The following is a 118,194-nucleotide window of genomic DNA, read 5'->3' on the forward strand; positions in this document are numbered from 1 at the left end:
AGAGTCTGCGTGTGGACTGTGGGAGAACAGGTGGACATAGTTTCTGTCAAACAGAGAGAGATTGATGGAGTGGGTTAGAGCGCTGGCCGGGGGTATTCTCTTACAGTAATTGCAGAGACAGAGACAGCTGGACTCTGTGGACATTGGACTCTGTGTGTGCATGTGTGCATATTTGTGCAGCACTGTGTACGCATTCGTCTATATCGAGATGCATTGTGCTCTTCTGGAAACATCCGAATATATGAGGCTGAAGAAAACTGTATCTCAGTTTAGGTTTTTTGCTGAAACATTTATTCTTGTGATTGTTCAGTGTTGTCACAGTCTGATATATTTTATTCTGACTGGTTCTAGAAAAAAACAAACATTAAATACACTAAAATATTTAAGTGTAAAATAAGCCAAACAACTGTTGCATTGTTAAACAGTTAATATGTCTGGCATTTTTCTTTCTGTTGTCTTAAAAGATTGTCTCTGGCGACCTCTTGAGTCCATTAGTGGTAATAATTTGTATCATCGTGACAACATGCTGCAGTGTCATGGATTATGAATCTGATTAATGTGTTAATAACTGCACAACAAAAGTCATCTCAAGGCACTTTACAGTGTTTGAGGTTTAAGATCTTACAATACACACTGCCCGTCCAAAAAGAAATCACACGCTTTAATATTTCGTTGGATCATCTTTAGCTTTGATGACAGCACACATTCGCCATGGCATTGTTTCAACAAGCTTCTGCAATGCAACATTTGCATTCATTTTTGTTTTAAGATCTTCTTTTGATGTCAGACCGCTGTGCAAAGTCTTCTCCAGCACATCTCAAAGAATCTCAAGGGGTTAAGGTCTTTCATGCTCCCTGAACCACTCTTTACAATTTGAACCTGATGAATTCTGGTATTGTCATCTTGGAATATGCCCGTAACCATCAGGGAAGAGAAAATCCACTGATGGAATAATCTGGTCATTCAGTATATTCAGGTAGTCAGCTGACCTCATTCTTTGGACACATAACGTTGCTGAATCTAGTCCTGACCAACTGCAGCAACCCCAGATCATAACACTACCCCCACAGGCTTGTACAGTAGACACTAGGCATGATGTGTGCATCACTTTACCCACCTCTCTTCTTACCCTGATGCTCCATCACTCTGGAACAGGGTAAATCTGGACTCATCAGACCACATGACCTCCTTCCACTGGACAGTTCTTAACCCAGTTTTAGTAGTTTCATCAATCTCCTTAGATGCTTGCTTTGCTGGATTGATGCCAATAATTTGACGCTTCTGAAACAGATTAGATTAGCACTTTTAGAACAAAGTGTTCTGCTGGGAAAGACAACTGGGACCAACACTACCAGCTGATTCTTACCACAAGAGGGTCCAATTTGCTGTATTCAGTGACTTGTATCCTTTAACAACAAGAAACTAAGGTTTCAGTTTTACACACGAACATGAAAACATGCAAATTCCCCAAATCACATATTTGTCCTGATCAAAAAAGAAAAAATTTGAGGTAGTTCGACAGCTGGTGGCGTTGGCTGACTCTTCGTGCAGTGTTTTTGACGTCCAGAGCTACTGCCTTTCAAAAATTCAAGCATTTCAAAGTGCAACCAACAGAATATGTTTCAGCAATTTTGCAGAGTGCATGCTGTTTGCTCTCTTTGCAGCAGTGTCTTAAATACATCTATAAAACAAAATATCTTGCTTCTGTGGCACAGTGGCCAAGGCCTTCAACCTCCAACTCAGACAAAGAGGTTTCTATAACAACCACTCACCCAAAAAGGAAATATTTTCACTTTCAGTCAAGAGGAGTGAGGGCTGCCTCTCTTATCTGATAATGACAAGGGTTGGACACAATGATGCAAACCTGTTTAGCATTTTTATCCATTCATTTTACTTTTTTATCCAGCAGACAAAAGAGTGGAGACATGAACCAGATGTGGGACGTGCGGGGTCGAAAGCACATTTTCACTCTATTTTTCACGTCCGTGTGCAAAGGGTTGTAAAACCCATGGGTACACAGAGCATAAAATACCTGTACTGTGTGTAGTTTTACAGCTGTGTGTAATCACACATGCTTCAAAAACACAGTGCTGTACAATGGTCCAGTCAAGGGCAAGTCACTTAAGCAATGCTTTAATCAAAGAAAAAATGCACTCAATTTAAGGAACAATGTTTAAAGAAAAAGTGTTGCACAGTTTACGATAGTCTGCTCTAATGCACCATCATTCTGTGTCCATCTGCCAGGACCTTCTGTCCAATGAGGCTGTAATTGAAAACACACAAAGGGATGACATTTTGAAGAAGCAATAAATGAGGTTTTTCTTGTCCATAATACAAAATGACCATGATACATTTCTGGCCATTATCGCGTTATATCAGGTTGTCGGCCTGAAGAAAACTCAAATTCAGTATGTGGCCAGGTGGTGAAACTTCTTGTTCCCACATCAGTGCATGATAAAGTGTTAATATAAGTATCAGCATTAGTATTTGGTATTTGTTTGATATTATGAGATGAAGCTTTACACATCACAACATAAGTAATAGGAACGGAAGAAGATCTTTAGCACATAAAAAGCCGTGCATATGTAAAACAAAGTTGTGGAACAAGAAATGTGCTTCAAATGTGGGAAAAGCAGACAAATAATCCTTGTGTTGGTTTCCTCGCAGCACTCATCAAGTTTCCAGCAGCTAAAGGTGTAATAAAACCTACTGTACACTCTACTCCTCTAGCAGAAATAGCAGACAGCTTTCATTGGATACTCAGAAATAAATTGATGATAGTGCTGGTGTGTAAAGAAGCAACTGTTTGCTTGTTACCAATTTGCTTTATTGCCCCCAAGTGGCCAAAGAATTAGTTAATGCAGGTTTAGTGGCAATGGCTTGAGCTCACTTGAGCCTTCGTATGATGTGAGTGTTAGTAGGTATGAGACGCAAAAGACAAAACAAGACTGTATAGTGGAAGCAGAGAATCACATTCACTTCACTAACCTCAGGTTTGTTTATTATGGGATTATTTCAGTTACAATTAAGACTAACAGAGACGGTGACCTTGATTTTTGACAATTTACTGTTTCAGTAGAATGCTGGGCTTTTTCTTTGTTTCTGCTTTCAACAGCTAATATTTACCTCATTTCCACAACATAAATTGATTTACATGGTGTTAAATAGTGTGTCTGTGTACAGAAATAGGCTGAAAAATAGGTTTAAATCATTTTTCAATTTTCTAATAAATAAAATTTTATAGGAAACAGTATTTCTGCGTGGTCACCAGTTAATCCCGTCCATCTGTAGTCTGTATAACTAATAATAAACTGAGTGAATGCTGAGTTTTTGTTTGACCTTTCTTTAAAAACGACATTGCAGAAAATTGAAATCGATTTTCAAGGAAATTCTGGACAAAACAGTTGAATAACAAAGCAAGACTGAGGCAACAAAAGATAACACAAAATAAAATTAAAAAACAACAAACAGTTTAACACATTAGAAACATACTGTAATACTGCATGTTGAAGAAAAGGAATACAAATTGTTCGTACTATATTTGAAGGGTGACGTGAAACCCTGAGTGATGCAGCCGCAGAAAGAAGCCATTCTTTCCTTTTTAAGGACAGAGGGACATTTCTAAATTGAAGTCTGACAGTGGGATATTGATTGAGCAGCGAACCTTGGACACCACAGAGCCCACACCTCTCGCTCGCCATCTCTGTGTGAAGTATTGTTATGGCTCCACTTTGTGAAGGAGACTGGCCTTCAGCTTGCAGGACTATAACACAAAACTAATACACTTGTCTCAATTGAAACAATAAAACACGTTATTATATCTGAAGCTTTTGTTTGGAAAAGGGAAAGAAAATCTATTAGAAAATGTTATTTAAGATGAAGAGTTTGTTTGAAGGATTTTATATCCAACAAATAGTGTCATCCAAGTTTAGAGAACCTTCTAAGCTGTAGGTTACAGTTCTGCAGATCTGTGCAAAGAGATATTTATGCATATAGAATATAAGAAGGTATTTATCACTGCAGACAACTGTGGAAAAAAAACATTCACGTATAAAAGTAGAATAACCCAGAGAAGAGTAATGCTTTCAAAATGTAACTGCAGTCAGGCAAATGGATCTTTTATGATGCTTTGAGCTAAATGCTAACATTAGCACAACAACATGAGTAATCTTTAAACGGTGTTCAACTTCCATGATTACAGGATGTCACAACAAATGACCACATTTTGATATTTTCTATGTTTTAATATGCAACACACACTAATGAAGTGCATCATCGCCGTTGCCTGAACTGAATCGATGAAAAGCTGATTTTGAAGTTTACAGTTCAAGTATCACTAAGTACCAGCTACTGCCTCCATAAACACAAGCTTTTGAGTTTTTCTGTTGTATCATTTCATTGCTCATCAAGGACTACTAATACTTATAAAAAATAAATAAACTAAGCCAATGCCAGGCTCTATAATAAAAATTGTTGCCTTTTTCTTTCTGTGTTTTTTTTTTTTTTTAACCAAAGTCATGTCACGATTCTCAGTTTAAATAGAGTAATTATCAGTATCTGACCTTTTGATGAAGGCACAACAAGCCTAAGTATCAAACATGCTTTGCACAGTATTATAACAGTGAAAACTATACAGTAGATATACTTCTCAGTCCCTTGAACCCCCTGCCCCAGCAGAATCACTCAAATCATATCATGCTGTGTGTGTATGTGTATGTGTGTGTGTGTCATTCATTACTGTGGACTGCTGAACATGAATCATCCAACAGCACTGAACTCATAGCATCATCATCAATAGCTGTATTATACCTCCAATCCTTGACACTAGCTTATTGACTTCATGCAGTATTCTCACTTTCCTTTCACATGCAGCGACAATGAAGAGTCTATTGTCAGCGTTATTCACCTATGCATTGTTAATGCAGGTGAAGCTGGGGAAGTGATGGAGGATGTTTTGAAGGGTGCAGCTCCTTGATGCTGGTGACCAACAGTACCATCTACAGGTCGTGTCAAAGCAGTACACGTGTTCTCAGGAACAGTTCAGGGAAATCAACAGGAGTGTGGTTAATGTAAGAGACTGTTAAACAAACAGACAGATCTTACAGTCAGAGGCAGTGTTGGAAGAAGTGCAGATAGTAGTTTTAAAATACTCTATTGTGTCCTGAGTTTGAAATATGAAGTAAAACTACAAAATCACAGTACTCATCATGCAGAAAAGCTACTCCACAGAGCAATACTATTATATAACATACAGTAATATTCAGTTCTATCAATCATAAATACACTTTTAATCATTTTAATGTTGGAGTTTGGCAACATGATAATTTATACACTACTGGCTGTAATAGATTTACTGTAAGTGTTAAATAAATGTAGTTGAAGAAAGAAAACTGAAAATACTCAAGTGAAGTATGTCCGAACTGTAGTCTAGTAAAACTAACTAGGACAGTAACTACTATTTTCAGTACTGATTACTTTTTTGATTTTACTTCCAGACCAACTGATAACTTTTTGTTCTAAAATATATGAAAGTCATGTAAAATGCAATTATAATTGTGCTTATTTACTGTGCAGTGCTTGAGTAAATGTACTTACTGTAGTATCTTACAACCTCAGCATGTAATCTACTACAAATCGGAGATAAATGTTGTAAAAATATTATTTAGTTTTTACTGAACTACATTAATTTAGCAGCTTCAGCTTCTACCTGACTTTGCAGATGCTGATTCTTCATGCAGTATATATACGGTATACGGTAGTTCCCCTCAAGGGAAGTACTTGCACTTTTACTTGAGTACTGGATTGATGTTTTTCTACCAATTCTATTGCAATTTTATTTAACAAAAGGAACTGAATACTTCCTATATTTTAAAAGAGACAGTGGGGAAGTTTGGCAGATGTGAGCAGTAGTTTCTTAATCCTATCACTGACTAACAGTCTAAAGTAGGTTGTTTTGTAATCATATGTTTGCAGTTGAGGGCACTGGTCGCTTTTAGCTGAAGATTAACTCTATATATTGATCCCATTTGATTGAGATCACATAATATCTCACTAGGGAGTACAAATTCGGTCTGTAATACCTCATGCTGTTACTACACACAGATATGCATTACCTGAAGTTTCTCCTCCCTGTGCAGGTTTCTAAATCTTATACAATGAAATGTTTACCACCACACAGGACATACACAAAGACTAAAGATGAATATACAAAACACTGCATGTTGACAAGATAAAAAAGGTCACATGATGTGAAAAAGAGGTAAAAGATCAGGGGCAGTCTCCTAAATCTACTGTTTCTGCAGAAAAACACCAGAATACCAACAGAAGACGTCAGTTAGTCCACCTCAGTACAGACAAAAAGCCTCCACCTTCTCCTCCTGCTCTCCTTAAAGGTGTTTCACATCTGAGGAAGGTAAGAAAATAAATAGTACACGATCCAAACGCAAATGTTTATTAATATTGAACACATAACGGAAACCACACACAGATGTAATATTGCAGTGCAACAACAACAGTTGACCTGCTGCCCTTTTGCTATCCTTGTCGAGCTAATGATTGACTAATGATTGAGGCGTCCTATTTGTCTCCCCGATGTGCTAAAAGGAGCCCAATAATATACCAGGAGGTACCTCTGTGAGTAAGTCAACTATGAGGTCGGACCTGTACAAAGCAGCTTTCCTCCTGGGAGCCCTGGTCTGCACAGGTAAGACACAATATCATCTTAATCTTCTGAAAATATGAAAACAAAGACAGACATTAGTTTCACTGTGTTCACCAAATCTTTTATGTTATTTGTAATACAAAATCACATCAGGAGATGTTCAGAGACAGGTCTGCATGCAACATAAAGGAGAGTTTATAAGAAAACAAATTAAAAATAACCAGTTGATTTAAATCTTGTGTCGCTCAAATCTTAACTAAAATAAGGTTTGGTTATCATGGGAAGTAATGTATCTGTTTGCAGATAAATATCATTTATTTTAAATGGTACAGTAAGTGTTGTACTGTGACATATCGACAGGAAAAAGGATTGATATCACTCACGTCTGCATCTGCTGTTGGGTTTAATTAGCTTATCATGAAGCAGGGAGAAGCAGCTACTCTGCTGCACTTTGGATTTTATATTGATCAAACAAATATAATTTAATGGATATCATAAAAGGAGCAGTCGTACTGACTAGATTTGTTCTTAAATGATGACAAAGTGATTGAAGTGCCTTTTACAAAGAGATATTTTAGTATTTTCTTTTCAAAGTCTACATTTCACTAAGTTGAGTTGAGCAGTTCTTTTTAGTGGCCTACAAATATTTACCTCCACCATTTGGTAAATATTGCTTTAGATGTTTTTCAGCAGCTAACTTCGTGCATCTGGAAACATGAAGTATTAATACTTTCTAAGTGTTCTCTGATTCACTGGCAGATTTCCAGATGTGCAGTTTGTTGTCTGCTGTGTGAAAAGTGTTTGTTTCTATGAATGAACACGAACGAAGCAGCGCACGTTACCTTATTTGGTCATTTTAGGGGCGTGGGTTATGCTAATGAGTCAGTCTACGTCACGAACGCGCACCTTGACTTGCACAGGTGACGTTCATCGACCTAAAACAAACTATTTCGTGACTTTGAAGACTTGGAACCAGCCACACGGAGTAAAGTAAGAAAACCTTGGACTAGGTGAACTTTTATAAAGCTGATAGACATCATTACTTTCGAACAGCAGCTAGCTAGCTGCTTCCACCTGCGGCTAGTTACCTGCTGAGCTGGCTTTAGCTTCATAATTAGCATTAGAAGAGTGATATTAATCTACTGAACGTGTATTTCCTCGTTTCTTTAAGCATTTGCATGAATTCCTGATGTTTCTATCAGCTTCCAATTTACTTTGCTCCATCAACTTTCCCCTAGTTCTGTGCTGGTGCTTCAACACCCACTCAGCCCCATGACACAATTCAAAGTCCACCACCCTCAGGCTGATCCTAAGAGTGCAGACACACATAATAATAAAGAAAAACGTTTATCATAGTAACTTGAAAATCCAGTGTTGTTAGAGAGTAAAGTTGCAGTGTGAGAACGGGTCAAAAAGTAGAATTTGGTTTCTTTTCTTTTCACATTGCATGTTTGCTGTCTGTGACCCACATGTGGGTGGATGGCTAAGGGTCAGTTCAGGGAAATTAGTCAACACAGGGTTACATAACTGTTAGAAACTTGATGACCCAGTTTTTCTACCCAGAATTTAAATTTCTGCTGGATAATTTCTATAATGCCCATAAGTTTAGCAAAACATCTGTTTTGCATCAGTTTATGATTAAAAGTCCAACTATAAACCTGTAAACGTAAAGTCGAGGTAAAGTAAAATCAGTACACTCATTAGACATGTTAGAAATTATTGCGTAACTCCAATATGTAGCTAGTGAATTGTGCAATTAGACTTTTGTTTTGTCTTCAGAATTTTCTTAGGCGAGGCTGGAAGAAAGCTCAATGACTCAGTGGAGCCACACTTCCCCTGACAATGATGTAAAACTAGAACTTCTGACCCCATTCAAAACCCCAATGATGTTTCTAACCTTTATGACTAAAGCTCCAGCTTTGAAACGCAACAATTTTTAGCACTATGTTGTGAAAAATAGTTGGTGTACAACAAGTATGGAAGGTTTTTGAAAAACAAAATGGTCGCCACTATTTCGTTTTGTAGGACACCACTTGCCATGAGCCCCAGGTGTTTGCAGGTGTTAAAATAACAACTTTAGAGAGGAGCGTTGTTCAGTTTTATAAATGTGGAGGAAACTACATCACTGTGATGGTTTTTACTCAGTGGGAGTTGACATCGAGTTGCTGATGCACTGATTAACGTGTGCATTTCAGAGCAGTGGCTCCGGCCCAATTTTACTAAACCTACTATTAAACTTACTATAATCACTTTCATTAGTGTTAATTATAGTAATTTTACGTAAATACATAAAGTGCTAATTTAGAAGGGACCATTGTCTCAGACTGCCCATGGATAAGAGCCTGTGCGATTTAAAATAGCTCTAATTCACTCTTTATTTTAATCTTATGTTCAAGCCAAAAGTCGCACATTTGTTTTTTTGTTGTTTTTTAATTTCACTATATTATTCACCAATTTGTAGAAACATAAAGTATGGATTTGGTTATTTGTCTTCTCCAGTTACTAGTTCTGATGTGGACAGCTATGTCAAAACTGAAGGGGCATGGATCCTGTCACTGCAAAAACGACAGTATTCAGTGAACACAGTGGCTGAATGTTCCAACAAATGTAATATGGAAACATCCTTCACATGCAGGTAGGTTTGCACTGTCACAGTTTAATTTTTGATTGTGAAGTTCAGAATCCCAGTCTGACTGTGGTTGTATTTTTGCAGGTCTTTCATGTATGTTGAAAAGGACCAAGAGTGTTGGACAGCAGGCGCAAACACTAAATCAGACACTACCGTGCGCAGAAGCAGCACAGTCTTATATGAAAAAAAAGGTTAGTCTCTTTCTAGCAAACGTCCTCATGTTTTTTTTGTTTGTTTTTTTGGTGTTGTTTTTACCATATTCCAGTTGATGTTTAACTCATATTGAATGTTCACTGACTGTAGGTGATGTTTGGACTGGTCTGTTGTTGGTTTTGTCTTGTCTAGCTTACCTCCTGGAGTGTGTGAATGGAATAGGAACAGACTACAGAGGAACAAAGAGCAAAACAAAAACAGGAAAAACCTGTCAGGGATGGGAAACATTATTCCCACACAGGCCTAAGTATGTATTCACATATTTTATCTTATTTTACATTGCATTACATGTTTTCATATATTTTTTTTTCTGAATAATATATGATATATTTTCTGAATGTCTCTGGCTGCAGCATCACACCACGGACCCACCCGTTAGCAGACCTAGAGTCTAACTTTTGCAGAAACCCTGATGGAGACAGTGGGGGACCTTGGTGTTACACCACTGATTCCAACACCCGCTGGGAGCACTGTAATGTATCCAGCTGCACTGGTAAATTTGATGATTTTCCTTTATTTTCTTTCTTTATGTCTGTAATATCAGTGATGCAGAGGCAAATATACAAATCATCCATCCTGATTGCCAACTATTTCCAACTTCATCGTCTCATTTGAGTGTTTGAATTAGTCAGAGTGTGGCTAACCTTGCTGCCTCGCTTGTTTTCAAGCCAGTTCAGTCAGTCTGAAGCTGAGAGATACTAATTCTTCATTATCTTCACCCACTTCACCTTCAGGGTTTCTGACTCCTGCACTATAAAATGTCCCCAAAAGTTTCTGCAAAGGATCAGAAAATATGTGCAGTGTTTTCCTAAAGCAGGATCTCTTTGAATGTAGTTATGTACTTTTAAATCTTTGGGTGACTGCCATGGAAGTTTGACTGAAGAGTCTCCCTGACGTTTCATCTTTTGATGTTAATGTACGATTGATTGCCACAAAATTTATAATACACGTCCATGCCCTTGATTCTGGTTTTAGCATGTTGCTGCAAACAAATGATGCTATATAATTGCAGCAGATAATAGTTGTCTGTGCTTGTTCCTTGTCAGAGGAGTGTATACACTGCAGTGGTGAGAACTACAGAGGAAAAGTTTCCACTACTCAAAGCGGCTTCACCTGCCAACGCTGGGACTCCCAGAAACCTCACAACCATGGCTACAACCCAAGCGCGTGAGAGCCCATAAGAAACACTTGAAATTATAAAACAACAGAAGGGTTTCATAAGATTTCTTAATTAAACCAATCTATCAGAGGCTAAACCAGAATTGTTTTTGCGTTTTTCTAGTCTTCCAGAGAAGTATCTTGAAGAGAACTACTGCAGGAACCCTGATGGAGACCCCAAACCTTGGTGCTTCACCACCAGCCCATCCAAACGATGGGACTTCTGTTCCATTCCTCGCTGCAGTAAGTCACCATATTTCAATATGTCTCCTTTTACTTTTACTCTAATTAAGTTCTGTAAAGCTCTATTTCTATGTCAAAGCTCCCAAAACTGTGACTGTAAGGACTGGATTTTATTTAATGTAAACATGTTAGTTAGCTTGACTTAGTGTGTACATAAACAGAACAACATATTATCACCAAAGGTGTAAAAAGTGGACACAGAAAGGTGAAGGCTCAGTTTCTCTTTATAAAAATACAAACATACATAAACATACATGTCCTAAGTTGATGATAAAACAAAAGTGGATGTTCTTTTAGCTGACAACAGAGTGGATGAACTTTTTCATCTTTGGCACATACAACCCAACATCCATTCTTCCTGAAAACAAGCTGAAACATGAAAACGAACCACTGTCTTTCAGTCTAGAAAACCTTGCAGCATTTCTGCACAGGATTGATGTTTGCCTTCCTGTTTGCTTTATAGTTTGAGGTGTAATTCTGAATACATGTTCAGTGACAATTGTCTTTTTTTAGTATTCTGTGTCTTATGCAATTATTCATCCATATCCTTATCTGTCCTCAGCGTCCGAGCCTCCCACCATTGTCCCAGAGCTAACGTGTGCCACCGGTGAAGGTGGATCATACAGAGGCACGATTGCTGTGACGGAGTCTGGGAAAACATGCCAGAGCTGGTCAGCTCAGACACCACACAAACACAACCGTACCCCAGACAACTACCCCTGCAAGTAAGAGCTCCTGTATCTATTCACACTGTTAAAAACACAATAGCGTGGTCAAAATGTTAGTGACAGCTCACAATATAACATTGCACCATTGCACCAGCACCATTGATCTATTTATTTATTTGTCAGAGGCCTAGATAACAACTACTGCCGTAACCCCGATAATGAGAGGAAGCCCTGGTGTTACACCACGGATCCTGAAACTCGCTGGGAATACTGCAGCGTGCCGAGCTGTGGGAATGCACCCCGACCAGGTAAAACGGTGTTCAATGATGAGGATTTCCACTCTACTTCAGAAAAGCATTAATTAATGGAAGTACATTTACAGCACCAATTCCAATGTTGTTAACAACACTGGTAACCGAGGAACACCACCCAACGTTTGAGCTTCAAATAATGACTTAAAGAACTTTTAAATGTATTGAATCTCTAAGCTTCATGATGGGAATACAACAGAATATTAGCCTACAGTAAATTTTGTCTCTCATCACAGATGACCCAGTGATCCCACCAGAGTCAGAAGACTGTTATGAGGGAAACGGTTCGAGTTACCGTGGCATAACATCAGAGACCGTCAGCGGAAAGAAATGTCAGTGGTGGAACTCCATGTCTCCTCACAGCCATCAAAAAACTGAAGATAAATTCCCCAACGCGTGAGTATTAAATACATTTTAGATTTGAAAATGCAGATTTTAGTTCTAAGTTAAAGCATTTTTAATGCAAACAATGAAGTGGTGATTTCACAAGGTTGGTATAATCAAGAGTTCACATAGACCAAAACTAAAAGTATTCAAGCCAGTTAGGAAGGATTTATTTCTTTGCGCCATATCTACTGTTGTCTGAATAAGATAAATAAGCCAAAATGCAATTAGTGGTTTCTTTATTACATTTTTGAAAATGAAGAGAAAATAGTTTTTTAAATTTGACATTTTCTATTTTATTTTCCACAGGAGGTAAAATATGTACTCAGAAGCAACTCTTGTAGCCTGATCGTATTTTCATTGTTGTGTCTAACAGAAACATTTTATATTAAAAGTAATGCTCAAATCCAGTGGTGCTGTTCTGAGGTTCTACTTTTATTTTCTCTACAGGGACCTCAAGAGGAATCTGTGCAGGAACCCCGATGGAGACCGGGCTCCTTGGTGTTACACTACAGATCCCTCTGTGCGCTGGGAATACTGCAGCGTGAAGAAATGCTCTTCAGGAGCACCAACCACCCAAAGTTCTGTACCCCAGGACCCTTCCATAGTCGCCCAAAACCCTTTCATAGTCTCTCCGACCCCACAAGAGCCAGGTAAATCAACTTTTTCAGTGCATGATCTTCTCTTTGTTTTCTCCTTTATTCACCAAAATGTATCTCTGTTGCTGTGTTAGACTGTAAGATTGGAAAAGGAGAAACATACAGAGGTCCAACCTCCATCACTACATCAGGGGTGACCTGTCAGGAATGGAGTTCTCAGTCTCCTCACCAACACAACAGCTTCACACCACAAAGTCACCCTGACAAGGGCCTGGAAGGCAATGTAAGTGTCTGTTCCCCTGTGTGAATAATTTTGACTTGTAGACTTTTTTTGGGGTGAGGACAGATTTGATTTGTCGTTTTGTAGTTCATTCAGTTCCCCCCCCCACCCTTTGGTTTTCCCTGTCAGAGCTGCAGAAACCCAGACGGTGATGTCAATGGACCGTGGTGTTACACTACTGACAGGAACAAGAAATGGGAGCACTGTCAGATCCCTGACTGTGAAGAAAGTACGTGAGCTTTCTGTGAAAGTTTAGAATTAATTGCTGAAGTGAATTTTACTGTTTCTGTATGTCCATAGAAATGTTTGTATCAGTAGGAGTGAAATATAACCAGTAATGCCAGAAATATGGGACAAGATTCATGGTTACCAGGGGACAACTTTAGTGATTCATGACCTATCTGTTGTTGCCAACTGGTGAAAGTGTTTATTAACTTGAAAACAAATGGTTCTTTCAACTGGTTTGTAATTTAAGCGTGATAACATATCACCAACAGCTTAATATTAGAATTTATCCCATTTCATTGCATGTTATCATGCATGTTATCATAAAAAACTACATTTGCGATGAAATACTAGTGTGGCAGAGCAAGAAGAGAGGAAATATCTGATGTCCAAGAGATTTTATATCATTTTTAAACATTTTATCTTAGTATTTCCCAATTTAGTTTGATTTTTGTGTAAAGATTTGTGAACTTTCTTTATAGATAAATGTGGGATGCCAGTCACCCAACCAAAGCGTTGTTTTGGTCGTATTGTTGGAGGATGCGTCTCTAAGCCATACTCATGGCCCTGGCAAATCAGCCTCCGGACCGAGTGAGTGCAACAGTACAAGAAAATGATGTCAAGGGAAAAACTGTTTAATACACAGGGTGATAAATTAGCTAAGTAAAGCAAAATAACAACCCAATGGCTCATTTGATAGTCAAAACTCCTGGGGGGAGAACTAGAAACGTTTTTGAGGATTATTAAAATCCATCAGAAAAGGGTGTTTTTAACAACCTTATTAGTTTTCCCTATGTATCACTGATTGAATAATCATTTAGAGAAACCTGTCTAACAAATGTCTTAATAATTGTGTGGAATTCAGATATTGATAACTGAACATAACTGAATTGATCTATTTCACGAATGACCCTGTTGTATTGTGAATGCCAAACAAAGCTTTGAGATGCATATCTGACTCTAACAAGGACACATTTTTAATTTGCCCTCATTTCTTTTTACCAGTACTGGAATCCATTTCTGTGGAGGAACTCTGATCCATCCACAGTGGGTCCTCACTGCTGCACACTGCCTGGAGAGGTCAGAGTGACCATTAAAAACAGCTACAGACCAACACCTGTAATAACACAACCACTGGTAATGTGTGTGCGTTAACAAATGTTTATGTACTGTAGATCCAAGAGGCCTGCAGCCTACAAAGTTCTCCTGGGTATCAACACAGAGAGAGCCAATGAGCCATCGAAACAGGAGAAGAGACTGGAAAAACTGGTGCTGGGACCCAACGGAGCCGACATTGCTCTGCTTAAACTGGAAAGGTAAGTAGTGGACTGGTCATCCCACTACAGTGCTCAGTACAACTGTATCCTACCCCTGCACTACTAGTGTGCCATAAGTTGTGATTTGTTAGCTAGGTGACGGTGTAAGTAGGGTCAATAATACAATACTCCATACAATTATGGAAACTGTGTCATCATTAAGCAGTTAACAGAATAGGAAAATAAAAGTCTTATAAATGATGACATACATCTATTCCCCACTTTTTCAGCAACGCACTGATATGTGACAAAGTCCTACCAGCTTGTCTACCGGAGAAGGACTATATTGTTCCCAGCGGCACCGAGTGTTACGTGACTGGATGGGGTGAGACTCAAGGTACGTGTTTATTCTTTACTGCTATCTCTGTGTGTGTATAAATGTTAGGACAGTGAAGACATTTTAAGTGATCATCACTTCTTTTTCGGGGTCCAAAAAGCTTAAAGGTCATCACTTTGTGTTAAATGGAGGCGTCTATTTTAGTATAATGGTATGTTTTTGCTTTAAGGCCGAAAAAAACTTCAAAATCCAGTAAAAATATTTAAATCACTCCCAATTTATTTATAGGCACCTACAGTTTTATTAACTTGGAAGCAGCAAGTTGTAAAAAACAAAACACAAATATCGTTTCATTTCAGTTTATTTATTTAGCAACAATCATCAAGGCACTTTACTGATTCAGATAATTATGGCTCCATGTTTAAATCTACCACATTTTATCACATTGGTTGTTTTTTAAGTCACAGTAAAAGGTAAAGAACATCACATTATGGAAACATCCAAAGTACAAAAAGGTAGACGTAAATCAACAATAGATTTCATTTGACATGGCTAAAACTACTGCAGCACATAGTTTGAAACTTTCACCAGCATGTGTGCAAAGGAGTTACCTGTAGTTAGTCCTCATGTGCACCTTTCTGAACATCTTAACACACTGGATGTTTAGAGTAGGGTTAGTAAAAAAAAAACAAAAAAAACATCCAGTATCTTAAAACAGTCCAACTGCAAAGTTCCCTGATGTTTGTCAGACAACTGCGCCTTAAATTTCCAGTTGGAGGAAAATGCAGTAGTGATGATACTGTCCATTTCTAAATGATGAGGAAGATAAGTGCTTAAGTGGAAACGTGGTGTGTTACAGGTACAGGAGGCGAGGGCGTCCTGAAGGAAGCTGGGTTCCCTGTGATCGAGAACAAGATCTGTAATCGTCCATCCTACCTGAACGGCAGAGTCAAAGACCACGAGATGTGTGCAGGAAACATTGAGGGAGGAACAGACAGCTGCCAGGTATAAGAAACTCAAACTACTGATTCCAAAACTATAACTAGTGCTCATAATTAACTCCTACAGCAATGTGTTAATTTCAATTAATGTAATGCAAGTTTTGGTTATTTTATAGTACAGTTATTTTCATATTAATACGATTGACAAATATAGTTTGTAGATGTAAAAACAAATGGTGACATTTAAATCCTTGGCCATTTGGTGGAAACTAGACATTTCCAGCAGTCAGATCTTTTCAAATGAGCAGTAGAACATCAAGTCCAGTTGCCATTAAGAAGCTTTCGAATGCACCAAATGTGTAAAACAGTCCGAAAAGTCCGAACAGTTTTGCTACATGTATTTTTTTCCTCTCCCTGCAGGGCGACAGCGGCGGCCCTCTGGTGTGCTATGCCCAGAACAAATATGTCCTGCAGGGTGTCACGTCCTGGGGTTTGGGATGTGCTAATGCCATGAAACCCGGCGTCTATGCTCGAGTCTCCAAGTTCGTTGATTGGATCGACAGAACCATTAAAGCCAATTAGGAAAAAAGTCCACTTTCATGAGATAGCTTCAAATGTGGCTGCTCTTTGAAGATATTTTATGTACTGTTCTGCTCCAGCATGACTACGTACCACAGGTTTGTTGTCCAGGTATTATCTGATGTTAGTGTGTCAAAGTGTTTTCTTTCATGTGGCGGAAACAGAAGGCAGAGGGTAGGCCGGGTTTTAGGATGTAAAGGTGTGTTTTCTGTAAAACCTGAGAAGTAAAACACAAAGTTAGAATTATTTTAGAAAGTGTCATTTGCTCAGCTCATTGTATCAGTGAATAAAATAAAATCCATCTATGTACATACATGCAAAAAGGTCGGTCACAGTGCTGTTTCCTGGTTCTCGGCTCTGACTTTAAGCTTCTTGCTGTGCTTGTTCTCCTGATTCTCCTTTTTTCTAAGAAAGCAAAACAAATAGCATCTCTTTATTCAGGTAACGTTGAACACAGACATTCACATTTTAAATTACACTGCCAGTAAAAAAAAAAAAAGAAAACGGTCTAGTAATTGAGATCTCTCACCGATCAGGGAATTCAATATCATCGATGGTCTCAGGTAGAGGAATTCCTTTGGTCTCAGGCAGGAAAAAGACCAAACCTCCAGCGATGAAAGCTACAATACCTGTGACAAAATACAACATGACACTGGATGTAAGCTGCAACTCTGAGCTTCAGACTGGCTACAATACATCCTGTGGTTTAAACCCCTTGAAAGACAAACTGTATATCCCATGTGTTCATTTATATGAATTTCATTCGACAGTGCACCACCAGTGGTCAAACTGTTGATTTTACTCACCAAAGATGATGAGTGGCAGCTCGAGCCAGACGGCAGCCAGTCTGTAGAGCAGGAAGGGAGCTATCATCCCACCAACGTCGCACAGAGTGGAACAAACGGAAACTCCCAGGTTCCTATATGGAGTGGAAAAATTGTCGAGTTTAGTCTTAACTGTACCAAGTAACGTCTCGCATAATGACGTGGCTTTCGCATTAGATAATGTGTCGTCTTGATAGCTGACGTAGATCTAATGACAAAAACTCATTTATCACATTTATCAACTGTAAAATAGATCTAGATCTATAATAGATCTTCCACTAAATGAAGCCTCCCCACCCGAGTACACAAGTGCCCATGCCTCATCAAGTTATAAGCATTATTAACTTGCCCCCCCCCACAGTAATAGTGCAACTGTCTTTACTTCCTGACCCAATTGACCCAACAAACCATCAGTTCTGGCTCAGTTGAATTAATCTAGACACAGTTGAAACTTATACTAGTGATTTGAACACAGCCTTATTTGATCTTCTAGATTCAGTGGCTGTTTTTACCACCAAAACAGAAGGTTAACGTGACCTAAACACTGGTTTACTGCAGAAACCCGGGCTCTTAAACAGACCTGCGGGCAACTGGAACGTAAGTGGTGAACTTTAAAGTCTGAATCTCTTTATCTTCAGTTGCACAAGTCTGTACTAAAGTCTGCAAAAACGTCTTATTCTAATTTACTCAGTGAAAACAAACATAATCCAAACTTGAATTATATATAGAGATAGTTAAGTGGTTAGTGCCACTGACTTTGGTATGGTAGGGAGTAGGTTCGATTCCTGGTTAGCGGGGAGATATTACCAGAGATTTAGAGATTGGATTCAAGCCCCCAATAATAACAGGGCTTAATTCTTGGTTACCAAGAATAAGTGAAGTAAGTAAAGTCTGCTGCTGATCACCATCAACTGATGAGGAAATTGATGTAGTTCTGAGAACAGGCTGGAAGTCCTAAAGACAGAAGGGAGGAGCGGATAGCTCCAGCAGATCCCAGGAACAACACCTCACATCTCTGTCCAGAAGAGTGCTGTTCTAGTAACAGCTAAGATATTGCACAGGACCCTCAAGCTCAAGTGGGTAGAGGACTGAAATCTGAAACTTGTTCACGTCCAGACCTCACCTTACATATGTTGGGTAGATCTCAGTGTTAACAAACAAGACCATCTCAAAAGCTATGGTGATGCCGAGTCGACCGATACAGGCCGCCACCATCTTCAACCACACCATTCCTGAGGTACAGAGACAGCAGACATCAGTCCTTCAGAACGTCTCGTCAAGTCTAAACGTCTACTACAACTCACCGTCAGCGATGAAGGCAGCTGCTAAGCAGGAGGCTCCAGCTATGATGTTGGAGAGGGCAAAGGGAAGACGTCGGCCAATGCGTTCAATGGTGAAGAGGATGAGTAAGGCAGCAGGAAACTCCACCAGGGCAGTGATGAGGAAGTCGATGTAGAGATTTCCTCCTGTTATTCCAACCCGCATGATGAGACCCTGATAAACCACAGCACTGGTGAACCTGCAGAGTAGAAACAATGATGTTGAATAATCACGTCCTTAATAAATACATCTGTGACGTTTATACACTCACCAGTTGAACGAGAGAATGAACGTGTGTTTCCTCATCTTCGGTGTTCTGATCAAGTCCAGCAAAGAGGCGGTGGGGGAGTCACCCTCGTCCTCGGCCACTTCCTGAAACCAGTAATGACGACAAGCTGTGATCCTAATACAAATTATTTAGGAGAAATGACACTAAATACAATAGAAACATGACTTTTTTAACATGTATGTCCTTTTTGATCTACCTCATATTGTTTGAGTGTCCTCTTGTTCTCCTTGGCCATAGCTGCAGTGATCTCCAGAGCTTTAGACGATTTGTTCTGGGAGATGAGCCACCGCGGAGACTCTGGAACAAACCTGTGACACAAAACCACCCGGACATTATCTTATCATTTTTATTAACCAACACTAGAATCTGAGAAAGTATGAACTAATGATGTCGTTTTGATTTCATGGACAGAATTTCAGGGCCGTAGGGGTTCTGGTTTGGGGACGACAGGATCTCATCCCTGCTTTTTGCAGAAGATCTTCAGCATGTACTGGGGCGGTTTTCAGCCATGTGTGAAGCGGCTGACATGAGAATCAGCACTTCCAAGTCCGAGGCCATGGTTCCCAAGTGGAAAAAGGTGGAGGAAAGATCCTGCCTCAAGTGAGGGAAGGATGGAGGGTCAACGTGGTCCATGTACAGGTCTGTCATGGTGACGACAAACCACTCAACCTTCCTACTAAGTGGCAAGAAAAAGTATGTGAACCTTTTTAATTTTTCAATTTTATGGTTTTCTACATGAATTTGCCTACTGCCTACCTGTAGACTGGTGAAGTCTTTGACATCACAACTATTCTTGATCCTCTGAAAGCTTCTTTTGTGTTATTATTTTAGGCATATTGTATATGTAAATATATATATAATAATCTGAAGATCAGATCACATTTTATGACAAATTCATGCAGAAAACCATGAAACTCAAAAAGGTTCACATACTTTTTCTTGCCACTGTGTCTGGGAGCGCCCTTAGGGATAGGGTGAGGAGCTCAGAGTAGAGTTGCTGCTCCTCCACATCGAGAGGAGTCAGGTGAGATGGCTTCGGCCTCTGTTTCAGGCGATTTATCTGCAACTACAGCTGCTTATATCTGTATCAAACAGTCATAAAGTGCAAACACTGTGGTAACAGTGATGGTATGTCTTTGTAAAACTTGAAGGTTCAAGGAACTAAATAACCATAGTAACAGTCAGGAGAACACGATGTCATGTAAAATGCTTTAAAATCGGTCCTCAGTCTAGACGTCATAGTTAAAGTTTCCCACGTCTAAATGTGTTAAACTACATATAAAATAAGAACATTTTATGAGTCAGTGACTTTTCCTGCTCTGTGCTCTGCAGGATAGATTTTACACATCAGGTTCCTCTGACTCTGGACCTCTGGATCTGCACCTGGACAGTTAGAGAACTACTGCTACTCACCAGTAACAGGACAGGAACAGGATGTAGGGCGCAGAGAAGATGACCTGCAGCCAGCGCCAGTCAGTGATGTAGTAGGCGAGCAGAGGGAGGAGGATGACACCGAAACTGAACATGATCTGATACAAGATGCCAACTGTTCGTCTGTATTCAACTCCAACGATTTCTGCGACTGAGACGCCAGAAAACATTAAAACCGAACAAACACAGACTCAGTGTCACAGAGGTTTAAAATAAAGTGGAGACTGTTATTACTCAGCACGTAAGAGGCCATCCAGCATCCTTTGGCTCCAAAACCAAACGCGGTCCTCGCCACCAGGATGGAGATATAGTTCGGAACCACAGCCAGGATGAGGCCTGACATGGCGTTCACCATGATGGACACCAGCAAACAGAGCCTCCTCCCAAACCTGCAGACACAAGAAGAAAAAGCAGGTGAGAACTCGTTTTAGAGGAAGAGAAACATGAGTCGACGTGTTTTTAGAGAAAAATCTGAAATGACTACAGCACGTCAGAAATCACATTAACATACTGACTTTGACTTTAAAATCTAATGCACAACTCTGCACTTGTTTGATAAAAGTAAAATTAATTATCAAATGTGGCTCATCTTCACCACATTGTGTTGTATTAGTTCAAGAAGAAAATAGGACAAAAACTGCTGGAGCTTAAGGGAAACGTGGTCTCTACCTCCAAGTAAAACTTCTACCACGACAAGTGCAGCCTGAGTCTCTAACAGTGTGAATCTAAAGCTCATCACTGACTCTCAGTTACAGTTCAACTGCGACTGGTGAAGTGTGAGACTGTAAATAACGGAGGGTATCACCTGTCAGCGAAGTAACCAAAAGCAAAGCTGCCGATGAGGTTTCCAACGCTGAAGGTGGACTGGTACATGTCCACGAACCATCCATCGGAGCACACCAGGTCAAACTGAGACATGAAGGGAAACAAGAAATTGAAACTGAAGAGTCTGAAGAGTCTGAAGAGTCTGGATCGTTCCAGTTTAGCTTCTTAATTCCTCTTCTCACCTCTGTGACGAAGGACTTCCTGCCTTCATAGTCATACTCCCAGCCATCCTTAAAGACAAAAACACAGAGTCACACACATGGAAACATCTGTAACATCTGCTCATCAGAACAGGAGACTGAGGAAGTGACCAAGTGATGCCCTTGATTCCCTGACAACTCGTGAACAGCACATCGCAATGTCAACAAATCACTATAATTTACCACATAAGCACTGTTTTTTTTTTACATAGATTTTAAAGATACTTTCTATGTGGCAGCAAGTTTATATAACTTCAGGGCCACAGACAATTCTCTCACAAATAGTTGAGATAGAGTAGAGATTTTAAACCATGAATAAAATCCTAAAAGACACAAAGGAGCGTCCACATTCCCATGTACACAGCTTTCTAGGATTTCTACTGCAGAGACAGATGCTCCAACAGGCATCACTAAAATCCACCTCACAGATCTCACCTTGCACGCAGTGACCGGGACTCTGCTGAGGTTCAGGTCCCGGGTGTCACAGGTGAGTCCTGTGCTGTTCCAGTCCACCTGGTACTGCTCACAGCTGCTGTACTGCACAGATCCAGAGCTGTTGACTGAAGGCACCGTCAGCCTGCGACTGTCCGCCAGGCTCCAGCCACACGACTCCCTCTTCTCCACCACCGCGGAGTCCCGGCACCAGTGGTCCGGGGTGAACCCCTGGAAGACGATGCCAACGTACACACCTGCAAAAAGCACCGGCAGCAGAGAGAGCAGGGCGAAGACACGCCTCTGGCAGCGGCCGAAGGAGCCAGCCTCCTCCAGGAGGTCATCAAAGGTCGGCATCACTGCTCAGCCTGAACTTCTGTGTGTTCTTGGAAATTATTCAGAGAAAGAGCACAACAGAAATGTTGTTTCCACCGGGCCAGTTCCAGGGCTGATTCCGAGCTGTTGATTAATTTGGAACCAGGTCTGCGCGTTTCCACAACCAAAGAACCGACTCCCTGCCAAAACCTGGCTCCTCTCTGCCACCAACTCTTTAATGGGCTTGAACTACGGACCGAAAACACCCTGAACTGTCGAGACCAACGAGCTCCATCAAAGTTGTGTGAGAAGGATAAAAATACATCAGTGCATCATCCAGCGCGCTTCCAGGCACTCCAGTAACCAGGTCGAAGAGACAATCCAGGTCTCTCGGGCAGTCTGAACGAGTTCACATGCACTAAATCTGGAAACCTGGTTACTGGAAAACCCGCGTTTGCAGCTAAGAAAGCAGTGAGTTACTATTTGATAGAGTCCAGCAGAGACCACGGGAAGAATTGCGCAACCAGCAGCTCTGGTTAAAGAGTGCTGCTGGCTTATATAACAACGCATGAGCAAACACAGTGTTGTAGAACAAAGACGGTGTTGAATCCTGAAAAGTCATATGGTGTCCTGTGAACTTCACTGAGAACCAACCTCTGTTGGCTCCATCAATAAAACACACTGCGCGGAGCAGCAGCGCGCAATCACATGTGATGAATGAGAGAAGCACAAAGGGGCAGGGAGTGAATTTAAACTGGTGAATTTAAACTGGTGAATTTAAACTGGTGAATTCAAACTGGTGCACACGACACACAGAACATGACACAGGTCAGTGAACAGAGACCATGTTGCCCAAACATGTTGGCTTCTGATTCTCAGTGACGTTTTGTACGGACACCCTAAAGGGACATAAGCACAAAAAAAAAAGGTTCTGGATAGAACCAACTCTCACTGAAGAACCGGACTTAAAGCCAAAGGAAGTTTTATTATAGAGAGTAATAAACCTCTGTCTCAACCGCACCGCATGTTGATGTTTGGCCTAGAGGTAAAAATAAATACAAATAAATACAGATAAATGAGATGTTTCTGAATGTTTCTGGCCAATAAAACAGTTATTTTATTCATAACTTAATATTTAATAAGCTCATCACGCCGCCACCTGAACCTGCACTTGAACTTGGCGCTTTGGGCAGAACCGGCACAGTGTGGGTCGAAAGAGGTGCTGAGGATGGTTTGTTATACACCTGGGGACCTCACACCTGATCAGAGCTTTTAAAAAATAATTCAGTGTCTTTACAGATCCCTCTGATGAGCTCAGTGCGCCACAGACAGTGCGCCACGCGCTGCGCCGCGCTGCGCCTCGGGACCAGATCGGTGCGCCAGCGTGCGGGTTTTGAACAGATCCCAGATCCACTCTTTTTTAAACGAGAGTTCACAAAAGTGCTGCTGTAGTTTCACTCCAGTACCGCGCACAGCACCGGTGTGAAGCATGCCCGACCCCGACCCCCCCACTATGTATCCATGTTCGGTTCGGTGCTGTACAGTGAACAGCTTTGGCACAAGCTCACGTTGTGTTCACTGCTGCTGGTTTAAGAGTTCAGTGAACATTCAGTTCAAGTTCGTTTAATAACGAGAAGAGAAGATTTGTTCCTGATGCCTGGTACCAACAGTTACTGAGTTCTCATGAATCATGACTGAAGATAATCTGCAGCTAATCGAAATATTATCAGAGTATAAATCTATTTTAATGGAGGAGCTAAAACAGGAATTTATTAGTTATTAGTATTAATATAGTTAGTTTGACCTTCTTATTATGGTACATTGGAAATAGAGGAGCTCAGAAGTGTATATCCTGCTTAATATAATAAATCATAATCAGTACAATATCATATCATCTAAATGGCAGGAACATGCGGGACAGTTAGGACAGAGACATGAAGAGGCATCTGTTTCTTACATCAGAGCCCTGAGCAGAGGTCTGAAAACATGTAGGTCAGATGTCTCTGATTTATTCTACAGCCAGAAAAGTTGTGGCTCCGTTTGTATTTTTCCTGTTTTCTTCATAAACTGATCATGTTTAATTCATCATTGTTAAAACAATATTTCCAAGCTGATAAATCACAAACTGCCTGATGTTTACTGTCTTTATAAAACACACAAAGTGTAGTTGTAAAAGTAAGTGAAACAGTGTTTTACTCACTGGTTGAACCCCCTTTGGCAACAATAACATCCACAAGCTCGTCCTGTTGCTGTGGATTAGACCTGAACAACATCCAGGAGGAACTTTGGACTGTTCCTCCTCACAGAGCTGCTTCAGCTCAAACATATTCTGGGGACAGTTGGTATGAACGGCTCTCAATGACCTGGCGCAGACTTTTACTGTACGTTATAGAACACAAATACTCGATTTCGGTTTAAGTCAAGCTGTTTAAAATAATGGAGACCAAACTCAAGGTGTCTGTTCCTGAGAGAGCGGAAACATTTTACTGCACAAACTGTGTCTTATCACAGAAAACGTTAACATGTACAGTAAACACACAGAGGTTTGGTTTTCTGAAATGAGGGAGTCGATGGGCACAGGTTGAGTCCTGATGTTGTCATGTGCAGCATAAAATCACCTTTTCACTAAAGCAGTGTTGTTTCTTACAATATTTCAACACAAATGTGTTTTAAATGATCTGTTCTAGATCACTAAGGCGTCACTAAGAAACACTGCAGGAGGTTCACAGTTTAAATAAACACGTTGCTTACACAGGAAACAGTTCACCGTCATCCAAAAACGCAGCGTGGCATAAAATAAATCCACTTTCAGGCACCGAGGTGGACGGTTAATAACAAAACGTGTTTAATGAATAAAGGATAACACATTAAAAACAAAACACCAACACATATCAGCACATGTTCAGGCTCGAAGCAGTAAGTGGTGATTCCACACACCTGTGATGAGTGAACCCAGAGCACAGGTGAAGACCTGAGGAAGTGTTCAGGGCTTCACCCACTAGAGGCAGAGTGACACCTTAAATTTACACTGTAAAACAAGAAATGATCAAAGACAACACACTCTAACAAAATGAAAGGCACCTAAACACACCTACTGTGTCTGTTTAGTAAAGGGAAGAGGTGGAGTTCTTCGTAAAGGTCTGGTTAACTTGTGGATTCGCCCCCACCTCCGATGTGCAAACCTTTGGCCTCAAACAGAGTCAGTGTCACGCTGGGCCGTGAACGCCTCACACAGTGAGCACAACTCCCTAGTGTTGTGTTAAACGCCAATAAGAAGAGCTCCGGTTCTGTGTCACACGTTCGTCTCTGCAGACACGGCTGCTGGACATTTGTCGGTCGATGCATCGCTGTTGGGCAGCAGGTTGGTCAACTGCTGGTCCTTCTGTGCAACTTTCTCCTTCATCCTGAACACGAGAAACAGAAAAGTTAAGTAGAGAAAAACTGTGACAGCGTCTTCGCTGTATTTCAGAATGAAAAAACTTGATGCTAATGTTTTTCATTCAGTGGATGCTCACCTGTCGGGGAACTCGATGTCATCGATGGTGTCGGGCAGCGGCACGCCTCGAGTCTCAGGGAGCAGCAGCACCAAACCACCGGCCAGGAAGGCCAGAGACCCTGAATATATCATATCTTCATTAGCTTCATTACCTTCATTAGCTGTTATTGATGCTGATTTTACATCCAGTTGATTGAACTCCCAGTCTACTAATTAAGTACAGTACAGTTAAAGTTGAGTAGACACAGTGAGAAACACTTGTCTGGAGACAACACTGACATGTGATATATACTGATCAGCGTAAAAATAACCATCTGAAACCTGCATTTCAGACACTCAACAATCCAACTCACACAGTGGAAGATCTAATCTTAAAGAAGAGACTGAGGAGCCGCCAGAGGGGATGTTGATAGACAGTCTAAACATGTTTTTGTTGTGATCACGATCATATGATCATCGTACGGGTCGACCAGTTATCTCTAAACATGTATGAATTTGACTTTATAACCTCTATATAATCTGTTCACAGACACTGCTGGATCCAGAGGTTCTTTGCCTGCAGAGAACAGTTGAGCTGCTGCATCGACTTACAAATAACCTGAGTACTTCACAGTAGCACAGAATGAACACGTTCCTACAGTAACTGCAAAGTCCAAGTTGGGAGAACATTCGTAAAGACTCTAGCTGTAATGTACTGTACGTTTAAACCGACCCAACATACTTTAAAGACTCACTCGAGCAAAGAATAAATACTACAGTATGTTCCTGCTTAGGCTGAGCTGCTGTGCTGTGATTCAACAGTCTGTCCTATCCATGTTCATCTTGCTCTGTTGTTCCTACCAGCAGTTGTCACCACTTGCATCTGCTCATGTTAAGCTGCCCACTCATTTGTCCGACCATGTCACTGTGCCTTTCCACTAATGCCCACTACTTAAAGTCGTAGTAGTTCTCACGTTATCACACTATAAAACCCACCGAAGATGATGAGTGGCAGCTCGAGCCAGATGACCGCCAGTCTGTAGAGCAGGAAAGGAGCTACGATGCCGCCAACATCGCACAGAGTGGAACAAACGGACACTCCCAGGTTCCTACAGACAGACGCACGATTCATTTTAAAGTGACTGTGTGGAGTTACACATGATTCCAACGCTCTGCCTCCACTATTCATTCATCTGAACATTGCTTCTAACAGTGACTGATGATGTTAAACCATCAGATGCTACGTTCAGATTTTAGTTTACCTGACAAACGTTGGGTAGAGCTCAGTGTTTACAAAAATCACCATCTCAAAGGCCATGGTGATGCCCAGCCGACCAATACAGGCCACCACAGTCTTAAACCAGAACATACCTGCAGGTACAAACAGGATTTATTCAACTATTTAACATCCTAATTCGATGATATATTGTTTTGGTCATTTCTTTTTTTAATCTTAATGTGCTCACTGTCAGGAATGAAGGCAGTAATGAAGCAGGAGGCTCCAGCCACGAAGTTGGCGGAGGCGAAGGGAAGGCGCCGGCCGATGCGTTCGATGGTGAAGAGGATAAGGAACGCAGCGGGGAACTCCACCAGGCCAGAGATGAGGAAGTCAATGTAGACATTTCCCCCCAGAATCCCGAGCCTCATGATCAAACCCTGGTAGACAACAGCACTGGTGAACCTGCAGGAGGCAAAGAGAGAAATGTCAAAGGTGCCGGTGGTTTAATTTCCTTTGTGAAGAGTTCAGGCCGAACTGAAAACTCACCAGTTGTAGCTGAGGATGAAAGTGTGTTTTCTTATTTTCGGAGTTCTGATCAGGTCCATGAAGGAGGCGGTGTTGGAGTCAGCGTTATCATCTGTCAGAGACTACGAAGTCAAATGGAGGTGAGAATTAACTATTGACCATTAACTCAGACGTATTCATCCTGCTGCCTTTTAGATAAGCAGTCTTTAAATTTCACAGGGAACTGCTTCAACTTTCTAGTAAAAGTTGTAATAAATGGAAACACACAGTCATTGAACACACATCAGTAAAAAGGTGAATGAGTTCTGCGTCTTTGCTAAACCAGCAGCTACCTCGATGTTTTTGGACAGAGACATCTTGTTTTCTTTGGCCATGTCCTCCGTGATCTTCACAGCTTTGGATTTTTTGTTCTGAGACAGAAGCCATCTTGGAGACTCAGGGATGAACCTGCAGACACAAAACACCCATTAAGATTAGTCAGCACACTTTAAATATATTAAATCAAGAAGATTGAAAAACACAGAATCCAATTGGTTCTATTTAAGTTTAGGATCGGACACAGTATCAGCAGTGAGCCAGGTCATGACCTCTTTTGTGAATACAGCAGTTCATTGTCCAGAGAATGGGAGTCTCCTATTTACCACCCAAGGACCAACAACACATCTGACATAGAAAATGTCCTGTTGTGATGCACCTTTAGTAAACACAGCTCACCTTGTATCTGCTAATAACTATTAAATAATGGTTCAGACCATTTATTTAGCGTCTGTGTTGCTTTTTAACATGTGGATGGGATCTGAGAAGTTAAAAACACAGAGTGTGTCTCACCAGTAGTAGGACAACATGAGGATGTATGGGATGGTGATGACAGCCTGCAGCCAACGCCAGTCAGTGATGAAGTAAGCGAGTAGAGGGAGGAGAAGGATGCCGACGCTGAAGAACATCTGGTACAATACTCCGACTGTACGTCTGAACTCCACCCCTACGATCTCTGTTACTGAGAGAGGGAAAAAGTCAACATTAATCAAGAAGTGAAACGCTGGCGGAACAAAAGCTGTGAGGTTAAAAGTTGTTCTCACACAGCACATATCCAGCCACCCAGCCGCCTTTAACTCCAAACCCGTAGAGCGTTCTGAAAACCAGCAGAGACACATAGTTCGGAGCCACGGCCACCAGGATCCCTGCAATCCCGTTCAACACGTTGGAAATGAGGAAGGTCATTTTCCTGCCGAGCCTGGAGGCAGAGACACAAACGACTGAAGGAATTTAATACAATGAGTTAAGTTTTTACTGTCACACAAACCAAAACATCACTTACCTGTCTGCCAGGTAACCAATAGCAATGCTCCCAACCAGGAAGCCCACATTGAGAGTGGCCTGGTACATGTCCACCAACCACGCATTGGAACACACCAGGTCAAACTGGGAACACACACACACACACACGATGATAAGATCATCATCATCAAGACAGAAGGTCTTTATAGAGAAGTTGCAGTTCACCCACCGCCACATCTCGTCACTGACCTCTGTAACAAACGACCGTCTTCCCTCATAGTCGTACTCCCAGCCTCTTTTGCAGGCAGTTATGGGAGATTTGCTGAAGTCTAGTTCCTCAGTGTCACACGTGAAGGCTGTGCTGTTCCAGTCCACCTCATACTGCTCACAGCTGCTCGGCTGCAGCACGTCAGAGCTGTTGACTAAAGGCACCATCAGCCTGCGACTGTCTGCCAGGCTCCAGCCACATGTCTGCCTCCACTCCACCACCTCCGAGTCTCGACACCAGTGATCCGGGGTGAACCCCTGGAAGACGATGCCGACGTACACACCTGCAAAAGGCACCGACAGCACACAGAGCAAAGCAAAGATACGCTTCTGACAGCGGCCGAACTTCCCGGCTTCTTCCAAGATGTCATCAAAAGTGGTCATGGCTGGTGGAAAGTTACTTTCTTTTGGGTAAACAACTACAAGGGACACTTCAGTCTGCAGCCGGCACAGCGTGTGCTCAGTCCCCCTCTACAGAGAGTGGCCAATGAAATGCTTCAACTTTGGGTTTTTAACGGGGCAAGGAGGAGCAAAGGTTCAAGGAAAAACACGACTGCTCTGCAGGCAGTGCAGTGGAGCATTAAAACACATTTGCTATCACTTCTCCTGAAGTCTGTGTGTGTTTGAACCAAGCATGAAGCCTGCACAGCCTGCACAGGAGTATATTAACATAACTGGAGAAATGAGTCAGCTCGTGCAGCCTGTGTGTGTGTGTGTGTGTGTGTGTGTGTGTGTGTGTGTGTGTGTGTACAGTATCTCATGCATCAGTCAATGCCATCAATCAGTGAACAAGCTGATGTAGTTTCTGGGAATCTAGTAGACATGAAGATCTCATGGACACAGGTTTATAGAAAATGTATAGTACATAGGCTGTGGAAGGTAAGTCAGGAATAAAAAGCTGTTCCTGCTACTAATTTGTGATCAAAATGTCTTTTGCTGAAGTTTATTTTACAGGTCCTTAGAAAGACTCCATGTGGCTACGCTAAGCAGTTTTGGAAACTGTACAGAGGATGTTACTGGGCTCATGCTACACACTCTCATTGAGAATCCCTGCAGCAGTCGGGTCATAAGTTGCCAGCGTGAGTTAACCAGCTGATTGGACATCGACATGAAACAGAGACGTTACTGACAAAGAAATGGAAGAATTGTCAGGAGATTAATGAACCTACAAAAACAGAGAACGCCATTGAAACACTGGATTTTTTTTTCCAGGATAACATGAATGGTTTCATTTATTCTATTGAACAATAGCTGATCTTTAGGGGGTTAGGTATTTAGGGCAAGTCCAAGTATAGATTCAAGTTGTTTGAGACGAGGCAGTCATTCCAGAATCATGCATTAAACGCCCTATTTTCCCAGGACTTTCCCAGGAAGTCAAGTCCACAAACCTTCACTTCACATAGTCTCATGAAGATGAAGCAAAGGCTGCTGATGTATCAAAAGTGTGTCAGTCGGTGGCTTTATATGTGCACCGGAGGTTTTTAAAAGCCTTCCGAAAGGTACGAACCCTCGATCAGAGACATAAACCTCCACCTCGTCACTACGTTTAAACGCTGGTTCATTTGGTGGAAACACAGGTACAGGAACTAGTTTGTCAAAAGGTTCCTGTGGTGGAAACAGATGTTAGGACGTTTATAAAGTCTCTGACTTGAATAATAAATTGTGTCTTATATGGTTTTGTCAACAAAACAGTTTAATCACTTCTCACAAAACAATTTAGATCAAACTAAGTATCTCATATTTCTCTATGATGCCTGCTCTCACTTATTAGTTATTAGCTCCCACAAAGGAAGCTCAGAGGAACCTTTGTAGAATCAAACTCTGCACATTGGTCGTTCTTACCAAGACAACTGAGATCGACATAGTGAAGTCAAATATAAGAAAAACATGTTTTCCAGTGGAAGGAACTTCACCCTTCTATTGCGCGGCGTTACCCTCAGGCAAAAACGATCACATGCTGAAAAGAAAGAGGTTTCTGACTTGGGGGGTTTGCCCTTCCAGTAAGCAAAGCCGTATAGTAGTACATTAAAAACAACAACCATACATTTCTTTTTCGTTGGTTGCCTCTGAGCAATATCTTGCAGTAAACAACGTTTGGCAGTAACTGCTACAGGATGATGATGTGGAGTTATGATGTTAGTGAATGTTTAAGTTTTCTTTAAGAGACAGTTCCTGCTCACTAGAGATGAGTCCATGTAAAGTCTAGAATCTTCAAAGAGGGAAACAGGTTTTTCAGATTTCAAGTATTACAGCATCTTGTCTTTGCCATTAGTCAAAGCAGACGATTAAACAACAACAGAAATAAATAGCGGATCTCTTATTTATTCAAATAATGCAATATTTTTTACATCATCATCATACATTTTAAATAGGAAAACAGGCTGAGCTGAAAAACATCATCATATAACATAACTTACACCAACCAAAACAGAACAATAATCCTCCATCGTACCGAATCATCACGTTCTTGGGCTTTTTTTTTTTGTCACTGTGTTCTGCTTCTGAATTTTACTGTTGATCTCAATCTCAAACCAAGACCAACAGTAAAAAAAAAAAAAAGCACAAGATTGTCCATTAGCATCTTCATAGATAACAGACAGTTCAGTAGAGTACCATGCAGAAGAGCCACACAAACTTTGGTGCCAAATACAGCAGAAACCGACGTTATGCAATGATGGAAGAGGACTCACGTACTCAACGGCACCACCTGCTACCACGGCTGTTCAGATGTGCCACACATGTAGATGTTTTAATTAACCTTTAAGCACCCTGAGAACAGAGTCTTGTAGAGAACGTCACACATCGAATGAGTTTAAAATGTAAAAATAAAAGCGGTAAAACAATAAGCTCAAGTTTCATTTGACTTTACATTTAGCAGGACTTCACAATAACTTAACTGCTCTGTGGAAACCTGCTCTGTGCATGTACTGTACCATCTCCTCGGCCTTTACGTTCTCAAATATGGAATAAGTTTGGGTAAAACGCCTCTTATCGTACCTTTAGCTTAATGATGTGACTGTTCTGTGAAGTAATACAGAGAAAACTTTTATAATAAGTGAGATCTTAGTGCAAGATGTGAAAATGCTTCTGAACAGTTTCTATTTTAGTTTGTGAACACCTGCAGCAGGTGAAAAGGAAGATGATGAAGTTAAATGTCACTGTTACAGTATATTATGGCACAACCCAGACTCTCATATAAAACACTGATGTTTCCAATGCTGATGCCAGTTTAACATATTTTTCACCATTTGATTTGTGGCATCTTATTAAAACGTGTTTTTGTAAAACCTGTTTACAAAGCTTTAGAAAGACCCTGAATGGTGACTGAGGAGAGATCTTACCAACAGTCATACACGTTATTAGTAACTTTAGTTTCTGTGACTTGAATACTAAGAAACATCAAAAGTGAATAAAAAGATATCTTAACGTCCACTTGTTGACTTTCAACTGCATCTCAGAGTCTTAATCAGCAGATACAGTAGTTTGCTCAGTAGTCATCATACAGAAGAGTCAGTAAGTGGACCTCAAGTTATTTTTTTTTAAATACTAAATCATTTATTAGTTCATTGAGAGTTTTTTTTGACAATTCTTTAAGTTTCTTCCTCTTCAGCTTCACAAATTATGTTATAATTTGCTGTTTCACTTATGTTTTAGATTGATGTTTGGACAAAAGACCTTTGAAAATGTCACTTTGGACTGTGGTTGGTTTTTAAAATCATACAAATTGATTCACAATGAAAATTATTGTTAGTCTCAGAGTCTTAGAAAACACTGCTTCTTATTATGGACACTGGAGAAGATAAAATACTGCAAAGAGCACAGACAACGCCACTGTGTTAAAGTTAGTAAGTAAACTTCAACCTCTAGAACTAGAGGATGAGAATTTACCAAAAGGTTCAACAGTTGATCTTTTTCACCGACGTCTTAAGAGTTCATCTGGTGGGAATATATGAACACAACCTGTAAGTGAGACAGAACCCGAATACTCTGTGTTTATACTGTGTAAGTGAATCACCCTTGTGCGAGAACACTGCTGTCAGTTTGATTTCACCTTAGAAATGAGTGAAACCACAGACTTCACCAAAACGCCTCTGTCCTGGCTGCTGCGTCACTAAAGTCAACCTTTGTGAAAACACTAGTTTGATTATTAAGCACAAACTAAGTAAAATGTAAGAGGGATGTCTGCATTCTTGTTTGGTTTATTCTTCTCTTCTTTCTTTAGTCTTATCATAATTTTAGCATTTGGCTAAAATGGGGCTGAAAACTTAAAATCTTAATTTTGACACAATAACAGACCTGAAAACTAGAACTGGGCCATTAATGTACGAGAGCGTGCAAAAAAAAAAAAAAAAACAACAACTAAACAACCAACCAACTTTCATACATTAGTGCCAGTGGTGGCTGAAGACATATGGCTTTGGACGGAGGGGGGACTTCCAAACCAACACAAACTAAACTAACATTTCAAGCTTCAGTTTCAGCTTCTGTCCTTGTTGATCATCCATTCATACGTAAGGCCATCTCTATTTTCTACATACGTACAGTCAGTCAGCTCAGACAACCAGATACCTTAAAAACAAACGTGTCAGCAATTCACCGGTGAAGACGACAACAAACCAAACGTCCATATTATAGAACATTAACATCTATTTACACTGTCTCTGACAAAAAAACAAAAATCAAAGTGTCGCCGAACACGATTCATTAATGAAAATGCAAAATAAATTCATAATCAAAAAGGCATCACGCTTTCTTTTCGAGGGGAAAGAAAGAGAAAAAATCTGCTATTATAGCAACTGTAAACAGCAAGAAGAGACAAACCAATGTCTTCATTCCCTTTTAGAAACAGCACGAGCAGGCACCTTTACGGCCTACTTATAAAGAACTGGTCCAGTTTCCTGTTTGTTTGTTTGATAGCAATAATTTTTCTTCCAAAATCTGCCGAATGATTTCACTATTGATCTACATAACTGTCCATTTCACCACAGTTGTCAAATACAGTCCAAATGAGCCAGTGGACATTAGAACAAAAGTATAAATCAACCTCAAAAGGTAGTTTTCTTTCTTCAGTCTGCAAAGAAACATTTAAAACATGCTAAAATAAAGTGCTAAAGTAATGGCACAGCTTAATTTCAAAAGACTAGAAGACTTCACATAATTTAATATTCATCTACATCTTTTCCCTCGACACACTGAGAAAGATGCAGCGCGTGCTTCTTTGGCTGATTCTCAACAGGCCTGTTCGGGCTTTATTAGATAAATGTGGCTAAAGTGAAGCGGCCGTAGTGAAGAAAAGTATATTTCAATTTAGAGGAAGTAAGTCATAAATCATTGGAAGAACACTTTAAATAATCAGTAAATAAATAAGAATGCTAACGTTGACAGTTTGTAGACAGTGACTGGATAGAGTGTCAGAGTAGGCCAAGTAAAGGTGCAGTCCAACAACAACAACAACAACAACAACAAAAAAAAAATCCCAGACAGAGAGGAAAGGTTTCTGCTTCAATATGCTGTTGGTGTTTCACTGTTGTTGCTATTTTGGAGACATTCACTGAGAAAGAAGAGTTCAGATTGGATGGTGGGTCGAGAACGAGGAAGTGACATCACACCCTGAGCAGGTCCTCGTCACTGTCATCCTCCTCCCCTTTCCTATTGGCTGCCATATTTTTACCGTGGTTAAGGCCTGAAGAGCGGGGTTTGCTGCTCTTCCTCTTCCTGTCGGCCTCATCCAGGAGGCCGACCAAGTCCTCGTCACTCTCCTCCTGAAACCAAGGAAGAGATCAGCTAAAATAAAAACGATCATTTCTTGATTGTCTTCTACTGTGTTTGGTCTCATTCTGCACTTACAAAGGTCGGCTCGGCCAAAGTTCACTTCTATCATATCAAGAATTTCAGCATCACAACTTTCTGGATGAGAACATAACAGGACGTTGCTAATTTTAAGCACCACCAAGCTCGGGGGCACAGTGACACCTGGTTTGACACGGCACTCACCTGAAGTAAGGCACTGCGATGGGCCCCTGAGTGCCTGGACAGTCCAGAGGACTTGACCACCCGCACTCCCGGGACGCTCAGCACCTCGTCCTCGCTGTCGTCTTCTTGCTCGTCCATCGAGAATGAGCGCAGACCGTCTGTATTCACCGGCTTGGTCGTTATGTGACCGTTGCCATGGTTACTTTTGCTGCGATGGGAAGATGAGGAAGATGACGTGGGAGGTGCTTCAAGCTCCTCCATCAGCCATTCCATTTCCTCTTCACCCCCTTCTTCGTCCATGTTGACCTGGGGATTGAATGAACAGTTAGTAGTAGGAATTTGCAGCAGCTCTGTGTTTCATTCAGTCATTTAATCAACCTACCTTGGAATATTTATAGGAGACTTGATTTCCTCTCCTACAACAACCAGCAACCTTCTGCATGACTAGCTCCCTGAAAGAAGAGACAGTACCATGGTGAAAAGTTCTAAAAAGACCAATAACCAAAAAAGACAAAACGAAGAACAGTCAAAGGAAGGTCTGTGGCCTCACCTCCTCTCTCTCTTGTGGAGTAAAAGCCCCAGCAGACAGACAGACAGACCCACCAATAGGAGGCACAGCAGCACCCCCACAGCATGGCTTTGCTTAGAAAGAGCTGGAGTCTGGTCGCCGTCATCGTATGACTGTGTGTCAACAGTTCTGCAAGACAATTTATACTTAGACTTAAATCTACTTTTTAAACTACCACATTAGGATTAAGTGCTACAGTCGTTACTCACATAAGACCACACACAGCATCCGTGTGCCACACAAACAGATACTGGCATTCATCCGTCTCCAGCTTAAACTCGGGAATGCCGATCCCAGCTGACGGATTACAGTGGAACATGATGGTAGATGACACTTTCTTAGTTTTCTCCCGACCGCACTGTGACTCAGAAGGCACCATCACATCCAGGTTTCCTCCTGATGGAAAGCAGATGAGAGTTTGTTGTGGCATGAATGTGAAATTGTAATGTTCAAAACATCTTTTAAGACGACTGTACAACTGTCAGGAATGAACAAGACAGCAAAAGACTGTTCAGGTCACACTGCATGTAGGTACTACTGGACCACTTAGTTTTACCTTTAGTTAGAAGCACATTTCATACTTGTGTCCAAAGCTAATTATAGTCAAAGCATAAAATAAAACTACATAACTACACTTGTTACATGCTTCTACCAACATTTAGCATAGTGAGTTGATCTACAGGAAACATAGTGTCTGGAGAAATGGAGAAAATTATCTAAGGAGGTTTGATCTGTAGAAATGGACCGTTACTACCTTTAATGTAGTACTTGGCTTTGCTGGACGACCCAATCCTGCGCCTGTAGGATCCGTTGAGTTTGACCTGGCAGATGTTGGCACCAACACAGTTGGGAAGGGAATCATTGGTGATGCCGGATAACTGGATGTGGTAGATGTAGCGGTCGCCGTTGGGTCGGATGTCTCCAGACGCCTGATGGTGACTAAGAAAAAACAAATATATAAAAAAGTATTTTAGGCCTGAAGCAAACATTAAATTAAACATATTTCTTGTGACATACAGATATATTCCTTTGCTTTATTAAACTAAAAACAACACATTTAAACGTAAAAAGCAACCAGAAGGATTAAGACAACATGTGTGAGCTTGTGTTACCTGAAGTAGAGTGCTCCCAGGCTGAGATTGGCTCCAGTGTCTGGAACCTGGATCGTTCCATTCACCATCTCCACCTCAAGCTGCTTCACAGCACATGCCGATCGGGTCTCCCAGCGAATCACAAACTCACATGACGCCTCATCAAAACTGCTCACAAAGAAGGAAATGCACTGTTAGCGGAGCGTGTTTAACAAAACAATTATAATAAAATATAACACATTTAATGACCAATTTAAACAGCTGAGAGATATTTACACATTACAAATTAAAGTAATTAACTATATTAGGACAGCACATACAGGTTTGAATATAAAATATAGTTTGGAATTAGTAAAAACACAAATATACAGAAAAAATATCAACATAAAAGAAAGTATAAAGCAGTATAAACCTTTACTGTGTACCAAATTCAGCCAATCATCACTGTGGATAACAGATTTGCTGACCAATGAGAAATGTTATGTAATGCAGCCCAATGATGATTTCACAAGAGAAAGTTTAACTTTACACACTGTTCTGCCATTAACTTGAAGTTAGAAATGCTGAACCAAAGAGTAAATGAATGTCACAGTTGAATGTTATTTGTTTATACAGTAAGGAACATGAGTATGTGAACAGACTGCACGCCGCCAAACACACTCTGGGCCATTATCCAACCGCTCTGCGAATCACTGTCCAGTGAGTTTTGTAGGTAATAATTCACTTTACAATTTTGGAAACTCTTATAACTGCTACATAGGAGATTTTTTCTGAACATATATTTTGTGCAACTGATGCAAAACTACAACCTTTTACGAGTTGATCTCATTGTATGTTACCTGATTAGTGCGGGGTGTCCAACTGTGGGGCTGCAGTTCAGCTGGATCACTGTCTTGGCCTTGATGCCGTTTCCACAGACATCATCTCCGGCTGAATAATTGACAAAGATCTTCTTATCTGCAGGATGACAATCATAAACATTTTATTGATGCAAATAAAAACACGACATACTGTACAAATGTGTAATTGTAATTGTTCACTTTGTTTAAAAGGTAAAGACTGCACCAGTTGTTGACTATAAGATATATGTTAACATTAATAACTATCTCCAAACTCAAAAAGAAGATCAGCTGTTCTGAAACTCTTCTGACTTGTTCACCCACCCGTGTAGCTCATTTTCTGTGTGTAAACCCGGCCCAGTGTCTGGATCTGTCCTGATGGTGTCTGTCGACACACGGTCGCTGCTTCTGGACACCCGGGTAATCCACCGTGGATTCCCTGACACAAGTTCATGTAATATCTGACGACAATAAAACAGGAAAGATCATCATATTTCAATTCACTCAGGAGATGAAGACACAGGTGTTTGGATTTGAAGAACACATTCACTTTGTTCATTGTTTGTGTGGTCGTTTAACAGGCATGCTTCTTAACAAAAGAACCTTTAGCATTACAATACTATAAGTAAAACCAGACTTACGAATCTTCTTGGTGTTTAAACTTCCACGGCTCTGTGAGGGAGGACAGAGATCGAAAGTCGAAGGTCTGATGCTGGCTAACCAGCTTACACTCCATCTTCCTCGGTGGACAGACTGCATTGGTCTTCCACTGGAAAGTGGAAGAACAACCTGCCGTCTCCGCAAGCAGCTGTGGGGAGCCATGGCCTGCAGAGTGGTCGCAGGTGAACAAAATGGAGGACTGACGTTTACCAGAGCCTGGAGAAGACAGAAATAAGACAGTATTAGAGAAAAATAATGATCAGCTGCCATGGGTATTTAGATTTATTTTTCTGCACTGCCTTGCTTTTAACTGCATTACTACACAACAAAAAAGGAAATTGAAAATGTGACAAAAATGAAAGACATGTCATTAACAGAAGTTTGATCTGACTGTGGGAATTTTTCAAGGTCTGAAAGTTGATTTTTATATTATATCAAAATTAATTTAAACCAACAGCTGCTCTCATGTTAGAAGAAACATTTTAATCTACTCAAAACTACTTTTTGTAATATTCAGCCCATTTCTGAGATGGAACTAGTCTTGCAGAATTTGTGGCCTTAAGTCAAAAACACATGATTAGTAACTTTTCAGTGAACTCTTAGCCTGGGTTGTTCTTTCCCCACTAAAATAAATGATTGTCTGAAAACGGCCACTGTCATCTATCGGCACAAGTTACTCTTTTCTTCAACAACTCTGCTTCTCTGTTCTAAGTCAAGACATCACACTGTGACATAACCTCTGGGCTGGGACCACTGCCAAGAAGTTGCAAAATAACTCTTTCTTGTCAGGTTTCTAATCACGAGTAATTGAGGGATCTCAGTGCTTGTAGCTGGAGTCCAAAGTTGTGAAGTTGTGGCTTTCACATCTTTATGTTTTTTTAATGTGCTTCATCTTTCCTGCCCAAAAGCTGTTACCTGTAACGCATAATCCCCACATCCTGTCCCTGTCATAATTGGCTGTGGTCGCACACCACTTCTTGCCATCTGTCCTTCCATTGCTGGTGCACTCTGTATACGATTTCTTCATGAAAATGAAGGGGAACACACACTTCTCCTCCTTCTCTGTCACTAAAACAAACAAATAGAAAAAAATATTTTATCTACAAAAAGACATTAACATACAAATCCTGGTCGAGGGAAACATTAGTAGCGCTTTTACAAATACTGAATAGATTTTAAAGACACAATCAAATCAAGTTAAAATCTGTTACCAGGAAAAAAGTTAATATTTAAGAGGAATTTATAACTTAATTGTGAAGGACTTACCTGTTGGACAGGTGTCCCCCCCACCATACTGCATCAGAATGGCCTGCTCTTCATGTTTAAAGTCCATCGTCATGGCCTCACGGATGCCAAATGATGATGCTACCTTGTCTGAACCGGAACCAGACACCTGGCAAACTGCACTACTTTTACAGGCCGGCTCTGCCACTAAGCCGCAGACGTTGATGTGGTAGGTGCCCAAGGACCCTGATACCTACGTTAACACACAAAGAAATGACTTTACTGCAATTTTCAACTCGTAACTCTCGGTTCTCTTCCATTCTGTTTTACAGAGCATAGCAAAAATAGAGAAAAACATTGCAGCTTTAGTCTAATACAAAATAACTCAATGTCAAAAGGTTCAGAGAATATTCTGGTGCAACTTTCAGCATATGGAGCTCACCTGGACTTCACCAGTGAGGACTGACAGGTCAAAGGTGAACTGGAGCTGGGAGTCAGTGAGTTTGCAACCGCTGGTGTGAGTGGCATCTGAACAAACTAAAGGTGTCGCCCACTCAAACAAATAGACACATTCCTGCAGCCTTAGCATTTGTGGAGAGCCCTGGATGCAGATAGAAAGGCTGGTGCTTAGTTCAAAACTGAAAGAGGGTGAAAAACATTGTGTACATATTCTTATCTTTATCTTTTAAAAGGACATTGAAGTGCTGACTGACCAGCTCGAGGCCTCTCTGGCAGGTAAAGATAATGGTTGAAGTGTAGTTCTGTGCAGGATCAGCAGCGCACATGGTAGAGCTGTTGTAAGTGAGGAACACCTCCCCTGTTGCACTGTTGATCTCAGGACCACTGGTAGCCCGTCCAATATCCTTTAAGAATAAACAAGAAAATTAAATAAAATATAGACGTGACCATTTGCTGCAGTGATAGTAAAATGTGAAATGAGTAACCAGAAGGATTAAGACAACATGAACCAGGTACTGCGCACAACTTCTGCCTTTTGGAAAACCAAAAATGACGAGTCGAGTAGGGCTGGGACCATGAGGTGGCAAAGTGTTGTGAGTGAGGTCAAAGTAAAGGGCTCTCACCACTGGTGGTCCATTATCAGGATCCAAACAGACAGCAGCTCCCGGGGGGCAGGTGACCCCAGGGATGGGGTTCAGAGGGAGACAGATGTTGATGTAGAAGTCTGGAGATTCATCACTTTGGTCCACAGCCTCATCTGAAAGGACACGAATGGGACACAGTGTTTAACATTTTGTCTCTTGTAGAGACATTTGATATGTGCACATGTGTAAAAGTTCCGATGTGAAACATAAACCCACTGACCTGTTGCTGTGTAGTATCCATTGACATGAATCAGAGGAGTCAGGTCTATAAGAGAGGAGCCATTCTGGACCGAACACTTTACCTAAAAGATAAAAAATAATAACAACAATAATAGAAAACAAGAAGAAAAGCAGACTGTAGGTCAAAGTCTACCTCAAACTAAAGGAATTCAAACATTTTATACTGTAATGTTAACTCTACAATGGCTATGCAATATTTTCCTCCAACATTTGGTCTTTTAAATGCACCTGAGGTTTAAGAATTATTTTGGAACAAGTGAGTCAGAGACAATCTCAGGGTCCTACTTCATCAAAAAAATGTAATGCCACATTCCTGTCTTCTTTGATTATCCTTGAGAAGTCTCTAGAAGCTGATTATGGTCTGCCTGCAGACTACACTTATCTGAAATACAATTTGTTCAGTGAAATGGCCAATTTAGTGCTAATTTGTGATGGAATGCACGACATTTTCCACATGATTATGTCAAAATAACTTCTTAATGTAAAAGCTGTACTTGTTTACTGTATCCAAAGGTCAATATATTCACAACAAAGGCAGTGATTATAACTATCTATCTATCTATCTATATGACCATGTCTGGATGTTTTTGCAGAATTTGTAAGGCAGTTATCTAGTGATGTCAACCTGCTACTTGAATAGGTAGCTATGACAGCACACACCTAACACATGCTGAGAACAGGTTTAGTGTCATTCTGGGTTAATGCAGATACATAATCCATCCATAAAGCACCCACTGGTAAACTCTTGGCATTATTACTATTATGCTTATGATTATTGAATTATTTGTGCCAATTCTGACGGACAAATACGTAGACATACTTACAGGCTGCTCACACACAAGAGGTGTATGGAAAGAGAAGGTGTGTGTGCAGGTATCAGCATTTGAGTCAATGAGAACTGGCTCTGAGATTGCTGAGCCCATGTTAGGCGGCCTATAGAAAAATAATGCATATTTTCAGAACGCAACTGAGAAATTGTTCAGTGTTAACATGATGAATATATTACTTTTTAATGCACATTTCAAGTATCAAAATGTATTTTTTCAGTCAGTTTATTAATTTACTGTTTTGCATTTGATGCACAATATCAGTTGTAGAATAAAATAAATATGAAAACAGTTGCACCAACATGAAAGATCAAAACTAAAAAGTACATCTAGCAAAAACACAGTATGAATAAGAGTACCTGCAGATGAAGTGGATGATGGAGCTGTGTTTAAGTTTAGTGTTTGCTGGGCAGGGACTTCCTCCTTCATACGTTAGCTCCACAACATGATCTTTGTACGTGAGTTTTCTGCTCACCTGACCACCGCTTGTGGCTGTGGTGGAGTCCTTAATACACACAGCTACAACACAGATCCATGAAGATATTAGAGCTTAAATTAGTGCTTAAAGTAAAAGAGCTACTGTAATCTAACCAACTGCTCCAAACCAGCGTTTCTGACACACCTCAGATCAGTGTTTTCTCTTTTTAATTATGTGGGAGACCTGGGTTCAAATCACGTCTGTGGCCTACCTCCACTAGGGGTCCTTAGGCAAGACCTCCTTACGCTTACTCTGCCTTGTAGGTGCTTTGTAGCTTGCCCTGCACCTTGTAAGTCACTTTGGCGTCTACCAAATGATTAGATGTAAATTAAAAATATGTGGCACATGCATCTCACTATTGTATATTATTATTGTGTGTTTTAATGAAAATTTGACATTTTGTAAGTTTTCACATAATTGTGATGACAAGTGAAATTAACTTCTTTGAGTTCCCTCCAGTTTATTGTACAACATCTACTACAAGCTAGTCAATAATTTAAGAAGTACAGGGATTCCAGGTCTTTCATTATATTCCCTTTGCTTATCTCTGCTGGAGTTAGAGAGTGGTGATGCATGTCACCAGGAAAGAACTAAACAGTTTCTTTATCTTTCTTTATCCTTGTTTACTGCTAGAATTTCTTCTTCCTGGATAAATTTCAGTTTGGACACATGTAAAGCTTCTCATATAAGCAAATACACAACTAAAAAAAAACTACAAACCTTTTCAACCCTGGTTTCCTCCTAAATTAGTGCAGATATAATCTCACATTACTTACTATTCAAGCACAGAATTAAGGTGGAGCGGTGTTTATTTTTCAAAATTATGGCTAATCAATTCAAAACTTGCACAGAGATTCAGTCAAGGGATGGATGTACATACCGGTTTCAGGGCTGCATCCAGTGTTGGTCACATTTCCACAGATGTTCATGCGGAACATCTTCCTGTCTTGCTGCTGATCGTACACAGTGTAACCACCTTCTTTTGTCAGGGTGCTGAGATCAAACAAATGACCTGGAAGAAAAAACATTGACATGCCAAGCAATAAATAATCTATTATATGTATGCATATGTACGTATATGTATACGTGTTGTTTTATCACTTTTATTCAGGCTTTTACCAGAAAATGAAGACAGTTTATAGAGGGATGGTATGGTAATTGCTGTGAGTGTCTGACCTGTGGCAGGGTTGGTGACCCTGCAGTTGTCGTGCTGGGTGCTGTTTAGAGGGCATGCAGCAGCTGTTAACCACAGAAAGGTGTACACACAGTCCTCAATGGAAGAGATCAGAGTAGGCCTGGAGTCCTGAATTTGGGATTGAAACACATTTCATTCATCTACATTCACATGAACAAAAGGCTTCCCTGAGCGTATATAAAAATAATAGACATGGATCTGTACCACTTTTGTTCCAAAGGTTAAATTTAACACAAATCTCTAATAGAGACATACCTAATGTGAATACACTGTAACTCCAGCCTATACATTCTGTTCATTTTGAAGAGCATCGCTCACCACTTTATCTTTGTCACACTTGAAGCGGATGATGCTGCTCCTGTTGCGCTTTCCATCAGGACAAGCTTGGCCACTGTTGTACTGCAGCTTCAGGACCTTTCCATCCCATGTAGGACCAGACTTCACCTGCCCCAGGTTGACATATTTATCTCCATTCTTCATGCAAGATGCTGCACTGGAGGGACACTTCCATGAACCTGGCGCAAGATGAGCAGCACATGAACAGGAATGACTTACACTGCAATTTACATTGATTTACATGACTAACGTTCCGGCCGTAGCCTTAGTAAATAGTTGATATAGTAATAGTTTATTCCCGAGCATATAGACAGGGGTAAAGAAAACAGATCATCATGGCAAGCACTGACCTTTCTGCTGCACCAGTGACCTGCAGACATTGATAAAAAATGTTTCATTTGTGTTCTTGGTGGACTCCACCACCCAGTTCCGAGAGTCCATAGCCAGAGGGGAGAGGTCAAATGAGCGGCCCTGGCCATCGCTGACAACAGAACAGACACAGAATAAAAATCAAGCAAGCAAACATTTATTTTGGCAGAACACTCAAATATACAAAAAATAAAAATTACTATGTTATTTCTACAAAAGCATTCTTATTATTGTATCTCGACAAAGCTAGCTCAACGGCAGACTTGGACACTCAAAGAATAACTAACACCTGGATGAGAAGTGAGCATAAAAAAGAGAAATAACAAAATTCAATTAAAGAATCAACAGGAACATGACACATAATAGGAGGAGGAGGATGTTACTTGTAGGAGCAGCTGGTGGTTTTGACAGGGATGCAGGCGAGCGCAGTGGGCCATCTGAACATGTAGGTACAGTCTGGAGTCTCCTTGATGAATTCAGGTGTTCCCTTGACAAGTGTAGCAACAAAAACACACAATCATTCACCATGACTTTAGAGCTGTAATGTTTTTTGTGCTATATAAAGAAAAATTAAAATAACAGTCTGACTGTTTGGGGAAAACATAGATGTTTGCTGTCGGAATTGGATGAGAGGACGGATATTCTAATAGTAATTCATTGGCATCCATTGTCTGTATATTGTCCCACTGTCAACAACCTCGAGTTGAGGTTTAAGACATGAAGCAAACTTACTAGAATTTATTTGTCTTTTCTGAATTTCTGTTTTTTTAAGTTTAAAACTCACAGGATGCCTATCAGGGTGGCAGGAGAAGTAGATCTCTGTGGATCTTTTGTATATCTTATGACAGGCTGCTCCATCAGTGTAGTTCAGGATGAGCTGGTCTCCCACATAGATCAGATTTGCGTTTGCCATTCCTGAGTGCATAGAAATCAATGTATAAATTTCACACATAAAAGTGGGTGAAAACTGAACAATGACACATATACTGAGATTAACAAGCAAATTGTACCTGCTATTTTCTGGTTGTTTCCCTCCACCTGGCAGGAAGATACAGATTCATGAGGCATTTTTGAGGCACAAATGTCTCTTTGGAGGCTCCCGCAGACAGAGAGGTGGTAGATGTACTTGTCATTTCTGGTAGGGTAATCTTTTCCCATTAGAGAGCTCAGATCAAACTCATAGCCAGTCTTGGGGTCACGAACGCGACAGTCGCTACCTGCGGGGACAAATTTGTGACACAAACAGAATTAGTGGTTTTCCTTCATTATCGTTAAGTCAATACTGGTGATCGATACAGTACTTCTAAAATAAACAATTCTTCACTTTGATTTAAAATACACCACCAAAACAGTTGTTTTTACCTTCAGACCTCCTGATAGGGCAGGCCTCAGATGTCCGCCAGATGAAGACATACTCACAGCCATCTTTACGGTCAAACATAGGGGAGCCCTAGAAATTCAGACAGACACGTTATCAGTGATTATTTGAAGACTTGTGCAAGTTTTTCATGTGCAGTGTAAATGAGCCTATGTGTATACAGAGCTGCAGAATTGTGGGAAACATCCGAACCCGAATGTAAAACTCTGTTCTGCTCTTACATAAAACTGATAACTGATTAAAATTGTGTGAAACACACTTCTAAGAGATTTTCATATCTGTAACGTGTTGTGTCATTTGTAATGTATTTGTGTCATTTTCTGATGTGGTTTAGGAAAAAGCACTTAGCTTAAGAACTGTAATACTCACTGGGTTGTCATCACACTGGAAGATGATGCGTGTTGAGTAGCGAGTTTCTGAACCACACTGGTCTCCATTCTGGTACACAATGCTGATGGAGCCACTCTCTGCCACCTGGGGTGTGGACTGGACGTATCCCAGGTTATAACTTTTCCCATCAATCACACCACATGCACCCAGAGGACCCACTGCAGTGGAGACAATAACACTCAAATACAGGAAAAAGGATCTACAGAAATCCACACTGTTCCCACTAGTGGATGCATGGGAGGTTTTGACATGTATGCAAAAAGTTTCTATGAAGCAAGAAAAATGCAGATAAGTGAAGTGAAATGATTAAACAATTTCTAAAATACAGTAGTTGCAGATTAATTTTCTTTCTATCCAGTAGCAGAACCAACCAACTTATGCAACTTTACATTTAAAGAATGAAAACTTTAACAACTACATTTGTTGTTTTTATGAACTTTGTGTTTGGAATCAGTGACTTAAGAGGTATTTTTGGTAAAATAATAACAATATTCACTGATCAGCAAGAAAGCCTAGAAAGTGTTAATTGTTCCATTTTGAGCTGGACAATCACACTGACCTGGACAGTTTTTCACATAGGGGAGAGGTTTACAGACGTTGATGTAAAAGCTGCGTGATTTGCCATCTGTATCTACTGCAATCCAGGGGCTGTCATCTTCAGTCCGGATCAGATGGCTGAGGTCATACTTATTACCATGGGCATCTAAACATAGAAAAAATGACAGAAAGAAGAAATAGATTTGGACAAATAATAAAAAGATGTATAAGAGACTGAGGGTGAGACAATAATAAACAGATGATAGAATACTTTAAATAGTTCGCTGCAAAAATCTAAGCTTTGTGAGTGTATGTGGGTGTCCATACCACTAAACTCGCAGTCAACTGGAGCAGGGATGCAGGCCAGAGCAGTGGAGAACTCAAACAAGACGTCGTGGAGCACGTGGGTGGATAGAGTGCTCAAGTCCTCTCGCACGAGTTTTAATGAGCCAGGTTGAGAGTTTGGATCACAGACAAAATTAATGGTGAAGGTATCCCGAGTTGCTGATAAGAAGGAAATGTTTCATTTAATAAAACCAAAAACACTAACACACTGTGATTTCCATAACAGCAAATCACGATTTTCAACGGATCCAACTGAACACTGCAGTAATTTTTAAAGTGACCTATGTATTCTTGTTACCTGTGGGCCCGTCCAGGGCTCCCTTATATGTCAACTGAAGCAGGCCATCAGTGGAGTACTGGAGGCTCTTCTCCACCCCCACAGGGCTGGTGGGACTCCCATTTTCCAGCTCACAACCAGCCATGCCTGTTCCACATTGTTCCACATCTGAGCAGATATTGACCTGCAGGGTGCAGTGTTGTTTAACTATAACTTTATGTACAAGTCTCAAAAATTGTGATTCAGAAACTACATAATGTAGAGATGCTACAAACAACAGACAACAATTAGCCTCCTATAATAAACGAGAGCTGCATTTTAAGGACTTTCTCTGCTGTTAAAGTCTGTCCTGGTCTGTCTTACCAGGAAGTCTTTGCCGTTTGCAGTTGTCTTGTATCCAGTCCTTGAAGCCAAAAGCTGAAGGTTGAACTTAAAGCCAGTGTCGGGGTCCACCACAGCACAGCTCTGAGACACAAAGACATCATCACAGAAAACAATATTTTATATTTTACCTTAATTATTCTCAGTAAGTGAGTAAGAATATGTCGTCCCACTGGTGAACTCACATTGTTTTTGGAATTGTTGATAGCACAAGCTGCCCTGGTATTCCACATGAAGATGGCTGTACAATTCTCCATCCTGAGAAACTGTGGGCTACTAGACTGCACAGTGTGAAACACAAACACAGAGTTACAGCTGAACACATAAAAAATGTTCAGCGCCACCAAACTCTGCTTTATTTTCTAATCTCCAATCACTTACCAAAGTTCCCCTGGAGCAAACTAGGTGGATGTGAGTTGTGTAGGAGAGCTTTTGGCCATCTGACATGCAGACAGAACCATCTGCGAACTCCAGCAGGAGCCGGTCTCGTCCCTCTATGATCGGCCCTCGCTTAGAAACACCCATGTTACTGACTGATACAACCTCCTTTGGAGAGCCCTAAGGACAGAGCAGAGGAAGCACATACTTCACATATGAGCTACATTTACTGGCAAAGGGTTATAATTCAGATCTTTCCACAAATATAAGTGGTATACAAATCCTTCTCTGTCAGTTGAGTCATTGACCTTTTTTCTGCATAACTGTTCACAGCAGAACAAGAAAAAAAAAAAATCCAAACACTCGAATTAGTTATTCCATACCTTTTCATTTATGTATTTCATCTGGCAGACGGACGCCTGGTGATCACAGCCTGTCACAGGGTTAATGGGCCGACATACGTTGATGTAGTACATCTTTCGGTTTGCAGAATCAGACAAATCCATGACCTGCCAGTTTCTACTTGAGGTGGCGCGAGACAAACTGGAAAAGTAGAAGGACAGCAGGTTGGTTACAGTACTAAGTATAACTTTATATTTGCATATGTGTTTATTTGTTGTTTGACTGCCTAAAATCAATCTACAATATAAGTCTTACTTATATTACTGTTTCTTTACCTTGACAAATCATACTGTTCAAGAGTGTCGGGGTTTGTCACCAAACACTCGTGAGGCCTTTCAGGACATGCGTAGGAAGTATACCAGTGGAAGTTATACGTGTACTGGTCCTCAAGCTGGTTATGAAAATGTAAACAATTTACATTAATTATATTTATAGATCAGTGTTTTATGCATTTATTTATAGGTCACGGAAAAAGTGGCATAGAAAGAAAATGTAAAGATGTTCAAAGTTGCAGATGTATATTAAAAACAACTTGGTATCCACCACATGCAAAAAAACATAAGGAGGGTTTACCTGGAATTCAGGTTTTCCAACACCAGCTTCTGGATCACAGAGGAAGGAGATGAGTGTTGATCTGCCAGTGTGTTCTTTGTTATTGTACTTGGAGCCGTTACTGTAGGTCAGCTGGATCAGGCCATCGTAGTAGGATAAACGGGAGTTTGCTTCCCCAAGACTCCAAGCACTAAAGATTAAATGCAGATGGAAAAAGTCATCATATAATCCATGAGATGAAGGGAGTACAATTAATAAATATCATATAAAATGACTTGTGATATATTCTGACAGCTACTTTAACTAGGTCATTAGGGTTATTTGAAATTTTTCCCCTCAATTTGCACATGGCTCCCTACCTATTTTCAACCTGGCATGCTCCGGCCTTTTCAGGACATTTGGCAACTTTGACAGCACCACAGACATTAATGTAATACTCGTAGTTGCTGCTAGTAAGGTTGTAGAAGCCACCGTCGGGTTTGGAGAGAGGTGACAAATCAAAAGAGAACCCTGCAAAACAACAGAAGATAGTTAGAGAGAAGAATAATGTACAGATAAAATAAGATTTTCATCAGTGTTTGGTCTGATGTGATAATTCAGCGTCAGTGTAGAACTGAAAATGCAAAGAGACACATCAACGCAACAACAGCTAGGTGGCAGCACATGTAGCGTCATCAATGAGTCACATGAACTCATGTGACTATCATGTGATATAAAGGTGTAAAATACATAAAACTCTCCACCAGGTAGTAGAGTTGAGAAACACTTTGTACTTGTGACTTGATTTTTTTTGCTGCTCAAGCATTATAGATACAGGATTTGACGTCTCAAACTTCAGCCGAGTTGCTCTTGAAGTAATATAGCCTGGGCTTTAAAAGTGCTTTATTCCCAAACTAACCCTATTATTTCTTTCTCATATTCTTTAGCTAGTGTGCATATGTGTTTTTGTATGTGTCATACCAGCTTGAGGATCGTCCACCTTGCAGTTGTCTCCATGTGTTTTTGACAGGACACATGCAGCAGCAGTGTACCACTCCAGCTCGTAGACGCAGCCACCAGATGTAATGCTACGGAGGACAGGAGCGCTCTCAAGATCTCCTGCAGGCAATGAGGAGAAAGAAAAGATGATGAAGAAGTGATTCAAAGATCAGAAAAGGTAGGAACATCATCACAAGTAAACATACTGTAAACTGTGGCACAAACACCATGGTGTACTCTCTTATCTTTCTTTTCAACTTACCTGGTTTGCACTTGAGTGTCAGTATAGTTTGGATCCTGGTCTTTTTATTGCCACAAAAACTTCCATCAGTGTAAACCAGCCTGATGTCATTTCCTGTTTTAGTGGTCTGGGGAGATGAAAGGAAGCTGCCAAGGCTGATAGCCTGATGATTCTTATCTGAAACAGAAAGACACAACCATAAACGACACTGGTCAGGTTTGTTGTAATAAAGACAGTATCGCTGTAATGTGTTTTTCATTGTTGACGAAATTATGTCTAAATTAAATAGTACTGTTACATTTATCAATTAAAAAGCACATGTTTGCGAAAACTCTTACCCACGGCGCAGATGGAGGCATTCACCGGGCAATTAGCAGCAGCATCGGTCTGAATGACTTTGTGACAGACATTTAGGAAGAAACGTGAGCTTGGCTCTGGAGAACTGGCATCCACCACCTCCCAGTTCCCGTTGACATCTGTGATTAAAACAAGACAATTTTTTACTTAAATTCACCTCATGCTGTGTCTTTACCTGCCTTTCAACTGTGCTAGGACCAGTGTGAAGGCCTTATTTTTGTTTTCCTGAATGCTCTTGTCTGTTACACAAAACATCTCGTAATTTACTGAAATTTCTTTTTTTTCCAGTTTTGGAACAATGAACTACACTGCTTATGAGCAGATTCCTTCTGTATGTCTCCCTGTAAAGTGATGCAATTTAAATGAGGTTTTAAACATACAGGAGATAAAAAACCTAGACTATGCCCTGTTTAAAAATAAAATAGCATAAAATAAAACTGAATACACAGTCAGACTACAACTACAAAGGGATTTAGATTCCCCCTGTCCTACAGATTGATTAATTGAGCTGTTGAACTCACCTGGATATCTAGTAAGAGGTGAAAGGTCATAGTGTTTGTTGCCATCTCTAGTGCGACATAGTACATCCTCTTTCTCCTTGACGCAGGCAAAGACTGTCTCCCAGACAAAGTTATAAGTGCAGTCTGTCTCCCCTTTAAAAACTGGATTCCCTCGCCCCCTGTTGGCTGCAGGTAAAGTAGACCACAAAAGAATTAAATAATTTATGACACGAGTCCATCTGTCTGACAATCTTATTATCCACAGTGAAAGTTTGAATGCACGAATGAGTCGATCCATGAGAAATTCTATTCAATAAGGTATGAAGTTGGGAGAGAAGGAAAATAAAATAATAAAAATGAAAATACAAGATGTTACACATGAATTGTGGAAACATTTAAGATCCTTTATAATATTAATACTTGCTGATCAATGCTTGTAGAATGAACAATAATTATATTGTTACTTGTGTTATTGTTCATATTATATTGTACTTTTAACCTTTGCTGTTTCCCTTCTCCACCTGGGAAATATTGAAGTTGTGCCAGAAATCCCTACATTGATTCAGTTCTTACATATTGTTTTCAGAAAGAAATCTCAGACAGGCTTCAACAAAACAGAATCCCGGTATGTGATAAGACTCTTACTAGCATTTCTGTTGCACACAAAGTTGATGATGGTCATCCTCTGGAAGCCGGTGGAGCATTTATCTCCACCTGGGTAAATCAGAGTCAAATCTCCATCTGAGTAACTGCAGAGGGAAAAACATAGTAAAGGAGAAATTTAAGAAATTATTTAATCAGTGGTACATTGTGGTAGAAACACTAAGGAATACACTCACTGAAAGCCCAGACATTCACACATATAAACTTAAATATTACCGTAATGTCTGGTTCTGATATCTTCCAGCCACTTTCTTCACATCTTTGCTGCTCTTCACCTGGCAGGATGATATATATGGGTCGTCGCCACATTCGTTTGTGGGCATCCGTCCACAAACATTCAAGTAGTAGATGTAGCTGTCAGTTCCGCCACTGGACTCAGGTTGTGCATAGTATGGACGTTCTGATGCTACACACAAACACAAAATGACACGAAACGTTAGGCTGACATTTCTGTCCACTCATGATTATTATCATCTCCTTAATGCAGGTCTCACTGTTAACTAATACTTATAATTACCACTACTGTGGATATCTTTCAGCATAATAAAAACTAAGCTCATGCAGCTTCCTGCATGAGTCATTTAGATACCACTGGCCTACACCATGTCATGCACATGCTGTGCATAGATTGTCACAATATATGGAAAGAAGCTATTTCTGTTACTGAGAAAAATCAGGAAGGTCAGTTTAGTTTAATCATACAGTTACTTCCTTTAAAAGAGACAAAAAAAGCAGCACTATGAGCCAATAATTCTTAGAAGCAGAACTTAAAAGGGGACAATTTTAAAAGGTTCGCCTGGGATTTGTGAATGAAATAAGAAGAGATACATTCCTGTCCTGTCCCTAAATGCCTCACACATGGATCTACAATCTACTGAGGTTCCATCCTGCTGTATCAGACCAAGAATACATTTATTGTGGTTGAGCTGTTGTTGTCAGGAGCGCTACACCCTTATTGTGGACCAGATGTAACATAAATTCTTGTGAAATTGTATTTTGATGTCCCTGGTTGAGAGATAAGATGACTTACAGCTCAAAGAGAGAGGTGTTAGGTCTATGGAGATATCATGCTGTTCGCTGTTCAGTTTACAGGTATGGCTCTCCAGATAGTCTCTGTGACAAGCGTATTCAGTCACCCACTCCACCTCGTAGCGACAGTTGGATTTTGCCGTCATCTTAGGAGCCCTGGCCTGTAAAACAATAAATGTATTCTTTTAGTTTAAGAGGATTATTATTTTTTACAAGTGTGCCAACACTCTGTGTAACATACCAAATGTCTGCTTGAGGGACAGGTGAAAGTGATGGTGACAGCAGGTTTGTGTCCGTTACAGATTTCGGGAGGAGTAGAATCAGTACCGACTTCATACTGTAGCCGAAGTCTTGAGGAGACAAGAAATAAGTGAAAACAAGATCAGTAAAGTGATTTCTTCTTTGCAAAATGAGCCATTTCATTTGGTTAAAAAAAAAAGTCCTAAATGTTTCCAATAAAGTTATTGTCCAGATATTCTACTATAAGTAGTAGTGCAACATGAACTAAACAAAAACCGTGTTAATTTCAGATGTAAAAGCAGATGACTGATAAAGTCTTTCATTAAGTAGGTACCTGTCACTGGACACCAGTTCTAGTTGTTTGGAAGGAGAGCCCATGCTGTAGGAGTCATGATCGGTGATCAGACAAGCTGCAGAGCCCTCTGGACATTTGTCTTGTTGGTCTTAGAAAAAATACGGATATGAGAGGATGGAAAAAGGAAGGTTTATACGAGGAAATCAATTAATCAATTACAGTAATTTACACTGATGTCACTAACAATCTAGAATCTATCAGGATTGCATGTGCCACTACAGGGAATCCATGGCTTCTGGTGGGTACATATTACAACATAACAGTGGCATCTGTAGTTTCATAAAACTGATTTTGAAAAACATCAAAGATAATAGTTTTTCACTATGTAATGGTCTAGTTAATATTAAGCACTTCTCTGTCAGAGAGGATATTCTGTTTTCAAAGTATGAAACTAAGGTGTGTTATTTGCTGGTATCCACTACACCCTGCCTCAGGTACTCACTAAGACTGCGGCAGATGTTAATGTAGAAGTCAAAGCTATCGTCATCATCGTCCACCAGATAACCATCGTTCAACTTGATCAGAGGGTTGAGGTCATGCTTCTTCCAATCTGAGTCGAAAACATAGCAGGGCACCTGGAGACAGAGCAGGCAGGTTCATAAAGCAATTCTGTATTATTACCTGAAAAGAAGCTAATTCAATAGTATGGAAGACTTCTCCAGGTGGATCTTTTCCTGTGAGTGCACTTGCATATTAATGCTCAGTGGCTGAATTGAATTTCAGGGCAATACCGCCTCACTTTTAAATCACATTTTGCCTAAAGTCCAACTGTAAATTAACACAAAAGTACCTCATAGAAATCAGATTAAGATATTTTACACAGTTTCCCAGTTCACACTGATTGTCAGCTCTGTCTCTCTCTTCCTTTTCCTCTGGACATAATTTCCTAACAAGTCAGAGATGGAGGAGAAATCACATTGAATTTACATGTGGCGCTTCAGTAACCATGTTTAGCTCCTTGCCTACTAAAGAAAGCTGACTTCTTAGGTTACTTAATTAGGTGTAAACACAGTCAAGGACAGTAGCTCAGGACGGGAAATGACCTTCATTTTGTTTGCAATAATACACGCTGCTTCCTGTGAGCTGCAATCACCATTAAAATTAATAAAAAATGAACATTATTATGTGTCTTCATTAATATCTTTGTCTTAGAGCGGGCCACCCGGCCAAACTGAGTCACTGAGAGAGAAGGGTCTGGAAGGTGACCAAGAACACAGTGGTCACTGAAAGAGCTCCAGTGTTTCTCTGTGGAGAAAGAAGAATCTTCCAGAAAAAAAAAAAAAAAACATCTCTGCAGCACTCCTCTAATCAGACCTGTATAATAGAGTGGCCAGACGGAAACCAATACTTAGTAAAAGTCACCTGAAGGCATCACCTGAAGACCATACACAAGAATCTCTGGTGTGATGAAAGTAAGATTGAACTCTTTTGCCTCAGTGCCAATTGTCATTTCTGGATGTAACCACACAGTGCTCAGCACCTGGGAAATACCATCATCATGCTGTGGGGATGTCTTTCTGAAATCTGAGATCTGAAAATGCCTGCAACACTCCCCACCCAACCCGATGAAGCTTGAAAGGTACTGCAAAGTAGGATGGGAGAAACTGCCCAAAAATAGGTGCAAGCTTGTAACATCATACTCAAAAAGACTTTAGGTTGTAGTGGAGCTAAAGTTGCTTCATCCAAGTATCAATTAAAGGACTATGATTTCAAACCCTGTGTGTTACATACTGATGCAAAAGGGTCTTTTGTGACAAATGCCTCTAGCTAAAAGAAAAATTTATTAATTTCACATATTGTTTCAATTATTCCATTGTAAGTGTGATGTCCTCTATACAGACAAACATATACCACAAACTCTGTATCTTGTGCAAGAGCAGAAAAATAACTTTCCATTTCCTCTTTAACACATTTCTGGCACATTGTCTTTCACATATCGAACTACCTCAGCAGACATGACACATCTTCTCTTTGTCTCTTCCTTTCTCAGACAAAACCTTAACGGTGAGTCACCCTACCCGTCCCACCACATACCTCTTTGTGTGGCTTAAATTTATCTTTCTTGCAGGCAGTGTAGCTCCTCCACTCAAAGTAATGCACACATTGAGATGTTGCAACAAACTCCGGGGTCCCCTGCAGCAAACAAACACAGGAACATGAGTAAGACTTGAATGATTAAGACACTCTAATGCTGTATAATAAGCACTTCTCTACTCTGATGAGAAACAAAGAACAGAACAAACAAAACAACCATTTTGAGAGATAACAACTTTACACAGAGAAGTGTCAGCATGTACGCACATTTATGGCAAATGTGCAAATGTTTTTGTTCTAAAAGTATAATACTCTCTTATACAAATCCATATCTAAATAGTGGCAGCCTGTGTGCCTCTGTTATAGAAGGAGTGGTAACACTTTAAAATGCTGAGGTTATGTTTTCTTTTCTATGAATGTTCAACCGTCCAAACCTCCCCACATTTACAGCCGAGTGATCCCAGCTCAGCCACAACCTGCTGCTGATGGAGCAGTTGAGGGATCAGTGCTCAAGACTTACTAAGAACATTACTGAGAGACTGAAGCATGTTTTTCAACATAAAAGTAAAATAATAATCCCAAATAACCTAAATAGTTCAGTTTACTTTAACTGAGGTTGAACAAAAACAAAGGAGAAGTGATAGTAGTAGTACAGTACAATTGGTTTCAGTCCTTTCACAGCTCACTCATGATTTATTTTAAGTCGGTCAAGCCTAGTGTCCATGCACATACATGTTTATTCAGTTAAACTACAGTCTTTTGGACAACTGCACAGGCTGACATCTCAATTGCACTTAGTTTCAATACTTCTTAGTTTATAAAAGTTGGATCTGCACTGCAAAAAGACAATAGCATGCAGTACTATAGCCACTGTGTCTTAAGGTCTATTTGAGAATTTAATATTATTAACAAAATCTTTTCAATTGATTTTCTTTTCTACACAAGATGGGTTTTGGTGTTTCACAAGCCAGTTTCATTTCTCCACACCAGACTGAGTAAACTAAAAGATCTAATGCTTATTATCTTCTGTTCTCAACAGGAAATTACATGTTCATATCAACCCACCACTCAGCCAACCTCAACCGCAGTCACACACACGCTTTTGAGTCAGATGAGCGGGAAAAGACACCAGGTGATGTTCATAGTCCTACACTGTTTCCACTTACATCATCACTTCCTTTCATTGAATGATAATTAAAACCAAGCAAAAATGAAAATTCTTCTGAACAGCAAGACTCCTGCAAAAAAAATGTGAGACTGCAGCTGCTGACATACAGCACAGTCAGTGTGGTCCAGATGTCAGCTTACATAGAGGAACAATATTCTTCTCTATAATAGACCAAGCTCTTGATGAAAGCACGTATCACCTTTTTAAAAACAAACACAGCATCTATTGCTCACAAATCTCACCATGGTTGTTCCACACTGGAAGCTGATACTGGTCTGGATGTTGTTGTCGCTTCCTGGACATTTTTCTGTGCTGTTGAATTCCAGCACTGAGCCAGAGAGCCTCTGCAGGGACAGGTCACCTACACATTCAACACAGAGAAACAGTCAAATACAGGTCATTCACAACTTTACATTTTAATAGTTTATTTAATAAATACTGTATGTGAAATTGCACTCATGTTAAACAGTTTCTTGCCGTGGGAACTCATAACTAGCGCTGAGTATTGGCTTAACCCACCAACCTCCACTGCCCCAATGCCCCATAAACTCAAACTGTCTGCTGCTGTCTGAGTCGACATTTATCATCTAAATACAAACAGGCGGTGGGAAATGCTCAGCACGGGGACTCTGACTAGATTTAAGACTCAGTTAAATAAAGTCACAGAATAAACAGAGTAACATATCTGTAAATGTGGCACAACATGTAGAGTTAATCAGTGCCCTTCTTCCTGGAGATAAGTACTGAAAGTGTGGATCAGCACTAAACATTAAGCCTATTTTTGCCTTTGTCTGTATAATTGAGCCCACTTGGCTTAAGAAAAGTGAAACCTTTAATGTTAAGAGTTAAGGTTTTAAGATTGATGACTTGCTTCTACCTGGAGGATAAGTTCTGTCTACTCATTAAAAAAGGAAACCAACAAGACTCCCTTAGTAATTAGCTGTGCCTGTCTGTGTCTCTTTAAATGATAGTGCTCCTGTTTTTGTTTCTTTCTCATGCTTTAGTTTCTGTTTCAATTTTGTCATGAAATAACTTCTATAGGCGGTTTAATTTACACTTGCTTGAGCGTTTGATGTGTGGTTATGTGTGTGCTCTGCAACCTCTGATATGGTAGGAGTCTTATCACAGGGCAACAATACAAAGAATGTAACTGAATAACAGAGTGACCTACTGACACCAAAACACAACTGCAGTAGGCGGGACTGCTTGTAGCCTAAAACTAAAACACAGCTTGTGCTCTGCTGCAACTCTGCAAGTCCTGCAAAAAGGGATGAACCAAAATTTACTTGATTATCATGAATGTTTTCTTATATTTTTTAATAGGAAAAAATTTTAAAATACATAAAATGTGAAAATAATATTGCACTCTGTTTACTTTTGATGCTTTTAAAATAAAAATTATTTAACAAATGTCATCCATGAACAAAAGGAGCCAACACCAAACGTTTATGGCTACTTTTCAATCCTACAATAAAGTCAGCATGTGAATTACTCCACATATTCTGATTTGCAGAAGTGTAAGAGACATTTGTGGTTTCTGAACAGACTGCTTGGATAAGTGAAGTGTTGAGCAAGCAGTGTAGAGAAGGAGCACGTGAGATTTCTGACCATTATGTCCCTTTTTATACTTGATGATGTGTTCCTGGGTCATGTGAAAAGTCAGCCAGAATGACTAAACTCAGACTCATCTGATCACGGTGCTTCTTGCTTCTTTCACTTTCTATACATGATCTTGAACAATAACTCAAATCTAATGAAGAAAGTTTAATTAAATAAGCTAAAACCATACCATGTCAACACTAGTGTGAAGCCTTTAGTATGGAGCACAGCTACTTGTCACAGATAGAAATCTGACTGACACACTGAGAGGTACCAAACACCAATTTGTCACTAGGGGAAGGTCACAACCTCAGACTGCAGTGGCTGTTGATGTGGGACTCTGAAATAACTGTGACAGCAGATCTTCTTAGAAAAGTCATGGTCAAAATCAATGACCGGGACAGAACAAAAACTAAGAAACAAAATTAAATACTCACAGTAAACCTGTGTCAAAATGCAAGTGACCTTAAGTTACAAATAATTAGGAAATCATGTTCTACCTTCTCTGTTGTAACTACAGAGCATGAAATTTGTGATTACAGCAACATTTCTGCAACAGAAACACTCTGGTGACTGTTAAATTAAATAGTATTGGTCTAAAGGGCTGAATTACAGTAAGAACATATGAGTTTGCAGATATCAGAGAAGCAAAAGGACAATGAATACAGAAGCCGAGACACATCAGATCCACATCTTCCAGGACTGAGATGTGGATCTCGCTGACACGCAGCAGAGTCGGCATCATCAGGCAACAGATCTGCTAACGTAATGTTAAAGCTCTGAAAGACTGATCCATACAACTGCACTTTTCTTGGCATTTACTAGAAAACCTCTTAGTGGTCAGGTCATAACCGAGTATGATTCTGCGTTTCACCAACAATACCAACTCTGGTGACACTTTCCATCCTCAGACTTCCAGTAGAGACACACTTCAATATCTAACCTCTTAGGAGAGAAATCTGAATGGACTGTGTTCATGTGGATGCATTGTGTTAACACACAGACTAATGGGGGAAAGATTACCATGAGAGTGAAGTACATTTAAGAGTGAAAACACAGCTAATTACATCTGCACTGCTAACATTTCATGTTCTGTACACATTAAAGCAACTTTCACAGCAAGCACCATGATAAAAGGCTGTGAACATCTAAAAGCATTGGTTCCCAAACTGAGTTCTAAGGCTCCCCCTACTCTGAAGACACTTGATCCAGATAAACAGCATGCCTAATATCAGACTGATCCAACAGTTTAGATCTGTATAAATAGGACAGGTTACACTACCAAAACATTGTTAAGAATAACTGTAATATTGTGTAAGACTATACACGAGTGTTCATGTGCTCACTCTGTATAGCACTCTTTCAAAGGCCATAATCACTAAAAACAAATTTCACCATAAACTCCCCATGCACATACAACAAATATGACTGTAATGCTCATGATTGTGGATAACTATCAACAACAAGCTCTATGTTCCTCTTCACCGATTTCAAAACACCCCATTTAACCTCGGCAAAATTTCTTTTAAGGATGTTGGAAAACTAGAATCATCAACATGGTCAAACTATAACATTTCACAGCTTAAAAGTCCTTCTACAACCTTAACTTTAACAGCTATCAGAGCACAGTTCAACAGCTCCAATGCTCCTTAAAACTGAACATGACCTAAGTAATTACAATTTTAACAGGGCAATAAAATGGGTTGGGCACCATATCAGACTGAGCAGAAGACTCTACTGTTAGAGGCTTCTGTCCTGGTTTAAACACACTGGCATATGTCAAAGCAAAATTATTTATCCTGAACAACTGAAGGGTATAGCAGGTATTATTCCATATCTTTCTATTAAACTACATTTGTCTGCCGTTTAGAGACAGGCTGTCTCCCAGTGGAACTGTACTCAGCTACTAAAATTACTCAAAGAGCAGAAAATGGTAGAGTTGTTGTGTAAATCTGAATCTTGATGCCCGACAGAAGCTAAGCAATAAGTAAAGGAAGAAGAAGAGACATTACAGGCCTTGGATTTTATCACAAACTTTACACAGACTCCTTCAAGTCTTAGCCAACACCAAATCACAAAACAGATAACAGCAAAGTTAGCTCTGAAATGGCCTCTCATTAAGACTCCAGTGAAACTAAAGCTGGACAGACTGCCTTGTCTGCCTTTCTGCATTAAGTAAGAAAAAAATAATAAAATAGAGGCACAGATGGCTGAAAGATGCAGACAACGTTGTGACATGTATTGCATCTTTTGCAGTGAAGTTCTACTTTGTTTCACATCATACTATTGCAATTATATTAAAACAAGCTCATTACAGTTTATAATGCATCTTCTGACAGCAGCTATAAGACAAACTGGACTGTTTAAACTGCAAGACAGCCAATACAAACATCTGATCTGCCACTTTCAGGTTATTGATCAGGTGTTGTGAACCCCCTGAAGCTGCAAGTCGAACAACAACTGATCAGCCTGAATCAAAATTTAACTTAGGGCTAAATTTGAAGTCATACAATGTCTGCCTCCCCTTAGTGTTTGATCATTTACAAACAGACTAATTTCAATGTGCCACAACATGTTCCCAGATATCCTTGATATCACAGTAGCTGCACTTTTCATCCATAGCTTCCTAGGTGAACTAACGGTTAAATGCAGTGACATTCATAATAAAAAAGAAACACTCAAAATGCCACGTTTATAGCCATTAATACTCTCGTAAACTAGAATTACTGCCTATGACTCCACCAACCAGTCAAGTTACAGTATACATGCATATCTGTCTACACTCATATTCTCATTAGTTCATCCATGAGTCCAGGCAGACAGAACGACAACATAAACATCACAAAACCGAGGACAATGTCATCAGCAAGGAGAACACGTTTGAACATGTATGCAACATGTTATTCATGCACTGAGAACCTCGATCATATGTTCTAACCACGACAATTTCCCAAACAATTAATATTCCTGTCTCTAATTTTTAACTTTATAAGGTTGAGCTATTGTCTCTCCAACAGGCTGCCATGACACCACTGCACCTGGCTGATAGAAGATACGCGTGACGCAACTGCAAAACATTTAAACACCAGGGTGGTGTACTCACCGACAGATTGTTTTGTTATAGTGCCGAGGTTTTCTGCACAAATGCCGGTGTTGGAATCACAGCCGGTCGATGGTGAAGAATCACAGAGTTTAAACGTGTAGCTCACTTTATTGTCCTGGTCTATAGCCTCCCATTTATAGCTGCAATAAGAGATATAAAAGAATGAAGTAGAGAACACACAGCAAGGAATTAAGGAAAAACATTTAATGTACACACACACTATATTGAACACAATACATGACAACAGGCCTCAACTTTGCAGCCTCACATCAATCTTAGACTAAAGATGAGATTGAGAAGAGTTGCTAAAGATAATTTAAGCAATTAACTCACTAACTCACTTAATGACAAGTACTACAACCAAGGCTGAATTACTTGGTTGACATTTCCGCCTCATTGCTGTGTCAATATTTGAACGGCAGCTTCAGTAATAAAGAGTACTGTTTAAAATGTGACCTCTGTTCAGTTGGTGAAGAACTACCCAGATCCTTTAATTAAGTAAACATGCTAATATTATACTGCAAGAGTACTCTAGTACAAGCAAGAAGTACTGAAATGACACTAAGTAAAAGTAAGTAGAATCAATAAAATGTACTTTTAAGTATTAAAACAACAGAGCAGAAAAGTAAAACATAATTATTATTATTATTGTAAATGTAGAAGTATTATTAAAAAATAGTACTCATGTGACTATCAAGTCAATTAATGTTAGATTACTTTATTCTTATTACTAATCTATTTATGCACCATCTTTACAGCAGCAGTCATTTAGCTGTTATATATACAGGAAACCACTGTGTTCAGTCAGCTGATTTGATTATTTGCTCTATTTACTTATAATAATAATTCATAATTTAAATTCATCGATTAAAAAAGATGTTTACTACATTACACAAATTCACCTGGAAATTTGAAAGAAAGCTCCAATTTAGGTTCTGTCATCATTGACTAGTCTCCTCTGTTCCCTTTTAATATATTTGTTAGTCGTATTTTGAAGCTTTTCACGTGTTTTGTATGTAAATACCTTGATTTGCAAAGTAACTAGCTAACGTTGTCAGGATCCATGAAACGTTAGCTGACCAGGAACTACAACATTTTCGTTTCAAATGTAGTGAAGTAGATAAAAACAAAAGATTCTCAATCATTTATCAAATTAAAGTCCCTTCAAAGCAGTAGTTTTTTATTATTTGCACCAAACTCCCTTTGTAAAACATGTCATTTAACGTTGCTAGCAGTTACGTTAGCTGTTACATGACAGTTTCTACATGACGTTAGCAGTTAGCTAGGCTACACTTTAGCTAGCCTATTAAAAATTAAAATAACCGCAAACTCGTTCGGTTCGAAATTATTTGAATGAAATGTGGAAAACACTGAATTAAACACTAACGAGTTAGCTTATAAAAACTCAAACTATAGCACGTTTTTCCCAAAGATAAAACTAACTTCATCATATGTTAGCTAAGTGATAGCACTAACGCTAACTTAGAGTTGAGCAGCAGAGCAAACTAAATCTGAAAGTTGATTTTGTACCTGAAACAAAGAGCTGACTGATTGTTTATTAGTTTAATTTAATAAACCTTCTCCCATTATCAACTGCTGTGTAATTCCAGGTGCCTGACAATGTGCAAAGACGTGGCTAAATAATGAAATGTCATGTGCTTGAACCTTTAACGTTAGCTGTTGGTTGTTTGTAGCTGCGGTGTTTGTTCCGGAGGTGTGTTTGTTACCTGCAGAGGTCCTGGTACCACAGGCTGCTGCTGTCCTGCGCCGCTCCGAACCGGACCGACAAACATCCCAAACCCGCCACGAACCAAAGAACCAGCTTCAGATTAGCACGACGACTAGATTTATACTGAAACATGTTGACTGTGGTAGAGAGTGTCTGTAAATCCTACGACGACATGATACAGCAGAGTCTCTCAGCTCCGGATCAAATCAATAGGAAGTGACTGCACCACATGACAGGACATCACATGACCCTCATGATGGGGACCGACGCTGCGTTCACGGACTGTCGGAAATGGATCAGACTATCAGCCTGGAGGGTTTTTTTTAATAATCAGTAATCAGATACTCTGTGTTTACTCTGTGGTACCTGAATGCTGCATTCTTTGTGGCACATGGCCAGGAACTGTGTAAGAAGACTTTGAGACCTGAGTTGGGCCCTGTTACAGTGGGGTCATGTTCTAAACCTGCCTCATAGGCTGCTAAACTCTATCATCTACACTTACCTGCAGAGTTTGATAAGAGAGGGGACAGTTCTCAGTGTGGGAGAAAAGCACAGCAGTTAATGTTACAACAGAAATTCACAATATGTGGCTGCAAGCACTCAGTCATACTGCACCCTCTGGAGGTATTTTCTTCTATTACATTTATAATAGCTTGAATAGAATTTATCCTTTGTTTATTGTTTGCCACCCTTCTTTCGGTTCAGTGATTTCCAGAATTAATACTGAAAAGCACCTGAATAGGTGTCAAGAAGTATTCTGGGACCTCTAAAGCACCAGACTGCCCCTCTTGAACTATTATTTTATTGTATCTCATATAATTTTTTTATTATACATACCTAACACAAAAACAGAGAGCATTTAAATTTAGGTGATGTCCCTGTCATTTGTATTCAGGATGTTTTAACGACAGCCACTACAGAAAAAAAACTGTATAGTAAGAGAAGAGTCACAGTCGTTAGAAGTACTCAGCACAAAGATGTAAGAAATAAAATTGCCACTGAGTGAATTTTAACCTAAACAGATGATATTCTCGGCTAACATAATTGTATACTATTATTCATAATGATAATTTGAATCTGGCATTTTTAATTATCTGTAGCATCATGTTTCATTTTGTTGTGATGGCAGCTAAAACGTTAAGCGGTGTATTCAATTACCACAATACTTAGACATAATACCACACATCTATTACAAAAGACATTCCTGCATCTAACCACCATTGTTCTGTACGGTAGACGACTCCTGTGTGTTTTGTGCCTCACACATATTGTATGTCTGTGTGAGTGTGCTTGTGTGTAGGAGGAGCTAAGAGAGCAGGCTGCCTGTCAACACTACACTACATGCAGTGTGAACTGAAAGGAAAGACTCCAACCATCTACCCTTCACTTACCTGGCAGAAAGAAGATAAGACCGGTGATAAGTCAACGTGGATTCTGAGACAAATCACATTTTCAACAGCTTAAAGTCCTGAGTGAGTATTATTGATATTTGAGAAATTAAAAGCTCCAGGCTTGGATATTTAATAGTTGTGCATGTTTTACATACATGTAGATTGAGTCTGATCCCTCCGTCTGTGCAGATGAGTAGACAAAGTGTCAGGTTTGTTTGGGCTTCTCAGATTTACACTGTAAATGCTTCAGTTCACACAAACAACGAGCTGTGAGACCAGACGGAGAAACTGTTCTGTAGCTTTGTAAAAGTGAATACAGCTCAACATACTGCATTTTAGCACTGATATTTATTTATTTAGCACAGATGCTATTTTATGTGTGGTGGCTTCAGAAAGTATTATGTGGAATTCTAAATTGATAAAATGATTCTGCTTGACAGTCAATAAACCTCTACAAGTAAATATGTACTGCTGTTAATACATCGGAATATGTTCTGAAGCCACTTTACTGTATTGGCTAATTTCTCACCTACAGATACAAGTAGGCACTGAAATGTTTGTTTTTTTATTTTGAGTCCAGTTTTTTGTTTGGATTTTGGCAGATTATCACCATTAAAAGTATACGGAGGCAGCATACCCATGGTTGTACATACAAGAATTAATACATCCTTAGTACAGTATGATTTTTAACTGAAACTGATCTCAAACAAGCCTCACCTCCCAATACACACTGTCCTGATGGATGTACATGTCTGTTCTATAGGACATACTGTAATTTATATACACACGGCATGATGTGTTTACAGTTTATGATGCTGCATGGCTGCGTCCCTGGTGTTCAAACTACATGACAGAGGTCCAGAAGTGGTGAGGGAGGTGCTTCTGGAGCGTGGATGGGAGGAATATGATGAAGGACAGCAGGAGGAAGAAGACTGGAACCTCTACTGGCGGGGCTCAACATTTTGCAACTCAGAATACCTCAAACTGCTGCCATGGCAGCGCCTCAACCACCATCCCAAAACTGCTGGCATTACACGCAAGGTGATTATCTGACGTGAACGTTGTATGTTAAGCAATGCAAAGTGTTTCTGACGTTGTCTCGTGGGAACTAAAATCATTAATGCATGTGTAGTTTCTATTACATGGAGTCTTACAATTATCTGTACTTCTTTGGAAGGACTTCTTAGCGCGCAACCTGAGGAGAATGAGAGCCTCACTGGGTTCAGCGCTCTACGACTTCAGTCCCACAGCCTTCATCCTCCCCAACGACTACACGCGCTTCCTGGCTGAATACAACAAACTCCGCCCAACTAGAGGATCGCCGGTCTACTGGATATGTAAACCTGTGGATCTCTCCAGAGGCAGAGGGATCTTCATCTTTGAGGATATTAGGGACCTGGTCTACGACTGTTCTGTTATTGTGCAGAGGTACATCAGCAACCCTTTACTGATCTCTGGCTACAAGTTTGACCTGAGGATCTATGTGTGTGTGAAGAGCTTTCATCCGCTGACTGTTTACATTCATCAGGAAGGACTGGTGCGTTTTGCCACTGAGAAGTACAACCTGTCATCTCTGCATAACCTGTATTCGCACCTGACTAACACCAGCATCAATAAGTCTGGTCCTTACTACAAAACCAAAAAAGAGAGAGTAGGCCAGGGATGCAAGTGGACCATGAGCAAGTTCAGACATTTCCTCTACAGCCAAGACATCGATGAGCTTCAGTTATGGCAGAGGATCAACAACATTGTGACTCTGACCCTCCTCACCATCGCTCCCACTGTCCCTTCCTGTCCAAACTGTGTGGAGCTTTTTGGCTTTGATATCCTTATCGATGGGAAGTTCAAACCCTGGCTGCTAGAGGTCAACTACAGCCCTGCATTGACTCTGGACTGCCAAGCAGACATTACAGTGAAGAAAGGGCTGATTAGTGATCTGATTGATTTGATGAACTACTCATCAACTGACAGCTTAAGAGAGAGAGCTTATCACAAGCAGAGGTACAAGCAGCCTTGTTGCCATGCTGATAAACCTGCACATGTTTCTGTACCTGTGCTCTCGAAGCGTAAAGAATCCAAATTTAGGAAAAAGACAAGTAAAGTTTACACCTCACAAACTCAAGCACTCCCTCTGCTAAAAAATTCTCACCAGTCTGAAAAGATTAACCAAAGACGTGCTTTTGTAACTGACTACCACAGACACCTTCCACTTGTTGATTTAAACAAGATATATGCAGCTAGGGGTAAAGTCAGTAACACCACAGGTACCAAAAACCACACCAACAAGACCCTAAACCTGATACTGGGCCCAGACATAAGGAGAAACGTGTCAAGTGTAACGAGACAGACGTGTCCGGCTCCTCCACCGTGGCTGACGACTAACAGAAGTCTTCACATATCTGAGGTCACAAACCGTGACGTCTCTGAAACAGAGCTGGAGCTCTCGGAAGAGACAGATGTTTCCTCTTTGGTACCTGATATCCCACACAGCGGGCTGGGATTCAGACGTTCTGCTGTGTCATGGAAGCTACCAAACATTTACAGGTACATGTATATTCAGTACTGCTACAGTGAAAACATTACATAAATATATATCATGTACAGTAGGAGACTGACATACTGTAAAGACTGCCTTTGGAAACAAAGGTGGAGGTAGACAGTGTAATCTTTAAAATACTTAAATTAACAGCTTTGCAAATGCTTAATGATGAAGGAAACATATTTAGCACATTAGCTAGATGTCAAGAATACAACATTTTGCTGAGTAACATCCTTTTCATTTGTATTAAAATGCAGCAGAACAGCAGAATATGAGCTAGAGCAATATTTGACTTGTTAAAAACAAAATACTAAATGTATGACAGGTGAATTTATCCACCAAGGCCCAACCATTTATAGGCTAGTATAACAAATAAATGTTAATTGATTTACAGTGGGAGTCACAGGCCAGTAAGTTTTCCTTTGGAGGGAGCTACAGCAGCGAATGGACAAGGTTTTCCTCCACTCAGAGTCGGAGACTTCATACGAACATTCCCATTTAATACAGCCACTCTGAAGGCCTCGCAGCATAAACTGGATGTTAAGACAGTCATACAGGAACTTCAAAAGCTGACTGCTGAGATGGCATCAGGTCAATCAGACAAGACAAAACGGAGAAGAGAAGAAAAGGAGGTGAAGAAGGATACGGAAGCTGAAGAAGACTTTGATTCACTGTTTTGGGGGCCAAGGGATCCTCCACTGCTCAGTCAATGCTTCAATACCACTTAAGAGTACTGCTCCTCTCTTTCTGCTCGTCTTTTACCTCAGTTTGTCTGTTCAGCATCTGTTTTAAATAAATAATTCTCTAGAAAATATTTACCATAAGAGTGATTCCCAGAAGTTCTATTTATTGGCAACTGCTTAATCACACATTTGGAAACATCAGAATTACCAGATTACAGAGAATCCGCCTATTTCTGAGAGTTACAGTATTATAATTATAATACTGATTCACTTTGGGTGATATTATGCTGTGAAGGGCAGATAGAAAGAGGAATTAAGTCATAGTAATATATTAATAGAAAACATTTCATTTTTTTAAATGAGTATTTGACCTGATTTTTCACTCTTTTATCATCTTAGAGTGAATAAACAATGTCAGTAAACTGTTGACATGAGCACTGGATCTAATAGGGATACGTCATCATTGGGTTAATCAGGAAATTCATTAAGATGGGTGGTGCCTATTTCAAACATTATTAAAAAATATCTGCTCCCAGCACTACACCCATAAACACACAGCTCTCTCTGTCTCACTTGCACATATGAGCACGTGTTCATTTAGGCTGTGAGACAGTGACTTCATTCTTCTCCCTGATGTGTACTCTGCCTGATGCATACTTGGTTTCCTGTCGTCCGTTGGGGTAGATGGTTTTAACTCTCCCATCTGGATACTCTCTCCTCTTATACTGGGAAGTGTGGATTTCTTTTTGACCACTTGGGAAATCTACTATCTTTTCACCAGACCTGGAAGACATGAGGACACACAATCCACAGGAACAAACTCCTTATTGTCAGTTTTTCACCATAATAATATCTAATGACAATTTGACAACAGTGTCACGATATCAAAGACGTTACTTGTGACCTACAGAGATTTTTACAATAAGATGGACCTCTTAACTATAAGTTAAAGGGTTGATATCAAAACAGGATTATGTCAGAGTCTGTTACCTCATGATACTACTAATAACACTGATTTATTTATGAGGATACCTGTTCACTGCCACCTTGATGACAGCTAATCTTCCTAGGTTACACTGGGCTTTTGACCTTGCAGACACCCTGAAGCTAATGCTAAATTAAATAGTTTCTTACGGTGATAGGTGAACGATGGTGCCATCAGGAAAGATCGTCTTCTCACTGCCATCAGGCTCCAAATACTTGATGGTCTGGTCAGGAAACAAGATCTCTCTTTTCCCCCCAGGGTGTCTCTTCTCTGTTGCAGTATGTTATAGATTAGTAATGCTAGCTGCAGTCATACACTAATGTTTTAAGAGTAGATAGACTGTCATGTTCATTTACACACTTGAATGTTATGTGGTTTCAATGCTAAAACTTAAGTTGCAGAAATCTCTGAAATAAACTAAAACTTATTGTAAACCTCTTTAAAGACGACAGAAGCTGTAAACCTAGGTAGAAATTATCTGTATGTTGAGGAGCAAATCCTTTCCGACTGTTTGCATTGATGAGTAATATAAAAATACATATATACTGTACTATATATATACTTTCTAGACCTCATCTAGGTACATCTGTGTATTTCTTACCAATCTGTTTGTTGGGGAAGTGAAGCACCTCGAGACCACTTGGATACGTGGTATGTGTTGTCTGTGAACCAGCATAGTAATATACCTGTAGCATACAATCAATTCAGCTTAGTAAGTCTTAGTAAGAAAAATAAAGACTTCACTATTAATATTAGAGTTTGACAGGTTTCATCAGGTGAACCATCAACTCAAAAAGACCTAAATGATATTAAAGCCCTACTGTTAGACTTTAAACACACTGTAAATATATTTAATAAGCTAGCTCACCACTTTTCCATCTTGCAGAATGTGTTTTATGTCTCCATTGAAGAATGTGACTGTTCTTGTCTTCTGGTCTGCGGAAATTACTTTTCTTGTCCCATTAGTCACCTGGCTGCACCCGTTAGATGGAAGTTGCTCCATCTGCACAGAAAAAGAAACTTTCATCAAGACTTTAAGGTTCATTCAGAGGGGAACTTTTGTGGTAATTTAAACAAGCTGGCTTAGTAGATATGTCGTGGACATATTTTCTAAATCAAACAGAAGAATTAATGTGGAAGAATAAATGTATTTACTGTGTTGGGGGACTGATTGATCATTACGTCAACACATGAGCTTGGATTTTAGCTGTTTTATTGACATAACGCTCAGTAAAGTAAAATCAAGTCTGGGCAGTGGAATAACTGGTGAATGGAGAATATCAACTTGCACTGCATAAACATGTAATGAGGTCAGTCAGTGCATCTTTTATCCATCCTCATAAATTATTGCCAGGGTGCTTAAAGACCACTTAACAATCTATTATATACTTGAATAATATGATCCCAACAAGATTTAAACAGCCAACATGAATGTAAATAGAAACCAGCAGTAAGAGTTTTAAATTGGAGGTCTTTGATATACTTATAACTGATCCTCACGAGTAATATTATCTTCTCTGACGCTTTGTGTCAATCTAACTAACTCCTAATATACAGTAGTTCACAAATTTTGCTCTAATTACTGGAAAACTAAAAGTCTAAAAGACAAACCAGAGCTACATTTACACCGAGGCTGTGCAGATTATTGATAGTGTGTGCAGCTGCAGTGCAAACAGTCACTAACTGAGGGTTATTTAAATATCAAAATTAAATGGACTAATGCACATTGTATTCTACCTCTCTCTGTTGGTCCTGCTGCACACTGTGTGTCTGTGGCATAACTGTGAGTTTCTCCCTTAGCTCAGAGTTTTCTCTCATCAGCTCCTTCAGCTGGCATCGAACTACAGACCACTCACTCTCTCTCTGCTTAAACTGCTGCTGAAGGGCCTCCATCTGCTGCCTGAGGGCCTGTACACACACACATACACAAAACTGCCACAATGGTATAAATGTGTTGCTGCCTGTTCCGATCTGACCAGACAAGAAGACAAACAATAGAAAAATATGTGTAAGTGTTAAACATCAGTACTTTAGATAACTTTTTTAGCCATCCACATTAGTTACATAATTACAGGTAATTTTCCATGGCACGTTTCTTCACACTGATGAAACCTGTTCATAATCTATTTATTTAAATTATTTTAAGACTTTATAGTATTCGAAACTCAAGCGCATGTAATGTCTTTTGTTTTGTATTTGGTTATTAACTGTGTGTTTCAATGGATGGCTCTTTACTTTGCTAATATAACCGTACTGCAGCCTAAAAGCTGCAAAAACAAAAGTTATGAGGCTTTACAGATGTGTTGCTGTGGTTTTATTTTTTATTACTGTTATAACTATCAACAGTTACTCTGAAAATAAGCAATGAACGTACTTAATACCTCTACCCTTTAACTTCCTAATATGTTGTTCAAAATAACTCCAATGTTTCTATATTTACTAAAAGAGCCACGCTGTTACATTGGGTGAAATACTGAATTGTAATAATCATAGCAGAGGTGAATAACACTGAGTGGAGTAGATCTTATACACTGACCTGGACTTCCCTGTGTTCCAGTTTGTGCAGACCTTGTTGATTTCTTATGCTCTGACCCTCCTCTCTGTCAGAGTAGTCTTCTTTGCTGCTCTTATTGACATCGTCTTCTTGATTTAGATTTTTTCTGCAGATAAAAAGAGTAATTTAGGAAATATTCCAAAACATTAGAAATAATTAAAGACAGAGCCATGTGAACTGTTTTGTGAAGCTGCATTAAGGCACAGCTTTGAGCTAAATGCTAACATTAGCATGATAACTGCTCACAATAACAGAGTTAACAGGTTTGCTTTGCACATCATTTTGTATTATTGCACTCTCAAGGTTCTCAAACTGGCATAAAATGACACCCATCTACTTTCTGGGCAAAGCTCTATTGCTTAGATATGGTACATTGCTGATTAGTGGATATAGCAGAAAAATCTGTTCTGCATGCAGTTAGAATACAATAAAATACAAGGTGTGTTTACCTGTTACTGTTAAAGTGCTGTGATGTTTGTGTGATTTGTGTTTTATCAGAAGCATCGTGTTCCCTTTCTGCTTTCAGTGAGTTTATCTTCAGCATCTTTAGACCTACATCTGAACAAATATATAGAGAATATTTTTAAAAAAGCAGAATTATTGAAATGACCTATATTGGTTTTGTATGTGTGACCAGAGAAGAGGGTTTCTTAGTCCAGTAAATGGAAAAAATAGTAACTCGACTATCTGTGCAACCTCATTCCTCATGCTACCAGTATTAACAATGACAATAGCGAAATATAAAACATGAAAAGAATCAGTCAGAAAGTATAAGGAGAGTTTGTCAGTGGCCACCACAGCTGTTCACTTTTTGCAGTTGTCTTGATTTAGTTGGACCAGCATTATCTTGTGCTGGCCTACATACATACAGCATTATCCACTTTTGTTCTTACCTGTGTGAGATGTCCACCTGTGATCTGAAGAGGTACGAGGTTCATGGTTGATCCATGTTTCTCTAGTGGGATTCTGCTGAGGTATGGATCTGATATTTGTAGGTGAGGTTGTGACTGACAACGGTTGTTTGCTGGACTGGGTCTTGTACCAAGACTGAAGCTGCAGATCTGCAAATGAATTAATAAACTAGATTTTTGTGGTATGTATGTAGTAAGTTCACAATTTACCAATACTTTATCACCAGTAAAACTACTTGTTTTCTTGTGTCCAATAGTAAAGGGTTAAGGTTAAAAGATGTTAGACACTGATATAATATAACGCCATAACAACTTTTTTGAAATACTGTATGTATTAATATTACCATTAGAATTACGAGCTCCATCGTCTGTCTCTAAGCTGGACAAAGAAGATGTTTGCTGAATTCCTAGTCCAGACCCAAGTCTCTGATCCTTTTCCAGTAACATCCCTCTCTTCTCAGCCTCACTAGGAGTGTCTCTGGTATAGTCATCCTCCATTTGGTTTACATGAAAACCCAGATGGCGGGAGCATGGAGGAGGGAATGAAACTTTAGAAAACTGGCGACATTTGGATGATGGGTTATCTCCATCGTGGGTACTGCTACTATTAATGCTTCTTGTAATTGACTGGATAGGAAGTGTACAGGAGTTCAGCGGGGTTGAGGTTTGACTTGTGTTGTTTGGTGCACAAAGAAAGCATGCTGCTGTCATAGCTTGTTTAAGACCTTTGACACTATTACAGTTCATGTTCCTTCCTGCTCCTGACTCGTTGCAGCGGCATAGATGAAAATGTGTTTTTGTTTCAGCACAGCCTGTGGATTGAGTTTCCACGTTCCAGCATGAGGCTCTCTCTATGTGGTTGTTCACTGGCTTAGAATTAACAATAACTTCCTGATTTCTCCAGGCCTGAGGGGAAACACTGGTGTCACTCAGAGGGGGGTCAATTTGGGAATCTTGCACAAAACTAGATTCATACACAGTGCTGGGATGCTTTGGTGTTGAGACTTGTGTGTTGTCCTGCCTTTGATCAGCTGAGGTGGCACCAAATGAGCGCACAGACTTTGTAATGAGAGGTGCTGTCAGTTCCATCTGATCCTTCACAACATCTTCACTAATATGTGTTCTTACAGTCTCACACAAATCCTCCACTTCCCTTTGGCATCTGATACACTTACCACTAGAAACTGCAGGTGGTGGTCTAATTCTGTATTCTCTGTCTCCCGTTATCCCTGAGTTATACCTGTCCTCATTTTCTTCCAAATGGTATCTCTCATTGGCTCTGTATTTAGTTTCTAGAAACGGGTTAACTTTACCTTCCTGTTCTGTTTTTGGAATATCACTGATATATATTTTTTTAGTTTGTGACAAAAGCAGAGTATCATGTTGGGACTGGAGAGGAGTGGAGGAAATTAGTTCTTGTCTTTGGGCCTGGGAAAACTCCTCAGCCTGAGACTGGATCTCCGTTTGGGTCTTACTAGGACTGTGCTGGTGTATCTGAGGATTGTATAAACCAAAGCAAACGTCTTGTGTAGTCCTAAATTTCTGGCTCTGCTCAGTCTTAAAGGTTTCAAGTGGCATCCTTTCATCTTTAAAGACTGTAAATGGAGCAGAGGAGGAGCTCTGGACGTCAGTGCTCAAGTTCCTGTTGGGCTGCTGCTGGTTGAGGGAAGCTCTCCTTTGGAGCTCCTGTTGGTCACTGGTCATCTTTAAAATGTCCTCATTCTGCTGCAAGAAGTACTGTCTCTCTATTGAGTTTTTCTAAAGAACACATGACATGACAAATTAATTCAAGACAAAGGGTAGTGTTTCTCAAAGTCTAAAAGTCTAGAACTGGTGAATCAGAATCTATCACATTATCACACAAATGTTTGAAGTTCAAAGATTTGATTTTTCTTTCGTTTTCTTTAATATGTACTTAACGGCCAGAGGCTGTGTGTATTCTTCTGGTGTCCTATAAGATGCTACAGGATGCTATACCACAGTGAAATACTAAATGTAACTATAATACTGCTTTATATTATACCTGCAGCTGTTCTGGCTCGGAGGTTTCATGCACTTTCACAGGCTCCTCTATAGATTCCTTGAAGGTCTTTTGAATGTCTATTAGCACCGGTGCCCTGACAGAAAAAAGAAGAGTAATTACATTATATTTTAAAAGTAAGCCAAAGCTAAATAATACCAATGTAGGCATCTTAAAAAAAGATACCTGCAAACTGCAAATGTCACAAACAGAAGACTTAATCTAACAAGAAGGTGTCACTAAATGTTCTGTCACTGTCAAATGTGCAGTCTAAACAGGTTTACAAGTACTGTAATACTCCAAGAACCTTCAGAGTTGTAGTTCAGCTGTCTCAGTACCTGTTGTCAGGCAGGATTTTCCCCACTTCAGGGGGACTCACTGGATCCTGGTCTTCGTTTCTGTGTATAGTGTGGTCAGTCCCTGTGACAGTAATTAGGTTAACTCTTTGTCTTTGTTACTTTGTCTTCCTACATATTTTTAGTTCTCTGCTTTCCCAGCCTGGCCCCTGTGTCCTTCAGTTGTAGACTCTGATAATACATTTCTTTTTATTTCAGTAGTGTCTGGTATTAACATTGGGTCCTGAAACTATATCTCTAAATTGTATTTATAAGCTTTTTTACAAGTAGTAGTCTCTTTTTTGTGGGCTTTAATACTCTTATTTATTGTCAATAATTGAAAGTGCATAACCCTGTTGACGAATGTAGCACAGTATAAACAGTACTTCATATTAATGTATGCACTGCTGTTTACTCATGTTAGTTTACACAGCATCTAAGTTTAGCCAATCCCTTTTTACCATTTACCATATACCATTAGCTTACTGACTGACACACACCTGATTTCTATGTCTTAATATGAAACCTAATGTTAACAATGAAATGTAATGTTGACATGGTTTTGGGAAGCAGTAGCTGGTTCTTACCCTGGCTGGTGTATGTGGAGACAAGGTGATCCTGATGATGTGATGGAGAAGATGACACTGAGCGCTATGGGGATGAAGAAGAAGAAAGACGAGGACGAGAAAGAGAGAAAACGTCTGAGAACTGCAGTAAGGATTCGATAAGAAAATGTAAAGAGGCAGTTTAGTTTACTGTTATCACAAGTGAAGCAGCCAATAAATGTCTTGTGCCAATCAAACTTTAAAAATAATAATTCGCAAGATACAAGAGTCACAAGATTCAGATAAAAAAAAAAAAAAACAACACATCTGTATCTTGGTAATGTGACACTACCTTTGTGTGGTGCCAAAAACAATGCACAAACGCAGGACTGTACCATTGATAATTATCTACCTTCTCAGAGTTGATTACTGTCAGCACAGGCAGCAAGTCAATCCAAAACAAGGGTACACACGAAGGAAACATCTGACCTTCGAGAGAGAGATAAAGACAGGGAATATCAAGAGGCAAATGTTTGATTTTGAAGGCTAGTGTGAGAAATGTTTAATGACACATTTTCCTGTGCTTTTAAAAAGGTAAAATAAAAATAATAAAGATACCCATGTTGTAACACAACCTGTCAGAATAATTCCTGTGCTCTGTCGAGTTAGCAGAAAAGGAAAGGAACATTTTTAACATCCTGTTTGTATGGAATGTTACTTTAAAATAGCAAATATGTAGAACATTAGCAATTTCAATTCACATCATATAAAAAACTACAAGTTCTGTTGAATTTACAGAAAACCGATTGTGGAAGAAAACAGTCGGGGAAAAGACAAAACTGAGGAAAGCTGTGTGTGATGCTTTTGTCTCTGTCTGCTTCCTGCCTTGCACTATAGCCAAGGCGGTGCTACTGATTGTCAGGCTGGTGATTCAGATCTTTGACAGCCTCAAGAATTTGTCTAACACTGACTGCCTGCCAGACCTACTGGTATACTGCTTCTGGTTTAAAAATGCTTACATATCCACCTTCGGTTCTATATTTATTCAGGAGACACTGTCAAATTCTGACACTGGAATCAGACCTAGAGCGCAAACAGCAACTTCCCCAGCTAAAATCATTTTCTTGCCAGTAGTGGAGAATGAATTTGTTCCTCTCAAGCTACTATTAGTATCTCCAAGTGACTGCAGGAAATGTGTTCACCGTAGTTTCTCATTCACGCAGATAGCATAACCACTGGTCCACCAGACAAGGTGTTTTCAGCTACTGCAGCAGATTAGACTTATTTTCTGCAAATGTTGGGCAGCACGATGCTAATATTTGAAGGTTGAAAAATGAAAAATACCACACCTCCCCCCTCTTTCTTACTGTATATATTTTTATGATGCTGATGATCAAGGCTAAATAATGTCTGACATGTTGACTGAATAGGTGACATTGTTAATACAGCTGCACTTGCATGGCCTTGAGAGCCTGTAAAAGATAAGTGCTGTCTTTTCTCAGCTATACATTGCCACCAGATGGAAAGCTACTGTTAACAGTGAGTCACAAAACTCTGCATGTCTGCATGTCTGCATGTGCACGTCAGTGTTTTTGCTTCTACTCAGATTAAAAACAGATTTAAGGAACTTTACTCATTGCCGTAATTTGAGTGGAGTTTGCAACTTGACAAATTCTGCAGAAGGACAAAAAAGTCCTTTAGGGATTTCAATCAAACCTTTCTATAATCATTATAAGTGTCCCAAACTGACTCTGCTCTAGACTGTTAAGGTTTGACTTGTTGGAAATAGGTTGTAAAATAAAACCACTCCAGTTTGGATGTAAGAGCTGCTCAACACTGACCTGTTCCTAAAAGAGCCATCAGTCTACTCTGCTCCTGTAGAACTTTGTGGATTTGCTGAACAACATAAGGATGATTGGAAGCCTGCAAACAAACATGCAAATTGTAGCATCAACAATTTATGGATCAATACAAGAGAACAGATCAAGTTCAAGCAAGACTGTTAGGCAGTTTAAGACCCTGATGAGCATGTACTGTTCTCTTGTGATCTAATGTTCTACTGCTCTCTTGTGGCAAGATGACAGAACAGCAAAAGAGCAAGGTACATCATGAATATGTTTTTTACACTACAAAGACGCTCTGTTATAGATTTTTCCTTTAATGACTAATCATTTGGAAATACAGGAAATATAATAACATACTTGTTGCATAATTTGATTTATGGCCTGCGAGGCATCAGCATCCATGTTGCCAGCCGTCGGCTGGGATTGTTTAATGAAGACATCATCATCAGGGCTCAGAAGAGAGGAGTCATACGCTTGACACTTGTCCACCACTAGTTGACCTTGAAAAGCTTGCAGGCCCAGTCTATTTCCCCGGTGCTCCAACCCATTGATTCCAGATGTGAATAAGGTAGAAGCAGGAGAGGGGACTGACTGATGTGGATCTTTGCATGGACTGTGGCATGTTTTCTCCATGGGTATGTCAGCAGACATCATTGCAAGTCTGCTTGTGTGCAGACAACTTCTTTTGTCTTGAGTCTGTTGTTAATGCATGACATATTAATATTGCTAGATCTGTCATAGAATTTGTTAACTAAAAACAATAAGATTACCAGGTCTTTTACACAGCAAAGATTGTTTTATTAGTTTTATGAGCAGCTGGAAGCTTGAACCAACTGCTCTAAAGTTTGCTGACATCTTTAGCTAACAGTAATTGTTAATGCCACGCATTACATTTGAAAAATATAGTGTATAATAAAGTAAATAAAACACTGTGAGTGACACTTTAATGCATGAGGGCTTAGCTAGCTAGTTCAGGTTCTTGATGCTGTTGATGTAGATATATACGTACCTTTACATTTCTCCTAGCTAAATCTCTTTAAAGCAACAGATAATTGTTATTTTCTAAAGTGAGCTACCTTTTGGCTAACATTAACTAATGATAAATGAATTAGCTATGTTTTTTTTCTCTTTACATGAGAGGTAGCTTTACCTTTATAAACAAGGTAAACAAACCACACTAGCCTTAACTACACTAACTAACCAGCCTTAACTAGCTAGCTAATCAAAAGAGTTTAGTTAATCTTACCCTTAATTTTAATTTTTAAATTGGCCCAACATAACAGTGAACCGCTATTTTAAGTGTTTACAACAATAATAATAACTAGAATAATTAATGTTACATGTCACCATGCTACTTTGGTTGAACTGTCTTTACCCAGCTAAATATGAACCTATTCAAAAGAACCTTAGCTAACTAATGTTTGCTAAATATTTAACTACCAGCTTCAAATGGATAGCAGACAAACTTAAAGCTAGTTAAGTTAAAAGTTATTACCTAAAGAGGCATTTTATTAAGCATTAAGTAGTATTGTTGTAGTTACCTGTGGTCCTGGTTCAAGCTGAGATGATTTTACAGTTGGAGGAAGTTTACTGTTGCTACAGCAACTGGAGTCATAACACCAACACGTGTTCAGCGTCTCAATTAACAAACTAAATAACACTAAAAACAAAGACGTTCCCCATAAAGCTAAAGTTTAACTTTTATTATCATGAAAGTTAATATCTCAAAGAAACGCTGAAAACGTTTCAAACAGTTAACTACTTTTCACCGTGACAGGTGTAACGTTTTTTATAGGTGTCATGAAAACAACACACTTCCGCCAAGACCCTTCAAAATAAAGTGTTAATAACGAGTTTTACATTTAAACATCGTTTTTAAGCTTTAGATCTTTCTCTCTCTGTCTAGATCATAATAAAATTAATAATCAAAATACTATGTGTTTGATCAGTATGCGGAAATAATTCTGGCTATTAGTTACATTTATAGGTGTATTTCCCCCCACCTCCATGACCAAAGTAAAATGCAGATAAATGTTTTGGTGGTAAAATGTTTCTGTGTTTCCTGGAACAATAAAATAGTTTAAGTTAAAACATTTTGAAATTAGTTGTTAGATTTTAGGAGCAGTTCGAATTTGAATGATTTTCCAAATGTATTTGCAGCCTCAGTGTATTTTACGGAGCACGATGCACTTATATTTAGATTCATTGAATGACCATTAGAGGAAATCACTGACTGACTGATAAATAAAAAACATATTTTATTACAGCATTAGTTTGACATAAAATATATATTATATATTTCAGTGGGTTTGAGCTATTAGCTCATTCATACAACACAAGATGGCAGCATAATCATATTCTCCAACCAGGGACAGCTTTAAGGACACCTCTACATGTGGTGGTAAGTGCAGGCAAATTGCAAAAATGATGTGACTGTAAAAATGAAGCAGGGTAATGGTGTGAGGTTTGTTAAATTCTCAAAAATATACAATATTGTTGAAACTTGAATAGTTTGGCCAGAGATCTCCCTGGATCAGAACACACCGGGTCTAAATATTGTTGTTTTATTGGATGTTGGTAATATCTCATCAAAAAAAAGGCTCAGTTCTTCCATTAGAATATCAATACAGCAGGCTTTCCTGAAACAGCACTGTGAATTTCTTCTGTATTGTTATACATGTCGAGATGACCCAGGGATGCCGTGACCTTCAGTTGTCATTCAATCACTGTTATATAGTATGTTAAGTATTTGTATTAAACCATCTATTAAATTAATCTCAACAAATACACATCATATCCCAGACCCATTATCATTCTTCACATAGTGCAGATAATTATCTAAATATTGAAATTAAGTAAAAATAAAAGCAATTTCTTACAAAGATTTAAAATAACCAATTACAAAATAAATGTCCAAGAAATGTCTTATGCTTTAATATGAGTGATTAAACCAGTTTAAGATGTTTGTGTTTAAAGAACTAATTTCTCTGAATAGAACTACAAATACATCCCAAAATGCTGTGTTATCACGTTGATATAGATCCAGACGGTGTCATCATTGTATGAAATGTTGAATATACTGTAGGGTGCATTTGAGTTATTGAGATTTGATCATTTTTCAAACACTACCTAAAGTATGTTGTAGCACTTTGCAATCAAAATTGTGAGACAAGCGAGAATTAAATGCACGTTAAAATCTCAGCTCCATCTACATCCCAAAAATAGTGGTCAGATTTGCTTTCTGGTTGAGCCGTGGTTCTGCAGCCTGCACCAGGGAGGTGATCCAACGCAGCAGAGCTCCAAGGTGGCACTCTGCCATTTCCAAAGAGACTGATCTCTTCCTTCTCTTCCCTTTTCCACTCTGTGATGGTGATGCCAAGCTTTGGAGGGCCTGGCAACAAACACTCTCTCCTCCTGCTGGTGTGTGTGTGTTTGCATGCTGTACCATCAAAACACACATATACTGTACAAACACACATGCATGCAGATTAACAGCGATGACAGATGAGTCATGGACTGGAACATTGCTTCAGGCAAAGATCAGAGGAAGGAGGTCATCCAAAATCCTGCCCTGAAACACAACACACACACACGCAGACACTACAAAACACACAAACATGTGAATACATTTTTAATCATAAATCCTCCGGTTCAACCAGTCTACTGCAAATTCAGTGAGAGAAAATAACAAGACGACTATTCTTTATTGTAGAATCCAGAGTAACCGCTGCATATTGCATAAATTTAATTAAACAATTGACAATTATCCTGCATCAGAAGTCTTACACACAGTATATGTAAGTCATTTACTTCACTATTTCTTCATTTAATTTCAAATCAGTGTGTTTTGTATACACAGTGTCCTGTTTAAACAGCATGTATGAGTTAGCAAACAGAAAACACACAGTAGACGTCTGATTTCAAGCTTTATTCCATCTTTCGTGAAGCAATCTGAGCAAGTAAAACATGTTTTCATCTGTAGAAGCCACTGCAAACTATTTTTAAAAGAAAGAAAGAAATTTCAAGATTATTGTAAGAATGAAAGTGAAATTTGGACAATAACACACTGTCGGAACTAAAGGATGCCTTCTTCAATATAGTTTTTTGTGCGTTGACTGTGGGAGTTAACCACAAATGTGCACCCACTAACAGGCACTGGTTGACTGTTAGCAAGGAGCGGAGTGTTTCATGAGCTCAAACATTTCAGGTTCTGGAAAAGGCTGTCATTCATTCACTCAGCTTTTACTTTACATATAGTGACAGTAAATCTGTTTACTGAAAGATAAATTCTCCTTTGGAAGAATTTTATTCTCTCCAGGGAGATGGAGAAAAAGGAAATAGGTTGTTAGTTTTGTTGGTAAGAGTCTTAATATAGATAGAAAATGATTATAAATTCTACATCTGTAGCAGAGAGATTGATATGAAATGTGCATTTACTGCATAAAGATACAAAATCTGATGCATAGATAAGATTTATGATTAACGTAAGACTTAAAAATCACTTCATCACATCATCCCTACTGGACCGGCTGGAGATCAGTGGAAGTTTAGGCCTTTTTCTTGATTACTATCGGACAAGAAACTCCTGTTCCTCTCAAGCCACAGTATCCATCAGGGTTTTTACTCAGGTACTGTTGATGGTAGTCTTCAGCGTAGTAGAACGGTTTAGCTTCAGCTATTTCTGTGGTGATGGGACCAAAACCTTCCTCTGTTAGCATCTGAAAATAATAAGAGGACACAACATTTATAATAACAAGGATTTAAACTGGTTTAAAATGGAGCTGTTGTAGTAGAAACAAAACAATAAGACACTATTTGATCACCACATTATTAAAACATAAAAAATTCTGCTTCTATTGACTTTCAATTCTAAATGGTAACAAATGCAAATCTCCTGATTTTGTTTCAGTAGCGGATCTTATTCTGCACTTGTTGTTTGCTGCATTAAACCAACTTCAGCCCAAGAATATTTGACTTTTAACTGAACTAATCTTGTCAAGGACTCATGCTGCAAAGTACCTATTAGCATCTCAGAAAAAAAAAGAAGAAATTTCTCTAATGTGTTATGCAGAGCACGTGTGTAGCTTCAGGCACACACACACACACACACACACACACACACACACACACACACACACACACACAGTAGAATCAGTTGGTGATGGCACCTTCTCCTCCTTGTGATAACAATTACTCAACCAGATGGCGTGTGGGTAAATTATAAGACAAAGAGAAATGGTGAGCATGAAAGGAAAACACACACTTATGAAACTTTAATTTCTGATGGAGGGGTGTTACTGTTCATATTTACAACACAGCTTCTTACTCGATCATTTCATGAATTTTGAAACAGCATAATTTGATTTGACGTTTACATGTTTAGCCTTTTATGTGCAAAGCTGCTGTTCCTTCCTCCTGCAACAACAGCTACCAAAAATCTCTCCAACTGAAATGAATACGAATTCCTTGGTAATTATCTTATTTTTTAATTTATACTCATAAAACATACAGTGAATATATATTTTTCTGCCAAAATATCGGATCTTGCAGTCCAACATCCAGCTTGTCCAACTTATTTAATGTTACTGAATGTTTTTATGATTGGTTTTAGGAACTCACAACCCCTGGTTGGGGTTAGGGTAAGAGAAAAGCTGTGGTCTGGGCTGAAACAGGCCAAGCCGACACGTGTTTTTCAGCTGCTTCACCATGTTGAGGGTTCGAGTTAGGGGTTAGGGGGGGGCTGCACAAAACGTAGAAATGGACGATACTGCCATTTTAAATTTCTAAAGACGTGTGCTTGATTAGAAGTAGCTCTAAACTGTGCTGAGTGAGTTTATTCTGCAGTTCTAGTTTTATTTAAAATGCCAAATACAGACTACTGCCCCCTGCTGGCGTAGAGGGTTATGTCCTAGTGGCACTTTTGGCCCAGATGAATAAGTCAGAACATAATCCATACGGTGCATTAGGCAAACCGATTTGTGTTTAGTTTAGTTGACAGGAGTTGCACAGGATCAACGTTAAAATGCATCAAACTGCACCTGACTGGAATATAACTGGTTTTAATTAAATGCAGTACATCATCTACTTCAACCACGATCCCTCAGCTAAAGAACCAGGAGTCATGCAGGTTTCAGTGAGCTGGTCCGAGGCCCAGCAGGGAGAACTTTCCTTTAGTTTTTTATTAAATCTGAGTTATGTGAAGTAATCTGTATTTTACTTTACTGCTCTGCATTTAACCATTAGCACCAGTGGTCCTGGTTTTATCTATTTAACTATCATCAGAGTCCATATCAGCAGATGCTCAGTATGAAAGCATTAGCATTGTCATTGGGAGCATGTTAATGTAGCTACTAAAGTTAGCATAGGTCAAAACGGCACTGATCCACAGCATCAGAGTTTTAATGTGAAATGGTACAAACGTGCACTTTCTACTGCTCCTCGGGGAAAAACGAAACAGTTTATTTTTAGCACAAACACCATCGGACTTGATGCTGTGTTGGGTAATTTCACACACTGGTGCTCCTAATAGTTAGCGAGAGGTAATTGTTTGAAAACCATTTTAACTTTATTGACGTCAGAGCTCGGAAGTCATTTAAGAAAATGTCAGCAAACAAAGCCAGAGGCTCTGAGACGCCTTTATAGCAGAAAATACCAAAGACACAAGAGATAGAAAAGATCTAACGCTGGCGAGTTTGGCTTTTAATTGGCAGAGTGTTTGCTCCCTGCTGTTTGATTCATCACTTCCTGCGAATATTTCCCACCATGACTGTACCGACACCACAATTTAATTTGAGTGAGTAGGGTGGAGGTACGGCACGGCAGTTAGTCACAATGGGACTGGGCAGCTGCACTTTGAGATTCAGGCTGCAAAGATAGATTTTTAGATACAATGCAACAGGGAGGTTCATTTATACAGCGAGGAAAAAAGATCTTAATAAAAAATAAAATAAATAAATAAAATGAAGTTATAGTGAAGTGCAGAAACAAAAAAAAGGTTTTCTGTCTATGTCAAACTAATTTTGTCCCCACATCAATGATCGCTTTAGCATTTAAGAACATTTTCAATCAGACTGTAAGTTAAAGCATTCAGCAGTCAGTGAAGAATTTGACTTAGATTGAATCTAAACATCGTGTTTGTGAAGGAACAGGATTTTATTTTCAGCCTAAAGTAGCAAAACAAGTAAAAGCACTGAACTCTGCACAGGCTCAGCGTGCACGTTACGTGGGAGTCAGTGATGGCTTTGACTTGCAATCTGTAATAAGTTCCATCCATAAATGTCTGCACATAGGAATAATGGGCCATTCACACATACAGACTCACTGTTAATGGGACCTACAGTGGAGCTGCAGCTCAGTGAGCCAGAAGAGATTTAAAAAGGTGCCAATCTACAGGACTAGTTGCTCTGCCTTTCACAGCAGATCCAGGAGGACAGTGCTGAATATTTTTACTGCACTACTGTGGCATGGCGTGGATCAGTGGGTAAGGCAGTCGTCCATGAACCCTGGGATTGGTGGTTCAACTCCTGGTTCCTGGACAAGATGCTGTCCACCACCATTTAACCAAGGGAACTGATTTTGGGTGATTTTAGGCTCATACAGTAGCTCACACTTACAAAAGGAAAAGCTACCCGACTGGTTTATCTCATATATTTTACTGGAAGATGTGTTGAAAGTGAAAATTTAAAACAAAACTCTGCATCTGTTCTCACATGACAAAGTCAGGACAAGCCGCATTTGAAAGCCTCAAAACCTTCAGCTTCTCAACTGTACAGATGACTTTTTGTCATAGACAATCTGAAAAAGAAGTGTCAGTGAAATGAATACAGATTTGTCAGTGACAAAAACCCAGAGAATTAACTCGTTTAATTATCTGAATTTGATTCATTAGGTCCAAGATCATTTGGTCGTAGGATTAATTTACTTTATCCCCATTCGTGTATGTAGGGCGCTGAGAGGCTTAACTAGTGAAGGACACTAGTACACAAGAAGCCACGCTGGTTATCAGTGTTGAAGAAGGACCAGGGTTTGAATCCATGCAGATTGGATTCTCGCCCTGTACCTGTGGGGTTTCTCTTGGTTCCCCAGTTTCCTCCAACAGTCCAAAGACATGCAGTTACAGCAGGTGAACCGGTGACCTCTAAATTACCCATAGGAGTGAATGTGAGTGTGAATGGTTGTCTGTCTCTTTGTGTCAGCCCTGTAATAATCTCCATTGAGATAATGGACGGACATTCTTCATATTATGGATAGCAGAACTAAATATTAGCACCAGGCAGCTTGAAGCTAAACTTATGAGCACTGAGATCAGTCTAAACCTGTCACCTCCAATATGGCTGCATTTCCATGATACTGGTGTAGAAGCATCCTCTTGTCTTTCCTGCTTGTGTTTATTGCCTTTGTGTTTGTTTGGACCTGGTCCTGCTGCTCTGTTAGCAGCCTGCTATAAATGCATAATTCACATCCATTAATTTGCATGTCAGAGACGTAGATTTCTCATTTGGAATGCAAATACCTTGACTGCTCTGGTAAAGCAGGGAAACGTGAAGCACACTGATAAGCACCCACGAGACAGACAGAGGAATGAAAAAAATATAAGGAAAAAGGTGAGGCAGGCGTATTAGAAGCTGTAAAAGGTGATTTCACAAACAAATAAGAAAAAGAAAGAAGAAAAAGGACAGAAAAGCACATGTTTGGCGCATTGGAGCAAATACTTGAATTTTAAGGAAAGGAAATCGCATCATGAGAGAAAGAAATGCCAGAACAATGAGTAGACACTGCGTTAGCACCCATGTTTGCACCCACTGAGCAAACACACGTTATTACATAAAGCAACCGCACACAGTTACCACATCCAACTGCCATTTCAGACGCAGTGCACACCCTAATGATGGGTAAGAGGCAAGAGAAGAAAAGGGAGGCTCCTTTCATGCTGCAGACAACCGCTAGCCGCCTGCAAGGTAATTTTCTGCAGTGCTGATGTACCTTACACACACACACACACACACATATATATACACACCAAATTCCCCAATCACTCTGTGTGTGCACAATACAATCAAGCCAGCCGGCGAAGCAAACATAGTCAATACCCTGACACCAAATTAACCAGGCTATTTTGTCTCTTCTTCACCCGCCCCCCCCATCTCTCTTCATCACATCTCCTCCCTCAACTTCCAGCTGCATTTCACTTTTCCTCTTCTCCAGCTATATTTCATATGTTTGCATATATGAAGAGAGAAGACCGTTTTCGACTCTGAGGATCAGAGTGAACCTTAATAAAAATTCAGGAAGTGTCTGGTGGGTGTGTCCTGGGAAAATCCTCGGTGCTGTGATGCATTTTACATCTTCAGTTTGTTTGAAATAAGGGAGAAGAAGCTGGTAGTTACCATGAGAGGATACTGCCACTGTAGATGCAGAGACAAAGAAAAGAAAGCAACATACAAAGACTTCATCCACAGGAAAGACTCCACCCAGGATTTTTGGCAGCATAAACTCATTACTATTTTAAAGATGGCACTGTGCAATGCATGAAAAGTCAACGTACGGAGGTGAATGCAGAATTTATGCATCTACTTACAACAGGAAAACACTAAATTATTTAAAATTCCTTCCAAATATTTTGGCACTAAAAGGCTCAGATTTGAAGATGTTGAAACTGTGTAAAACATCAGCCACAGAGGAGATCAGCACAAATACACTGTTACAGACAGAAAAAAAGAAAACACAGAATCAAAATATAATCTGAACAAACCAGTCAGTGTGTGTGTGTGTGTGTGTGTGTGTGTGTGTGTGTTACGTTTGCAACTAAAGCGATTTTTGTGGAGGACAGATTTAAGGCCCAGATGGTTTGGCATGGAGTGTGTTTGCTATAGGCCAACTGCTCGTGCACACGCACACACACACTCACACACAGATGGGAGAAGGAGGGGGGAGGCAATCTGGTGAGAAAGAAATGATAGAGGAAACAAAACCTAGAGACGTTTTGATAGAGAGATGTGGTGGTTCGATGAATCCAATCGCCCGTCTTTCTATACTGCAGAACGAAAACCACAGTTTAAAGAGAGACAGGAATTGTGTGCAACTGTCCGTCCACAGCCATTATAGATTAAAGCTGACCGTAGCTAGTTACTTCCAGAACACACACATGCACACAGCTATGCAACGCTTCCTCTTTCTCTGCAATAAAACAAATGCAATTGTACAAGCTTTAACAATCAGATTCTCAGTCCTCTCAGTCGTATTAGAGTAAATGTTCTTACATAAGTATTTTGACTTCGGTTTCTTCATGTTGTGCTACTTTATCCTTCTACTACTCCATATTTCTGAGGGAAACATTGTACATTCTTATTCCAAAGCATTTCAGTAGCAGAAAATCCTGCTGAGAAAATGTCTTTTGAGATTTTACATATGACTAACAACACTTTGTTCAAAATCAACAACACATTATAACAATACATTAACAAAAAAGCCTGCACACTGAGAAATAAACTGGATGCTCCTCAGATGCCAAAAAGATCAGTTTATGAAATGTGCAAAGAAGTCACACAGTGGAAAAACCTTTTAAAAACAAACGTTTCAGTCAAAAGACCAGAAACTTGCAAGACACCCGTCACTCTACAGATATAAATAGGTTATCACGAAAAGGAGAAGCCAGGAGCACAAATCTCCAGACATTATATTATGATATCTTCTATATAAAGGTTATAATTTGACCCTGTGGTGGATGAGAGTCCCAAATAGAAATAGCTCCGAGATGTTGAACCTCTTCAACATTTAGTCAACTCGTCCATATTCCATCTTTTACTGCTACAATTAGGGCTGTGCAAAATGACCAAAATTTCATTTCCTGATAAAATCGAAGTTATTTCATATCCAGGTAATGATACATACAGAGCATTAGCACCAACTCTTATGACCTCAGGTTCCCGACATTGTAAACTGGATCCATGTGTGCAGCAGTAAGCTGCAATAGTAACTGTTATCTGCTTCTAGCTTCACGACTCTTTACCAAATGCTGAGTCTGGTGTTCGTTAGCCACTTTTACGGCTCTCAGAATTTGTAAATACATAATGTATGTAATGTATGTAATGCATAACTCAACCTGTGCATAATTCATTGCAGTCTGGTCAATGTCAGACTGTCCATGTCACAGAAGTAGTTCCTCTTTAACAAACTTCTCGTTATGTCCTGGCTGGTGAGAGTCCTTCTTCCTTTACGCTGTTCAAAACCCTGCTCTGTCTGGATTTGTGCCGTGCAAGAACGTCAAAAGATTTTTCTGCTACACATAAAATGTAGGCATGAACCCACTGACCCAACGTATCTACAAAAACCTGTAAAAATGCTTTCAAGTTGTAACACCTGCAAGTGCTTGAGCCCAGAAACCAGAGCTCTGCAAATCCTGCTGAGAGCAACAAGGTTTCAGAAAGAAACAGAGGGATGAACAAAGGGAAGAATGAGAGAGAAAAATGAATCTAATGAACACCAGACTAGACTAGAACATAATAGAAAAGTATAGAGTAACCTCTTCCTCGTCAGTTTCCATGGCAACAAGCCCTGTTGGTGGGATGGTGGTGCAGAAGTCTCAGCAGGAGCGAGTTTGACAGAGGGATTGTGTGAAGACTTGGAAAGCATATGGACATACAGTATATGACATGCTTGCACACAGATCCATTATCTTTCAGTGTTCGTCTGCTGCAGCCAGAGGCGTGACTGCGTTTCTGATCGAGAAAAAAAAAGGATGTGCAGCAGAGGGGGATGCTGGGAAATTGAGTCAGAGAAAGATCAAACACATGGAGGAATAAATGGCGACGATGATGGAGAGATTAAAAGATGATGGATTGATAGACGTGTACCTTCTGGTATTGATCTTTGGAGGCCAGAGCTTCCTCGAGCTGCTGCTTTGTGTAGGTGTAAATGGCAGAGCGGTATGTTGTCCCAATATCGTTCCCCTGTCGCATTCCTGAGCAAACACAAGTAAACAAAAAGGGAACATCAAGATTTGAGGGATTCAGCTGACGCCAGGTGCCGGCGTCCTCAGTTCTTGGCAGAGAGAACATCATCATATTATTTAAAAACAACAGCTGACAGCGTTTCCAGAAGTATGACAGAATTAGCTGTTGTTTTTGAATGTGATATGATCGTTTCCTTCCGCCATTTCAATGCCAGCTTGTCAACCGGTCATCACAATGTTCGGTTAGCTCGGTGTGTTTTTGGTTTAGGTTTACCTCACCAGTATGCGTGGCTCAAATGATCTGTCAGTCCCACACTCTGGTCTGGAGTGAAATATCATCCCCAGACACAAATCATCATGACTTTGAATGCAAATCAAGTCACGTCATGACAAGATGTGTCATGTTAACGCAGCACAAGCAGTGATGTGGCCAGGAGAGGCAGATGGCTTCCCAAAAACCTGACAGTCCACCCAAGCTACAGGCAGACAGTGGTAAATACTTGGCTTATAGATTTAAAGTACATTGAACCTCCTGCACAAGAGGAACTGACAGAATTTGAGGCTGAAATAAATCATTCATTTTATAAATAATTTAAAATTCTAATCCTTTGCATATTTTTCAGCGCATCTTTACTATATACTGTATAAACACAGTGTTCTCCTCAGATCCTCAAAAGGAAACTAGGTATATGTTTAAAACAGGTATTTGATTGTATCTGATACATACGTAGATCTTGAATCATGAAAAAAACATAAACTCATTAACTTAGTTTCTTTAAAGTACATTTACAGCTTTAAGACTTATGTAAATATATCATTTACTGTAGTTAGGAGTGTAGCAGTGGTGGAGGTTGTACCTTGAGTTGGGTCGTGGTTTTCCCAGAAAACTTTGAGCAGGTCTGTGAAGCTGATCTGATCTGTGTGGAAGACGACTCTTACCACCTCGACGTGGCCTGTCCTTCCTGCAAAACACAACGTTATAGAGTTTATTCATTTTAAATTACAGACAGAGTTTAAGTTTTAATAAATAATTTAATTCTTATCAGTGACGCTTTTGAAACAAATGTTTGAAGTTCCTCTGAATCACATTCTTTGTAAATGTTTTTCTATTACTGATATTTTCACAACCTTCAAGAAGCAAAACGTAGGATTTTTATTTCCCCTTAATTTAAAAATGACACATTTCTATCGGGCGACACTGGACCGAACCATCACGTTCAACCTTCACCAGCATGTGCAGAAGGTTTTAAAACTGCTCAGAGCTGCTGAACAACAAACTGTCGCTGAAGACCATGGAGCGCGACTGAAAGGGGAGATTAACCTTTAATTAAGACTGTGTTGTCAGCGGTTAGTCGCAAGATCAAGACTCACAATCCTTTGAATACTTTAGAATGTGTTTGGTCAAAATTCAAACACCTGAAATTGGTTTTGTCCTTAAAGTGTCCACGTCCTTCCACGGCTGATTATTCATACTGTATGATGACTCCTACAGACAGACAGATAGCAGCTGGTGTTGGTAATGAGCGTGACCCACTACGCTGCACCTCATCATCCTCCTGTCTCTCATTCGACTTGCACTCCTATCTCTCTCTATCTTATTACTTTTTTAATATCAGGAGCTATGGATTTCTACCGTAGATATTGGCGAAGAGAGACAAAGCTGCGGTCGATATTAAATTAATGCCTCACCAGGCCAGTCTCGCAGGAATAAATTAATCTTGGACCGGATGAGAATTAAAGTGGTGGTTGGAAACAGAATAGAAAATAAAGCTGCGGAGAGCCACTGTACATGTAATGTATATTTAACGGAGATATTATCACACGTTCGCATCCAGTCACTCCTTTAATATAAACAACGATCTGTGTCTTGTATAGTTAAACACTGCAGCATCATGTAGGAACCTCACAAAGCAAAATACACATTTAAGGAAACTGTAATAAAATAATTTGAACATGCAGTGATAGAAACATATAAAGAGAAATTTGAAGCAATAATCAACCTTATTTTAGCTCCGTTTTCCTCTACACCACCTTCTGAGGGAAAGACTGTGCAATAACCCTTTAACACTAGTGCAACTACTGTGCCTTCAAATAGCAAATAGTAACAGCATGCATATGCTACTATCCAAATAAAATCTATCCTAGTCTATAGAGGTACTTATTAGTTATCTAATCGGTTACAGTATCCTGTTTTTCTCACCTACCTAATACAATAGACCTGTGCTAGACCCCAGATCCTAGCACCGCCCCCACAGGCTTGTACAGTAGTAGTAGTACACATTAAAACTTTAATAAATACTACATACAGTAATAAAAACATCTTCCTTTCACTTTTTACCTTTAAAATCTTTTATTTGATTTATACTTCATATATTGGAAGTGTTGAAGTACAAGCAGTAACTGAATGCAATTTACTTTATTAATTAAATTCTTTGTTAAACAATAATTTATATGTCGTTTTTCCTTTTTAATGATAGAAAGATATTCTCTATTCAATCTACTCTCGCTGAACACAACAAGCAAGAGAAAGGAAGAGAGGCAAGAGCTGCACAGAAGAAAAATATTGTAAAGCGTAGGAGTGTTATTAAAGTTAATAACACAGGTACATTATTTTAAAAGAAAAACAAAAACATGCAAATTTAATCATCACATTTTGAACCCACTCTCGACTGAGTGTAAATGTTTAACCAACAATGAATATTCAGATCAGTGTTTTTTTATCTGTCTTTCCTGAAGATAGGAAGGTGTGAGGAGCTCTTCATTTAGCCAAGTGCCCTCTCTCAGTGCTCTGCCAGGATACTGCGCTAATTAAAAAACAGATATCCAGCAGTTCACACCAGGTTCAAGCTAGTTGCTGTTATAAATTTTTTGTTTTAGAAACGGTGTGAACAGAGAGTCAGCTTCTTTTTTTCTCAGCAAAGCATCAGTATATCTACAGAGGGATGATGCTTTTGTTTCGGAGCCTGTGCAGTTTACACCTATACTTCTCTATGAGATGTGCATAGATCTACAAGCTCAGGTTTGGCACAAGTTGTAAAGAGTGATAATCCTATGCAAAGATCCGCTGTTGATGGTTTGATTCCCAGCTCCTGCCGTCCACACGTCTAACTGGCCTTGGGCAAAAAAAGGCGCTGAATCCCCAGTTGCTGCTGTGCATGTGTATACCACTTGTAAGTTGCTTTGGATAAAAGCAGCTGCCAAACGGCTAAATATAAATGTAAAACATAAAAAGAAAAAACAGCCGTCACATTGATTTGTGAGTTCTGTGAAATGTTTGTCCTCCGGTGATCATGCTGCATAAATCACTCGCTGCTGTTTGCTTGAGCATTTCAAACATATTCATGTATTATTTTATTCGCAATAAACAAAATACAAAAGATGAAGAAAACTGCCCCAGTGCACTTTGAATTATCTGTAGAATATTTCACAAGATAATAAGAAACTCTTTAAACTACTTCACTGAATTTAGATTTAATTGTTATTTTTAGGCTTTTATTATAAATTATTATTAGTGCTCATCGTCTATTTATTAACAAAGAGACGCTGCAGTGGTTTTAAATGTTGAAGCATCACGCGGCCACTTTGTTCATTTTGGACAACCACAAACATCTTCACCAAAGACCACGTTGGGCTTATCTCTCGATGGGCCTCTGCTTGAGCTACTTACTCAGCTTGTACCTTGATTTGTGTTTTTTTTTTTTACTTGAATCACCAAGAATCAGACAGATCGTGCACATATTTGGCCTGGTTGTGTTTTCTGATATTTGCCAATATCTTGATTTAATTGTTCTTTAAGTTAAAACTTAACTTACCTTACTTGTCTTGGACGTGTACACAGCCTCTTTAAGTTTTCCATTTAATCGTTTATTTCTGTAGAGTTTGTATGTAATCGCCTGTAAAATTCGCTCTGCTTTCTGCCTGAACACACAGTTAAACAACAAGCAAGTGAAGGACTCGCAAAGAAGCAGGAGCACACTGACGTCTTGTGCCGCTGAGCGCACCTCCCTGCTGTTTGAGCGCGATAGTTAAAGCTTACAGCACAGTTAGACTTGTTCTATATAACACTTCCTCTTCTTCTGCTTCTAATTTGGTCAACAGCATCAATTTGTGGTGTTTTATTTAGCCTAATACTGTACTACTATAAAAAGTCAGCTTCAGTCTTCAGTCAATATTTGACAGATACCTGCTTTATAAGAATAACATTAAGTTAGAAATGAAAAGAGACGATGCAGGTGGTGATGGATTCACTCCACACCGAGAGGTCTGGACAGCATCACACAGGAACACACTGACACAATCTGTTCAGTGTAGTCGTGCAGTTAGGAGGTGCCTTATCCATGCCCCACTATAACAGGGCCTGGGTGATATGATTCATTGGACTGACCAACCACTGGACTATGTGTGTGTTAATGAAGACATCAGGATGCAGACGATACCTGTGCACACTTCCTTGTAAGTGGGGTTAGGTGTGTAGCCTCCAGAGTAGCCCACTTGTGTGGAATAAATGCCTTTTTGTCTCCAAAACTTCCTCTCAGCTCCCCAGAAACAACCCATACCTTAAAGAAAAGAAGACAAAACTATTATAATTAGTCTTTTAACAATTTCTTTCAACTCGAAGAGCAGTGGTGCACAAATACAAAAAACAAGATGACGTATGGCTTAGACTCCAATTTGAACACTTAAAACTACATAAAGTTATTATATCAGGAAGTATTTTAATTAATTATCACATTAAATGGGCCAAGAGCATCACTGCTCGTTAAGTACAGCTAATAACTTAAGATGGAAACAGACGTTCAGCTTATTTAAATGTACAAGAAACACAAACAGCAACACAAGCCAGGTTTTATCACTACAAAATGAAACATAAGTTTCTTAATGCAGATGGTGGAATGTGCCGAACGTTGGTTGAGCATCCTCAGAGCAGCGTTAGTGTTGAGAGATGTTTTACAGGTCGGCTCGTTCTCTAACATCAACCGGTGCGATTAAGTAAAGAGCTGCTCAGCCAGGACTCGTATCGGCTTTACATGTTTGCTTTAGAGAAATCTATGTGATCTGACACTGTTGCATGAGTCACTGATTAGTCACCATCCTTCCAACAAAAGACATGGTTGCACATTACAAACAGCATAAAATAGTCAAATGTATTATATTTATTACTATATTTACATACAGCAAATCAACTGTTAACTGAATTCAACTGCATTTAATTCATATTCTCTTTAAATTGTGTGCGAACACTTAAAGTAAACTGAAATCTACATTTATTTTATAACAGCATTAGAAAACCTCTGGTATGTTCAGTAGTTTGACCACAAGACACTCACCGAACATGGCCATCGCTGTGCCCTCTGGAAATGGTGGAACAGTCACGTTACCGTTCACATGATGTTTGGCTGCATGAAAACAAGAGAAAGACGGAGAAGTTAGAAACATTAAGTTAAGATTAAGAATGGACTTTATTCCACTTCCATAAAAAACAACAGCCTACTGAAAAAACATAAAGTGGTTTATTATTTGCAACATGATCATCTCAATAATTAATAATTCGATTGAGACTATTTCCAAATATGTTGCTGCCTCTCCACTAATAATATGCTGTTAATTTAAGCCTTAGAGGGAATAGTCAAGAAATGAATGATCATTCTTTGGCACTATCTTTTTAAATAAAAGTTTAGTTGTGGTCAATAACTGTGCACAGTGTTAACCCCTTTAACGCCACAGTGACAGTATTAAGGCTTCACTGTTCTCCACTCTTAGTTACCAGCTCCGTAAAGCAGCTAAATCGAGCTTCCTAGAGCTCTTACAGACACCAACAGTCTCTTATACCCAGTGGAATGATTTCCAAACAGCTGATAAATCATAATGATAAGCTGTCATCAGGGAGGAAATTCTCTCTTTATTATACAGCGTGTTTCTTCAAACAAACATTGTGTTTTTGATAAACCAGCACTGCCAAAAAACCCACACAAGTAGTACACACACACGCACACACACTCGCACACAGAGTGACCCACTTAAACAGTGGCGAGCAGCTCTGCATAATTTCATAGCAGCTGCATTCACTCCAATCAGCACAGAGCCAGAGGTGCATGAGGACCCATTTGAGGCCACGCAGCCACCTGGCCGAGCTAACGCGCAGTGGCGTTAGCATGCTGGAGGCTCTGTGTGTGTGTGTGCACGTGTGTGTGTATGTACATACGTGTGCGTGTGTGTGTGTGTGTGCAGATGGCTTGCTGTGCAATGCTGTGGGGGAGGGAGATGGATTAAAATAAATGGGATAGAGGAGGTAGAGGAGAATGAGAACAAACTCAACATGTGGCTCGGGCCCTAGGTATGCCCTTCCCCCATCTTAATGCAAACACACACACACACACACACACACACACACACACACACACACACACGCACTCGCACACACCATCTTCATGCATGGTAGCATAATTGTCACGAGGGGCAGCATGCCTATAGACTAAAGCAGCCAGATGGATCCTTCCACCCAATTAGCAGAACTGCAAACACACATAAAGATCAAAAGCTATTTTTTTATCATCAGTTTGAATTTCGTGTTATGAGTTGGGAGTACTCTGCTTATTTAACTTACAAAACACACATACGACACACACATCGCCTGAACCTCTCCGAGTCGCCCTCGTTTGTCTGATTACACGAGCAGCCTTTCATCCTGCTGGAACCCGGCGAGCGTCAGGGCGACAGGCACGTTCTCGTTCTTCACATTCTCCCTCGATATTCTGAGGGAGGAAGGTTCGGAGCTACAGCAATTTCCCATGTTGATTAGGCATTGAGGTAGAAATGACTGCAGCTCCTCACCTTCAGCGCCTTTACGGTCCTGTTAATATTACATGGCAGCACACAGTCTGTGCAGGCTGAACACTGCAGCTGAGGACTCACACCAAATGCTTCACTCTACTGCACCGACGGAGGACGAGACATTCTTTAAAACAGAAATGTGGATAGAAACATACAAAACATTTATCAAAATGAATAAATGATGATAGCTGTCAAATTATCTTTGAGAAATGTGTCAACTCCTTTGTTTTTGGATCATACGTGTGTTTTTCAACATCTTGAACATCCTAAAAGTTTAAATATGAGATGACACCATTTATTTTCCGTCACATATACCACACTATAGCCTTTTGTTTAACGAGAGCTGTGTAGCATCCAAATATCATAATTTTAAAGGTTAAAATTACGTCGCTACAGTTTTATCCAACCTGCAGAGACTGTAACAGACTTTATAATTCGCTGTCTTACATGTGAGATCCTTCTAACAGTGGAAACTACCGTAAATCTTCATGATAACAGTTGATCACCTCATGGAACTTTTGGCATGAAACCAACTGAAAATCTGCACGCGCTAAGATTCGCTCCCATCCTCCAACAACAAGTGGAGTCTGCATGCTTTCGAGATCCTGTATCTTAATCCCGGTACACATCCTCTGCCTCCTTCTTCCTCCTCCTCTCACATTATTCTCTGTGTGTGTTAGTAATGGCTGCCTTCAGGGATCAGCAAAGGCATGTTCATTACTGGCTACACACACACACACACACACACACACAAACACACACACACAAACACACACTCAACCCGTGGATGCTCACACTCACAATCACACTGAGAGATAAACAATTTAAATGTAAATGTTGGTGAGGAAAGACAATAAGTCCAGACAGAATACTAATGAGTCTAACAGCTCATTGTGTGTGTGTGTGTGTGTGTGTGTGTGTCTTTGGGAACATGAAGCAGAACAAGATAAAGGAAAAAACATATATGTCTTTACATTTTACAGCCTGTGAAAGAAAATACATCTTGATATAATTTGAAAATGTCCAGATTCACGACTTGTGTGTTTTCTGGAAGGATCTGAGTAAGAGCTAATGAAAACACAACATTTTATAATAACTACCGACATATTTGGACTGGCAATGATAGGAAACACATGTTTAGTCACAGTTAAATCAGAAAAAATGTTTTTCATGTGCACATGACTTGAGTTTTGTTTTTAGCTCTGCAAAAGATTCAGCAATTAGATTATCACTCATGCTGCCACTGAACTGTGTTTTGTAAGTGTTTAAACGTTTCATCCGCAGGATTTGTGGATCTGACCTGCACCACCACGTCATCGCACATTTGATGTTATTAAAAAGAGCTTTCATTTTTTATTAAAAGCCTGTATTTTATTTAACATTATCATGCAGGCTAATGCTCGTGTGTGCAGATGAGGATGCTACAGCTGCACGATCACACATATCGCTTTCCAGTCGGGTTTTATTCGCACATTGAAATTTGTGACCTTCACATAAACTAAGCTACATAAACTAAGCTAATCCAACTTTATGATCATTTTGGAAGATGTACTCTGCGATGAATCAACACGTTACTAAAACTATATCAACAAAATGAAAGTAAAAGTGAAGATGCACAGGATGAAGCCGTGAGCTGAAGCAAGACTACATACTGCATATGTGTCGAGCCACACTGGTGCTATCACTAGAATACCAGGAGTGGTACTAGGTTTAATTTAGTCTTACACAGTCGACACAGCAACAACTAGAAAATTAAATTAATAAAGTACTAAATAAAAATAGTAGCTTGTGAGACAGGGGATAAATAATTTCCCAAACACAAGAAAGAAATAGATATAAAAAAATGAATACATTTTCAAAAGCATTCATTAATATTCTGAAGTTATCATTTCCTTGACACACACACCTTCTGTAAATACAGAGGCATTTTTCTGGAGAATAATTATTTCATGCAGCTCTTCTTTGAAATGCCTGTTCTCCTGGTCGCCTTTATCTCACCGGGAACGATAACAACGCGTCTTGTAGATTAATTGAATTCATATTCTTCTGCGAGGTTGTATGCAGCAACGTGTGTGAGACTGAAGACTCAGAAGAGGTTTATTGTACTCTCATTGCATTGTTTAACCCTGCATTATCACTCTAAACTCTGTTTCTCACACACTTCTTATTAAATACCAAACATTACAGACACTCAGCTATGAGCAGGATGGTTACACAAGGCTTCGTTCAACAAATGGAATAGAGGAAACGCTGTTTGTGTTTCCTCTAACAGAATTATATATCTGGTAGAAAACTGTAAAAGCCTGTTTCTGACTGACTGTGTTGGTGACTGTTTTATTTGATTTGGCGAAAGAGGTCAGAAAGCACTCGAAGACACTTCACAGCACACAGCAAGCCACTTCATCTTAGGTACACGGTGGGTGGGTGTGTGTGTGTGTGTGTGTGTGTGTGTGTGCACGCATGTTGTGTGACATTTTGGTCGGTCCTCACAATTTCAACGAGCGGTTTGAGCGTTAAAGCTTGTTTTTAGGGTTGAGGTTAGGAGTTTAGCTGTGATGTCTGAGGTCAGGATTAGGGACTGGGGAATTCATTATGACAGTGCGTGTCCTCACAACTATAGAAAGACGTGCGTGTGCAAATGCATGTCTGGTGACTAACCAGCCTGCCTCCGAGTCTTTTCTCCAGCTCCCTAAATTCTGTCACAATAATAAGCCTGATCACAGACCGGCCTTTATCCATAGTGACATCTGTGGCACACACACACACGTACACACACACACACATGTACACACACTGCATTAGTGCTGCCCTATTTCAGCTCAGGCCTACAGTACATGTGTGTGAAGGCAGAACACCCTGAACAGAATCAGCAGAGTGTCGCTTCGCTCGCACGTTCCTTCATCGTGTCCTTTTTAAATTTACTGCAGTGAAAGAAAACAGCTGAAATGAGCAGCTCCTACAGTGAGGATACACTGATTATATTGTGTGAATTCACATCTTAAACCTTTTAATTTTAGACGGAGTTTCACAGCATTTGCGCATTTTCAAGTGAAACCAGAAGACAAAGTCTCTTTACGTCATCCTGCATCCAGAGCTGGATGATCAAAATGCTGAGTCAGGCTCCTGCGTCACAGTCGTGGGGTTTGTACAGTAGCTGTTTCATCTATTTCAGGCCTTGTTTTCTTTCAACAGCAGCATTATTAAAACAGTTACAGCTGGAGTTTACACACAGAGTATGTTACAGCTACATGCTGTGACAGGCCTAAGACTAATGGTTGCTTTCTTTGGGCCTTTATTTAGATAACTGATGTGATGGGAACGTTGTGATTATGATCAGCATCTTAATCTTCTAACCCACTAAAACAGCCCTATTCATTATTTGATTTCTTATTTTTTCCTCCTCAGTTAACAGTTGTGCATTTTCTTCTTTGAATCAATTGAGGATTTAGTCTATAAAACGTCAACAATAATAAATCAATATTAACTCCAATGTCCCCAAATATCTTGGAAGATGGAAAGAAACCATAAGTAGAAGTTAACCTGACAAGATGTGGTGGACTGAAAAGTAGTGAACCAGAATGTAGCTTAGCTTGAATTGGTCGTCCACCATTTTCCAAAAATAAAAATACATGTGATGACACGTTTCTGTTAATACACAGTTGCTTATTTGCACTAAACTCAAAGTACGAGTGGTTATACGTCATCCTGAGGACATGTCGGCTGAGAAATCCTGCTGTACGTATACATCTGTGTTAACAAGCCACTATATTCACCGTGGTTTTCTATGTACGTCCTTGCTGGATATTGGAGGCCGACAGACGGGACCAGAGTCGTACAACGTTCGGCTCGACCATGATGTGCTGCACGTCTTTGACCTGAACGTCCAGGGGGCTCCCTATTCTCCTCCCCCTGAGCTTCAGACCTGACAGTGATAAATGAAACACTGCAGCTAATGTCTGGCTAGGGGAGATTGGAGAGTCTACACACACACACACACACACACACACACACACACACACACACACACACACACACACACACACACACACACACACACACACACACACACACACATATAGACAGATTGCCTCAACTGCACTGCAATTAAATCTAAAAAGTAACCTTCCCCCACCTCCTCCTCCGTCTCTCCCTCTGATTGCTTGGTTTCTTCCACCCTTTACATCTCCCTCCTCCACCCATGTCTCTCTCCGTTTATTCCTCCACGCTACAGCGGCGCATCTCTCTCCCTCCCCCTCTATCACAGCCTCTCAATCAGCTACTCTGATTGCTATCGTCATTTTATTACTGCCCGTCGTTACAACCATCAGCGTTATCCTTATTGCTCTGCACCCCGGAAAAGAGCTACAAGCTGTTTGTCTGTTTGAGTTGAGAAACACACATTTCAAAATGACCATTCTTCTGTGCATTTACCTGGATAACCAAGAACGTAAAGCACCTATGATACCATCTGATTATTATATCAAAACTAGAACAATCACAATTTGACTTTTTCCCCAAATCACACAACCCTCAAATAAAATGGTTAAAAAGGTTTTATGTGCAAGTTTCTTTATTTTTCATTATAATTGTCAGCAGTGATCAGCTACAGATAAACATCCTTAACGTGTCTTTGTTTGGGATAGTGATAAATAGATGGATCTAAATATCATGATATCTCTGAGGATCAGCTGCAGTTAGAGAAGACGCAGGCTCCAATGATTAATCAGCTGATTAATCAGCAGAACAATTAATCTAGATAAATTATTCATAATTCACAGCTTCACTTATGCTTGAAATGTACCTGACTGCTAGTTTTCTCCATCTCTTATGCTCATTAATATTATCAGTGATTAAAATAGTCATTAACACTTGCTAAACTCACCCCAAACTCTGTTTACTGGAATATTACATGTATTTTATACAGCAGCCATTGGCCCCAGTTCAACCAGGAGGGTTTCATGTCCATTTAACTCTGCAAATGAGAGCGACTTTAACTTGTTTACGCAGAAAATAAACAGAACTTTAACTTCCAGGGTCCTAGATGCTGGAAATAACTCCCTCTTCATCTCAAGCCCACCACAAAACAAACATAAAACGCAAACACCGTCATCTCCTCAGGCAGATCCTGACGCATCTCATCTTTAGATTAATTAGGCTGCTAGATAATGGCCAAAACACAACTTCATGTATTAAATATAAGGCGTTTTCCGTGTGAAATAACACTTCGGCCCCTTTTTTGTGTTATTTTAGAGATGTGTTCATTTTTTATGATGTTTCCAAGGCACTATTTATTTTTTGAAAGTACAAAGCAGCTGCTAAAAAACTCTGTAAGAGCAGGGTTTATAATTTTCCTGTCACAAAGTGCCATAAACTGTATTCTACTAAAATCAGCATTTGCACTACAGTTTTCCACCTTTTCCACTAAATGTATCATAAAGTTTTCTCGGTCTGTTCTCATTCTTTTCCTGTTTTCTAAAGCTCTGAAGTGCTTGATTGACAGCTATGTGTGTGGTTAGAGTGGTGGTTGGGGTTAATAAGACACCACGGGGTGTGTGTGTGTGTTTGTGTGTGTGCACTTCCCTATGGGTTTGAGTCGATCGATCACACAGAGCCATTATTAGTGAGACAGTGTGTGGTGAACAGGGGCAGGAAATAGTACTTAATGCACTTTACACTGGAAAAGATGGTGGTCTGATTAGACCCTTTCAGACTGGAATCTGTAAAATTGCTGGATATACGTATCTGTAGGTTAAAGTAATGGCTTTTAGCAATCACACATACCGTACTGTAAGTGCTTATGGAAAACGTTGACTGCTGGGCAGAGCTGTGATGCTTTTGCCATCTAGCACGCAAGACTAAGCTGTAAATGATGTTTAATGTATAAGTCAAGGCATTGTTTTATGCAACATGTATACAGGCTTTTATTAGCATTAATATATTTATGATACGTTGAGCAGAGTGCTCGTTATCATGGTTCCTGTGATTAATGCTGAAGGTATAGCTACACTATGTGGCCAGCACTTCAGTACTGCCATGTTTATTGGTTTATTGTCTTTGTGACTGACACAGAACAGTTAGATAGTTGAATACAGTCGTCAAAAGGGTTTTTAAAGTGATTCTTTAAACAGATCTAATAAAATTGTGCTCAGCACGCTTTGTAGCAGCTAGATTGACAACTGTAGCTCATGTTCAAGTTGTAAGTTGTTTATTAACGTGCATATAGGCCAATAAACATAAACAACATTTCTATTGTGGTGGAAAGAAACTTTTTGCAGATAAATATTACAAGAATTTGCAGTCAGCACGTCCACTGGAGCATTAGCATTAGCACACTCTCATCACTGTCTCTGGTGCATTCAGGGACAGTACACAGTGTAGGTCACCTGTGTTTTCTAACACCCAAAGGGCTGCACCTTAAACGGGACCCCTCTCCCCCACCGCAGAATGACAGGATATAGTTAAAAACACCTTTCACTGTAGAATTTGGCCCTTATCATGCCTGAACCTTTGAGACAAAGAGTATTATAACGTGATATAAATGGTTCCTTCTTTAATAGATTTAATGTTAGAATGAGCACTATATGTAGTTTTACTGGCACAACCTATGATCATTTATTAGTATGTTGTGGTATGTTACATCAACTAATGCAAAAATAACCAATACATTTATTCAAATATTACTCATTAGATTCATTATATATATTAATAATAATGTGAGTTGCAAACCAACAACAAAGACTGCAAACATATTTTAAAGGCTAATACAAACGCTTTTGGTTTTAAACTCCCCGCTCTCCTGAGAAAAATATAATGAAAAAGAGAAAAATAATGGCTCTTGTTCGATTTTCTTCAGCTGTTAGTCACCAACTGCTTCAGTCTGCCATTTGGTCTCTACACCGAGATTTATCAAAGCGTTTTCTATGCAAACAGCGGCCTGCTGCTGGTAGAAACCAGGCTAATGAGAGGGCTGAGAATGAACTGTACAGTTGGGAAACCAGAACAATGGAGAGCTGAAATGAACCAGAACCTCATTCATAATCCTATTGACATTTGTCACAGCTCTAATAACTAAAAATTCAGCCTTGGAACAGAGCACAGCATATCATGTGGCTCACTTTTTATGTTTAGATAAGGATGGTAATTTTCAGAAAATGAAATAAAGGTGGTAGTTCGAAAAAAAGATATGACTGTTTATTCAATATTTATGGTTTTATCCGCCTCTGACAAACACCATTTCCTATAAACCCTCGTTATACCCAGAAAAGACCACTCTGCTCTGCCTCATGGTGGTTTTCACCTCCTCCTCATCCATAATGAATCATTTTTAGCTATATATTTTTTTAATCAAACAGCTGATTAATCTATAAATTGGCAGAAAATGGTGAGAAAATGTGCACAATCCCTAAGCTTTTTGATATTAATTATTAATTACTGCTCTGATTGGTACAAGTTTAAGACATATCACAGTCAAATGAAATGTCTCTGATGTAATATCGTTTTTTTCCATGTGTCTTGGGTGATCAGCTTGGTTTAAACAACATTAAAGTCGAGCATCAACCTCTCAGTCTCTCTCTTGCTCTTTCTCCCTCCATCTTTTCATCTCTGTGTCTCTCACATTCACCCCTAAACGCCTGTCATTTTGCCCGTCAAGGTTATCAGACTGCTGCGCAACCAACAAAGAGCTCTGCTGATGGAGTCGCACACAAACACACATTCAATCATTCATTCACTGGAATCCCTCTGTGTTGTCGTGGTAACAGCTTCGACAAAGGTGGATGGATAGAGCAGCGGCAGCCCGAACCTGATAACGCTGCACAGTTACTTAACATGGACAAGAGGTGTGATAGACGGCTGATAAAGATTTACAAGACCAGCTTCACCTGAGTTGTGTATCGGATACTCTACGTGACCGAAAGTACGAGCATCAACACATCAATTTATACTTTCTTTCAATTTATACATTTGTGGAACTTGTTTGTTTTGCCTGCACAAACAATATGCACAGTGACCACTTCAGGTAACGTGGGTAATCGCCTAAACAAACTGATTAGTGTAAATTTTTGTGTATGGTACATGGAGCAGATGAGTTATGAGACTCATTGGTATTAATTGTATATGTTGTATACAATTGTATACGTTTATGTATAAAAACAAGGTTGCTTAATTGCATGTAAACACACTGATTTGGACATAAATATGTTGGTGGGGTCCTCAAAAACAGCAAACCCACATTTATTATTTTGCCCATACAAACATGTACAAACTTAGACTAAAGCTGTGCTCAAAGTATTTGAACTTTCAGAGTTTCAGAGTCTGAACGGCCCCTTAAAGCTTGTTAAAAAACAAAAGGATGAAGGTAACCGTGTAGGAGCTGAGGTTAAGTAGCAAAGTAAGGATGCAGTGATCAAATAAATACAGTACAGTGGTTCTTACAGGTTGCTTTGCTAAAGTGCTTGAGTGTTTTCCTTTAATCGACAGGCCAACAGGTGCAGGTAGTGCACACAAGAGAGGAAAGAAAAGAAAGACACTAGCTGGGAAGAAGTGCAAAAGTAAGTCAGGAGGGAAGAGATATTTATTACTACCTACCTAAGTCTAAGTATCTGCAAGTATCTCCAGAGATCCTCAAGTGTCAAATTCTCCAGTAACACACTATAACGCTTCTAAAAACATTTGAACTATTCCTCCACCCGCACATGAAAATGCTGTTGTACAGTCGCTCCACATGCAACTGTTCTACTGCTGAAAGAAAAATCCTAAAATATTTTATCCAATTTAGCAACATGAGAGAATACATCTAATGGAAGGAGGCCAGGATGCATCTTGACATGATACCCAAACAAGCTCGACTGGTTTCTTCTGATGCAAACAAGGAGAGGCACTACACTCTGTACTCCATCTCTAAAGCTAAGTGCATTTGCAAATGCTCATGACCATAAATGAGGACTGGAACGCTGGCCGACTGGTAAATTTGTGTCTTCCTAATGTTCAGTATAATGTCCACGTTCAGTAATATCATATGTGACAACAATTCTGCTTGAGAGAAGCAGGTGATCTTCTTTCTCTCTGGATTGGGATTTTGGTTAAGACGTTATTTGAATTTCAAATTTATATGAAAGCTCCTGGTGGACAACAGTGGAGGTGCAAGAGTTATTTTTTCCACTTTACTAAATCTAGTGATTGATTTGTCAGTCAATTCATTAATCCTCCAGTTTTTAATATGATGAATTTCTAGTTCTCGATTAACAGAGTCCAAAGCCATATCTTTAAATTGCTTATTTCGTCAGAGCAGTCAAAACACTTTAATTTACAACATGAGAGAACAGAGCAGCAATTCATCAGATTTAAAAAAAAAGCTGTAACAAACTCTTTCTTCTGTTTCTGAAGCACAAAATGAAATATATCAACTTTAAAACTTAACACATTAACTCTGTCTTCACCAGCTTTGGGCTGTTATACGGAAAAAACCTTATAACAGCTGGTCAAAGGTTTTTGGCATCAACTCATCAGCTGCCTTCAGATCAGAGTGAGGTGCCAAGACGCAACTTATTGTTTTCGAAATGAACTTGACATGTTGAAATCATAACCTCATTAGCTCAATATCACTTCTGATATTTATGTCAGCCTCAAAGAACGTCTGAAAATATTCCCTGTCACATTTAAAGGGTTTCACCACAACAAGCTGCTTTAAGAAGGATTCACACCCAGAAGTACACCTGCTAATTAAAAGATTCACCTGCACCAGCTGCTGGATGTCTGAACACATCTGCCTTAAGCTGCGATGATGAGGACATTAACTTCTTCATTAGCCCTTTGTTTTTATTTTTTCCATCTGCGCGTGTAGGTGTTAAGGAGGGAGGTTTACTGGGTCGAATAAGATGTGAAACGACAGTGGTGGTAAAGCCAGGTTAACATTAGAGGGAGTTCTGTACAAATTATTAGTTCTCTGGCAGAAAGGGACGCAGCCTAAAGTAAAGGAGTTCAAGTATCTTGCAGTCTTGTTCACAATTGAGGGTAAAATGGAGCATGAGATTAAAAGGAGGACTGGTGCAGCATCAGGAATAAAGTATGCAGCCATTGTACCGCGGTGAGGAGGGAGCTGAGCCAGAAGGTTAAAATCTCAATTTACCAGTAAGTCAACATTATAACTCTCACCTATGGTCATTGGCTTTGTAGTGACCAAAACAATGAGATGGTGAAAACAGTCGCATGAAATGAATGATGACCGGAGGATGGCCGGGATCAACCTCAGAAACACAGTTTGAAATTCTGACATCCAGAGGGACCTCAGAACAGAGTCACCGCTCCTTCACGGACAGTTGAGCCAAGAGGTGGTTCACGTGTCTTGTTATGATTCATTCAGGGCGCCTTTTATTAGAGGTTTTCATGTCACGTCCAACTAGATGATTATTCTGCAGCTATCACAATATCAGAGGAAGCTCATGTTTTTAAATGGACATAAGCTATTTTTTAGCATTAATTTAGACACAACCCACTTTGTATTTAAATGGTTTCATTACTGGCTTCTGTAAAGAAACAACATCCTCTCTGAGGACAGAGTTTAGGAAGGTAAACAAAACAATAATTAACAATTATTATGATAAATAATTAAGCAACCCTAACTGATTAGTTAAGAAAATTGCACTTAATTGAAATAACTGGGGCTCATTTATTTCTTAACAGTAATGGAACTGAAAAAAAAAAGACTGATTATGACGTTTACAATTTTGCAAATTAGCGTTTACATTATCCAGTTATTGTACATGACTGAAGTCTTTTAGGACTTATAGACTTTGAAACTATCGTTTATGATTCTATAAATGGTTTACAATCAAATATATATTTTTATTAATAAACATTATTTATACTGCAAGCCACCCAGTGCAAAGTCTGACTTTTCTATCCTTCGAACAAAACACACAAACACTGCGATCTCCACACTGTAGTATTTTTGTCATGTGCCACCTTCTGCATGCTCCCCCCTGGCACCACCCCTCACCTAAACCAGACCAAGGATTTCCAATGACACTGTGTCTGACACAGGCAATCTGTTGATGTGTGAATACTCTGGACCATGTCCAGACCTGATTCTCCAGACACTATCTGGAATTCATATGAGAAAACAACTTAGGACACCTCCTACAGACAGATATAGTGTTTACATTTTAAACACAAGACTTTAAAATATAATTTTTGGGGCTAGCAGGTTTCAGGAAAATTTAAATTTCAAAGTATCTACAAACAAACTCATGCATTTGTCAACTACTGAACCTACACCACTGTGATAAGATATTCAAGAGGTCAAAACTGCAGCAATCCACATTTCAACTTGTGTTTAGGCTTCTGGCCTGTCTTTGCCCGTCCCTGCTTGTATCCTTTAGATCAGGGTCTAGAAACACTAGTTCATCAAGTTAATGGAAAACATGCCTGACTTCTCTTTGCAATTCATCAAATACACGAACATTTCTCACATAAATTGATGATTTACCAAGATATTTAAACACTAATACAAATGTTCTGGCCAAAGCCAAGCAAGCATTTATACACAAACCTCTTGAGTGGTACAGGCCTAGGCTGTCCAGGTACAGCCTTCCACTGGCTACTACTACTAAGTCAAACATTTGTCCTTGTCCCGCTTAGTGACATTGCACGGCTCGCAAACAAAAACCAAAAGACAAACAAACAAAAAAACACACTATACGCTTCTTTGTTAAGAATGAAATTACAGGTCGACTTACTAGAAATTGTGGTCAGGTTACATTTTGTCTCCGAAACCTGATCAGGTCCACTCGCCCCGTTGCGAGATCTCATTTAAAAAGAGAAAATTGGTTGTTTTGTTTTCGATTCCCATCGCTTCTTCAGAAGTTTTCAGTCCGTTGGCAGTACTTTTTCCTCTCTTGTCTTTCGGAGCCGAGGCAGAGCTTGTCCCCATTCACCACCACCACCACCATGCCTGGACATTTCTTGATTTCCTCTGGCGCTGCAGCCCTGAGCCAGACAGACAAAGGAGGAGAAGCCCTGCCAAGTCTCTCCACTGCAGGCATGGCTTTTTCCTTCCCTCCCTGCTCACTCGCTCTTTCTTCATCGCTCTCGATTGTGGCAGCATTCCCAAGAAGCTTTGGCGATGCTCCAGCATGTCTGCCATGCCGTCTGAACCCTTCCATCCACCCATCTATCCATCCACCCACCCATCCATCCATCCATGCATCCATCCATCCAGCCAGCCAGCCCATAGCCCTACTGCAGTGGACCCCCGCCCTCCTAACCCCTCCAATCCCATGTCCTCCTTCTTCGGTCCAACCCCTTCTAGTTTGGCCAAAACATTTAACATGTGTTTAGTAAATCGATCCAAACCTAAAAGATTTAAAATCACTCAAACTTGATTCCATACCCTCCTCTTTTTAACATCCCTCCGTCTCTGAACCAAACAGTCAATATCGGCTGCACCACACAGTCTTTACACTTACAACTTGTTTCAGTCATCTTTCAGTTTGTTGTGTGAAAGGGCACTGAGTATATGTGTGTCTGGGTCTGTATTCGTGTTGGGTCATTTGTTCAGTGCCAGTGCAGATCTATTCATCATGTGCCAAGACTCTGTGCCCCCACTTGTAGTGAAGAGGGGGCAGGTTGGTGCCAACTGCCCGGACTGCCAACTTAGTGCTGCTGTTGGCCTGTTTATACACACAGGAAACTATCTCACACACATAAAAATATGTATATACTTATATTTAAGCCAAGTAACACTGACAATTTTCCTTTACAACAATTAACTACATCAGATGTATGGATTGGTGCAGGCCTGAACTGGTATTTATGAATTAAACTAATATCAGTTGTTTACTGTCTACATACTAGGACTAATAATGTAATACTGTTTAATACACTTTAAAATAAAATGTATTGTGGTGGTATATCTTATCATTTTACAGGTTCATCATGTAAATTAGAGATGAGGATTGGCAGCATAGTTTGAAAATGTTTTCTTTTTTTACTTTATTTATAATTACATGTTAATTTAATTGTGCTTTATGGACCAATCACCAGACAAACCTGCCTCTGACACTAATAGAAAAGATGTTAATTAACTAAGCAACCTAAACCACGGACATTCTTTTTTTTTTTTTTTTTGAAAGACTGTAGGCCTTCGCCAAATATTTATTCACTTCTCTGGGTGAGCCATGCTGCGGCTACACAAGTAAAAACAACTCATTAATTCTACTTTATCAAATCACTGATGTTTTTGCATAATGCACTTCACATTACCTGAAGGTCATCCTGTTGTTGGACTGTTACAGTTCACAGAAAATGGTTTAATGCAGGCGGTGGCAGAAAGCAGAGCATTTGTCCTTCTCAACTACTTTAACATGTTGGACGGCAGATATTGAATAGAGTGTCTGTCGTTCCAAATATTTCATTTTGCAGCTGTTGATGTTAGAAAAAAGCACAAAGAAGTGATTTTTCTGGATGATTCCTAAATTAGCAGGTTACTTGTTAACAGGTGAGGGTATCATGATTGACTATAAAAGCAGCACCTACCAAAAAATTGGCTCACTACTTGGTGTCAACCAGTTTAAAAATATATTTCTTTAGCGCACAACTACAACAGATTTAGGTCTTTCACCATCTACACTACATAATATTGTGAAAGAATCTGGGACGTTTGGGAATGCATGTGACATTCAAGCCTTCAGAGCATGAGAACCTGTCAGGTCACTGCCCACAGGTGCTCAGGAGTACTTTACCTAAAACCATTTCCATGTACCACAGTCCACCACTGCATCCAGCAACGCCACGTGAAACTCATACAATTGAGAAGGCGAACATCAATTTGATGCAGAAACACAAGCTTGTGTAGATGCAAAAATGGTGAAAACATGTTCAGTTGAAAGGTGCATGCTGAGAGTTAGCTAGTTTGAAAACAATTGATTTACCTGTCTAATTATTATTATTGTCTCAATCAGCAAAACCTTTATGTTTAACCCAATGTTAATGTGATTATAAAATTCAGTTTTTACAGCTTTTTAATCTGAAGTTGTTTGTACTGGATCAGCAGCTAAGATAAACTCGTTGCTCAGTTTGATATGTTACAAGGAAGCTCTAAAACAGAAAAAGAATATAGAATATATTCCTTCTCTAATTGTTTTTGCTGTACTTATACATACAGTTTAATTTAATTTCTAGGAAAGCATCATGTTTTTGAATTTCACAAATCTGAATTTGTAAAGGTCCTAGTAATTATAAATAAATGTAGTGGGGTAAAAATGTTTTGTGTTAGATTATGTCTCTGCAGAGTGCAGCTGAGTACAACAAAGTAGAATAAAAGTACAGTATTCAAGTAAAGTACTTCAAATTTACAGCATGCAGTACTGAAGTACTTATGCATAGCTGCGCATGCGCAGTTTCCAATACCATATAAGTGTTGATGGTAGCAGTAGCTGCTAGCGACAGAATTAACAATTATCTAACTTTATTACGTTTTAAACTGATTTACTATGATGTAAAGAAGGCGAACACTGCAAACATTATATAATCAGAGATAACTAGAACACCAAAGATGACAGCAGGTCCGTCATCTCTCTGGAATGTGCCATAAAGTTTTAGCATTTTGCTGCCGAAGCTAACATGCTAAAGCTACCCGGCTCGGTCTTACCGGACACTCGGACGCTCTCAGTCCGGCCGGAGAGCGCTGTCTCTGGGGTGGGCATCTGGGCTTTAGAGGCCATCTCTCCCATACGACTGTTGACAAAATGAAGCCAAACCAGACGGAGTCTGGATGTCGAGACCATCCAAGTCAGAGCAGCGCAGACAGACTCCTGCAGGACTAGCTCAGTTAGCTTAGCAGCTGCTGTGCGCTGGTGTTACCTAACCTAAGAGCTTGTGTCATGTGTTGTACAACTCGCTTTAGTTCACTCTTACACCTGTAAACTGACAAGACGTGCACGACGAACTCATCAGCTGACGTCCTCATGTGTTTATTATTTTATGTTAACACTTGGAAACACATCACCTGTCAGCAATAACCAAAATAACACTAAACTGGGGAAATCTTCAATGGAGGATTGTTGCAGTGCAACATTGACATTAAACATAACATAAATAGAAACATACTAATATATAGAAAGGTTAAATAGACTGTTAAACAATACAAATTCTCACACGTGTTTTCAAAGTACTTGTCCCAATCATGACAATTTAGACTTATGTTCTTTGGTCATTTTATTAATTGTAAGGTGTTTTTGGTCACTTTGGGCCCTGACTAATCATTTACTGCTTTAAATATAAATTCAAGCCATTTCATTAATTAATCAAGAAAATAATCAGCAGATTAATCTTCACATTTTAAATTTGCTTTATATGTGAAAAAGGTATTTTCCTCGAAGCCCCAAAGATAGTTTTACCTAGAATCCTAATCATACTAATTTCATTATAATTACTCTGAGGCTCTTCTCTGACCTATGCAAATGTCTTTGGTCTCATATTATTATAGTCTAATTAGGCTCATAATCAACCACACATACCACATCATTTAAAACGCATTGTCTCATGTGGTACCTTGAAGCATGAGAATCCAAAAACCGAAAGGACACAGAGATAAAGTGAAGTGAAGAAACAAAAGCAGAATGAACAGAAACGAATGGAGAAAAACAACATTGCTGTGCTGTGATGTCACACTGTGGATATGTCAACATGTTTTATGCAAACGGTCCTTCTACTTCCTTCTCCAGTAATGTTTCATTGTGAAGGAAACTAAATATTTTTACTTGAGCACATATGAAACATCTTTATTTAAGATTGTACATAAAAAATATATGATGAGCTTAATATACGATGCATTGTCATTAATTAAACTGCCAAACTGAATGTTAAACAAAATATAATTTACTGATAATGATAATTAACATATATTTATAACAGCTCTTGAGAATTAGTTATTAGCTTTTGTTGTTGTTTTATTTATAACTATCTTTATTTATTATCTAAATCTTTAAAATACATTTTCTGATAATATACTATATATCTTGATGATTTTTCAGCAGACACAGTATTTGCATAATGTTATTTTAAGCACATGTACCTGTCAATATCTTCTACTTTTACTTGTAATACAGCATTTTTTTTTTTACAGATGTTATTTTTTATTTAATAAAAGATGTGAATCCATCATTCGCTGGTTGTAGGTGTTTGGTGGAATTAAATTAAGCTCCAACATAAGGAAACCATTTATTATTTCATGGTCTGTAGCTGTGATGGTGAAGCCAAATGAATGCAGAACAGCCCCCATCAGTCTACTGGTTCCCAGTACACTGGGTGGGGGAAGGGAGGGATAGCGGACAGATGACGAGCCATATGGAAGAACCCAGGAGGAGCGTTGCTCATGTTGGAAAATATTACTTTCAGCGTCTGGTTGTGCCTGTATGGAGGTGAGAATCATTAATAATTTAGCAGCTTTGGACTCAATTTTACATTCCACCACAGAAGAAGAGCATTATCTGGGAGGTCCACAGCGACGTCTGTCCCCTCAGATGTGTTTAAGGTCGACTCAGTACGTGAAATAAACCCAGTGATGTTACACAAAATGTCTAAAACCAGGGAAATAGCTGGATATTATAAAAACATCATTAACATGTTATTCAGCTTGGTTTTAAACTCAGCTGTGAGTCAAAGGGAGAAATTCTTGGAAATCTCTGGTTAATGTGGTGACATATTCAAAAAGACGGATTTGAATGGCTCACAGATTCGAGTTGTATATTGACTTTGTTAATGTGAAGATTTCTAAAACAAACAAGACACACAGTAAAAAAAATGGTTCAGTTAGTGGAAAACACTTCTGGGAAAACTGGTTTTCAAGTATAGGTGAGAGGAGAAGACATATCAAAGCAGCTGAAGCAGTAATTACACATAGATACTTCATTTAAAGTACTTTATTAATGCCCATGACTGTCTCGTCAGTCAGGGATTCATCCTCAGCTGCTCCATTTAAAGCCCTCAGGTGAAACCAGGTGTCTGATCTGCTGATGACGAGATGACGTGACATCCACAGAGCTGCAGTGAGAGGGACTGTAGCATCAAAAAATAATTAAAAATAATTATTGAATGTCTTCACTTTTCCTGTAAGTAGCCTACACAGGCGTACGTACATCATATGACCCTTTTTCTAGTCTATAATGACCAAACTGTGGAGCCCTCCACCCTCATCCATGTGCTTTGTGCATTTAGCTCCATAAAGAGCAGTTTTCTACTGTTTGGTAGAAGAACTTGATGGAAACACAGATGAAGAGACTTCATCACCTGAATCTCTGTTTAAATGGGACTAAATTCCTGCAGCCAGGTCTCAAAACCTAAAATCAGACGAGTGGAGGCTGCAGATTTTTGCCTATTGTGAAATAAGATGAGGCTTTTTTAGAATATCCTGTTTATTGGAGTAAAACACCGCGTTACTGTCAGTTTCTGTTGTTCCTGATGGACCCGGCTTGTTCTCCGGGAGGCAGGTGCTCTCACTCTTTCTTTCTTTCCTGCCTCCATCCTCACAGGGATGAAAAGCAGAGAGAGGACAGAGCTGGAAGCTGAGGATGTAAAAACCTGGCTTCATCTGACTCGCTCTCTTTCAGAGGACCACCCCCTCCCCTCTCCATCTGACTGCGCCCAACTTCTCTCCCTCCATCCTGTCATACAGATACTGTATCCACCTCCTGACTGCACCCAGCACACACGAAACCTGAAATCCGTGAGTTTAGGATACTGCTCGGCTCCGGCACTCCTCTGGGTTTGGACTATTTGCGCTGTAAAAGATTCTCCTCAGAGAAAACAGTCGGTTTCCCAGCTCAGCTGCACAAGAAGGACAGCACGACCTCCGCATCTCCCGCATCATCATCCGCTTCCTCCGCATCCTCAGCATCCCTGCATGGACCTCCGGAGGAGAGCATCGCGGACCGGACGGCGCACGCAAATCAAGCCGGTTTAAAGCCTTCTATCAGCGGGCAGACATCCAATCCTGTATCGGTGTATTTTATAGAGGTCTATGCTGCTTTTCCGGCATCAAACCTTAAGTAGGTGTTAAATAATTGAAATCTGCGCCATTTGTCCTGCAGCCGGCAGCTGGAAGGTATTGTTGTTCGGTTTTCCCTCATGACAGCACAGCTTTATTCGTTTGAATCCACAGCCTTTAAAGGCCTTGGGTGCTTTTTTAAAATCCTCCATCAGCTCCTTTCATCTGCGCTAAAGCTGCTCCTGTAAAAGCCGCAGTGAGCGTCGCGCTCTGCGGAACTTCTTCCTTCTGTCTCTGTCTGAAATCTGCGCACAGTCGACCTCGTTTAAACATTAAATATAGTCTAAGAGCAGATTAAAGCAGAGATGGAGCTTTAATTATAAAATAAACGTTCATCATGTTATTTATTGCAGGTTCATGTCTTATTGGATGATATAACTTTGACCTGCAGAGTCTTCATTCTGTTAGGATTGAGTCGTTGTGTGGGAGTCTGTTCTCGACTATTACAGATTTTTAACATGGGCACAAACACAAACGCCCGACCCCCACAAAGACAGCCATCCCCCCCTCCCCTCTGCATTTTAGCCTACATGAGCTATCTGGGTCATTAGCATTTCAGCGGTTAATGAGGCTGCAGATGGGACCATCTCCTCTCCTCTGCCGGAGAGCCATTGAGCAGCACAGATGCTGCTGCTGATGCTGCAGCAGCTCCATCTGCACCAATAAAAATAAAGAATAAAAGTACTCTACATGTCATATTGTGGGTTTGGAGCTGACTGGATTGTGTACTCATGTGGTAAAATCGCAGCTTCCTCCCCTGCAGCTGTGTCATTAATGCAGTGGTGTATAAGAACTGGCTGCTGCTGCTGGATAATGGTGGATAATGCTTTAGCTGTCCGCAGTGCTGCTCAAAGGAGGCTTTTATTTTGAAGGAAAAACACATATTCTTACTATACTTTTAATTATTTTCCTATGCATGCTGATTTTTTTTTTTTTTTTTAAATAGTCTGTTTGTCTAATCTTCCAGGAAGCCATTATTGGTTTCCACTCGGTTTAATATGGTATGAAAATCAATTTGCAGAGACTTTTCACTTACACTCAGTCAGACAATCAATCTCAGTAAAGCTTCACGTCTGCCTTTAATGTAGTTTATGTTACATTATCATTGTGTGATATGCAGCTATAAGTGTTGGGAATAATAGCTCCAGCAAGACGATCCCAAAATAAATCTGAAGTCACACTGCTTAAAGGGGCAGTACATCTAACAATATATATATATTTCTTAATAGTGGATATTTAAACTTGTTCTTCTTTGTGAAAATGCAGCAATTCAAGAAGAAAACATTTGTTCTGTAAATCCTGTCCACGCTAGCACTTTGTTTTAAGGGGTCGAAGCTACTGCTTCAAGTCTCTAATAATGTATTTTCATACCAAAATGAGAAATAAAATCTAAAAATAAAACACAATCCTATCAACCCTCTGCTGTTTAGGAAACAGGGATAAAACATACTAAATATTGCAGGTATTTTTCTGTTAAGTCATTGAAGGGAGTGAACCAAGTCAACATTAGTATTAATCTTTAAATAGTCTGTAGATAAACGGTAGAATTGTTAATTGGCTGGAAGCCTTTACAGCATTTAGCCCATTATGCTGAGGTCAGAGGGACATCCCTGACAGTTAAACACAGGACTGGTAGAGATGTAGATATGCGCTCACACTCACGGACCAGTATGCATCTTGGCGTCTTTAAGTCGTCCTGAGCTGCTTGTCTGTCTTTGGACTGCAGGAGGAGACAGAGCACTGCAGAAAAAAAAAAAAACACAGAGCTGAGACTCAAACCTCCCTGTGTTGTGATGTGACGATGCTGAACCACTAATCTGCAGTATCGCATACTGTACTCTACAGCATCAGTGTCACCATGAATGCTACAGTCAGGGTGATATTATCATGGAAGCTTTGTCATAATAAGTAATCAGTGAAGTCACGTTAGTAAATCCAGCAGGCAGCGAATTCAGTGTAAGCAGTGAGAATAATCAGCACAAGTAGTCTCTAAAACGCATGAAACAGGATTAAAATACTGTATATTTTCATTATTACTTGATCATTTTGAAAGTAAAAAAGCAACAACTTGATAACAGTGGATTTCCAGAGTCATGTAAATGTCAAGAAATCTATTTTAAAGGGCACAGCGAGGAATAAAAAGTGAAAGTGACTCAGACAAAGCCCAGTGAAGCAGAACAAGTAGAATAGGATTTAGTGGAGAGCTGAATAAAGCTGGACCAAGTGGGCCCAAAGCAAAAATGGAAAAAGTAGGACAGGATGACACAGTGAAACAGAACAGGATGAATGTTTGGGGAAACAAGCAGGGACGTGTGGGTCGTCTCTCCTCGTGTTCACAGCGGACCTTGATTTAAATGTCCATACAATTAAGGCACGCGGTGAATGCCAAGAGAGCGACTGAATATCAACTCCAACCCCGAGACGTAGACGTGTAAAAAGATGATCATGTGCACCAACATGTTTTAAAGCTGCAGCTGTGGAAGACCGTCCTGCAGTACCACCAGTGACCACTAGACTGAGCTCTTAAATATGATCACAATTTTTATTTAAGCAGAAAACCAAACTCCAGCTTTCACAACGTCAGAAACACAGAAATCAAAACCGTGTTTGTGTTTTTCTGCAGAAAAGTCCAAACAGGTGATGCAAATAGTCTCAAAAGGAAATTATAGATATAGCAGTAGAATTTCAATAGAAGTACTGAACTTGATTGGTATAAATTAGCAAAGTTCATCACAGTAAAATCTAATATTTCTATGCATGTATCACAAGAACATCTTCAGTTGCCCCTTGAAGCTAATTTTCTTAATGCACTGTAATTATCATTTAGAAATCCACATCCCTAAAAAAACATGAACGAATAACACAAACCTGCAAACTTGAAATAGTCAAGTGTCTCTGGTTCATCTCATGACATCACCATCCTTGGATCAGTATCTAAAATAATGAGTCTTCTCCTGTTTGTTGTTTTATGAAGGCCAGACTCACAGCACTTCCTCACATGCAGATCTAGTCAATACATCCTGTTAATTTAATTTTAGATACATTTTGAAAACTGTATTAAACATAACAAACAATTTAACAAGTGAACATACCTGAAGCAGTCGGACCTGCAAAACACAATAAAATACATATGTTGATTAATCAAAATTACAAATAAAATGTAAAACATGGACAAGAGGGTGGACAATGATGTTCAGAGTAATATTAATTAACGTGTTGGATTCGGTGAAAGACAAAAGCTTCTTCTTTGTGGTCTCGTCTTTTCTGTTAATTTCCTGTTGGCTTCATGGGTCCACGTTGGCCTGTTTTGCTTCAGTGCTTCACTACGATGAAGATTTAACAAACTGTATTTTACATTTGAATAAGTTGAGATTTAAAAAAGAGAATAAAAAGAGAACGAGACAAACAGAGACTTAAATTCTCAAAATTGTACACAAAATGACCACAGAGAGAGAAATATTTTAAAAAGACATGAGACAAACAACAACAAATAGAAACAACAGCGTTATGATATTAAATACTGGATGCAAAGGTTTCCGCCACCTCCTGAGTTTATTATGTATTTCTTGTATTTCAGCATTATCTCTGTCTCGTAAACGCATGTTCTCTTCTTACAGATGTATCGTATTGTCAATATGTGAATGTAAAAATAAAATATGTTAGTGTTGGACTCTCGGAGCGCTGCAGGTGAGCATATCCACTTTCAGGAGACGTGGCGCCGTCAGCAGAGCAGGAAATCTCCTGACTTATCACTTACTAATGCATTTTCCCCAAACACACAGGCTTTAATATCGATTGTGGACCTACAGTACAGTACCTCTGCTGGGAAGGCCGGCAGTATATCTTGTATACTTTACACTGTACTGTACACCGAGTGCAGAAGAAACAGTAACAGTAGACGCACTGTTACATATGACATGACCTTAATCTGAGCGTCAGTGTAAAGGTTTTGTGCATTAACCTTTCAAAGCATACAGACTGTAGAAGAATGACCTATGATGACGTATGAAATATTTAAAAGAAAAGCAGAATAATGCAATATACACTGCATATATTATCCTTTTTAACCATATCAGTGTTTTTTTTATTAAAATGTGTTTTTTCTGATAATAATGTTATTTATTTATTACAGTGTGAGTCTGGAAAAATCTGTTTTGTTCATGTCTGTCAAGTGTTGCTGTTGACATCTTGAATTAGAAAGAAATTAAATTGCAATAAATTGAATTAAATTTGCAGTTTGAAATAAAGCATGGATGGGATCAAAATTACAATCTTGATATGTATGTTTTTGTTTTTCTTGTCATTGTTCCTAAAGATTTCAGGAAAAACACTATGGAACGAATTCTGCACAATGAAATAAACAAAAATCTAATTATTGAATCTGTTGCCTTTTGTCTTTCTTCTTGTCATTAATTTGTTTATGTGTATTATAAATACATTACCTGGAAAGATAAAGAAGCTTGTGTCCATTGTGTAATACTGATAAAAAGCCAAATATGACTCTTGGAAGAAGAGTAGGACACTGTATGATCACACATAAAACCCTCCTGGGTTATACAGGAACTTTGTTTTATTATTAATTGTATTATTATCTTAGAATCATTCTTCTAAGGCACAGTTTATAAGAAAATATTATTGCTGTATTTCAAAGAGAAAATCTTATTTCTACATAAGATTTTCTCTTTGAAATACAGCAATAATATTTTATATACAGCGTTCATATTATAAAAAAACAATTAAATCAAACAGTCAACAGAACATTTACCATGAGGTTTTACGTTCTGGGACAACATCCTGTTTATAAAAGAAGTATGTTTGTAAAAAGGAAAAGAGCTGCTCATCTGTGAAGCATGGTGGAGGGAGTGTTATGGTGTGGGCATGCATGGCTGCCAAATGAACTAGTTCTCTTGTATTTATTCATGATACGACTGTTGATAAAAGCAGCAAGATGAATTGAGAAGTGAACAGTCTATCATGTGCCCAGAGTCAGTCAAATGCACTGGGACGTACTTCACAACGCAGATACACAGTGACTTCAATCAAATGTACAAACTGAACATGGAGGCAAAACACCCCTAAAACAAGGAAGCAGTTCCAAACCAACGTTTTCAGACGTAACACAGCAACAAAGGCTTCATTC

At 39.5% G+C, this 118,194-nt stretch overlaps 7 protein-coding genes across 9 annotated transcripts; 2 read left to right on the forward strand and 5 right to left on the reverse strand.

The window, feature by feature from the left end:
• Window positions 1-6,315: 6,315 nt before the first annotated feature.
• Window positions 6,316-16,769, forward strand: plg (plasminogen). Its single transcript, XM_026341248.2, has 20 exons — window positions 6,316-6,412; window positions 6,604-6,703; window positions 9,161-9,296; window positions 9,375-9,481; window positions 9,636-9,750; window positions 9,857-9,996; window positions 10,550-10,670; window positions 10,786-10,904; window positions 11,467-11,629; window positions 11,756-11,880; window positions 12,120-12,279; window positions 12,718-12,920; window positions 13,001-13,149; window positions 13,276-13,375; window positions 13,854-13,962; window positions 14,377-14,451; window positions 14,547-14,687; window positions 14,918-15,024; window positions 15,824-15,969; window positions 16,326-16,769. The coding sequence occupies exons 2-20, from the start codon at window positions 6,649-6,651 to the stop codon at window positions 16,485-16,487; spliced, it is 2,433 nt and encodes an 810-aa protein (XP_026197033.1). The 5' UTR covers window positions 6,316-6,412; window positions 6,604-6,648; the 3' UTR covers window positions 16,488-16,769.
• LOC113149270 (solute carrier family 22 member 2-like) lies at window positions 16,562-22,634 on the reverse strand. 2 transcript variants are annotated; one of them, XM_033325889.1, is made up of 13 exons: window positions 21,809-22,634; window positions 21,356-21,403; window positions 21,154-21,257; window positions 20,583-20,737; window positions 20,331-20,499; window positions 19,114-19,225; window positions 18,900-19,000; window positions 18,613-18,827; window positions 18,432-18,540; window positions 17,291-17,403; window positions 17,014-17,113; window positions 16,799-16,889; window positions 16,562-16,701 (listed from the first exon to the last, which is right to left on the reverse strand). In XM_033325889.1, the coding sequence occupies exons 1-12, from the start codon at window positions 22,160-22,162 to the stop codon at window positions 16,814-16,816; spliced, it is 1,656 nt and encodes a 551-aa protein (XP_033181780.1). In that variant the 5' UTR covers window positions 22,163-22,634; the 3' UTR covers window positions 16,562-16,701; window positions 16,799-16,813. The 2 variants fall into 2 exon arrangements, with proteins under 2 accessions (XP_033181780.1, XP_033181781.1); XM_033325890.1 differs by lacking the exons at window positions 16,562-16,701; window positions 21,356-21,403 and having other exon boundaries at window positions 16,796-16,889.
• A 2,309-nt stretch (window positions 22,635-24,943) lies between these two features.
• Window positions 24,944-29,348, reverse strand: LOC113149268 (solute carrier family 22 member 2-like). The gene is made up of 11 exons (XM_026341249.1): window positions 28,867-29,348; window positions 28,658-28,761; window positions 28,419-28,573; window positions 28,168-28,336; window positions 27,672-27,786; window positions 27,361-27,461; window positions 27,062-27,276; window positions 26,858-26,966; window positions 26,592-26,704; window positions 25,636-25,735; window positions 24,944-25,524 (listed from the first exon to the last, which is right to left on the reverse strand). The coding sequence occupies exons 1-11, from the start codon at window positions 29,266-29,268 to the stop codon at window positions 25,413-25,415; spliced, it is 1,695 nt and encodes a 564-aa protein (XP_026197034.1). The 5' UTR covers window positions 29,269-29,348; the 3' UTR covers window positions 24,944-25,412.
• Window positions 29,349-31,186: 1,838 nt separating this feature from the next.
• igf2r (insulin-like growth factor 2 receptor) lies at window positions 31,187-62,643 on the reverse strand. Its single transcript, XM_026340830.1, has 51 exons — window positions 62,422-62,643; window positions 60,695-60,834; window positions 56,235-56,353; window positions 54,825-54,923; window positions 53,233-53,365; window positions 52,770-52,878; window positions 52,437-52,545; window positions 52,197-52,356; window positions 51,383-51,572; window positions 51,149-51,252; window positions 50,525-50,689; window positions 49,985-50,122; window positions 49,668-49,823; window positions 49,388-49,525; window positions 48,787-48,937; window positions 48,449-48,617; window positions 48,151-48,266; window positions 47,857-48,016; window positions 47,477-47,653; window positions 47,281-47,376; window positions 47,078-47,179; window positions 46,736-46,898; window positions 46,420-46,596; window positions 46,115-46,258; window positions 45,535-45,713; window positions 45,150-45,237; window positions 44,798-45,004; window positions 44,572-44,702; window positions 44,171-44,274; window positions 43,769-43,899; window positions 43,401-43,597; window positions 43,064-43,190; window positions 42,768-42,899; window positions 41,769-41,928; window positions 41,407-41,515; window positions 40,563-40,644; window positions 40,322-40,455; window positions 39,953-40,102; window positions 39,682-39,840; window positions 39,282-39,492; window positions 38,931-39,083; window positions 37,997-38,231; window positions 37,680-37,816; window positions 37,356-37,473; window positions 36,538-36,684; window positions 36,180-36,364; window positions 35,635-35,821; window positions 35,408-35,554; window positions 35,240-35,309; window positions 34,879-35,163; window positions 31,187-34,646 (listed from the first exon to the last, which is right to left on the reverse strand). Exons 1-51 carry the CDS (start codon window positions 62,553-62,555, stop codon window positions 34,488-34,490), a joined length of 7,473 nt encoding a protein of 2,490 aa, XP_026196615.1. The 5' UTR covers window positions 62,556-62,643; the 3' UTR covers window positions 31,187-34,487.
• Window positions 62,644-63,818: 1,175 nt separating this feature from the next.
• Window positions 63,819-67,081, forward strand: ttll2 (tubulin tyrosine ligase-like family, member 2). The gene is made up of 4 exons (XM_026341842.1): window positions 63,819-63,895; window positions 64,621-64,855; window positions 64,992-66,358; window positions 66,748-67,081. The coding sequence occupies exons 2-4, from the start codon at window positions 64,634-64,636 to the stop codon at window positions 67,079-67,081; spliced, it is 1,923 nt and encodes a 640-aa protein (XP_026197627.1). The 5' UTR covers window positions 63,819-63,895; window positions 64,621-64,633.
• Window positions 67,082-67,253: 172 nt separating this feature from the next.
• Window positions 67,254-72,257, reverse strand: si:ch211-140l13.3. Its single transcript, XM_026341620.1, has 9 exons — window positions 71,831-72,257; window positions 71,469-71,636; window positions 71,025-71,133; window positions 70,558-70,681; window positions 69,759-69,929; window positions 68,890-69,024; window positions 68,623-68,707; window positions 68,171-68,291; window positions 67,254-67,819 (listed from the first exon to the last, which is right to left on the reverse strand). The coding sequence occupies exons 1-9, from the start codon at window positions 72,231-72,233 to the stop codon at window positions 67,630-67,632; spliced, it is 1,506 nt and encodes a 501-aa protein (XP_026197405.1). The 5' UTR covers window positions 72,234-72,257; the 3' UTR covers window positions 67,254-67,629.
• Window positions 72,258-80,139: 7,882 nt separating this feature from the next.
• msra (methionine sulfoxide reductase A) lies at window positions 80,140-109,911 on the reverse strand. Of its 2 annotated transcripts, none has more exons than XM_026341402.1 (6): window positions 109,659-109,911; window positions 93,508-93,576; window positions 92,617-92,736; window positions 89,038-89,142; window positions 88,083-88,189; window positions 80,140-80,948 (listed from the first exon to the last, which is right to left on the reverse strand). In XM_026341402.1, exons 1-6 carry the CDS (start codon window positions 109,792-109,794, stop codon window positions 80,778-80,780), a joined length of 708 nt encoding a protein of 235 aa, XP_026197187.1. In that variant the 5' UTR covers window positions 109,795-109,911; the 3' UTR covers window positions 80,140-80,777. The 2 variants fall into 2 exon arrangements, with proteins under 2 accessions (XP_026197187.1, XP_026197188.1); XM_026341403.1 differs by lacking the exon at window positions 109,659-109,911 and adding an exon at window positions 106,747-106,768.
• Between the last annotated feature and the right edge of the window lie 8,283 nt (window positions 109,912-118,194).

The sequence above is a fragment of the Anabas testudineus genome, chromosome 24, assembly GCF_900324465.2.
Source record: "Anabas testudineus chromosome 24, fAnaTes1.2, whole genome shotgun sequence".
Classification (NCBI taxonomy): domain Eukaryota; kingdom Metazoa; phylum Chordata; class Actinopteri; order Anabantiformes; family Anabantidae; genus Anabas; species Anabas testudineus.

Excerpts from the sequence above, each read along its gene's own strand:
- msra (XM_026341402.1), bottom strand. The coding sequence starts at position 109,794 with ATGGTCTCGACATCCAGACTCCGTCTGGTTTGGCTTCATTTTGTCAAC. Across the intron at positions 92,737-93,507 it reads CACAGCGATGGCCATGTTCG|GTATGGGTTGTTTCTGGGGA; the intron begins GTGAGTGTCTTG and ends CTTTTCTTTAAG. Across the intron at positions 80,949-88,082 it reads CCAAAGATCAATACCAGAAG|ATGCTAACAGAGGAAGGTTT; the intron begins GTACACGTCTAT and ends TATTATTTTCAG.
- LOC113149270 (XM_033325889.1), bottom strand. The coding sequence starts at position 22,162 with ATGCCGACCTTTGATGACCTCCTGGAGGAGGCTGGCTCCTTCGGCCGC. Across the intron at positions 19,001-19,113 it reads GGACACTCAAACAATATGAG|GAAGTGGCCGAGGACGAGGG; the intron begins GTAGATCAAAAA and ends TACTGGTTTCAG. Across the intron at positions 16,890-17,013 it reads GATATTGAATTCCCTGATCG|AAAAAAGGAGAATCAGGAGA; the intron begins GTGAGAGATCTC and ends TTGCTTTCTTAG.
- LOC113149268 (XM_026341249.1), bottom strand. The coding sequence starts at position 29,268 with ATGACCACTTTTGATGACATCTTGGAAGAAGCCGGGAAGTTCGGCCGC. Across the intron at positions 28,337-28,418 it reads GGTGGCTGGATATGTGCTGT|TAACAGAGATCGTAGGGGTG; the intron begins GTGAGAACAACT and ends TCCCTCTCTCAG. Across the intron at positions 27,462-27,671 it reads CTCTGTCCAAAAACATCGAG|TCTCTGACAGATGATAACGC; the intron begins GTAGCTGCTGGT and ends TTGACTTCGTAG.
- plg (XM_026341248.2), top strand. The coding sequence starts at position 6,649 with ATGAGGTCGGACCTGTACAAAGCAGCTTTCCTCCTGGGAGCCCTGGTC. Across the intron at positions 11,881-12,119 it reads TGGGAATGCACCCCGACCAG|ATGACCCAGTGATCCCACCA; the intron begins GTAAAACGGTGT and ends CTCTCATCACAG. Across the intron at positions 13,963-14,376 it reads CAAATCAGCCTCCGGACCGA|TACTGGAATCCATTTCTGTG; the intron begins GTGAGTGCAACA and ends TCTTTTTACCAG.
- ttll2 (XM_026341842.1), top strand. The coding sequence starts at position 64,634 with ATGGCTGCGTCCCTGGTGTTCAAACTACATGACAGAGGTCCAGAAGTG. Across the intron at positions 64,856-64,991 it reads CTGCTGGCATTACACGCAAG|GACTTCTTAGCGCGCAACCT; the intron begins GTGATTATCTGA and ends CTTCTTTGGAAG. Across the intron at positions 66,359-66,747 it reads AAGCTACCAAACATTTACAG|TGGGAGTCACAGGCCAGTAA; the intron begins GTACATGTATAT and ends ATTGATTTACAG.
- si:ch211-140l13.3 (XM_026341620.1), bottom strand. The coding sequence starts at position 72,233 with ATGAACTGTAATAGTGTCAAAGGTCTTAAACAAGCTATGACAGCAGCA. Across the intron at positions 71,637-71,830 it reads TGGAGCTCGTAATTCTAATG|ATCTGCAGCTTCAGTCTTGG; the intron begins GTAATATTAATA and ends ATTCATTTGCAG. Across the intron at positions 68,292-68,622 it reads CTTCCCCAACAAACAGATTG|AGAAGAGACACCCTGGGGGG; the intron begins GTAAGAAATACA and ends ATACTGCAACAG.
- igf2r (XM_026340830.1), bottom strand. The coding sequence starts at position 62,555 with ATGTTTCAGTATAAATCTAGTCGTCGTGCTAATCTGAAGCTGGTTCTT. Across the intron at positions 43,598-43,768 it reads GTCACTGGTGCAGCAGAAAG|GTTCATGGAAGTGTCCCTCC; the intron begins GTCAGTGCTTGC and ends ATCTTGCGCCAG. Across the intron at positions 38,232-38,930 it reads GTGGGGATTATGCGTTACAG|GCTCTGGTAAACGTCAGTCC; the intron begins GTAACAGCTTTT and ends TGTCTTCTCCAG.